This window comes from Aethalodelphis obliquidens, unplaced genomic scaffold, assembly GCF_003676395.1.
Source record: "Aethalodelphis obliquidens isolate GAN/ISIS:26980383/991018 unplaced genomic scaffold, ASM367639v1 scaffold79, whole genome shotgun sequence".
Classification (NCBI taxonomy): domain Eukaryota; kingdom Metazoa; phylum Chordata; class Mammalia; order Artiodactyla; family Delphinidae; genus Aethalodelphis; species Aethalodelphis obliquidens.
Genome location: NW_020838023.1, coordinates 2,739,149 through 2,881,379, shown reverse-complemented (window position 1 = coordinate 2,881,379; position 142,231 = coordinate 2,739,149). Strand labels below are relative to the sequence as shown.

Sequence of the window (142,231 nt, the reverse complement as noted above, 5' to 3'; positions counted from 1 at the left end):
TTTTTTTTTTTTTTGCGGTACGCGGGCCTCATTGTTGTGGCCTCTCCCATTGCGGAGCACAGGCTCCGGACGCACAGGCTCAGCGGCCATGGCTCACGGGCCCAGCCGCTCTGCGGCATGTGGGATCTTCCCAGACCAGGGCACGAACCCGCATCCCCTGCATCGGCAGGCGGACTCTCAACCACTGCGCCACCAGGGAAGCCCTCAGTCATTTTATATTCATGTCTTTGTTACATTGGTTCACATTCTTCTTGTTTGCACATATGCCTTACCTTTTAGTGTGTGAGTGCCTCCATTGATTACTTCATACTGTGACTTCATTGTCTAAGCATTTCCTTAAATAAAGCCAGGACTTTATTACATGGGTTGATATACTTTTATTTTGGATGTGGTGTCTTATACAATAGACATCCATATTTCATTAAACATAGAAAGATTAATATTGAAACCAGTATTATCCTTTGGCAAAATTAAATCTTCAAATTCTAGAAATACCTATGTCTCCTTAACAGGTTACCATTAAAACTCTCTGTTTATAGGAGAATCAAAGCATTTGAACTCTATGGGATGAAGTAGCCAACACACACTAGAGAGGTGAAGATATAATAGGATAAAAGACCAAGTTTAGCCTATTTATACCTTTAGCTCAGAAACTTGAATCCTATCCAAATTTTTCAAATATATGGTTAGTTGAGGTGGTTATTTTAAAAGGATATTAACAGTAGTACACTGTTTGTATTATAGCCCTCAGAGTTGACAGGGATGAAGGGGAGTGATATTCACATGTTAGAGATTCGAGAAACTAATAACTTAGTTGTGGAAAGACTATAAAATGTCTTCAGGTATTTTATAAAATGCATTGTGTTTGTGGAATAGTATACAAATCCCTTGGTTTCTCTGTTATCTGGTGTAGTGTTAGAGATAGTTTTTGTTGAATTTAGGAGGTGGTAGTACAAAGGGAGCCAAAAAACATTTACATCCAAAGTGGAAACTAGTTGCATAATAAATATGAAATGGAGAGGCAAGACGGTGATGGAGTGAGTAATCAGGAGTAAAGGAGTAACAAGCAAATGCAAATTATGATTCTGCAACCTAAAGGGAACAAACGACCTAGATAAAAACACATACCAGATTAAATGCAATTCCTATCAAACTACCACTGGCATTTTTCACAGAACTAGAACAAAAAGTTTCACAATTTGTATAGAAACACAAAAGACCCCGAATAGTCAAAGCAATCTTGAGAATGAAAAACAGAGCTGGAGGAATCAGGCTCCCTGACTTCAGACTATACTACAAAGCTACAGTAATCAAGACAGTATGGTACTGGCACAAAAACAGAAATACAGATCAATGGAATAGGATAGAAAGCCCAGAGATAAACCCTCACACATATGGTCACCTTATCTTTGATAAAGGAGGCAGGAATGTACAGTGGAGAAAGGACAGCCTCTTCAATGAGTGGTGCTGGGAAAACTGGACAGGTACATGTAAAAGTATGAGATTAGAACACTCCCTAACACTATACACAAAAATAAGCTCAAAATGGATTAAAGACCTAAATGTAAGGCCAGAAACTATCAAACTCTTAGAGGAAAACATAGAACACTCTATGACATAAATCACAGCAAGATCCTTTTTGACCCACCTCCTAGAGAAATGGAAATAAAAACAAAAGTAAACAAATGGGACCTAATGAAACTTAAAAGCTTTTGCGCAGCAAAGGAAACCATAAAGAAGACCAAAAGACAACCCTCAAAATGGGAGAAAATATTTGCAAATGAAGCAACTGACAAAGGATTAATCTCCAAAATTTATAAGCAGCTCATGCAGCTCATTAACAAAAACACAAACAACCCAATCCAAAAATGGGCAGAAGCCCTAAACAGACATTTCTCCAAAGAAGATGTACATTTTGCCAACAAACACATGAAAGAATGCTCAACATCATAAATCATTAGAGAAATGCAAATCAAAACTACAATGAGATATCATCCCACACTGGTCAGAATGGCCATCATCAAAAAAATCTAGAAACAATAAATGCTGGAGAGGGTGTGGACAAAAGGGAACACTCTTGCGCTGCTGGTGGGAATGTGAATTGGTACAGCCACTATGGAGAACAGTATGGAGGTTCCTTAAAAAACTACAAATAGAACTACCATATGACCCAGCAATCCCATTACTGGGCATCCACCCTGAGAAAACCATAATTCAAAAAGAGTCATGTACCAAAATGTTCACTGCAGCTCTATTTACAATAGCCAGGAGATGGAAGCAACCTAAGTGTCTGTCATCGGACGAATGGATAAAGAAGATATGGGGGCTTCCCTGGTGGCACAGTGGTTGAGAGTCGATGCAGGGGACATGGGTTCGTGGTCCAGTCCAGGAAGATCCTACATGCTGCAGAGCAGGTGGGCCCATGAGCCATGGCCGCTGAGCCTACGCATCCGGAGCCTGTGCTCCGCAACCAGAGAGGCCAGAGCAGTGAGAGGCCCGCATACCACACACACAAAAAAAAGAAGATGTGGCACATATATACAATGGAATATTACTCAGCCATAAAAAGAAACAAAATTGAGTTATTTGTAGTGAGGTGGATAGACCTAGAGTCTGTCATACAGAGTGAAGTAAGTCAGAAAGAGAAAGACAAATACCGTATGCTAACACATATATATGGACTCTAAGAAAAAAAAACTGTCATGAAGAACCCAGGGGTAAGACGGGAATAAAGACACAGACCTACTAGAGAAGGGACTTGAGGATATGGGGAGGGGGAAGGGTAAGCCATGACAAAGTGAGAGAGTGGCATGGACATATATACACTACCAAACGTATAATAGCTAGCTAGTGGGAAGCAGCCGCATAGCACAGGGAGATCAGCTGGGTGCTTTGTGACCACCTAGAGGGGTGGGATAGGGAGGGTGGGAGGGAGGGAGATGCAAGAAGGAAGAGATATGGGAACATATGTATATGTATAACTGATTCACTTTGTTATAAAGCAGAAACTAACACACCATTGTAAAGCAATTACACTCCAATAAAGATTAAAAAAAAGAAAAGAAAAACTGTAAATTTAGGGAAATTGTTATCAGAACCCTCCATCTTGGCGCTATTATTTTACCCTTTGCCATAACCCTGTAGTTCTCTAGCTTCTGAAAAATTGTCTCTGGTGTCTCACTAACCACAAGAGTTATGTGCTCCTCTTGTCTGTGTCCCATTCATATAAGAATTTACTTACTTTTAGGTAACAGTGGAGGAGAGTAAGTCAAGTTATGGCTGTGATCCATTACCAATACTTGAAAAACATCCTCACTTTGCTTGGCATCAGAAACCTGTTGTGGAACTTTGCCACCACTCTACATGGATGTCCTACTCAGCCTACATGTGATCAGTATTTGCCACTGCTGTACAGTGGAAAACATTACCCTGCAGAATTTTGACATTCCATACTGCATTACTGGCCTCTCCTACTCCCTATCTTCAACATAGACACATAACTTCATACCATACATAAACCTAATAACTTTACTCTGAATTATTCAAGAAAGAAGAAAAATGGCAAGAAGGATGGAGATTAGAAAGGGAGAAAAGCAAGAAGTAAATCAAGAGGGAACATACAAATGAAAGAATAAAACTGCTCCAGTATTCTTATGCTTACTGCTTTCATGGTGTATGAATTTCCTTCTTTCTTAAGGCTGAATAATATCCCTCTATACGTATATACCATAATTTTTTATCCACCCATCTATCGATGAACATTTGGATTGATTCCACTTACATTCATCCTGTGTGCTATTTTGTCCTCTATATATTAATTAAATTCATAATAAACTGCATGCTATAATGTTACAAGTTTTGCTTTAGAGAAAATTCTGAAAATTAAGAAAATAATATATATGATATTTACATTTATTCACATATTTTTCATTTTTGATGTTTTTCCCTTTTCTGTAGATCTGTGTTTCCTCCTGATGTCAATTTCCTTTACCCAGAATGACTTTAATGTTTTTTGAAGTTCAAGTTTGCTGATAACAGATTCTTTCATTTTTATTGATCTTAAAATTTTTGCTTTCATTTTTAAGGTACATTTTCAGTTATTTAGAATTTGGGATTGAAAGGGTTTTTTGGTTGTTGTTTGCTTTTTAATTTCAGAGCTTTAATGATGTTATTCCATTGTATTTGGCCTCAATTGTTTTTAATGAGAAGTTAGTTACATGTGTATTATTGTTGCTATATATATATATATATATATATATATATAATATACAATTTTCTCTGGCAGCGTTCTAGATTTTCTATTTATCTTTGGTTATCAGCAGTATAACTGTCCCTATTTGTTTTCTTTCTATTCTTGGATCTGAAATTTTATAATTTTTATTAAATACAGGAAATTTTTGTTATTACTAAAACATTGTGCCCCATTCTAGCTCTTCTCTCCTTCTGGGACTGTTAGACTGCTTTGTATTGTCTCACAAATCACTAGTGTTTAATATTATTATTTTTTCTCTGTTCTTCAGGTTGGGAAATCTGGTTGGTTAGTAGTAGTTGAATCTCTTTTAAGTACGTTCAGCTTTCTGGCTGTTGCTTATCAATGGATTACTTGAAATTTCAGTGGGTTTCATGAAATATCCCTTACAAAGGCAAAGTTAGGAGACAAACAAGGATTTGGATGAAGTTTACATGCAGATTTCAGAGTTTGTGGTTCTTTTTTTTCTGGGTTACCCCTTCCTATTCTCACTCTTCAATCTAAACAGACTGAAATTTCTGTTTAAATTCTTTCCTTGAATGGACTCGAGACTGCCCTCATTGAAAGGACATATAAACTTATATCTCTCTTATTATTTTCTTCTTTCAAGGGTCAAATACTGCTTAGTTTCAGTTCTCTTTTGTTTACTCTTCAATGACAGTTGTATTGGTATATTTGATCCAGGGTTCGTAATTTTTATCTTCAAGAGGGTTTGTTGAATAGAAGTTACTTTGCCATTATTGGAGCAAGACTTTGTTTTATTATTTTTAAACTTTAAATACATAGTATATATATTCATTTGTATGTATATTTCCCAATAACATTAAAAATTCTAGCAATGTAATTCATCATACTAACTCACCAAACAGGAAATATGATTATATCTCAAAAGAAGAAGAAAAATAATCTGAAAATGTTATCTATTTGTGATAAGAAAAGGAGACTTAGGAATAGCAAGGAAGCTCCTCAACGTGATAAACTAGCTATGAAAAATTTACATTAAATATCATACTTAAAAAAGAAAGTTTAGCTATATTCTCTTTAATTTTGGGGGAAAAGCAATAAAAGATGGCATTTTCACTGCTACTATACAACATGATTGTGGGTGTTATGGTCAAAATACAACAAAAAAGAGGCCAAAGATTGGAAGGGAAGTAATAAAACTCTCTTTAATTAGAGACGATGTAATTAATAATATATAATACCAAACAAAATCAATGTATAATTCATTTAAGTTAGTTAAAATAATAGTGGATTTAGGCAATTTTTCTGAAAATATGAACTTATAAAACATAATGAATTTTTTTGTACCATCAATGTACATCTAGAAATAAAATATAAAATAAAGTAAGTACTATTTATCCAGGTGGCAAAATATCAACTTTTCCCATGGAAATAATTTAAAAGAAGACATGACAAAACAGGTAATGAAGAACTGTTATAGATGGGGCAACAGAATTTTAATGTAATTTCAGTGCAATCTAATCCAAATTCATCCAAGATATTTTGTGAAATTAAATAAACACGTTCTAAGCTTTTTGTGGAAATGGATGTCTGCTAATAACTAAGTTTACTTCTAAGAAACAGACGTAAAGGAGAAGAATTACCCCATCAGAAACTAATATATAACAGTTTTTTTAAAAAGCACTAAAATAGATTTGCAGGAAATGAAAAGCAGAATGTAGAGGTTAGCAACATTTTATTATAAATAATAAATGTGGCACAATAATTCAATGAGAAAATTGTTCAATACATGCTGCAGTTAATATTGGCTTACTCCCTATATTCCTGTGTAAACATTAACAAATATAAGTTATATTTTTGAAACAGGAAAGAAGGGGGCAGGGCACAATGTTTAAAAGAATGACATAGCCCAAGGATGCGACATAAACTGATCAGATCCAAATAGGTCCAAGACGGTGAACAAGTTGACTTCCACTAGACCTTAAGCCTATGCTCATTGTAACACATCAGCAAGCTAAATGACACACCCATAGGCCACGTGACGATTCCAAGGCCAACCATAAAGGTCAAAAACTAGGCGGTGGCCTAATTTCTGGAAATCTCCACCCCTCTCCCAAAATTGCTGGAATATTCTGCCCACTCATTAGCCTATGAAATTACCCAACCCTATAAAAACTGACAACCCCATACCCTGGGGCCACTCTCACCTTCTGAGATGACCCACACTCTGTCTGTGGAGTGTGTTTCTCTCTAAATAAATCCACTTCTTACCTATCACTTTGTCTCTCACTGAATTCATGAGACATCAAGAACCTGAGCTTCATTAAGTCCTGAGACCAGGTGTGTGATCTCAGTTAAAAGACTGTGGGTTCATGTCCCAGTCTGGGTTTTGGCTCGCTTCAAGTCCCAATCTGAGTTACTCAGTTTCACTTCTACTTTGCATTGATGGGGTTCAGGACACATCATACCAAAATATGGCATCTTGGAATATTAAATACTATAAGCTGAAAGAGGTTGAGAAAACAGTAGATGTGGGAAGGTCACTCTGACCTTCCCCCAACCCTTCTCCCCTGAAACAGATCATAAGACACTCATGTGAGAGGTGCCTCCCTATTCTTGGAGGAAAGGAGTGTTCTTATCTCTAAAGACAAAGGAACACCTAGAAGAATCTACACAAATAGGCCTTGCTAACTTCCCCCCCAGTTTACTACACTTAGCTTATACTCTTAAGCCTATTATATTCCTCCATGACTGTTCACTCTATCAAAGCAAGCATAAAGGTACTAGGTCTACTTGTTTCTTTAGGTCTTTGCTTCCTTATGACATCTCCTGTGTCGTGTAAAACATATATTAAATAAAATTTGTCTGCTTTCCACCTATTAATCTGTCTTTGTCTGTTTAGTTTTCAGACCCAGTGAGGGACGTGAAGAGGGTTGATGAAATCTTTTCCTCCCTTATAGCATCATATAATATAATTGAATAAATTATATTAAGTGTCAAAATTAAGTAGGTAAAATTACCAGACTAATAGAAGAATGTGCAGGAGGAGAAATATCTGCTATCTAGAATTTGCAAAAGGAAACCTAATGAAGACTTCAAAAGCATGTAATAGTGAAATATGAATTTGATTATCTCAAAATTAAGAACTTCTATTGAATAATGACACAAAATATCAGTTAAGTGACAACTGATAAACTTTGGGAAAAACAACTTGCTGTAACTAAAACCATTAAGTAATACTGTGTTTTATCAACTTTAAGATGCCTTTGATTCTTGGAAATATTATTAGTTTATGTTTATGTTGCTAAGAAAGAAAAAAATGCTACTAAATAAATTATGGTACAACAGTTTACTGAGAATTCTAAATTTACAAATATTGAAATCACTCATTTAAATGTCTTTGGATATAAAAGTTATGTCTATGTGAACAATGGCCAACTTCATACATGTTAGATGTGTCTTGATTTCAGAAACGTTTTAATGTGTGAATATGGTGCATCTTATTTTTGACATATGATAATATCTAGAATAAATAAGAATGCCTGTAAATCAACAAGAAATACATTGATATCTAATTGGAGAATAGGAAAAGGATTTGGATAAGCAGTTCACAGAAAGGAAAGCCTAATTGGCTATTTTAATACAAAGAGCTATATCAACGTTAGTACCAGATAATTGCAAATTTAAAACCTAGACACTTTTTAAAGCCATCAGATAGGCAACAATTAGAAAGTCATATAATACAATAACATGCTAGTATACATTTAACCTAAATATTCATATATACTGTAATCTATATTCTAGTCCTTGGTATATATATGAATTCACATAAGCCCTGACGTTTGAGTGACAACATTCTTTACAATACATACTAACAAAGAACTGAAAGCAACCCGTGTGTACATCATTAGAGGAATGGGCAAATAAAATGTGGTAGTGACACACTGTGGAATATTCTTCAGATAACAGAAAGAAAGAACTAGTTGGTGTACAGCAACATAGATAGAATTTAATAAAACGTGTGTAAAATGAGAGTGAATCAGTTTATAGCAAGTATATTTATCTAAATCAAAAGTATGTACATATTAAAGAAAATACATATTTTGCAAAGATACAGGCATATGCAAGACCATATTTCAAAGGTATTAGTGGGGTACAGATGAAATGACAAATAAAAACAAAAGTAAATAAATAAAAGCCAAAAAATCCTCCAGCTCTATGGACAGAGGATGGAAGTATCCCATAAAATCAGAGGCACGATTAGCTCGGTTTGTACCTTAACCATTCATAACTTCACAGCCATATTCCTCCTCACGATTCTCAAGTCTCCTATTACCTCTGCAACTACTTTTTTTTCTTGAAGAAAACTGTGCAGACACAGGTGGGATAAGATTCACTGATTTGGACACATTAATATTTGTTATATGTGCATCTTGACTAACCAAAATTTTCTAACTGCTTAAATTTTCACTTTGCTTCATTCTGTATAAGTATTACCATTAGAAGAATATACATATATGTGATCTGCTCTCTCACAGTCAATTAAACAATTAAAGCCTGCTTGTCATTATCAGTATTCTCAGGTTTTACACTCTTTTATAGGAAATGGTATGGTTCATTCCCTAAATGGGCAAGCAAGAAATATGGGATTATAGGCATGAAATTTCTTTGCGCTTTTAGGATGTAAAGTGTTTCACTAAACTAAGATATTATATTTAGTTTTAGATAGTTCAATCAATATAATTAAAGTGTCAAGAGGATTAACAAATAAAAGTTGAACAAATAATTCTGATGAAATTTAATTAGGAAAACTTGCTTCAAATTCTTTTATTTTTTTCAAGAAGAAAGTGTCTACCAGGTCCGACAAGGGGAAAAGAGTAGACTGAATTTATAGTAATATTATATCTGTTTGTTTGATAAATGCACAGCGTACAGAATTTGCAAGTTAGATGAGTATAGACAGTAAAATTTTAAATCTTCCTAAACATTTGTCCACGTTCCCAAGTTTTCTTTCTCTGAGGGAATTACTACTACTAGAGTTTTATTTTCTTTTTAAAGATGTTTGATGAATATACCCACATGTTTGTGTACATATGTATTTGAGTATAGATAGGTATAACTTTTAAAACATATGACGGATTACTTGACATTTTACTCATCAAAAATAAGTCTCTGTTAAATGAAAAGTTTTAAGTGACTGTAGAAACACTTTTCCAACTATAGGAAACAGATAGTATGAGACCACTAGGTGTTAGTTACCTGGTTTAGTATCTTGCATCAGTCAGTCATTACATACTGATTATCCCAAACCACTTCTTGTTTTCAGGTCATCCAAATGGAAGTTTATTAACAGACCTGTTAAACTTTCACACTAAGGGTATAAACCCTACTATTACTTGAAAAGTTTATACCCTGATTGCAACAAAAACCCCTGAAACTTTAACTAGCAATGTATTTAGGGACCAAGTTCCTTTTAAGCCTTAAGAAGCACAGATCTAACCCTCATGGATTGCAAGGAGGTTTCATGAAAAGTCTCTTGTTGTTGAGACTTAATAGAAAGCTTAAATTAAATATTTCTAACCTATGACTAGAAATTTCTTTCCAAATTAATGTATATATTCTTTTTACATTGCAAAAGGATAAAGAGTAGAAATTTATTCCTTGTAATAATATTTGACTATAAAATTGATATCTGAAACTAATAATATGTTGTCTCTCTTTAAATATATGTATATATATATGGTTGTTGCATATATGATGAAAATAGACTTTTAGTGTGACGACATTATCAGAGTTTACAGAAGACAAAATGCATCAAAGCAATAATAATCATTCTGAAGTTATAACAACTTTTTACTGAATGCACAAGGTATTTCTAAAAGATTTTAAATAACTATCTCATTTGACATTAGTAATATACCACTTCTGTACCAAGATGGGCATTCTTTTTTAGTTGTTTACAGTGATATCAAAAATATTTAATTATCTCCTGTGCTCTTAGGACATTTAAATTGAAAAAAAAACGAAATCTGGGAAACTGACCATAAACTTACATTCCAAGAGAATAAGATCCCTAAAAAGACATAAGCTGTGAAGCTTCTAGTAGCTAAAACAATAACATGTACGTTTTCCAATTAGTTTTAATAGGAAAGAATCTGTCTTTCCCTAGAAAAATTAAATATAATCATTATCAAAAATGTGTTTCACCTAGATGTCATTTGATTATATTGTGGAGAACATTTCTTTTGACATTTAAGCTTCTGGTGAAATAAAAACTGTGGAGCAGTAGGTAATTCCCACCCAGTGCTTGCTAGCTTACTGTGTCGTCTGCTAAATGTGTGCAACCAGAGAAGAGACACAAGTGTGGAGCAGCTCATGAATTCTCAATCATATGCAAGCTTCCACAGAAGTCCCTGAAGCAGTCATATAGAATCTGTCATATGCTGATAACTGCATTCAGAAAACTCACTCATCATAAGAAAGGATGATGAATAGTTACGCTGAGTCAGTGGTTACAAGTTGGCAGTAAACGTGAAGAAAATTGAGGTCATTTGTTAGACTGTATAGCGCCAAGCTCTGCCTTGAGACTCAAAAAAATTTCATTGATAAAGTAGAATTGAATTGAAAAAAGCAGTTATAGAATACTGTCCCTGGGGCTGCATTCTGCCAAATGGTATACAGGAAGCAAGAGATGAAAAAGGGCAAACCCAACACTTTATTGCTAAGAGATAGGTATTGTGTCAACAATAGGATCTCAAATTTCAGAATGAACCAAATAGCCACAATAACACAAATTTTACCTTCTTTTCTGGAGTTTAGACAGAAACAAAAAACGTGATTTTTGAATCTCAAAATTGTTTTATTGATAATTTGATGTTTTAAATAACATTATTCTGATTAAATTCAACAGCTGTGTATTGTATTGAACAACCACTAGAGATTATGAAGTAAATGATATGATTTTTGCTTTCAAGAAAGGAATATGCTTACTAACTCCCATTGCTTTCTCTTGGGACATGATCCAACATACTGTTGATATTTAAATCCATATTCCTCATTCTCATTTGAGTATAAAATATTCTAGTTCAGGAATCCATTGGTATTCATCCTTATTACATTCTAAGTTCCTAAGAGAGTACCTTATAAAATAGGCACACTGTGGAGGTGTTATGGTTCCGCATAATACAAATTCGTCACTTCACTGTGCTCCAACCAACCATAGACTTCTGTTTCTTATAAAAGGAATATTGCCCACACGTGGCTCCTCTTCCTCTGATCTTTTTTACTATTTTCTTTCTTCCTTCCCAGGCCCCTTTCCCTACCTTATACTTTCTTCTTCTTCTTTTTTTTTTTCACAGTGGAGTAACTTCCTCTGATAATTAGATGGCTTCAAATATTCCATAGCTACTTCTATGTAAGTGATTTATAACACAAATTTTTAACTCTTAGTGTGTTTCTTTAATTTTGAAAGTTTTTGATTACTGATGAACATCTTTGCTTGGATATCAAAATTATATGAATTACTCAATATATTATTAACTGAATTTGTAATTTTCTTCTCTTGCTTGTATCCACACAAAGAAGCTTTTACCACCTATGTGTTTATTTTTGTTATTGGCATCATTATTCAGCAAGTTTGAAATATAACAAGTTCATGAACTATAAAGTTTACTGAAGACATAATGTTATCCAATACTATATTTCGCTGTATTTCACAAATTCTTAATCTTTTCACCGTACCATGTAGTGGTTTTATTTAAAGGTACAGGCTTTGCGGTTAGACAGACATGGATTCCCATCCAAGTACCTCCTTGTACTAGTTATGTGACCAGATTTAAGTCTCAGTTTTCTCATCTATAATATAGATATTAAAATAACTGCTTTACCTTGTTATAATGATTAAGTGAGATAATAGAGAGAGAAAGAGAATTGTTAACAATTGGTAAGTAGTAAACATCAATAAATTATGGTTAATATTATTCATTAGCATTGTTACCCATGTTTACCAACTCATCAATTATTTATTCTGAATATTTTAATTAGAAAAACTTTTAAAATACAGCAACCCACACGCCTGATACCTAATTTCTGCATTAACATTTTACTACAGTTGCTTATGGCATATTTATCTATCCATCCTTCAATCCATTCATCATTTGTTTTAAGGTAAATTGCAAATGTAAGTACATTATCTGTTTTTTTTATATTCCAGCATACGTACCTAGAGTTTATGTTTCTTTTTTTCTTTTTTTTTTTGGTGTTTTATATATATACACACACACACACACCCGATACAGAAGTCTTAAGAATAAAAACAAAAACTGTGTAATCCAAACTTCTATCAAGATACTGAACATTAGCATCACCACAGAAAGGGCCCTCATGCTTCTTCCCAGTCAATCCCCATTCTCATCGTTCAGAGATAACCATTGTTCTCATTTTTTTCCCACTATAATAGTTTTGCCTTTAGGATTATTAACTATGTACTCTGTGTAAGACACCTTTCACTCAGCAAAATATTGTTGAGATTTATCCATGTTCTTGTTTGTATCTGTGATTCACTCTATGAACAATGACATTTTGTTTATCCATTTGTATCTGTGATTCACTCTATGAACAATGGCATTTTGTTTATCCATTCTCTTACTGATGGACACTGAGGATGTTTACAGTTTCGGACTATCATAAATGAGGCTCTATGAAAATTATTATAAAATCTTGGGGACATGTTTTCATTTTTCCTGCTTATATACTTAGTAATGGAACTGCTAGATTATAGGGTAGATAAATGTTTAAGAATATAAAAAACTACTAGATTTTTTCCCAAAGTGTTTGTACAATTAACATTCCTATAAACTACATATGAGATTTCAGTTGCCCTGTAAGTTGTTCACATTTGGTTTTATCTGTTGTTCAGTTAGTTTCCAGTGGCTGAGGTTGCTCTGAAGTCTCTCTTCTGGTTTTGCAGTTCACAAAAATCTTCAGTTTTATTTTAGTTTCCCCAACTAAAACTGACTTGGCTTGCCCTCAGACTAACAGTCATAAAAATGGTTACTCACGCAGTGTCATTCCCTTTTTCCAATTTTAGACTCCCCTTTAGAATCTGTCTGCTTTTGATCTGTCTGCTTTAAGCTTCATTTGTTTCCATAGAATGTATAATTATCTGTGAGAGGTTTGTGCCCCTTAGGAACTAACTCAGCCATATGGGGAACTGTATGTATCGATTCTTAAAAGCCTATTTTGATACTATCCTAGTTGCTCTCCTGTATTTTATTTTTCAAAAATTTCCCACCCATCATTAACATCAACCCCAGATGAAACATACTAATGCACAAAACCATTCCTCTATTAAAAAATGTCTTTAATGGCCCCTCTGCTCCTGGAAAAAGAGTCCCAAATCCTACAGTCTTAGCTTGGTGTTCAGGGTTTTCCATTATCTGAATACACGTCTGTTTTCAATTTAGTTTCTCACAATATAAATAGCACATGACAGAAAAGTTCTACAGAAAAGTTATTTTTTCAAAATGTGCAACACTTTTATCATTGAGATGTTACATAAAATTTTGACCCTTAAATTTAATCTCCCAGATTGTTTGGGCTTGAACTCCAGCGTTATCATTTACAAGCACACCTTGTTTTATTGAGCTTTGCTTTGTTGTACCTCACAGATATTGCTTTTTTACAAATTGAAAGTTTGTGGCAACTTTGCATGGAGGAAGCCTATCAGCACCATTTTTTCAACAGCATTTAGTCACTTTGTGTCTTTTTGTCACATTTTGGGAATTCTCATAATATTTCAAACTCTTTCATTATTATTATATTTGTTATGATGATCTGTGATCAGTGAGCTTTGATGTTACTATTGGGATTGTTTAGGGGCTCCCTGAACCATGCCAATATAAGACGGTGAACTTAATTGATAAAGTTGTTCGTGTTCTTACCGCTCCACCATTTACCATCTCCCTCTCCTTGGGCCTCTCTATTTCCTGAGACACTGTATGCCCTTTCACAATATTAAAATTAGGAAAATTAATAATCCTACAATGGTCTCTAAAAGTGAAAGGAAGAGTCCCATGTCTCTCACTTTCACTCAAAAGCTGCAGATGATCAAGCTTAGTGAGGAAGGCATGCAAAGGATGAGATAGGCCAAAAGCTGGGTCTTTTGTGCCAGTTAACCAAGTTGTAAATGCAAAGGAAAAGTTCCTGAAGAAAATTAAATGCGCTACACAGTGAACACACAATTAATAAGAATATAAAACAGATTTGTGGCTGTTATGGAGGAAGTTTTAGTCATCTGGATAAAAGATCAAGCCAGCCACAACATTCCCTTAAACCAAAGTCTGCTTCAGAGCAAGACCCTAATTCTCTTCAATTCTTGAAGGCTGAGAGAGTTGAGGAAGCTGCAAAGAAAGGTTTGAATGTAGCAAATGTTGGTTCATGAAGTCTAAGGAAAGAAGACATCCTTATAACGTAGAAGTGAAAGGTGAAGCAGCAAGTGCTGATGTAGAAGCTGCAGCAGGTTTTCCATCTGTTGTTTATCTTCTACTGAAGATAATTAATGAAGGTGACTACACTAAACAGCAGATTTTCTGTGTAAATTAAACAGCCTTATATTGGAAAAGATGACTTTTATAGCTAGAGAGGACAAGTCAGTGTCTGACTTCAAAAGTTCAAAGGACAGGGGCTTGTTAGGGGCTAACACTGCTGGTGACTTTAAGCTGAAGTCAATGCTCATTTACCATTCTGAAAAATTGAGGGCCTTTAAGAACTGTGCTAAATCTACTCTGCCTGTACTCTAAAAATGGAACAACAAAGCCTGGATGACAGCACATCTGTTTACAACATAGTTTACTGAATATTTTAAGTCCACTGTTGAGAACTACTACTGAGAAAAAAAAAAGATTTCTTTCAAAATATTGACTGCTCATTGACAATACACCTGGTCACCCAAGACCTCTGATGGAGATGTACAACGAGATGAATGTTGTTTACATGCCCACAAACACAACATCCATTCTTCAGCCCATGGATCGAGGAGTCATTTTGATTTTCAAGTCTTAGTTTTTTAGGAAATACATTTTGTAAGGTTATAGCTGCTATAGACACTGATTCCTTTGGTGAATTTGGGCAAAATAAATGGAAAACCTTTTGGAAAGAATTCACCATTCTAAATGCCATTAAGAAACTTTGTAATTCATGGGAAGATGCCAAAATAACAAAATTCACAGGAATTTGGAAGAAGTTGATTCCAACACTCATGGATGACTTTGAGGGGTTCAAAACTTGAGTGAAGGGAGTACCTGAAGATGTGGTGGAAATAGCAAGAGAACTAGAATTAGAAGTGGAGCATAAAGATGGGACTGAATTGCTATAATCTAATGATAAAACTTGAATGGATCAGGAGTTGTTTCTTATGGATGAGCAAAGAAAGTGATGAAATCTTTCTTGAGATGAAATCTACTTCTGGCGAAGATGCTATGAATATTGTTGAAATGACAACAGACGATTTAGAATATGACATAAACTTAGTTGATAAAGCAGTGGCAAGTTTTGGGAAGATTGACGCCAATTTTGAGAGTTGTACTGTGGGCAAAATGCTATCAAAAAGCATTTCATGCTACAGAGAAATCGTTTGTGAAAGAGTCAACCAATGTAGCAAACTTCATTGTTTTCATACTTTAAGAAATTTCCACAGCCACCTCAACTGTCAGCAGCCACTACCCTAATCAGTCAGCAGCCATCAATATCGAGGCAAGACCCTTCGCCAGCAAAAAGATTACAGCTTGCTGAAGGTTCAGATGATGGTTAGCATTTTTTAGCAATAAAATATTTTCAACTAAAGCATGTACTTTTTTTTGAGACATAATGCTGTTGTACACTTAATAGATTATAGTATAGTATAACATAATTTTATGTGCACTGGGAAACCAAAAAAATTGTGACTTGCTTTATTGTAACATTGACATTATTGTGGTGGTCTGGAATCAGATCCACGATATCTCCAAGGTAAGCCTGTATTAGCTATGTACTCTTTGGCAGAAAGAAAATACCTACATCAAAATGAGTAGGAAAGACTTAGACACACTCTTGCCAAAAAACCTCACCCTTGGCACAGGGCCATATAATCCAGAGGGAACTCCCCAATCCCAGTTTTTCCCTAGGGAATCCATAAGCACTTATACAATGCTGTATGTCAATTATATCTCACTAAAACTGGAAAAAAAAAATAAATATGAGTTTCCAGAATATGCTCCTGAAGAAGTTATCTATGAATCTCAGAAATTTATGTGATTAATAATCTCTTTGAAAATAAGTGGGAAGTTGAATTTGTACATAAAAATTCACTTAGTAAATAAATTCCTTAAATTTTAGAATATAACTAAACCAGAACAATATAACTAAAGCATTATTTCAGCAAAGGGAGGCTAGAGGTATCAGTAACTTCTCTGTGTGTCCATACTATCGAAATCTGTGATAAAGATAGTTTGTACAAATATAAAGGAGATATTGCCTAATATATCCAGTGTATAGATCCACATCACTCTACAGAGACACTTGAAAGGATCCTCTCTTAAGAAATTTCTCTGAATTAAGAAAAACTTAAGTTACAAGGGAGGATGGCTTTTCTTATGTTAACTATTTTCTGGCTGCCCATTATGGAGCTCAGTTGGAGACATTCATGAATTCATTACCATGCTATTCTTCAAGACAAGATACTATACATAAAATTCCCTATAATTGAGAAAGAATAACTGATCTAACTTCCTTTTATTTATCACAATTTCCAAAAGGTCATGGTACTGGTAAAGGGGCTTTGGCATTGGTAAAAACAATGTAGTACATTTACATTTTATGCATAAAGAAGGCTTTTTCACATAAATTTTTAGCTACATTTTATTAATGCATTCTATCAAAGAAATAGTTAAAAACAAATGATATCCATTGCTTTTCTGTTTGAACTGTCAACGAGGAAGAAATTTTCTTCTACCCTTTTTGGTCCTTCTGGCTGATCTAAGAATTAATTTGACATGAGACAGATCAGCAGGAGAAAATCAAACAAAAGTTTCATAATATGTATATATGGAAGAGACCTAGGAAAACTGAATAACTCACCAAAATGGCCTAAGCCCTCACCTTAAATACCATCTTCAGCTAAAGATGAGAGGATATTGGGGGTAGTGGTTTGGGACTTCAAAGGGGATGCAAACAATTGACATGGAGATGGAAAAGCAAATGTTTGGTAAACAAATGTTTGCTGAGACACACAGAGACATGAGGGACACCAAGTGGACTCTGGTCTCTAGGTCTCATCACACCTAGCCCATACTTTTAAATATATCTCTTTAATATAGCTCTGTTCCAGGAAGAGGTCCTTTATCTAAATTCTTCAGGCAGCTAAGACAGAGGTAAAAAGAAAGACTTCTGAGTCTTCTGTTTCTTAAAAATAATCAGCCTACATGAATCCTTATGCCAAAGAGACACATTTTAGAATGGCAAATTTTGTCTCCCTACATATACAAATAATGTATAAAGTACTTAAAAGCATGTAGCCAATGTGCTAAGAAAAAAGACCTAAATAATAAAAGTAATTACTATGAAGCCTTAAAATATACTCTGTACCCCTAATAATAATAATATTTTTAAAGTCTTTAACCTTTTTAAAGGAATTAAAATAAAAGTTGTTATTTAAAAAAAGATATGATTTTCTACAGGCAAGATAGGAATATTCAGTAACTTTGGCTCTGCATTAATTGAACACTTTCTGTTTGGTTTAACGTTTCATAATAGAAAGTGATTAATTCTTGATGCATTCATGTAAATTTATGTTTTTCATCCACTGGTTATTACTGGGCATTAATATAGTGACATTTTCTATGGGCTTAAAAACAGAACTGAGAAAAATGCATTAAAAAATTTGGTCTTTCTATATGGTGCGTAGTGCCAGTGACTTACTGAATTACTGCCACTCATTTATTCCCATTTATTGATCATCTGTGCTTATCAGACTATAATTAGAAATATGTAAAAATGCAATTAAAAAAAAAAAAAGACATGGGGCTTCCCTGGTGGCGCAGTGGTTGAGAGTCCACCTGCCGATGCAGGGGACCCGGGTTCGTGCCCCGGTCCTGGAGGATCCCACGTGCCGCAGAGCAGCTGGGCCCATGAGCCATGGCCGCTGAGCCTGCGCGTCCGGAGCCTGTGCTCCGCGGTGGGAGAGGCCACAACAGTGAGAGGCCCGCGTATCGCAAAAAAAAAAAAAAAAAGACATGGCCAACTGTTTTTTAGACTCACATCCAAGAAGTTTTCTCATGGTCCAACATGTTATTAAACAAACTGTTGATAGTTTGAAGGAAAATCTTTGTTTCTCAATACCTCAGCCTTATTTATTTTGAGCTTAAAGTTTTAAAAACTCTATTATCTAGTATTACCAAGTTTTTTTGGTCTATGCATTTATTAATTTACTCAAATAACAATGTATTGTGCATCATCAACCATGCATTAAGAATAATTATGTACAGAAATATTTTTTTAGTTTGAAGGAATTAAAAAAGCACAACAAAGATTCTTCCATTATAGGAGTATATAGTCTAGTGAAAAATACCATCATTTTATAGATTCTGTTTCATTGTTGGGCACACATAAAGATAGGTAAAACTGTCTTTTCACAAGCAATATCAAATCAACAGAAAAATCATAATATGTGTTGGGTTGTGGACTAAGTGCTATGAATACAAAAATAGTAACAATGACATCAGTAGAAACACTGATGACAATAAAAAATTGCTGGTAAATATTAAATGCTGATACTCTGCTAGATGATAAGTTAATCATTTAATACACATTTATTTTAAATCTTTGTCTTTTAATTTGCTGTTGGATTCAGCTTGTTATTATATTGTTGAGAAGTTCTACATCTATATTCATAAGAATTATGATCTGTTGCTTTTGTGTGTATGTTATCCTTGTCTGGCTTTGGTACAGTATCAGAGTAACAGTGACCTCAGAGAATGAGTTAAGATGTGTTCCCTCCTCTCCTACTTTTATTGGAAGAGTTTGAGAAGGATTGCTGCTAAAATTCTTTAAATGTTTGGTATAAGTCACCAATGAGCCTACTGGTCTTGGACTTTTGTCAGGAGAGTTTTGGTGACTGATTCAATGTTTTTACTTGTTGTAAGTCTGTTCAGATTTCCTATTTCTTCCTGAGTTTTGGTAATTACTGTGTTCTTAAGGAATTTGTCATCCCATCTAGCTTCCCTAGTTTGTTGGTGTATAATGTTTTATAGAATTCTCTTATATTACTTTTTACCTCTCTAGGTCAGTATTGAGCTAGGAAAAGTATGTTTGAAAAGAAGAATCGAGTCATCTAAGACAGATCGTTCATCAGTCTTGATATAGATGAATGAATCAGATCTTACATGGAAATCTGGAAGCAATGCACAAGCAGGTGCTGAAGTAAGACAGAGATACAGGGATAGGTGCAAAGTCCACGGAAAGTTGTTGGCTTTTCTGGATTTACCTCTGTAAATTTGCAGTGAAACAGTTGATGGTGGGCTTCAGTTTGCTGTTGGTTGGCCTGGCTGGCAGTTAGGAAGGAGATATAAGCACCAAACTTAGGAAGAGTAAGACTAAAGTGACACCACTTTGTCTGTCTCTCACCACTTTTAACCAATGGCAACCTTCAAAATTTAATTGATCTTATTTCACTTTCACCTTGCAAATATTGTGCAACTTTACCTTTGGGCAATTCTAACTTGGAATCATACAAGGAAGGAAATTCTGGAAACCAGGTTGATAATACTGTTACCAACCCAATATGTTAGTTCCAAACTAAAGTTTTAACAGGAGAAAATACTGTTGCACCAATTTTTCTTATAAGTTTTAGCTGTCACACCAAAATGAAAAGCCTTTCAGTGATGATCTGGACAAAAAGCAGATATTAATGAAAGTAGAATTGAAAGACAGATTCCTTAATCATACTCTCTAGTAGCTGTGCCCTCCTGGACATTGATTATATAAGAAAAATAAAGCCATATATGGTTACGGTGGTGTAATTTGGTTGTCCAACATATGCAGCAAAAGATAATGCTAATGGATAGACAATTTGGCACTGGAAATGAAATACAAAAAAGGGTGGCAACTTCACCAGAGATTTAGGCCCTAACTTCAAGATCATGGTGCCTGAAAAAAAGAATATGAGAGGTTATTGCTTTCTGAAAGTCAGTCTGAGTATCAGAGTGACAGCTCTTGGAAGAAGATCTAGATAGAACAAGGTATCATTAGAAAAATAGAAATAAAAATCAGAAATATAAATCAGGGTAGAAGAGATGCACTTTTATCATAAGCAATATTAAGACTCATAAACCCAATGGTTGACCCCATCTTTCAAGGTCTTTGATGGTGACTAATACTGAAGATTTTGTTAGTATTAGAATAAGTGATGTAAGACATTGGCAATTGCCTGCAGAGATATAATATCAAAAGAAGAATAGGAATATGAAATGTACATATCTAATTAATGAAGGAGCTTGTATACTTCATCAGTCTCAAAGATGCAAACTGAAGTGTTGATTTAAGAAAGTGTGAGGTGGATGGACCTAGAGACTGTCATACAGACTGAAGTAAGTCAGAAAGAGAAAAACAAATACCATTTGCTAACACATATATATGGAATCTAAAAAAAAAATGGTTCTGAAGAACCTAGGGGCAGGACAGGAATAAAGACGCAAACGTAGAGAATGGACTTGAGGACATGGGGAGGGGGAAGGGTAAGCTGGGACGAAGTGACAGCGTGGCATGGACATATATACACTACCAAATGTAAAATAGATAGCTAGTGGGAAGCAGCCGCATAGCACAGGGAGATCAGCTCGGTGCTTTGTGACCACCTAGAGGGGTGGGATAGGGAGGGTGGGAGGGAGACGCAGAGGGAGAAGATACAGGGATGTATGTATATGTATAGCAGATTCACTTTGTTATACAAAAGAAACTAACACACCATTGTAAAGCAATTATACTCCAATAAAGATAAAAAAAAAAAAAAAGAAAGTGTGAATGTCAAAGTTTACTGATGGATTGGAATCTGCAGTCCTAAACATGTCTCCAGAGGTAGTGGTCCTAAATTGAGGATTAGAGATCAGAATAATCAGGCTAGCTCTGTTGTTTCAATGTAAAATAATTGTCTTTGAATTAAAGAATTTCTACCAACTGAAGAAGTCATGTTTCTCTCTACGAATCAGAGGGAGGGTTGATGAACAGAAACAAGATGAAAGGTAATGCTAATATACAGGAATGATATTTAACTCAATTCTTAAGTGATAAAAAGAACTATATTTTAATGAATGGAATGGAAATGTATATATTAAGCTTTCTGTACCTATTCAAATAATTATCAAGTGATCTATTATTTTAATTTTTATGATATCTTCCAGTCCTTAACTATTTATTACTCTAGTAGCACCTTCTCACAACTCAAATATAACTGATAATAGTAGGAAGGCAGGATGATATGGCAGTATATGCCTAGATATGGATTTGATCCTTACCTCTACCATACATTGGTTATATGATCTTGGGGGAATTTATTAACCTTTTTGAGTCTCAGTTTCCTATACTATAAAATTAAACAGTAACATATAGGCAAGTTTTCATGTGGATTTCATGAACAAATGTATGTAACACAATAGGCTATTTAAAAAAAATATTAGTTATAGAAAGCTTAATTCTACACTTTTTTGTTTATTTTGGAAATGTCCATTTTTTATAAAACTTCCTGGTGAAGGAATCTGGGGACTGGAGGGATGCCAAGCAGGAATATATCTCTGCTATAACTAGTTTTACTTTGATCTGTTTTTAATCTTGAGATTTCATGTAAGATTTTGCGTAAAATAGGGATTAGTGATAGAAGTGTAATATACATTTGGATTTGATCTTTCCAGTTAACAGTATTCAGTCCCTTGTTTCCTTTTTAGTTCCTATAACTGTTTGAAGAGATGTTTTTAATCTCTGTATTATAGAAAAATAAAATGAAGCTTTGAGTTTCCAGAGTTATAACTAACACCTGGATCTTCCAACCCTAAGACTGGGCTTTTGATCCTTTAAATATCACAATAGCTTTATAAGATAGAAAAGGCAGCACCGGAATCTAACGGGAAACCTCAGACCGGAGGATGTGGTGCAAATTAATAGGGTTCACCATTTGAACACAGAACTTTCACTACTGGACCAATACTCTCTCCTTTTCAGCATTCTGGGAGCCAAAGTACTTAATATCATACTATGTTATAATGTATATGGTAAGTTTATTAAATGATTTCCTACCCTAGACACTTTGCTTTTAATATTATGATCTGAGCATCAACATTTTAGATGATAGAGGGATTTAATTTATCATGCTTTGACTTGAAAATAAATACATGTCCCCTTAAGTACTATTGAATTTCATTTTACCCGGCTTTTAAAATTTGAGAAGTAATTTATAAAATATTTTCAAATTTGTTTTTCTATTTGCTAAACTTTGAGTGCTGGTCTTTTAATCAGTTATATTTTTGATAGAAAAAAATGCCTCAAACATAGTCAAAGCCCTCTAATAATTTCATATTATTGAGAGTCTTTAAATAGTTGACTTATGTACATATTAAAGAAAACAATTTTATAGTTAGAAAATAAAATCGTTCTGTATATATCAAGTCCATGTATTTATATTTGTACGTGTGGCTGTTTCTGCGTGTGCACATAGAATAAGATTATTCTTTGTGTTGTTATTCAAGATTAGATTACTATTTTTATACTATTTTCAGACTCAACACCAGTTTATTTTTCCCACAGTCAAACACAAACTGAAGAATAAGTTTATCTAAAACCTCCCACACCAACTAGGGTATACATGAAATTAATTACCTTGAAAGAATGTGCATTTTCACACTTCTCTGCACAGATTATAAACATTTGTATTTTTTTCTGCATATAACTTTGTTATACATCTAACTTTACCCTCTTAGTTTTTCCATCCTTGAGTTGCTGTGCCTTGTTTTCTAAATTCTCGTGGTATTTGAAGCTTTGCCCCTTAACATGCCTAGAATAACTCTCACACCTATAAGAAATTTTCATTAGTTTTGAATGTGTGTTCTAAAGCAACACAAATTCTTAGACTCTAATGTATAAAATATTAACTAAGTATTTTGTAAGAAAATGTGTTTGATGAATAATGGGAATAATAACATTAAACTTGTTTATTTAAGTATTTAAGTTTATTTAAGTTTATTTAAGTCTTACTATTTTTCATGGGGCATCTCAACCTAATAATGTTTCATGGACCGAGTTTGAGAAATTCTGATATACTCTATGAAATGTTTTTCTGTTATATGTACTTGGGAAGGATGTGCTCAATTAAAAGGGAAAGTGGAATGAACAATGTAAGTTTTGAAATTGTATTTATAGTCCTCCATCATACTGTGAGAAAAATAGCTTTTCTTCACTAGAAATAGTTACTTGGCCAGGATCCTTGTAAAGGATGATCCAGAGAAGTAGGACACTATCTTTCCCTTGTTCATGCATACTAATCCAAAGCAATAATAATGCATCTCAGTTCTTAGATAAAGATTTAACTGAGAGCAAGAAAACAAAGGGATATTTAAATAGTATCTGTTATAGATCTCTGGGCAGATCCTTCTCCCCTCCAGTTGCCTTCATTTCCCTGGTATTCTTTCACTTTACACGTCTGACTTCTCATAATGATTTTCACGTCAGCTAGAACACAAAACTATATTCTTCTTGAAAAGACACTATACCTGTCACTCAAACCACAGCAGAATTCCTTCCAGGACTTTGTACTTTTATAACTGCTTTCATCCATGGATCTCATAAAACCTGGCAAACATGATCTCATTAATTCTTTAGACTATTCCTGCGAAGTTGGTGGGTGGCCAGTATTATTATCCCAGTGTTATAAGGCATTGTATCCAGTTTACATAAAGCATTACTCTCTGTGTTATGCAGCTTTTATAAGTAGGCAATGTGACCAATGACATAGGAAATAAATGCAGACCTAAGAAAAGAACCTGTGCTAACAAGAAAGGCCCAGCACATCATCTCTTTAGATGTTGCTTCTCTTCTGTGTTGTAACAGACTCTATTGCTCAGTTCTCACACATCATCTTTACCATTATTTTTTTTAATTGCTACAGTCCTTATGAGGATTATGTTATTCTTCAGTTATTTTTTCTCTATGTCCTAGAGATGAATAATCTGCATAAAATAAAGTGTAGCTTACAAGGTGTATCTTAAACCCTATTATAAACCTACTAAATAACAGTTTCATTTATATAAAGTATACATCAGGAATCACTGAGTTTATTAACCCTATTAATTTGGCACACTTTGTCATTAAGAAAGAATAATCTTTAATTTCAGGATAATGGTTACTTACTTCTAGGTTTAGGAAGGGTAATACAATACAGGAGGGGGAATACAGATGGCGTTAGTAATTTTATAATATTTATTCCTTAAATTAGGTGTGAGTATAAGATATGTTTTATATTATTATTTGTTTTTAAAAAATGTATCTAATATTACATAATAAGTAGAAAGGAAGGAAAAATGTGTTCATGATGTTACCAAGCAATGAGATAGACCTTGTAAAAAAAGAATTTGGTGATGGGGTGCTTGAATAGTTGAATAATTTTTAGATGTATTATGTTGAATCATCTGTTACATAGAGGAGGTATTGAATAGCATGTGGAGATCTGAAGCCCAGAGACACAACTGAAATGGAGTTCTTGATTTGGAAGTCATTCACATATCAATTTTCATTGAGGCTAAAGGAGTAGATAAGATCTCCTTGAGAGTTCAGCTTGTAGATGAGGGAGAAGAAGATAATCCCTAAGATTTTATGGTGAGATAAAGCAACTTCAATGAGAGAAGGCAAAGGAAGGGGAGTGAAGTAAAGAAAATTATATAAAGGGCTTTCAGCTCAGAGTGCAACCATGTGCCCCAGGTTTTGTCCCTGTCCCTCTTCTAGGGGTATAATCATTCTCTTGTGGCTTTGAAGTATCCTAGAATATTGCTGATAGACATTCTTCAGCCATTTTTAAATTGGTTTGGTTGTGAAGGACAGAGAGACTAGAGATAGGGTGATAGCTGGAGGGGATATGGATGTGTTTTCTTTCTTTTTATTTTTGAAACAGATCGGAGAAACGCGAACATGTGCAAATGGCCAATCAAGAAAAATAGGTAAGAAGAAATTGATGACATAAGACTGCAGTAGCTAGTCTGCTACGGAGCAACAGATAGCAGAACCAAATAGAAATCTGTTAGAAATAAAAAGAGCAAAATCATGTAGAAGAGGTTGATTTCCATAATTAATAATACAGTAATAATTATTGTTCATAATTTTATACTTAACATATGCCAGGCACTATTCTAACCGCATTAAATATGTTGTCGTTTTCATCTCATAATTCTACGAGATAGTACCATTATTATCCTCCCAATTAACATATAAGAAATTGAGACACAAAAAGGATGAAGAACTTAGATGAGATCTCAACTTAGGACATCTGCTTTCACATTCTGGACTCAATTACTATGCCATGCTGTCATTCTAGGGCCAGGTCATTGAGACAGAATAAAGAGATCAAGAAGATTAAGATATGTCCATCAACTGATGAATGGATAAAGAATATGTGGTATGAATATGCAAGGTAATACTATTCAGCCATAAAAAAAACAGAGGTTTGCCATGTTCAGCAACATAGATGGACCTGGAGGACATTATGCTAAGTGAAATAAGTCAGAAAAGGACAAATACAGTATGATACACTTACATGTGGAATCTAAAAAATACAACAAACTAATGAACATGACAAAAAAGAAGCAGACTTACAGATATAGAGAAGAAACTAGTGGTTACTAGTGGTGGGGGGAGAGGGGCAATATAAGGGTGGGAAAGTGGGAGGTACAAAGTATTGTGTGTAAGATAGGCTCAAGGATGTATTGTACAACATGGGGAATATAGTCAATATTTCATAATAACCATAAATGGAAAGTAACCTTTAAAAATTATATAACAATTTTTTTTAAATAGGGAAACTATACAAAGTAAATTATTTCTAACTTGTTTTTAAAAAAAAAAAGAGAGAGAAGAAGAAGATAGGTAAGGAATCATAGGTTCATTGAGAGTTGAAACTTGGAGCCCAAAGTAACAATGAGATCAGGCTCATCATGAAATGGTGAGGATGATGAGTGGCAAAAGTATGTTGATTAATCTAGTAAAGCCACACATGATATTCTGGGTTACTCCTTTTGGAAATATTTTCTAAAAATGCTAACATACAGGGCAAGATGTTCTTCCAATGATATTATAGGAAAATTGGTTCACTGAGGTAAACAGCCACCTACACACATTAATTCTAATAACCTCACAAGTAATCCAATGAAGCAATCACCTAGATTTTTCTCTTATAGCTCTTTCTAGTATACTTCTGAAATGCACCATGTTTAAACAATTTTCATAAAAGATGTCCTAAAGTTAGGTAGCATTTATAAAGAGTTGAGATGTCTTTTCACTTGTTTATAACATTCACTATTAAGTTTTAACAGACAGAGGACATTTTCAAATTAGAATAAAAGATGAAAAATAGGTGTTTTTGCCAATTATGACACTAAATGCCTTTTCTGACCTGAATATAGAGAACAAATGAGAACTGTAGGTACAGACTGAGGGCGATAAATGACCCAGCAGATGCACTGCAGCAATAAACATATGTGTCTCTGACAGAAATTTTCAGTTCAAACTGAAGTGATAAAACCAAACTGATCTTTGATTTCAAGAACCAAAAATCATCCTCCTTCCTGTGTCTTTATGAAGATAAAAGCATATAACACCTCATTGAAAAGGAAACTTATAATCTGTGTCATTCCATGCACATTATCTGCATATGGAAGCAATGTTGAGATTAAGGTAGTTTTCTGTTCTTTTATTTTCTAAATAGAAATTTTTTAAAAGACAAATCAATTTGTAACAACAGTGAAGCATAAATTATTTCTAAAAGTTACCAAAAGATGATGCTTTAAAAATGTTTAAAAAGCATACTTACAGTAGAGCTCTCTTTTCTTTTTAAATAAATTTTCTTTACAAGTTCTTCATCTTAGTTGAAATCTCATACTGTACTTTCTACTCAGGTATTATACATCTATGTCCTTTTCTAGATTTTCTTTCTAGATTTGTGTTCCCTTATTAACTAATATAGACTATAAATTAGTTTAAAAATATATTTTAAATGAAATTTCAATATAATTAATTTATACATAATTCACATACAAAATTTTGAAAGCATATAAAAAATAAATTGATTTCTCATAATCACTGTGTTCAGAGATAAGCATTGTTAATACTTTTGTATATAGCTTTTAAATATTTTTCTATAAAAATGTGTTGTTTTAAAGGAGTAATTATACTGTATGTACTTTAAAAACACTTTATTTGAAATCATTTCAAGCGCCCACAAAAGTGCTAAGAATAAAAACGTTACAGAGAATATTTGGATGCCCTTTACCCAAATTTAACTACTGTTAACACTTTGTGTCATTTACTTTATGTACATATTATTTTAACTCTACCTTTTGTCATTCAATCTGTTCTGAATACTTTAAATATCAGTAAGTAGTCTTCTATAGCTTAAGGGATGAAATATTTAATTGCATTTTTATAATATGGCAAAACGCTGATGTAAATGCTTTCCATGTATCATCTTATAAAATCTAAAAATAATTCCATTTACGTCTATCTATGCATATTTTATGCTTGATTTTCTTTCATGTGTGTTTTACAGATGAAGAAACTGAGGGTGAAAGAACAGCTAAGTAACATGTCTAAGAACATCCAGCTTGTTCCCCTGTGGATCCCCAGATCTTTTCACAATGCCTGATTTTTTGTAAGCACTCAGTACACCTTCTATATCAGAATGCTCATAAAATGTATGTAAGATATTGAATGAGAAATCATTTGGCAAATTATAAGAGGCTATGAAAATTTAAAGTCTTAGAAAAAAATTAAGAACCAGTTTTGGTTAATTGCCAGAAGAATTCTTACTGTCATTATTTCAGCATTTAAAAAAATTTTTAAATCCTACTTTGACTTGTTTTAGGTTCTGATATCAGACAGCTTCATTATTTACTTCTTTATTTGTTTATGTGTTTATTTTGTTAATTTATTTTATTTTTTGATAATGCCATCCAATTCTCATACTCAATTCTGCATTAGGTACAACCACTGCAATTTGTTTTAGATTTTATGTATTTTCATCATTTGATCACATCATAATCAGATCACCTCTATTTCTCCTATCCAATACTCTATGGTGTTTTGATTGGTATTTCAACAGTCAAAAGTGCCTTTCTACCTGCAAGTTTACCTCTTTAAACATTTTTCTGAAATCATCACGTCCTTAAAATATTGTCTTTTCTAACTGAATTACAGGCTCAAAAAACTACCCCTTTCAGGCTCCAGTTGTCAATCTGTACAAAGGTATTTGCATTAATTTAATTCAACATGTTAGTTTTTCTAAAATCTATTCATTGTAATTGCCATTTGTCAAGTTTATGTCCAAATATATCCTTTTTGAAAGTTGCCTGTGTTTGTAAAAGCCTTTTTTTATACAAGTTAGCATTCCAGATGAATGAATGAAATGTTCATGATATACTCATTTACTATAATTTAAATCAATTATTTAAATTATTTAAATCTAATATTTTACTGGTAAAAAAGGTATTCTTTCCAATAGAAGAAATATTTGTTGAGTTCTCATGATGTGCTAGGCACTGTCTTTGGTTTTAGGACTGTAATATTAACCACATAAAGGTCATGTTTTCATGAAGCAACATCCTAACTTCTGGAGCTGGATGATAAACAAACCTGTAATATTTATTTTGGTAATAAGTACTACCAATAAAAGTTAAGGTACATTTCCATTAGCTATGTTAAGAACTGGATATGTAGAAATAAAATAAATGAGTTTTCCATCCAAAATTTTTCAACTTTGCAAGTTATTAGATTTGTAATGTATACGGCTCACTTTATAACTGATCCATCTCTAAAAACATGGATTCTTAGACATTATATTTATATTACATTGATAAATAACAAGGAGACAAAACAATAAACATGGATTTTTCATGTGACCTCGGAAACCATAGGGGCTTCTGTCCACCAATTCAAATAGCTAATCTTGCTGCATTTAGTTACTTAATTGTGTGAAATAATATTCTACTTATATATTCAATTTACCAGTGGTGTAAATACTTGTTCAGATTCAAATAATGGTTGAACCATGTTTTCTGACATTCACCCAGTGCCCTAGAAATGACAGAAGGGTAACTTTCCCTTTCTTTTCCATCAGGGTTGTGCCTAACTATAGATGTAAGGATCTCATATCTAACTGAAGAGAACTTCAGTAATATAGATATATCAAATGAGTAGTTTTGTTTGTTTTTATCACATGCAATGCAGATAAAACATTGAGCACTAGCTATAGAACCCCCTTGGACAACTGCTGATGAAAACTGTTTTGACAAGAAACTTTTCCTCTATATTACTGAAAGCTTCACTTTTGAAATGTACAATGTTTCCTACATGGGTTTGCTGCTTGTCAAAATATTTGTTTTCAATTATGCAGACACAAATGATGTGTTCTCTGATTTGATAAAAACTAATGATCTTATCATAAAAGGTAAGCATTTTGACATTTTAGTTTTTGTGTTTTTATTAAACTTTTTATTAAAGGCATGTTGCTACTTATAAACTGTACACTTGGCAAACAGGACATCTAGCATCTTGTTCAGCAGTAAAAGCAAATCATTATTTTATTTCAATTGATATTGCAGCTATAAAAGGAAAAAAAAAGTCACAAGTCGATAATAAATTAAACATAAAAGCAGAGACCCAAAGTCTAGTAATGACAAGAGATGGTACTTTTCAGTGTTATATTTGGAATGAATAAATAAAAATTACAGTCAGCCAGGCATGTTAGTTTGAACTTGAGACAAATTAAATGTTTTGTTTTTTTCCCAAGTAAACAAATCATTATAACCCTTGGTTTGCAAAATTATGGTAGGTATTTTATGTTTTACAATATCGTAGTTACTGACTAAAATCCAATAAAATTTTATTTGTAAAGGACCTTGAGGCTGCTTGCATTTTTTCAATAAACCTTAATAAAAAGAAATTTCTGTTATTTATGTTTATACACATAAAGATTTTAAGAGTGAAGTAAAAAATAGTCTCATAACCAAGGTGAACTAGGGTGAATGCCTCCATGAATGAGGTTCGAATTTGCCATCTTAAAGGTTATTATTCACTCAAAAGAGTCATTTGCTCAATTAGATGTCTCCACCCAAAGATCCACAGTGTGCTGGAAAGAGAAAGACTTATGTTCAAATGGCTCAGTTTAACTCTGTCTCTGCCATTGTTGTGTCTCAGCCAAGTCACTGAATAGAGTTTTCTTATTAATAAAACATAATTTTGTGAAAATTTAATAAATTGTGAGAAGACATTCTGAAAAACGTAAGTCTATATATAATCGTAAATGTTGTTTAAAGTATGTACTGATGATTTAGCTATTTTAAGTTATTAATAACTATATGTTAGAAATAAAATCATAGGCTTTATACTGACTTGGATTTTCTGAAGAATACATTTTTAATTTCTGAGTCTGGAAGATGATGACAGTAACCAGAATCTCTACCCTTACATCTTCAGAGAGAAAGAGAGATAAGAGAGACACAGAGAGAGAGAGACATAGAGACAGAGAGATCAGCCCAGGAAAAAAATACACATGATCGGGCTTCCCTGGTGGCGCAGTGGTTGAGAGTCCGCCTGCCGATGCAGGGGACACAGGTTCGTGCCCCGGTCCGGGAGGATCCCACGTGCCGTGGAGCGGCAGGGCGCGTGCGCCATGGCCGCTGAGCCTGCGCGTCCGGAGCCTGTGCTCCGCAACGGGAGAGGCCACAACAGTGAGAGGCCTGCGTACCGAAAAAATTAAAAAAAAAAAAAAAAAATATATATATATATATATATATACACACACATACATACACACACATACATGACCTACTTTTTAAAAGAAGCCAGAGGCAGAGTTTACTACAAACACTAAACTCCACCAGAGCTCCTACCCAGATCCCAGTATGTCAGGGGAGAGGGGGGCTTAAGAGAATATGAGAAAAGAGGAGAGGAAGGAGGAGGACATAAATGAAACAGGAAGATCACTACTAGGAAGACAAAGCTCAACATTTACTATTTTAAAGACCATAGGTCTAGGAATTTTTACTTCACAACTCACTACAAGGTAGGGGCTTGAAGGTGTGGTGGATAAAGGTGAGAGCCTCAGAGAAGCATTGCCACTGGAGAAATCAGACACATAGCAAAGTGGTAGTACCCCATGTTTAAGTGGCAGTGAGAGAGAAGAAGAAAGTAAGGGAGAAAATTGTTAAATTCTTACAGGAATGAAAGAAACAAGATACCCTTCACCACGCACCAATCAATAAAATTATTATACTTCATTATACTGACAGAAGATGGTATACTTGAACTAAAACCAGTGTAAAGAACCTTCTAGAAACAGAAAAAACATCAATTCAAATCATACAAATATACTGTAAAAAAATTCAAATCAAAACATTTCAGCTGATGAAATCTTCCCACCAGTAAAACAACAACAACAAAAAATCAACCAAGTGTTAAAAGAAAACTGAGTGTCACACAACACTCAAACCTGAATTTAAAATCCTCAAATGAGTGTTTGGAGGTATTATGAAAAGAGGATCAGGAATTCAAAATCTTAATGGAAAGGGACCAAAAATAACAGGAAGAATTGCAATTAGATTCAATCAAACAGAGGAAAATAATAACTGGAGGAGACTAATAACTGACAGTTCCCCTAATTTTCATCCTCTTTTCCAACTTAGGACCAACTAGAGAAAGCCAAATACATATTGCTAACCAAGCACATAGGATGCCTTGCTTCCAGTTAATCCTCTACGGCTTCCCTATGCCAACGGCCTTCCATCAGAGCACACCTGAAGCCTTCTCTTTTTTCCACCATAAGTTTTCCCACTCCTCTGCCTAATTTTGAGTCTCTGACAAAATGTGACAATGGCTGATCCCTCTATAGCAAGGTCTGAATAAATGGCCCTTGCCCGTTCAGAAACAAACAAATAAATAAACAAATAAAAATGGAGAAAAGAAGACAGTAATCAAGGGACTTCCCTTGGGCTGCAGTGGTTAAGACTCCGCACTCCCAATGCAGGGGGCCCGGGTTCAATCCCTGATCCGGGAACTAGATCCCACATGCATGCCGCAACTAAGAGTTCACATGCCACAACTAAGAAGCCTACTGGCTGCAACTAAGGAGCCCACATGCTGCAACTAAGACTCGACGCAACCAAATAAAAAAAAGAAAAAAGAAGAAGACAGTAATCAAGACAGTGTGATATTGGTGAAAGAATAGAAAAATAGGTTAATGGAACACAATAGCAAGCCCATAAATAGACCGACACAAATATAGTAAATTGAACTTTCACAAAGAAGCAGAAGCAATAAAATGGAGTAAAGACTGTCTTTGCAACAAATGGTGCTGAAATAACTGGACAGTCACATGCAAAAATATGAATCTTGATACAGACCTCCTCACACCATTCACAAAAATTAACACAAAATGAATAACAGATCTAAATGTAAAACACAAAACCATAAAATTCCTAGAAAACGTTGGAGAAAATCTAGAGGACCTTGGGTATGGTGATGACTTTTTAGATACAACACCAAAGGCATGACACATGAAGTAAAGAATTGACAAGATAGAATTCATTAAAATTAAAAATTTTGCTATGTGAAAGACAATGTCAAGAGAATGAGAAGACAAGCCACTGACTGGGAGATAATATTTGCAAAAGACACCTCTGATAAAAGACTGTTATCCAAAATATACAAAAAACTCTTAAAATTCAACAATAACAAAACAAGCCAATTTAAAAATGGGCCAAAGACTTTAACAGAAACCTCACCAAAGAAACACAAATGGCAAATAAGCATATGAAGAGATACTTCACATTATATGTCATCAGAGAAATGCAAATTAAGACAATGAGATACCCCTACACACCTATTAGAATGGCCCCTACACGCCTATTAGAATAGCCAAAATCAGGAACCCTGACAACATCAAATGCTGGCAAGGATGTGCAGCAGGAGGAACTCTCGTTCATTGCTGATGGGAGTGCAAAATGGTACAGCCACTTGGAAAGACAGTTTGGTGGTTTCTTACAAAATGCAACGTACTCTTACCATATGACTCAACAATCAAGCTTCTTGGTATTTACCCAAAGGAGTTGAAAACATGACCACACAGAAACCTGCACATGGGTGTTTTAGCAGCTTTATTTGTAATTTCCAAAACTTAGAAGCAACCAAGATTTCCTTCAGTAGGTGAATGAATAAATATACTCTGGGGTACACCTAGACACCAGAATGCTATTCTACACTTTAACCATTCATCTGTCAATGAACATTTAGGTTGTTTCTGTATCTTGGCCATTGTGAATAATGCTGACATAAACACAGTACTGCAGATATCACTTCAAGATCCCAGTTTTATTTTCTTTGAATACATGCCCATAAGTGGGAGTCCTGGATTATAACCTACTCCTACCAACGTACTCATTGACCTTTTATCCTACAATGATTAAACTCCTATAATCCCATCCAGTTATTACTTTTAGATATTGTATTCTTTTTATTTTCTAGAAATTCTTGTAGGTCCCATTTTGTATTTCCATTTCTTTGTGTATTATGTTCATGTTTTTATTTAAATAGAGGCATATTATTATAAGAGCTTTTTTAATATCTCTAGCTGTTATTCTATTATTTCTGGGTTTCTTTCTATTGACTGATTTTTCTCCCAGGTATTCATTACGTTCGCTTGCTTCTTCAAGTTGGATATTTTGAATTTCATGTTTTTGTGTGTCTGGATTTTGTTATCTTCCTTGAAAGTGAATGACAGTTAGTTCTGGCAGGCAGTTAAGTGACTTTGGTTCAGCTTTATCCTTTGGAGGCTGGTTTTTAAGCCATGTGATGATATGTGCAGAGAGAGTAGCCTTTACTATAAGGGTAGTTTAGCCAAAACACTAGGGTCTTGTCTTTCTGGGATCTCTATTAAATGTCCCGAGTGATCACTGAGGACTATCCACTCTGATTAATTGATATTCAAACAGTTCTCAGCCCTATAGTTAGTTGCTCTGGGAATCATTTAGCTCCCAATACTCTGATCACTCCTGATCAGACTTCTGGAGTTTCACCCCATGCATATTCTTCTTTGTATTCAGCAAAGATTTAAGGGGACTCCCTAGAGTTGTTTTATTGCATACTCTCTCCTCACTAATATCCCACCACACAATTTCCATCTGCTTCAGCCTACTTGATTCACTAAAACTACTATGCCCTGTTTGGTTTTCCCCTCCCTGCTTACACATCACAGAAATTGAATCCAGAGAGAAAGCTAGAGAAATTGCATGACTAATCTTATTTGTTTCCCTTTACTTAGGGATCACAATCCTGTGATGTCTCTTGTTCAATGTTTGAAAACTGTAGTTTCATATGTCTGCCTTGTTTCTAGTTTTCTATGAGTAGAGGGAAATTACTCCCTGATACCTCGCCATGTCCAGAAGCAAAATTCTATCATCTATCTATCTATCTGATATTTATTAATTTTAAACACAACTATTTCACTTACATGCTCATCAGTGTTCATTAAACCTTCTTTTCCCACTTCTGTTATGTAAATTGAACAAATATAGATTTTTATGTAATCCTGGGACTTTTATCTTATCTGAGCTTATTTTCTTTATTTGCTACTTAATTTAAAATGTTTGCTTTCAAAAACTTTTTCACCTCTGTTTTTGTGATTTTTTAAAAACAGTTTCTGTTATGGTTTCCCTCTCATTTCCAGATTTAGCAATCTACATGAAGACTTTTCGTTAATAAGTTATTCATGGTATAATTTGTTTGTAAGACTTCTAATAATAAAACTTTTTGTAAGAGAGAATTGAAGATATAATTGAGTCTGTGGTTCACATTAACAATCACCATGTTAGTGTGGTCAAGCTTGAAAGACTTTGACATTTAACATTATTTTGATAAGAAAGTCATTTTTCTGGCATGATGCAGATTAAATAAAAATTACTATCTACCTATAATTTGCCTACCAATGCATGATAGTTAAATTATATTAAGAAAAGATAAAAATAAATTAAGAAGGATTTTCTTTCCCTTCAATAAAACATTTGATTACTTGGTTTGATTGATAAAGTGAGAATAAATTGCTTTCTCTTGTACTCTTCAGAAATTGGTAATCATTGGATGATTAGCTGATAACTTTACATTTGGAATGTGCTGATTAGCTTGTTTTACCTTAATAACCCTATGATAGTGACCACCTTATCTTGCCCTTTAATTTTAAAATTAATGAGGTAATCATTTATTGTAGTCTTTTCCGCTGCTCTGCCCAGTTACTTTAGTGCTGAATGGTACTTTGCATTTTTGCTGGTTCATTAGTCCCATATCATGCTCTTCCTCAACTTCCATATTCAACTACAAGATAATTAAATGCTGTCTTTTAGCATCTTATAACCTGGACACATAAATTCTCTTTTCTCAGTGGTTCAAATTAATGGATAAATGACAACCTACTGGAAATTGTAATGAGACATTACTATTTATACAATGTTAATGCACATTAAATCCTAATAATCAATAATATATAGCCATTACTCCATATAACTGAATGATATGGGGTATTAAGTGAACATTAAACTTTTAAATTATCATTCATGTCATTATATATATATATATATAGAGAGAGAGATGGCATATATATGTATAAGATATACATATATATTACATTTAAGATAAATGCTTTAGAAACTAAAACTTTGTTAATTTTCTGTTCTTTTCAAAACCCTGTGGTTACACACACACACACATAGTGTGTGAGTATATATATGTGTACACACACACAAACGCACGTATATATCTCACGTACTATGTAGGACACGTGGCAAGAGGAAACTTACTTATTGATGTTGGAAGAATGGGTCAGTATAAGTGTTGCTGAAGAAATGAAATATGAATTATGATTTGAATTATGAATAGATGTTAACCAAGGAGAAAATATTTAAGCAAGCAAAGTAAAAAAAGAAGGGTATTTGTGGAGATCTGGAGTAGCGATTATACAATATGATGTTGAAGACGTAGGCTAGGGGTATTTTATAAATATAGAACAACAAAAATAAAGGGAATGTAAAATTTTCATGTATTTATTTAATCATTCATTTAACATCTGAAGGGTGCTTATTATGCTCTGTATTTTGAAGTTAAAAAATAAATAAGGCATGACCCATTATTTCAAAGAAATCATGAGCCTAATGGAAGAAAAGACACAAATACTATAATGCAATGAGTTAATAATGCAGTGAGGTGTCACATGATACATGGCATTATTCTCCAAACTATCTATTTGTACCCCTAGGGATACACAAAGATTCTTCAGATATGTTATTTCTGTATTTACTCTTTCTTACTAATATTAAACCATACAAAATTGCAAATATTTAAGCACCTTCAATCTAAAAAAATGGCAGTTATTTATGGTTCCGTCCGATACAACTGATTACCTATTATACCTATGGTTGGTATATCATGCAATTCTGCTTTCCAATTTATTTTATTAAATCACTTCTTTCCCCCTTTTCAAAGAAAGGTATATCTCTGACTCATCTAGAATCCTATCATGGCACTTGCCCCAGGTGGGGAAAAAAAAAATGAGATAATCAAAAGTTTAATTAGAAGTCATTTTACACCAAAATTCATGATAAGGCTTACATTTTTTTTTAATATGGGCAAATAATAGTGTTAGAAACAAGATAGTTTAGCCCAAGATAAGATATTCTGCATCCATATATGCCTGTTACTGGTTTGTTGAAACTTTCATCATTACATATCCTTCACCTCTAGTAAAAATGTTTGTCAGTGTATTCTGCCTGAAATTAACATCACCATTCCAGGTCTCTTTTGGGTGTACCTTTTTCTAACCTTTCACTTTAAATCTATTTATGTAGAGTTTCCTTTTTTTTTTTCCCCCATTCTGCCTATCTCTGTCTTTCGATTAGTCTGTTTAGTGCATTTATTTTAATGTATTTACTGCTAAAGAAGGATGTATACTTTCTGTTTTTCTGTGTGTCCTGACTTTTTCATCCTCTAATCCTCCCTTACTGACTTTGTGTTAAGTAAATATTTACTTGTACAACACTTTAATTATATTATTATTTAGTTTACTATATTCTTTGAAATGGAGACAACCCCTGGAAATGGAACTTCTCTAAGGAATTTTCAAACAAGTCAGACAGTGACAGTTCTCTGGGGATGGTGCTTTTGGACAACTCCAAATCCACCTGTCCCACCCTCCCAAGGGCTACTAGGTTCCTGATTTTCTTAACTTCCGTAGCTGTGAGACTGTTGGCTGTCAAGGCTACTATGGACCTGGGGTGGGGGAGGATATGATCAGGACAAGGTAAAATAACACAAGATTAGCTGTTCTTACAGAGATTCTGCTGTTTCCTTGAATTGGATTCCTTGGATTCTGTCATGCTTTTTGTTAATTTTCAGATTACAGAAAAAGTTGAATTTGACAGTATGTACAAGTGTTCTCATTGTTTTTATGGAGGGGCAGATTTTCAGAAATGCTTACTCCATAACCTCAGAAGTTGCTTCTCTGAATACTTTATAATTCAATTTAATTTGTGCTTACATTGAAAATGGTAAACATCTCTACCAATGTAGCTGATTGTACATTAGACTGACTTTCTTGCTCACATCCATGCTATAAACCATCCTGCAAGAGAAAATTCTGCTTTATTCATAAACAAGCTAAGGTTGCTAATAAGCTGCGTTGATTTGCACAGACCATTGAAATTTGCCATAAAATGATATATATCTTTATATCTAGGGAACTAAAGTTGCATCTCTTCAACATGTTATATGAAGAAATGGAATTATCTAAGTCTCACATTGTGTTCAGTAATGCTGTGATTGTTATAGGAATGCACGCTAATCAGTACTTTGTATATAAAAGTTTTACATTTTTTATCCTGACAAAAAATATGTCTAATTTAGCCTGTAGGTTTTTCAACAAAAAATGGGCTTTTTAAATTATTTATATAGTCAGTATTTATAATTGATGATCATTAATTCAAAGTATTGATATTGAATTTTGGTATCCTTTGAAGAAACTGAGCACATGAATGATTAATAACTGGGCAAAAAATTCTGCAAAATCAGGTAAGTTCCAATTCTTTTCTTTAATAATTGATTGAAGGAAGATCTAATCAACCTAATTATTTTTCCCTGTCACAATCTTTCAGAGTTCAAAGAATTAAATGACAATGCCACATCACAGCCCTTTATATTCTCTGTTATTTTTGCAAATAAGTTTCCTTAGCCCTTCCAGCTATAAAATGAAAAACAGTAATACAGTTGGTGAGCTTATCTCCTAGAAACAATAAATAATCATGAGTACATAAATTAATTGGAGAAAAAACTCATTGCTTTATGTTTAATAAATATTTATCAAGTTGTAATAATACTAATATTATTTTGATCATTTTAATTAATAGCCATCATAATTCAATATATAATAACATTTTGACACTCAAATCTTTGTTGTAATAAAAATTTTGAAACCAATTAAAAATTAATTTAAAATTAAAAAAATTAAAAATATTTATTTTCATTGCAAAGGAGTATGATAGGGAACCAATAAAGAACATTAATTATGACATTTATTCTGCATGGAATTATAAATAAAAGCTCAAATATTAAAGCAATGTATAAACAAAGGTAACCTTATTTAGATTTCACAGGGAAAAAGGTAAATGCAATATTATTGTGAGATTTAGATTTCATTGAATATATTTATATATTTTATTGAATATATTGAAAATTAATTTTTAAACATTAATTTCTCAGATATGCTGGAAAATAGATTCTTTGAATGTATTTCAATTTTATTTTCAATTTTCAATAAGAATTTTTAGATGTTCATCGAAATATATGTCAAGTGGTATAAAGTTTATTGAAATACTTGAAATTCTTAGGGTACTGAACATAAAGGATTTGAAGACCAATAATTTAGGATACAAGCAAGTCATAACTAATTTTGCTTAAAAATTAATTTTTAAGAGTGAGCCAAAAAACCCATGTGAAGGATATTTTATAAACCATTAGCAGTTGAAAATCTATAAATATAGTAAAATATTCAAGTAAAAAAGTATATGAGGGCTTCCCTGGTGGCACAGTGGTTAAGAATCTGCCTGCCAATGCAGGGGACACGGGTTCAAGCCCTGGTCTGGGAGGATCCCACATGCCACGGAGCAACTAGGCCCATGTGCCGCAACTGCTGAGCCTGTGCTCTAGAGCCCGTGAGCCACGGCTGCTGGGCCTGTGGGCCACAACTACTGAAGCCTGCACACTTAGAGCACATGCTCCGCAGCAGGAGAGGTCACTGTAATGAGAGGCCTACGCACCACAACTCAGAGTAGCCCCCACTCGCTGCAACTAGAGAAAGCCCTTGCGTAGCAACGAAGACCCAACGCAGCCAAAAATTAATTAAATTTAAAAAAAAAGTATATGAAAAGAAATATCTCCATCCTACCTAAGATCCTAGTACTGTTAGTGCTTTCTTCAGCATTCTAATAAAAATGTGTGTGTGTGTGTGTGTGTGTGTGTGTGTGTGTGTGTGAGTATTCCTGCCTCTAATTCTTTAGTTCCATAATATTTTATTGTAATATTCCAAACTATTTAGATTTTTCTCAGTATTTGACTAAGAAAACTGAATTTATAGTTAACCTTCAAGGATGAAGAGTAGTTTTTCAGGGCTTGGTGGTAAAAGGCACTGAAGATAGAACCATGATGGGCACAACACTTTGTTCCTTGTACCTCCCATGGGACCACAGCACCATGGAAATTTAAAACTCCTGCGAATCTGAAATCTAAAACCCTCATTTTATGAAGAATTGATTCTCAGGAAGATTAAGCTACCCACCTCAGGTCATACAACAAGTGGACATCAAAATTGAGATTACAATCCAAGATTCTTGTCTAAAGTTGAGAGCTTTGAGAAGCTGTAGCAAAATTCCATTCCATTTTGTTTTATTATTTTTTTTTTTTTTGTGGTACGCGGGCCTCTCACTGCTGTGGCCTCTCCCGTTGTGGAGCACAGGCTCTGGACGCACAGGCTCAGTGGTCATGGCTCACGGGCCCAGCCGCTCCGCAGCATGTGGGATCTTCCCGGACCGGGGCACGAACCCATGTCCCCTGCATCGGCAGGCGGACTCCCAACCACTGCACCACCAGGGAAGCCCCCCATTCCTTTTGTTAAATGTTACATAAACCAACATGGAATTACCAATAAATCTAAAATGTGGATAAATAATATACTTTCACATTTTAACAAAATACTAACAGTTATTCATTGTTTTGCCTCATTAATCTCTTTGTGGCCTTTCAGTTACTCATTTAGTCAGGACTGCTCCAAGACTGAGTCAGTCCTGAAGAGTAAAGTATAACACCAGTATTTAATCCCAGACCCTCTATACTTTGAACTGCATAGATAGTATCTCCTTCAGGAAAAATGAAGCCTACAAGAACTCTTCCACCTGCTTTTCAGAAGATGCGCATTTATACATTGAAAAGGGAGGTTGAGGTTAAATCAATTGTATGTTATTGTGATTGTTTAAGTAACAAAAAATTGGTATGTGAGTCACAGTATTCACCTGTGGCTAGTCTGCCTCCGGAGTGCCTGGGGGACAGCTAGAAATGCCACAAAACAAACAGTTCCTCTAGATAAACAAGTTCAAGGGAAATAAGTGCAAACAGAGGACTGACTCTAACACAACAGAGGATGAGGACTTCTGCATGCGTGGGTGGAGGAAAGTAGGTAAAGGTCATAGTCATAGGCAATAGGCAATGGACAGTAAGTTATTTAAGATTCCTAATTACAGGGCTGCTTCAGACACAACAGATACATCTAATGAGCATGGGGCAGGACTGATCAAGGATGGAGAAAACCTGCTGTCTACCTGTAACTCTAGTGAATCTTTACTCATACAAGTAAGAACATCATGGGAGGACACGGTATGTGTCTGAGAAAGAGGAAGCCAGAGGAGAGTCAGAGGGATTTAGTAGGTTGTCCTCATTATCATTGTGTCACTCTGGAAAATATATCTTTGAAAAAGTCAACTGACTTTGTACAAGTCTCAGCACCAAAATTTGTAATCTTTCTTATTTTAAAATATCCTAGCATGATAATTACATTTTATAATGAAAAGAAAATTGTGTACAAGATTTAAGAAAATTTGACTTGAAGTAATATCATTTCTCCACACATAAGACAGATCTCCTTTTCCTATTGGTATAGAAAATTGTCATTGTATCTAAATCAGATGAGAGAATATTTATTCCTAGGTGACATACGTTTTATAAAGCATTTATATGTTATTTATTGGTAACTTTCATAGAAAGAGGTAATAAACTGCTTTATAACTGTTATGGGTGTTAGCTACATATTTGATTAATATTTTTTGTCTTCCATTTTATAAAATGCAATAGACTCCACCTGTGACCAGGACTAATAGACAAGATTAATTTTATGCTTATAAGAAGAATTTTATGCCTATGAAACCCAAGATCCCCTGATACCTTGAAAAAAAAATGTATATAAACATATAAGATCTGATGAAAGAAAAATGAGTAATAAGGGTAGAAGTTTCTATAAATTCAGATACGCATTTGAATATAGTATCATGAGGGAAATGAATGGTAGGTCAAATGATTTTCATTAAAGTGACACATCTATGACCAAGGGGGTAATAATGGGGGGGGGTAAATTACAAATTCTTGTACCACTCTCTTTTGACTACAACATCCTCCTCTTTATCAACCATCATCACCATTACTACCACACCCTTTCTCTAGGGGAAGGAAACTTCCCAGGATATATTAGAAAACCACATTACACAATGTGATATTTAGGTCTCTCTCCTCTGCATCATCTATCTTGTCTTCTGTATAAATTCTAGGTCAAGACAGAATTGCTAAAGGCGTTTTTTAACCTTGAATCAAAGGAATCAAAGATGAAGTTGCTGCACATTTTGAGGACAATTTGCGCCTAAAGTATGCATTTCTTTTAGGCTTTTCTAAAAGGAAGAAATTATAGTAAAATTGAAAATTGCAATTTTCCAGCTAAGCTGAATTTCAAATCCATCATTTTTTCAAAAACAATTACATTCTTAAGTTTTAAAAGCAAACATTTTGCAACTCTAATTCTGAGTGGGCAAAATATGCAACAAAAGTTACTTATGAACACTGTCATAAAATTACTTTTTCAAAAGCAATACAGCAAAGACAACTTTTATAAATATTTAACCTTGGCCGTGTAAAAAAATTAATAGAGAAACCTCAATTAGAGGTGGGGGACCAGATGGGGGAGCTCTTACTCCCTGTAATGACAGCAGAGTCCAACAGGAAAAAGAAAGACTCCTTTCCTGGCAAGGACTCAGTCAATAAAAAGCCACGGACTCTTTGTTTACTACTGCCCTCCCAACTTCCTTTTTCTCTCTCTATAAAATAGTACTCTCCTTTCTTTGTGTGGGGACTTGCACAAGGCTTACCATGTTTGAAGACCCTGGACTGCAATTTCCTGCTGATCCTGAATAAACGCATTTTTTGCTGGAGAAATATCTGGCAGCCTATGTGTTTTAGGTCAACATTTTGGTAACCCAGACAGGGGTCAGAGAAGACGCCCAATGGCTTTGGGACCGGTGAGTAAACAGGTGTGGTACTCACACCCGAGCCCACTGTCACTCACTGCTTTTCTTGCCAACCCTGGAGTTTGAAAGGATATATTTCTCCTGGATCTGAGCTCATACCCTCTTTGCATTTTAAGCTTTCCAGGCTTTATTCAGAATCTATTTTAAGATTTTTATCTTTTTGGCATGTAAGAACTCTTATGGCACTTTGGTCTGATTTTGAGATCAGACAGTTTCAACCAAAGCTGGCTGAGAAGCCATTCACTCATTTCTTCAATGGAAGGAAACTATTTTTTGGAAACTAGCTGGAAAAGCCTTTGGCCTGGTTCCTCTAGGACCAAGCTGTTTTCTTAGAAGTGGCTGGTATTAGCTAGCAATCAGTTTGAACTGAGCTGTTTAAGCTGTAAGCTGTTTGAAAAATATTCTTTTACTATAGAGAAAAATCTGAGAGTGGGATTTCAGTTACCTATTTTGAGGGCATTTTCCTCCCATCCCCTGACACACACATACAGGGATTCTGGCCGATTTTAAGTTTAAAAACTGAGGTTCTTCCTCATGTGCCTTTCTAACTAAATGGACTGATGGGACCAAAGGCAATTTAGAATATCAATGGCCATTATGGGAAACCTGAAATCTCAAACAATTTTCTTAAAATCAAATTGGACTGTAATAGCTCAAAAATTTCCAGAACTGAGTGGAATGTTTATTTCGATTGGTATTTTGAGGCTTCCCAATGTTATCAGGAGTCTAAAATTGCCTCTCTGCCAAATGGGATTTTAAGATTAATTAAGGCAGACAAACAATTAAAGAAAGAGACAAAATGGCTCCTGAAGCCGCAGGCTCTTCCTTGGTTTCTTTGTTTCAAGCTCCATCTCCAGTGCCATTTTGTCTCTCCCCCTCAGCTCTTCATGGCCAGACTGCCTCTGGCACCATTTCCCTCTTTTCCTTTTACACTGCCTATGCCTCCTTTATGACCTCAATTCCCTCAATTCTTTCACCAAACTTCCCCTATTTTCTGAAACTCTCCCTTTCCCCTTTTCCTCTGAACTTATCAAAACCTGTCCCTTTAAAATTAAGCCTTCTGAGGATCTGGAAACCCTTAATTTCCTATATTCCTTGGACTAAAGCTGAACTGTGAGCCATGTGCAAAGATGTTCCCTAAGTAATCGAAGATCCTCACAGACTTGCTGAGGAATTTAATATAGTCATTCAACTGTATCAACCCAGTTTCTCTGACTTTATCAGCTAGTTCTTATACTTGTTGGTGAAGGCCAGGCCCAGTATTGAATGAAAACGGCTGACTGGGAAAATCCTGCAATGTCTCTAGAACCAACCAGGAGATCAACCTGATGATTTATTATTATATGATCAGGCTTGAGCAATTGTTGGGCGACTTCATCAAGCAATTCTTTGGGCTTTTCCAAAGGCTGTTAACTGGAACAAAATTCAGTCTTGCACATCAAAATCTGATGAATCTGTTCATGACTATTATAATTGACTTCAAATTATTTCTAAAGAAAATACAGATCTTCCTTCAGATGTTGATTCGACCGGGGTAGCTTTTAACTCTGTTTATTAATGGGCTGAACTGAGACTTTTCCTGTCTAGTAAAAAGAAGCAGGATGGAATGGGAAGCTATGTCCACTCCAGTTTTAGTTAATCTGGCAAATCACGTCTCCCACTCTAGTTAAACCAGCTAAAGGGAAGATCACCAAAGTTCTTAATCTTCAACTCTAGCAAATGAAGGCTCCTAAATGAAAGCAAAACCCTCCTAGTTTTTGCTATTATTGCAAAAAAGAGACAGGACATTGGAAGAGACTGTGACACATTTAAGTGCTTCAGGCACCTAACCAGGTGTGAAACAGAATTCATATTTTATGGCAAGACAAGAAAAATTTAAACATAAAAATTCTTCTCTGCTCTTTGGCCTCCTCTCTTCCCCCACGGCATTGTGTGTCTGCATTATGCATATACCGAACCTCTCCCATCAGCAGGAATACCTGCTTAACCATAAAGGGCAACATTCTCCCAGCAACAAGAAGACAACTTCTTAACAGATAACATTCCTTCTTGATCTTGTAAAGGGTCCCATGACCCACCACAATAGCCCTTGGATCTGGATTATGTAAACTGTCATTTGATGTATAGCCCTGTCTCAAAAAACTTATATAAACTGTGTCTTGACTTCTGACAGGCAGAACAGTTTTCAGAGCTGTCTGAGATGCTCTTCCTGGGTTATAATCCTCAAATTTGGCTCAAACAAAATGTTCTAACTCTTTCTTAGATTGACTGATTAATTTTCATCAACACATGTTTTCCAACATCCTCCCAATTCTCAGTGACAGGGTTCTGAGGAGCTACAGGGCCTCTTCCCAATTCTCCCTCTAAGTCGGCTTGGAGAAACATTTCTCCAGATTGGGGATGAATCTCTCCCAGTACTAACTGACACTAACATGACACTCTTGGTACTCAATCCCTCTACTATAAAACAGCTCCCCAGCTCAAAGTAATCCAGCAGTTCAAATAGTGGGGCTCTCTAACGAGCCTTAAAGAGGTTCCTGTCTTTGAATCTATTCCCTTTTATTTAGGCCCTTTGAGAAATGCACACCCTTTTCTCCATAGTTCCTCCACCCCATCCATTTACTAGGCCAAGACTTCTTAGAGAAGTATCATGCTGGCATTGTTTTTTTCCGAAAATAAGGAAATATTTATAGAATTTGACAGTAGTCATCAAAGTAACCAACTAGGTAAATTCAATGACCCTTTAACATCTTTGTCATCTCTGATGGTAATACAGCTGACTCTGGAAACGCTGATCCTTTGTCCCTATTGAATCAGCTACTATCCTCCTTAGGGGTGAAATCTACAACTGATATTGGCAAAATTCACAGTGAACCTTCCATTACCAGTCAAATAAATCTCTCAAAGCCTCTCCTTAGAGTTAATCAATACACTATAAGTAACAAAGTCCTTCAAGGCAATAGAGCCCATAGATTACAAGTCTCAAGGCCTTATTATCTCTTGTATTAGCCCTTGTAACACTCTCATTTACCAATGAGACAACATAAGGGCCAAGAGGGGAGGTTTGACCCTGGCCTCTGAGCAATAAGCAACATTGCTATTCCTCACACCCTACATTCCTAGCCCTCTTACGTTACAAACATCCATTCCCACTGGAAGTAAATTCTTTACTGTAATTGATGTATGCATTGCATTCTTTAGTATTCCAATTGATGAAGCTAGCCAATACCCTTTGGTCTTCATTTGGGAAGAAATAATTCACCTGGACAGTAATGCCTCAGAGTTTTACTGAGAGTCCTTGTTATTTCTCACAAATCCTGGAGGCTGATCTGGGTGATATAAATTTCACCCAGGGATATATCCACACTCCTGCTTTTATGGTAATATGTGGATAATTTGCTTCTTTGCTCTCCTTCTCAAGCCTCTTCACAGGACGTCAGCATCCATTTGCTGAAGCTTCTAGCCTTAAAGGGGCATAAACTGGCCAAAGAAAAATTGTAGCTTGCCCAAACCCAGGTTTGATATTTAGGGCATCTGATATCAGAACAAGGTCTACACCCAGATCCAGGTAGGCTTCATGGTGTCCTAAGTTTCCCCAAACCCCAAACTAAGTACCGACCTTGAGGTTTTCTTGGGCTATTTGCCAAAACTGGATTCCAAATTTCTTTCTTTCAGCCAAATCTCTTTATTTTTTGCTAAACAGTAACAACCAAACCCAATTTTATCAGAAAAATCAGACAACATAGCTTTTAAAGTCTTAGAGTTTGATGAGTTCACCTGCTTTTGGGTATCCCAAATATCAGATTACCTTTTTCCATTTTGTACCAGCATCCCTTGGAGAAATAGCAGCCTGGGTACCAGGCCACTGCAATAAAGTGAATACCACAATAAAGTAAGTCACACAAATTTGTTGGTTTCCCAGTACTACAGAAATTATGTTTACACTATACTGTAGTCTATTAAGTGTGCGATAGCATTATCTCTAAAAAAACAATGTACATACCTTAATTTAAAAATACTTTATTGCTAAAAAGTGCCCAAACAATTACAATAGTAACATCAAAGATCACTGATTATAGATCACCATAACCAATGTCATAATAATAAAAATTTTAAATATTGAGAGAATTACCAAAATGTTACCCAGAGACAAATAGTGAGCAAATGCTATTGGAAAAATGCCACCAATAGACTTGCTTGACACAGGGTTGCCACAAACCTTCAATTTGAAAAAAAAAACATAGTATCTGTGAAGTGTAATAGAGCAAAGTGGAATAAAATGAGGTATGCTTTTATATGAAAAGGAAGGGAATGCCCTTGGAATACTCACCCTAAAACATGAGGACCACCATTGACCCATAAGGTAATTACAGCTGGCAGCTGGACTCTGTGATGTGTGTATAACCCCTTTGCCTTAGACCCATTACAGTCACTGCCATTTTGGTTAAGACCACCGAAAAAATCATTGTGGGATCACCTTTAACCATTGCTGTACATCATGCAGTAGAAGCTCTCCCAAATTCTCATCACACTCAATGCTTCTCAGTCAGCCACCTCACCTCCTATAAATTCCTTTTAACTACTTCTCACGTAACTGTTTTATTTTGTAATAACCTTAACCTTGCTGCTTTTTCCCCTCCATCACCGATGAATTTCCTCATGACTGCTTAACACAGATGGACCACCTCCTGACTCCTCGTGATGATCTTCAGGAGATTATTTGGGTAATGCTGACTTCTCATGGTTCACTGATGGTTTCTTATTTAAAAGTTGATATTATAAATATTGTGCTGAGCATTCCATTGCAACTCCTTTGGAGGCTGTTTAGGTAGCATCTTTACCTGTGGATACTTCATCTCAATAGGCTGAATTTTACACTCTTGCACAAGCTTGTACTTTATCCAAAGACCAAACTGCCAATATTTATAGTGATAATATATGTGCTTTTGGAGTAGCTCATGATTTTGGAATATCAGGGACACAAATGGCTTCCTTGCTTCCAGTGGAATTAAAATTTAAAATGGTCCCTGTGATCGGAAATTATTAGATACAGTACTTTTACCTGACACTTGAGCTGTTCTTAAAATTCTGGGGCGCTCTAAACTTGTCTCTGGAAGCTAAGGGAAACTACCTTGCTCGTATTTCCATGAGGAATGCTGTCACTAAAGAGACCAACAGAGGCCAAACCTCTGTCATTGTCTAAAGGGATGTTTCCTAAAATGATCATTTAAAAAAAACTGACTAGAGAAATCCAACAGTTGACCTCAGAAGAGGAAAAACATGATTGGAAATTCAGCAATTGTTGGTTTGATAAAAAGAGAAAGGTCTGGATTGGACCAAGTAACAACCCAGTTCTACGAGAGACTCTAAAATTTCCTCTCCTCACTACTGTACATGTATTAAACTATTGGTCAACTGACCAAATGATAGCCTTCATGAATCAGTATTGGTGGGGGAACATTAATAAGGTCACAGAAATTGCCTACCTACTCATCCCACTTGCTTGAAATACAACCCAGAAAAGCCTGTTTGAACTGTTCTCAGACATTTTAAACTGCCTAATGGACAATTCAAGGTCTGTCAAATGGATTTTGTACAACTTCCTATGTGTCGTGGATATCAATATATTTTAGTGATCGTCTGTATGTTTTCATACTGGTCTGAAACCTTCCCTTTCAAACAGGTTACTGCTTCTTCTGTGGCTAAAGTCTTTTTTTTTTTTTTTTTGGAAAAGATTATTTCTACATGGGGAACTCCTCTCAAACTTCATAGTGATTGAGGACCCATTTTACTGGACAGGTACTTAGACAAGTCTGTGTCATTTGGCCGGTTTTACAACACTTTCACTGCACTAACCACCCTCAACCCTCTGGTTTAGTTGAACACACTAATGGCATTAAGATGCAAATGGAAAAATTTGTAGAGGCCCTCCAAATACCTTGTCCAAAAGCATTGCCATTGTTCCTTCTAAATCTCAGATCCACCCTTTCTGGAACTCATAAAATCTCACCCTTTGAGGTAGTCACAGGATACCCAATGCACTTGACTCCTACTTTTTTTAACCCACGACTGACAGATATTTCAATCTCAATACTGCAAAGGCCTAATTTCTTCTATGAAAAATACTCATGTTTTGGTAGAGCAATCTTCTCACAGTGTACTCTTGGAAGACAAATACCTCATGTATCACACCTTGCTGGAGATTTTGTTTATTGGAAAAGACACTTCCAGAAGAACTCTCTTCAACCTCACTGGAGAAGCCCCTGTCAGATACCGCTAACAAACCCTAGTGCTGCCAATCTCCAAGAAACAGACTCTTGGATTAATGTGACACATCTAAAGAAAGTGCCAGACCCTGACTGAACATGAATATCATCAGGTACCTAAAAGTAAAAAAAACTTCCCAGAATTGAAGCAGATGACATCTGATGAGACAGCTTTCCCAAGGTATCCAACAGGTCTATTGGAAGTTTGTCATCAAAATTTTGATGATGACATGACCTTTCAAATGATCTCCAATGTCTATGATCTTGATAACATAAGAACTTTAGCTCCTGAGAGTTCTGCCTCCTATCCTTCCATGTTACTTGAATGTGACCTCAATAGGCTTCCAGTCTGGGCACTTTCTCTTTAACATGAGACACTACACCTAGGAAATGTCCTTACTGGCTTTGAGGGACAAAGAACCACTAACACTAGAAAACCTGACTCTTGATCAGTGATGCTTTCAGAGAAAGTTCTTAATCAAAAGGGGGAAATATAAAATAAAAATAAAGAGAAATTTCAATTAAATAGAGTTAGGAGACCAGAAGGGGGGCTCTCACACCCTGTGATGATAGCAGAGCCCAACAGGAAAAAGAAAGATTCCTTTCCTCCAAGGACTCAGCCAATGAAAAGCCATGGACTCTTGGTTTACTATAGCCCTCCCAATTTCCTTTTCCTTTCTATTAAAGCATCCTCTGGGCTTCCCTGGTGGCACAGTGGTTAAGAATCCACCTGCCAGTGCAGGGGACACAGGTTCGAGCCCTGGCCCAGGAAGATCCCACATGCAACAGAGTAAATAAGCCCGTTTGCCACAACTACTGAGCCTGTGCCCTAGAGCCCGTGAGCCACAACTACTGAAGCCCACGCACCTAGAGTCCGTGCTCCTCAACAATGAGAAGCCACCGCAATGAGAAGCCTGGCACTGCAATGAAGAGTAGCCCTTGCTCGCCGCGACTAGAGAAAGCCCGCACACAGCAATGAAGACCCAATGCAGCCAAAAATAAATAATAAAATAAAATAAATAAATTTATTTTTTTAAAAAAAAGCATCCTCCTTCCCTTGTCATGTAGGGACTTGCACGTGGCTCACCATGGTTGCAAACCTCGAATTGCAATTCTCTGCTGATCCCAAATAACCCATTATTTATTTATCCCAAATAAACCCATTTTCACTGGAGAAGTATCAGGCAGTCTATTTGTTTTAGGTCAAGAGCCACATAATAGGAAAATGTTTTATAGTAAAGTAGTTTATCCATACCAATTTTCTGATGATTAATCAGATGCACTTGATTGAAAATTTTTTCTTACATTTTCTTTAAATTTTTGTCAAAGTTGGACAATAGATTTAGTAGCAAATGACCTAAATAATGACAGGAAAGATTGCTTCAAAGGTAAAACCAGCCCCTGGAGGAAAAATGCTTTTCAGACAGCATAAAGATTCTTTCTCCAACCTGTGGCTCTGGCTTTTGCTTCAAAATGCCATGACATTGTCCCTTATGTGTTATGTATTCACTACCATGTGTGTGTCCTGCAAAGACGAGAGACTCCCTTATGGTGTGTTAATTCCTCCAGCCATCTGCTTTTTCAGTATTGATTCTGATGTGTCTCCATATCAGAAACAAATGCACTGGTTAAAAATCTTCCCTCCAATGAACCAAATTAGAAATGAACATTTTGAGGAACTGTTCCACAGAGGATATGTTTTTGCATGAAGAAAATGCCATCCAGAGTTGAATGTCAGGGATGGTGTGGCAATGAGAGAAAGTGCCAAACTCATTTTCCAAGGTAACTATTCTTCAAAAGAAGGCTAAAGGAAATGACACCTTTAGCCTATAAAATGTAAGGCTAAACAAAATTATGTTTTCTCTTGTAACAGGCTACTATTAAATGGCTTAATTAAAGAAACATGTATGAAGATGCTTTTTAAGCAGACTTCCTATTTGGTTATAAAAAATTGATTATATGATGAGCTTTGAAATCTGACTGATTGAAATTTGTGTCCTGACCCAGCCACCTACTAGCTTTATGGCTTGATCAATGAATAACTTTTTACTGAAGTTACTTTTGAAACTTTTCATATAAAAAATTGGGGGTGGGGTGTGTACTAACATAGAAGTTTTGTTAAAAAAAAATCTCTGCATCTTAGCTCTCTGTCTTGCCTTATTTTTAGATGTTCTTGCAAGAACATGATGTAAGAGGTGAGGGAACCATAAAGAGGAATTGTTCTTCCTGAAATGGGATGTAAGAAATTAATAGCAGGTGCCCTGGCATATGAACAAACAACCCCTGGAGGCCCAGTATGAAACAGCTTTTTTACAAAAAGACTAACTTGCCTGTTACTGAATTCCTCCAAGGGAGTTAACACATTTTCACTCCACAGGTATTCTCTTGTTCATGTTGCTGTTATTTTCTTATCTATTTTTAATTTATTTTTCTATGATAAAGTTTAGAGGATTGAGCATCCCTTTGCTCAGCAGTAGCTCCTGTAGTGAAGTGAAAAGCTTTCTGCAGCCCTCAATATCACATGCTCTCTTACCAGGACGTTATTACCAGACGAAAGTTTGTAGGTTATCTTCCTAGCACAACCCAGAGGACCACTACTTATCCTTATCCCATCCCATTCTTATTCTGTGATCACACAAAGTGCATCCTTTTACACAGAAATCTTGAAGGGTATATTAACATCTGCCAGGCTTTTCGCTAGTAGTCAGCTTCATAACTCTATTTGTATTTTAAAAGCATATTTACCAGATGTTATTTATAAACACAGCCATCGTTAAACTTCATGAGAAATGATTACATGGGATAAATAACATGTTGAAATACATTATTACCATTCCTGTGGAAGGCTTGGGATCCATTTGAGATTTCTCAGTGGAGAAATTTAATTATATTTCCTCCAGTGCTTTTTTAAAAAATTTATTTATTTTTGGCTGTGTTGGGTCTTCATGCGGCCTGTGGGCTTTCTCTAGTTGCGGCGAGCGGAGGCTACTCTTCGTTGTGGCACGTGGGCTTCTCACTGCGGTGGCTTCTCTTGTTGCGGAGCACGGGCTCTAGGCGCGTGGGCTTTGGTAGTTGTGGCATGCGGGCTTCAGTAGTTGTGGCTTGCAGGCTCTAGAGCACAGGCTCAGTAGTTGTGGCACACAGGTTTAGTTGCTCTGCAGCCTGTGGGATCTTCGGGGACCAGAGCTCGAAACTGTGTCCCCTGCATTGGCAGGCGGATTCTTAGCCACTGCGCCACCAGGGAAGTCCCTCCTCCAGTGCTTTAACTGCTGCTGCTAGTAGTGTTGCCAGCATTCCGGAGGAAAAATAGACATAATGCTGCAAATATTATCATTAATGTTTTAATATCGGTAAAGGTTACGATGTATCTTTACATGCTATTAATTGAAATGCTGCTAATATCTTGGCTTAGGGAGTCTCTCTAGAGATAAATAAGAGCAAAATGTGATACAACAGTTTTCATAATTTAAGGTTTTACTGCAAGTACAACAGCCAATCCCAAGAGATGCAATATTAGAATTCTGACAAGAGCTCAAATCTTATTACTCTTATTTGTCTAATCAAGCCCAATTAGTTATTCAACTCTTTGCTTTTAGGAACTCAGGTGCTTTCATAAAAATATTAAGAAGAGAGTTTGGTTTACTTATCCTATTTCGTAGACTGGAATTCTTTTATTTTAGACACCAGTTTTTCTTCATTTTCAATATTTTCTCAGTATGAACAAATTATATAAGAATGAGTATAAAATTTTCAGGAATTAAAGAGAATTAAATTGAGGTACTGTTTTTAACATATTATTTTGATAAAACATGACCAGTGACTCATTCTAAATTAAATGTCCACAAGGCAGTAGGGACTTCAGAATGGAGAGTTTAATAAGAGAGAATTAATAATGTTGTCACTGTCTTTAGATGGCTGGTTTTACAATTTACCTCCATGTTTGACATTTTTACCTGTACTACAAAATATGTTAAATACGATTCTGTTATTCTTTTATTATTCTATGGAAAATGTGGTTCTAAAGCAATTCTTGCCTGTGAGCTTTTTTCCAGTCTATAACAATATTAATACAAAAATTGTAATTAAATATTTGTACATTATTATAGAAATTTCAGAGTGTAATTTTGTGTCTGTTGAATCTAAAAGATCTGGACTTGTATTTGCTGTTTTTTTGGTTATTATTTCTCTAATAATTAATTTTGTTGTGTTTTACAAAGGTATTGCTCCATGATAGATTACTGATGGTGGAAATAAACTTGGTCTTTTACCACAAACAGTTTAAGAAACACTGTTCTAGAAGATCCTTGAAATTTGAGCCAACATAGACTCAATTTCAATTTCCTTCTCTCTGCTTGCTCTTATAAGAAAATGTCTTAATATCCAGGTTCCTCAGAAGGGTAACAGAGTCACATGTTCTCTGCTTTCAAGTAGATTACAACCAAAAGGAGATCAAGAAGATTAGGGACTCCAGGAGGACAGAAGAGCAGTTTCCAGATTCCAAGTCCCTGGATCACCCTCAGGCAACAACACGAAGTGAATTTCCTTAATGGTGACACTTGCCTTTAGAGATCCCTGCCCAGACTGCAGAGTTTATGTTTAAAGTGAAATGAAAAAATGACGTATGGAGGATGACACCAAGGCAGCTGCAGAAGCAAAGACAGACCTCTCAAAGTTCAGGCTTTCTTGTTTTTTTGTTTCCTTATGTGTTGATGCTAATACAATATTCCTTGTATTTCTCTGGACTTTCTTTATTACATAGACATTCCTTTAGTCAACTGACCTGGCAAAACCAAAGGAAAGTATTCTATAAGTTGGCTTTGGTGGAGCAGAGTCGTTCCACCATTTACTGAGAAAAACTTTAAGGAGTCAGATAGAACTCAGAATTCATGGTTTGGGACTGAGTTACTCTAGCCGTCTTAAGAAACTGCAAAATATTATTGGTCAGCAGATAAACAAAGAAATGACAAGAGTAAGGTGGCAGGTATGTGCAAGGAGTGGCGATCAGAGAGACTATATCTGGAAAACCCTTACAGAATAAAATTATTAAATAGCTTCTTATTTAGTTTCTCAGCTTCCAGTCTCTTTTCCCCTTCAATCTATTTACCAGAACAGTGCTGCTAGAGTTTCACTTTTAAGAACTTAATCTGATTACAAGATTCTTTCTCTTAAGATTATAGCTTTCAGAATTAAAGCTTAAGTCTTTGACATGAGATAGAAGTCCCTTAACTGGGTTCCTGCCAATCTCCCCCACCATCTCCTTTACCCCCTCCACACACCCTTCATCATCTCTCCTTCCCCTTCTCACTATATACACATCTTTGCTTTGAACTTTATTAAACTACTTTCAGCTCCAAAATAATCCATGCCTTCTTAAGGACTGGGTCTTAGTAGCTCACCAATGCTTATTTTTTTTGCTCAAGTGCATGTCCACTGTGGGTAGGCTGTGGTCCTGCGTCACATCCTCTGTATTCTGGGATCTAGGATTAAGAAACGACTTTTTTCTAGCATATTTTGGGTCCCACAACAGGCAAAAAAAAAAAAAATGTAGAATTACACTGTGTCTTATAAAACTTCGCCTGTCACTTTTTTCCATATTTTATTGCAAAAATAAGTCACATAGCCGAGGTTATTAGGATAAGAAGGGGTATCAAGAAAGGGCCAGTATCGGGCTTCCCTGGTGGCGCAGTGGTTGAGAGTCTGCCTGCCGATGCAGGGGACAAGGGTTCGTGTCCCGGTCCGAGAAGATCCCACATGCCACGGAGCGGCTGCGCCCGTGAGCCATGGCCGCTGAGCGTGCGCGTCCAGAGCCCGTGCTCTGCAACGGGAGAGGCCACAACAGTGAGAGGCCTGCGTACCGCAAAAAAGAAAAAAAAAAAGAAAGGGCCAGTATCATTTACAAACAGCTATTTGTAAACAATATTGCAATCTGTCATATCATCCTTCAAGATTTAATGTTCTGCCATAACACCGTATGCTTGCCTCTGTCATACCCTCTGACTCTGTAATGGAAACATGTGTCTGTTTCTTTCCTACTAGCTTGGAGATGATTACAAATCTGACCGTGTATTTTGATAATTGACATATAATTGGCACTCAAAATATCTGTGAATGAAAAGAGAGAAGGGAAGTAAGGGATGAGGGAAGATAGGTTAAGAGTAGAAATAGCTGTAATATACTTGTAGCTTTTAATCCATTTAAGGGAAAAGTCAAGTTTGTACAATAGCTTATTTATTGATTATTGGGGGGATCAGAACACATAAATATCTGAAAATACATATTTGATTTAAACAGTAGATTTATGATGTTTTTATCATGTAGTTTATAAAAGGCTCAACTACCTTTTGGGACCAATGGAGTCTTTCTCTTCTTTCTCTCTCAATCTCTCCCTCTCTCCCTCTCTCCTGCTCTCTCTCCATGGGTAGTATAATATATTTAAAAGTATTGCCTTTGGAGTCAAATGGCCCTGACTTGACTTGACTTTACTCTCTCCCCTTCCCCCTCCCCCTCTCCCTCCCCCTTTCTCCATCTCTCCCCCTCTCCCTCTCCCCCTCTCCCTCTCCCTCTCTCCCTCTCTCTCTCCCCCTCTCCCTCTCCCTCTCTCTCTCTCTCTCTCTCCCCCTCCCTCCCTCTCCGTATATATAGATATACCTGAGAATGCCTCCATTGGCTATTTAAATCTTTCCAACTCTCACACTTTATCAGCAATCTCCTGCCTCTCCATTTAACTTAGAGGTGGTTATTGGTTTTATCATTAAATTGATCACTTACAGTACTCAAAACAGCCTTTCCAATACTTCTCCACTATATGTAACTGTTACCCTCTTTAAGGCAATTAGCAAATAATTCTGCATCCACTTACTGAAATTCTGTGGCTATTTGACTAAATTTCCTCTTTTTTTTCCTTTTTTCTCTCCTCTGCAGCAGAAATTGCTTATTATGACCAAGTTTCCTCTTTCATACCCTCTATTTCAAAAATACATCTCTGCTTTGGAAAGCTTACACCTCCATCAGGTCAACTGAAGAAAAAATCTCTTCCTCTACAACTTCCCATCACCAATTATTGTCGCTGTTTTCTGTCTTTAATTTTATGCTTTCTACTCTGATCTACAAATACACACACACACACTTCACATAAGTAACAAACAAATAGACAAAGCTCTCTCAAACTTTGCATCCAACAAAACTAAACTTCTATCTCACGTATTATGAAAGCAAAATGTATGCGACTCTCCTCCATGTTCAAAATATCCACTTAGATTTGTGCTTATCTCACTAACTAGTTAATTTTTTTTCTGCTTCTCTAAGATACCAACCAAATTAACAAGCTTAGTAATAATTAAATGGTTTTTATTTCACTTTTTAACTTCCTTAAATTCCAAAGTATGAGGCTGATTTCTTCTTATCCTTCACATGTAAAACTTCATACAATGGAAGTAATTAACAGATTTTTTTTTTTTAATTTTGGAGAATCTTTAAAAAAGTGTAAGAACTGGAAAACTGACTTGGTGTCTCATTTTTGTTTCAGTACTGAACTTATGTTGACAGCTTTTATTCTTCAATAAGAATATCTAATAGTAATACTCTTACCTCAATATTTGCCCAAACTGCATTCCTGTACTTCTGTGCTACTTCATGCAATAATAAAATTTGATAATAATTAAATAAACATAAGCATGCTGCATATGTAGAAAGGTGGAGGAAGAGATAAATTGATTGATAGAGATTATTGATAGATGGATACAATTGGAAGGATAAATGAATGAATAAATGGATAGATTTACAATAAATGGTGGGCATTTGTTAATGCATTCCTGTATCCCCTTTCTTCTTTTTACAAAAGTACTTAGATTTTCCTTTGGAGAAACAAGTCACACGCTCTGTTTCAGACAGCTATTGAGTTTTGATTCTATTCCAAGCTCCAAGGGAAGGCCCTGACCGGCTTAAGCCAATCATAGTAATCCTATTGTTGCTGTTGTTCTTGACGTTTGTCACTGTGATTAGTCCAGGGTTGGCAATGATTTAAAACTAAGACAAGCTAACAGATGGTGTTCCTTTAGTCCCAGTGATTGGTTCAAGGGATATAAGTTAGTCAACTGGAAGGAAGCCAAAACTTTTCTTAAATAATTGCAAACTTGATACAATGCCCTTCTCTTAGATAAAAAAATAAATGCATGTAGTCCAAATGGAGAGCCATCTGGCCAACGTGAGGAAAAACAGGCTAAGGATGAAACCAACATAGTGAGGAAGACAGAGCTGAAAGAATCACAAACAAATGGATATGCAGCCTTAAAGATACCATTGACCTGTGGATCAGACAAACTATTTATTCTCTAGCTCTAGACTTTTCAGCTAGTGAGCCAATAAATTCCCTTTATTACTTAAATGAGTTAGTTGAATTCTATGTTATTTTTTCTGATGGATAGCCTAAATATTGTAAGTAATATGGATAGATGATAGATAAATAAAGAAGTAAATAGATATATACATAGATGATAGATAGATAACTAGATAGAGCATGAATATCATGACACAGGATAAAGAAATAGATGTATTTGCCCTTAGAATAAACTGGGATAGCTCACTGGAATGAATATTTATCTGTGTGATCTATAAAAAATCTATCTGATTTACTGGTTGCCAGAATACTTCAGTTTTCTAAATGCTCAAAGCAATCAAACTTTTATATATGACCATCTCGATTATCAAAACAGTTCATGTAGGTGACAGTTGGTGATCAACCTTTCAATGCAATATTCAAAAGAACACAATATCATATGTTAGCTGATCCAGTTGAGTTGCATATAAATTGTTACATTTATTCTGAAATTTTAGTTTTTATACACCAAAATTTTTTTTTTGTTTTTGATTTTATAACCTCTAAAGGACAGCAAAAGGAAATGTTTAGTTTTTAGAGGATAAACTAACAATAGTCTCAGTACAGTGTGAAGCTAGCAAACTATCACTTGAATTAGAGCATTTAATGCCTAAAGAAAAAAATTAAATACCTAAAATTTACCAACCAAAATTTAAGTAAGATTTTTTGTTCTTTTTTTCTCCCAATGTAATAATGGCATTGTTTATGGTATAGCAAAATAATTTATATGGATTCAGAAGAATAGGGTTGAAGTCTTTTTTTTTTTTTTTGCTTTACGCGGGCCTCTCACCGCTGTGGCCTCTCCCGCTGCGGAGCACAGGCTCCGGACGCGCAGGCTCAGCGGCCATGGCTCACGGGCCCAGCCGCTCCGCGGCACGTGGGATCATCCCGGACCGGGGCACGAACCTGCGTCCCCTGCATCGGCAGGCGGACTCTCAACCACTGCGCCACGAGGGAAGCCCAGGGTTGAATTCTTGCTTTGCCATTTCTTGCTCTGCCATCTAACCATTGGTAATCTTAAGCAAGCTATTAAACCTCTGTAAATTCCATAGATATTATTGTTAACTAGTATTGAACAGTGATTGTATATACACCTGTGGGTATGTGTGAATATGTATTACGCATATTAACTAATGTTAACCAACACTGAGTCCTGATATAAAGATATATATGTGTGCAGACATATTTATTAAATAAGCATTATATATTATGTAAAATAAGTTAATAAACCTTTCATTGTTTAGATAAATTTGATTTGATATAATAACTATCTTGCCAAAGTTTTGAGTTCTGTACATCTGGAGACCTGTGGCTTTATTCCTGGAAGTGATATTCCTAAAGTGAGCCAGCCACCTTGTAAATAAGTTCACTGATGAAAAGTAAAACTTTATGATAGTGAAAAAAAAAAAAAAATCAAGGGACTTTGAGTGAAATATTTAGTTTAGCCCCTGCTCAATTCACAAATGATTTGTGTTGTGCCAGTCAAACTGTGTAACCTTATGGACCTTCATTTATCTTACCTATAAAATAGGGATAATAAACCTAACTCAGAATAAATTATATTACATATGTTTTAGAAGTACACTGAATTTCAAATACAGCACGTAAAAGATTACTACCAGGAACTAAGTACATCTGTGATGGAAGAGCATCCTAATTAGTGGAAAAGTAATTGGGGAATTCTATCTAGTAGTGGTACATATTAGTTTAAATTTAGATAGTCTATTTTTTTGTAAATGTTCGTACTATGTTTCTGTTGCATCTACTATTTTCTCATAGTAAGAGGATATACTCTAATCCAAATAGAACTTTTGAGAACCTCCAAAATAAGGGAAAATAAAGCTTTTAGTGCCTAAGAATAAATCTTTAAGAAACCACGTGCAAGTAAACTTTTTCATCTAAAAAAATAAACAGTATTATGTAACTTCATTTGAGAAGCTACAATGTATGTTTTTTAAAGAACCTCCAGTAATCTGCTGCAATGTCAGTGTACCCCAACATCAATATTTTCTCTAAGTATATGACTGAGGAACTTTTTTCTAGAATTAAGTAAGCGATACAAGGTAAAAGATGGGAAATATGTGTGTCACACTGAATCAAGAATACAGGAACCTATAACAATAATATTCCCTCCCCCAATAAGATTCATTAAAAAAAAAAAAGATGGGGTAGGTAGGATGAAAATCAATGTTATCGACTCTATAATTCTAAGTTTTTTCTTAACTCCCAAATTCAGACCTATTTAACCCAGTTCTCAAATAGACATCTTCATGATATTTCAAAGTTACTGAAAATGAAACTTCAGTAACTAAATTCACCATGATCCTCCCCAGAACTGCCATTCCCTTGATCGCTGGCTCAGTAAATGCGTCAATTACACAGGAAGACTGAACATTAGCTTCTTTTTCCCCCTATTACTTCAACCTAATCAAACACCAAATGGTATTAATTCTGCCACCTAAATATTTCCCAGATCTGCTGTTCACTACTCTTACTGCCACTGCCACATCCCTAAATCAGGTCTCCTTTATTCGTTACCTATTTTCCTTCAATAGTCTTCATCTCTCTGGCCCTATTCACATTAAAATGGTCTTCCTAAAATGTAAATCTTATCCCATCATTCACTCGCCCATCATTAGCTCCTATTGTTTTCAAGAAAAGTGCAAACTCTTTCTTCACATGTTTTATACGGAGCTTCATGATCATGTCCAGCTTATCTCTCCAGTCTTTCTCTGCTAACTCTCTCCAACCATAGGTGGACTAAATTACTTCAGTGTACTTCCTCTCTTGCAATACTGCCATGCTGCTCTTTGTATCACTCACCTGACCATCCTTCAGCCATGCATCATTAAGGTCACCCAGCCTGTTCAAATCATACATGCTGCTCCCTGGTAGCTCAAAATTTAGCTCAAGAATTTTTCCTGCATAAACAACCTACCCTGTTGGGTTGCCACTTGATAGCCTACAATCCCAAACAGCCCATGAGCTTCCTGAACGTAAGAAACATGCTGACCTGTTCACATTACATTCTCATCACCTAGAGCAGGGCCTAGAGCATTCACAGCAGATTTTCAAAAGACATTTGGTGAAATGATGAAAATTTATAGTTTTAATAAATTTAATTTGATTATCTAAACCTTCCAGGAGGAAGTGCTGTATGTTAGCTGGATACCATCACATATTTTTCTCTTCACTTGAGTTGAATTGAAACACACATGGAATGAAATCCTTATAGTTCAGAGGAAAGGTTGTGATTGAGTCTTGGCAAGGCTGATTCCTGGATATAACCTGGCTTTTAACACCTACATTTTTGGTTCCCAAAACAGAGTTGTATCTTGCAGCAGAACTTAAAGAGAGGCAGGAACTGAGTTGAGCATAGTCCCTGAATTCTACACCACAGCAGAAGCAGAAATTCTGTTTGAGAAGCGTATGTGAAAGAAATATTGCCTGAGAATTCCTCTGAGCTTCCAATACTGAACCATAGTGCTATTTTATTTAATATTTCTGACTAAGCAGACTACTTATTTATGAAGAAATGTTAGAAAAAGTCATTAAATCTTTGTTTGCAGCCCACCTATATGGGATAATCCAAGAGCACTAACTGTTCAGAAAAAAATAGTGGGAAAAGAATTGAAGTTACTAATTAGCATAAATTATTAAACTACTGTCATCTAAAGCAGCATTTATTACCAAAATTTTTTATTTATTATTTTTTAAAAGTTGAATAAATATATTCCCATGAAAGATGCATAAGCTCATATTTATAAAAATCAAGTTTTTTCTGCTTTCCCTAAAATTGAAAGCATATTAATTATTTCTTTCACTTTATTTTTAATATCTTTAGTAAAGATTAGTTGAAGAATAAGAGATACTGTAAGAAAAGCTTTTAGGAAGTAAGGTATACAAGAAAAGATTGGTAACTAGCATGGATATACTCTCTGTTAAAGGTAAAATTTGCACTCAAAAATTTTTTAAAAATCTTCAGAATTGGTAATGCACACCAAAGAAATTATGAAGTCTAAAGAAAGTAAAACTCGGAAATATTAATTAGAGCTAATTTAAGTCTATGAGAGAAAATTAGTTTGGCCTGGATAACTGAGAAGAAAAATGGCTCAAGCTGATTTTTTATTTTAGTGATTCAGTTCTCTAAACTTTGAAACTCAATTCTGAAAAGGTGGCCTGGCAATTGTTCTGTGTACCAGATACAATACTACTGAGGGACTATCTTCTTCCTTCATGCCCCTCAATAAATTAGATAGATGGCTACAACATACACAAGAAAAAATCATTTACCCTCTTTTTCCATTTCTTCTTCTTTTTTCCAGGTGGTATAGTCCATATAGTAACACATGTCACAAAAAAAAATAAGGCTAGTATTTTAGTCTTTTTTTTTTATTCTTTTGTTACAGGCTATGGAAGACTAACTCTGCTAAAAATAATATCTATTCAATGACAGGATCATTACACACTGGCAACAGAAAGTAACTCTGTGGCCAGCCTGTGCAAAGAAAGTCTTAAAATACATACATCCTCCAAATGGTGCGTATTTTGAGTAACTGCAATTTATTGCTTCAGGCAAAGTACTTAAAGACTTAAAACCAGACTAACTGGCAAAATGTGGTGAACAATTAAATTTGTATTAAGTTAAATCTACTTTCTTTTAATTTCAGTTGATCGTAAGGCATACAACATGAAGAAGTTAAAAAACAGCTGAAGGGTTTATGACAGAAAAAAAAGAAAAACAATTTCTTCACTGTTTCAAATTTACTAGTAGTTAAGACAGCTGTATGAATAATGAAACATGCACAAGTCAGTTTTCCCTACCACCACAGACTGAGGGAATTTTTGACCTGAGTTTATTAAAAAAAATCATAAATTCACACATAAAAAGTTGGATTTTTTTAATTTAAGGAAAATGTCATTGTAAGTTCCTGTTTATAACTCTATTTGTTAATTACAGAGAAGTTAAATAATATGATATTTTTAAAGAAGAAAATTAAAGTTGCCCAGGATCTAACAAACCCAGCAATTACTATCTTTAAAGTTTGGATTTTGTTCTATTCTATACAAATTTACTGAAAATTGCATTCCAATTTGATTCTATATGAATGGATTCAAATTAAAAGTGGGATAATGATATATGTACTATTTTGTTAACTCTTTAAACTGCAAACACAAATTTAGCATTGTATGTTAAGAACAATTAAGTCTCAAATTATGAATTTAAGATTTGTATAATATTCCATATTATGATTACTTACTATTGAAATGTTTGTTTTTAACATTTTACTATTCTAAACAATACTGTAGTTTGAACATGCTTATTCATAAATCTATGATTATTGCTTTTGAATGTATTCCTAAAATACATGAAACTGAAACTGTACATATATATCTAAAGCTATATAGATACTTAAAACTACATATATACCCAAAACTCAATTATCTAAAACTACATATATATACAATGTTATATATGCATAACATTATATATGTAACAAGATATAACATATTATATACAGTTATCCCTCAATAAGGTGGCAGATTTGCTCCAGGTGTCCTTGCATATATTAAAATCTGTGGATGCCCAATTCTCTTCTATAAACTGGCATACATGGCATGTCCAATGAATACAGTCTGCCCTCTATATATGCAGGTTTTGCACCCAAGGAGTCAATCAACTGTGCATGGAAATTTCCATCCGCAGTTAGATAAACTTCTGAATGTGAAATTCAAGAATTAGGAGGGCCAACTGTATATTTACTGAAAAACAACAGTGTATACATGGACTCATACAGTTCAATCCTGTGTTGTTCAAGAGCCAACTGTATAAATATATACACACATATCTATAAATTATAAGGCACAACTCATTTTCCTGAGCTTCACTTTATTGTGCTTCACAGATATTGCATTTTTTACAGATTGAAAGTCTGTGGCAACTTGCTTCCAGCAAGTCTATCAGCACCATTTTTCCAACAGCATTTGCTCACTTCATGTCTCTGTGGCACATTTCGGTAATCCTTGTAATACATCAAACTTTTTCATTATTATTATATTTCTTACAGTGATCTGTGATCAGTGATCTTTAATGTTATTACAGTAATCGCTTTGGGCCACTACAGAATGTGCCCATATAAGGCAGTGAACGTAATTGATGATAAACGTTGTGTGTGTTCTGACAGCTCTACTGACCTGCTATTCTCTCTCCCTCTCCTCAGGCCTCCCTATTCCCTGAGACACAAAAATATAGAAATTAGTTCAATTATAACCCTGAAATGATCCCTAAGTGTTCAAATGAAGAGTCACACATGTCTCTCACTTTAAATCAAAATCTATAAATAATAAAGCTTAGTGAAGAATGAGTATCAAAAGGCAAGAAAGACTGAAAGTTGGGCCTTTTTCACCAGTTAGCCAAGTTGTGAATGAAAAGGAAAACTTCTTGAAGAAAATTAGAAGCGCTACTCCAGGGAACACATGAATGATAAGAAAGTAAAATAGCTTTATTACTAATATGGGGTAGGTGTTATTGGTGTGGATAGATCATACCAGCCACAACATTCCTTTAGTAGCTACAGCTGCCATAGATAGTGAATCCTCTGATGAATCAGAGCAAAACAAATGAAAACCTTCTGGAAATAAGTCACCATTCTAGATGCTATTAAGAACTTCTGCAATTCATGGGAAGAGGTCAAAACATCAATGTTAACGGGAGTTTGGAAGAAGTTGGTCTGAACCCTCACGGATGACTTTGAAAGGTTCAAAACTTCAGTGGAGGAAGTAACTGCAGATGTGGTGGAAACAGCAAGAGAACTAGAATTAGAAGTGGAGCCCGAAGATGGAACTAAATTGCTGTAATCTCATAATAAAATTTTAACAGAAGAGGAATTGCTTCTTATGGATGAGCTAAGAAAGTGGTTTTTTAAGAAGGAATCTATACCTCATAACAATGCTGTGAAGATTGTTGAAATTACAACAAAAGATTTGGAACATGACATCAACTTAGTTGATAAAGCACAGGTTTGAGAGGATTGACTCCAGTTTTGAAAGAAGTTCTACTGTGGGTAAATTGCTATCAAACAGCATTGTGTGCTACAGAGAAATAGATCATGAAAGGAAGAGTGAATCATTGCAGCAAACTTCATTGTTATCTTATTTTAAGAAATTGCTACAGCCACCCCAACCTTCAGCACTACCACCCTAATCAGTCAGCAGCCATCAACATCAAGGCAAGACACTACACTAGATCCCACGTGCCACGGAGCAACTAAGTCCGTGCACCACAACTACTGAGCCTGCGCTCTAGAGCCCGGGAGCCATAACTACTGAGCCCGCGAGCCACAACTACTGAGCCTGCGCTCTAGAGCCCATGCTCTGCAACAAGAGAAGCCACTGCAACGAGAAGCCCGGGCACCACAACGAAGAGTAGCCCCCGCTTGCCACAACTAGAGAAAGCCCGTGTGCAGCAATGAAGACCCAACACAGCCAAAGATAAATAAAATAAAAAATAAATTTTTAAAGAATGCTGTGAATTTGGAACACAATGATAAAAAATATATATATATATAAAAAAAGGACTATTCAATAGTATTGTGAAAGGGGTCAAGACTAATTGCAGTAAGTGACAGAGATTGAACTCAACTCTGTTGAAACAAAAGGTGGGAGGTTTTTTAAGGACTCGGTGAGCTGGTAGAAAAATCCTGTAGGACAGTAAAGGGAAAGTTGGTCAGTGTGATTAGGCCATCTGTTTGCTAGTTGGCACTTATCAAAGATAGGCTCTTAACCTCTCCATGGAGACTGGGAGGTAAGGATATCTTTCTCGAAGATTACATTTCAAAGGGATGGTTTCCAGGTCCTTAAGAAAGACATTCTTAGATTGCAACACTGGCAAGAGGCTGTGAGAAGATGTCTAAAATGTATTCAAGCTGAGAACATAAAGGCCATGTTGGAATATAAACAAACAAACAAGTAAACAAACATCAAGATTGCATTGATACAATTTATATTTTCATATATTATGCCACCATCATCCCTAGCCTACATACTTTCTTCTATCCCTAACCGTTCTAACTTTGTGGATTTTGGTATAATTTATAATTTGGGAACTAATGTTTATATGATACATCTTCTCATGCAATACTTATTTTAATACATTGCTTGGTCTGTCATCACATTTACATTATAAAACTGCAGTCTTTCTAGCTTCAGATACACAATTTAAAATTTAAAGATTTCTGTGTAACTGGAACTAATGGGTAGATTTGTATAAACTCTTCAATATAACTTTTAATAAAAATACAGACAAATATTTCCATGTAAAGCAGAAATGTAAAGCCCTCTTGTGGAACTAAGTAACAAACACATGTTTTTATTAGATTGTGAGACAAATAACAGCCCTTAGATTTCATCCCTGTAGTGCAATACAAATATACAAATCAGTTTTCATGGGAGAAAGACTGACAACAGAGACAAAATTAATAGAAAAGCATTTACATAATAGTAGTATGACCAAACAGTAGATATTCATTTAAAGGGGTGGCATCCAGAAATTACAGTTCTTTACACTATAATTATAGTTCTCATCAAGGAAAATGAAATTGCCAAATACTTTGTGTAAATTCTTACAAATTCATGCTTCTGGGTTTATATCTCTGCCACTGGGGTGTTAGTGACCCTACACAAGCTAATTAATCTTTCCTCTTTGCCTTGGCCTTTTCATCCGTTACATGTGCCTGTAGGGAGATGTGTCAGACTAGCACATAAAATAGTTCCATCTAAGCATCAAATTTCAAGCCAGAGGAAGAATACAAAATAACAATTATGCCCAACAGCTCTGCTTTCAGGAACACTTTTATTTCTAACACCTGCACTTCACATCAAATTGCAACATTCAGTTGCCTCTGGGACTATCTGGGGAATGAAAGTGTTAATGCCAACTCTCCAGCATTTTGGGATCACAGTGTGGACAAAATTGTAATTATTGTTGCAATGCCACTTGAAATAGGCAACCTCCAACAAACTGTCATTAATTGGGGGTGGGCGGTAGTGTCATGGGATAATATGAGGAATATCACACAGAGAGGGGGAAACCCATAAATAAGGAAGAGCAATTCCCAAAATGGATGGGTATTATTGTCTGTTTAAAAAAGAAAGGGAACAACACATGGTAATGTGTAGGAAAAATAAATACTGGCATGCATAGAAATGAATTATTATTTTTTCTCAATACTCTCATTTTAGTCTATGTGATGTGACTGCCAGATGTCCAATTATCTTATTGAGACAACCACATAGACAAGGACATGTTGCAGATCCGTGATGATCAGTAGCATATCCACTAACCTTATATGTCCACTTTTCACTTACAATGTGGTTAATCTGAATTGAGAAGTGGTGTAGATATGAAATACACACCAAATTTGAAGGCTTTAAAAGATCTGTCTTTGTCTCTTAGGCTGTTATAACAGAATACCACAGACTGGGTTGCTTATAAACAAGCTAAATTTGTTTTTCACAATTCTGGAGGCAGGATTAGGCATGGATAGATTCAGTGTCTGATGAGAGCCTACTTCCTGGTTCACAGACAAGTTGTCTTCTTGCTGTGTGCCCACATAAGAGGAGGGGTGGGGGATCTCTTTGGGGTCTCTTTTATAAAGGCACTAATCCCATTCACAAGGGCTCCACCCTCATGACCTAATCATTTCCCAAAGATCCCACCTTCAAATACCATCATATAGGTCTCAACATATGAATTTTGAGGGGACACAAGCATTCAATCTGTAGGAAGATCTCACTCATAATTTTTTTATATTGACTACATATTGAAATGCTGTTTTAGACATGGGTTAAAATATTATTAAAATTAAATGTCTCATTTTACTTTTTAATGTGGTTATTACAAAATTTAAAATATGTTGCCCTCATTGTATTTCTGCTGTATAGTGGTATTATAGAGAGTAGAGGTGCCTGTGGGTACTGCCTAAATGCTGAAAATAAGAAGCTATGAAAGTGAAAACTTTGCCAACCCCTCAGCACCATCAACAGCAGGCAAAAAGTGGAGGCAAGACTGTCCTTTCTTCCCCTCAGCTATCATTGATGAAAATTGTCCATAGATTGAAATATCATGACCAGGAAAAGATCAGCTCTAATATTCCTCCTACTAGCTTAAATTTCTTTTTTTAAAAAAATTGAGATTATAATTGACATATAACATTGTGCAAGTTTAAGGTGTACACCATGTTGATTTGATACATTTATGTATTGCAATTGCAATATGATTGCCACCTAGCATTAGCTAACACCTGTATCACATCACATAGTTGTCATTTTTTGTGTGTGATGAGAACATTTTTAAAAAAATATTTATTTATTTATTAGGCTTTGCCAGGTCTTAGTTGCAGCATGCCGGATCTTTGTTGCCACATGCAGGATCTTTTACTTGTGACATATGGGCTCTTAGTTGCAGCATGCGGGATCTAGTTCCCTGACCAGCAATCGAACCCAGGCCCCCTGCATTGGGAGCGAGGAGTCTTAACCACTGGACCACCAGGGAAGTCCCCAGTCTTGTAGCAACTTTGGAATATATAATACAGTGTGGTTGACTATAACCACTATGTTGTGCATTAGATGTCTAGAACTTATTCATCTTCTAACTGCAAGTTTGAAGCCTTTGACCAACATCTTTCAATTCTCCCACCCCTCAGCCCCGGTATCCACCATTCTATCCTGTTTCCATGAGTTAGGCTTTTTTAGATTCCACATATAGGTAACATAATACAGTATTTACCTTTCTCTGCCTGACATATCTCACTTAGCATAACGCCCTCAAGGTCCACCTATGTAGTCACAAATGACAGGATTTCCTTCTTTCTCATGGCTGAATTATATATATATATATATATATATGTATATACATATATATATATATACACTTTTCATAAAACTTGGCTAGAAAATTCAGTCTTCATCTTTTCCTCTCATTCACCTTTTCTCTAATATTTTTCTTTTGAAACTGCTAAATGTTTCTCAATACTTTTCCACTGCCAACCAGATAACTTCCAACATTGTTGATCTTTTTTAACCTGGTCCCAGCTGACTTTCCAAATATTCATATATTATTTTTCTACAGTTTTCAGCTATTCACTTTAATGCATGCTATTTTGTATTTTTCTATAAATCAGTTCACATCGCATTTTTCCCCCTAGGAATCTCTCATACTGCTCTCTGACTAGTCAGTTGAATGGTGGAAAAAAAAATGTTCATATTCCAACCCATACAACCTGTAAATGTAATTTTATTTGGAAAGAAAGGGTCTTTGCAGATGTAATTAATTTAAGAATCTTGAGATGAGATCATCCTGGGTGGACCCTATGGCCAATGACAATGACCTTATAAGAGACAGAAGAGGAGAAGCTAGAGATTAGGGGAGAAGGCCATGTGAAGACAGGCAGAGATTGGATTTATGCAGCCACAAGCCAAAGAAGATCTGGAAAGACCAGAAGTTGGAAGCAAAAAAGTATTCTTCCCTAGAGCCTTCAGAAGAAGTGTGGTCCAGCCAATACCTTGACATTGGACTTCTGTCCTCCAGAACCATAAAAGAAAAAAATTTCTGGTTTTTTAAACAACAATTGTTGTGGGAGTTTGTTATAGCAGCCATAGAAAACTAACACACTGACCAAATTACCAGATTCTATTCATATTGCCAATAAAGTATTCTCATCCTCAGAAAGTAATCCTATACCCTTCCATAGTACTTTTTACATATTTCTTGTCATATCTATTATTTTCTACTATATATAGTACATAGTCACTAATCTTCCATATTTTACTTCCTAGAATGTTTGTGCATTGAGGAAAGTGATACTTTATACATATCTTTGTTCCCATAGTACCTACCACAGCGCCTCATATATGATGTAAAAATGCTAAAAAATATTTTGCAAATAAATATTTTGTAGACAAAATTTTAAAATCTGTTTTGAAAAATTATCTGATTCTTCTAAGTCCTTAGTGTTTCAACAGGAAGTGCAGTGTTTTTTATTTCAATATAAAGAACACCTCTGCAACGCAGCATTGAAATATATATTATATATATTTCACCTCCCTCTCTCTCTCTCTCTCTATATATATATATATATATATCTCCTCATGATACAGTGCATGGAAAAATTTATTTGTTCTTTTTTAATGGAATACTTCAGTGGGAATTTTTTTTTCTTAATCTTGGTTCTGTATAACAATGATCTCAAAGCTAGCAAGGGCTTGGAATTAAAACATACCTTGAAATATAATAATTTTTAAGCACATTCTATCTGAAATACGAGCTGTTGAAACAACCTTTGTGTTAAGAAAGTAAATTGTGTAATTTAGGTGAGGTAACTTTTTGTAAGCCTATTTAAAGGAAAGGTGTAGGTTGTATTTTCTTTTAATAATATTATATACTGCTATCCTTTTGCAAAGCTGCATAAGTAGAACTTCTCTTATGAAATATGTTTTTGGAGAGAATAATTGCTAAGAGAAGACTGGTGACAACATAATTATATAATGTATCAGAAAACGTCTTAGAAAATGTTTATATAATAGCTGACTGCTGCAATAAGAATACACAAAATGAAACTAGAACTCTCACCTCACTTTAAAAAATAAATGTCAACGTATTTGAATGGAAGTTCAGTAATTTCAGGTTATATAACTTAACATAGTATCTGTACAAAGTGGAAGCTACCATTTTCATTAATATAGATCTTCCCCCCCAAAAAAAGTGTGTCTTGATCTTATCCTCATAGTAAATATATTATCTCACTGAAGTTCCTACACAATCTCTCCACCTCAGGGAATTAAATGTTATTCAAGAAATACTGGTACTAGAGCTAAAAAATAAATAAATAAAAGAAGGAAATTAAATTGTCAAACATTTACCTTTATTCAATTAACATACCGTATTGAGTATCTGGTGGCATACAGTAGGGTCCTTCATAAACGCTTATCAAATAAATCAATCTTGCATGTGATAGTTTCTTTTTTTACAATTAATTTTAATTCTAGAAGACAAAGCTCAATCTTTTTCTTTTTTTTTGAAACAACTGTAAGACGTTTTTATAAAATAAATTTGCCAGCACATTACTCTTGTAATAATTACCTAGTATTTGAGTAACTACATGTTTTTTGGTATACTTCAACAGCACAAATATATTATTGTTAATTATCTGCATTAATGGTCCACCTTCTTTCCTTCTGTCACAAAGGAAGGTTTGCTTTTATGTTTTCTGGTTTTCTCTCCTTCCACTTGAAGAGGATTATCACCCCGTTATTGAGTCCCAACTCACCTGTATACATAGTTGTTCCCTACTTATAACGCAATTTCTATGTCTTTACATAGGTTGAAGTCTATTCTATATTCTTAAACCTCCCTTAACTTAACATCCTATTCTGGGTATTCCCTGGTGGTGCAGTGGTTGAGAATCTGCCTGCCAATGCAGGGGACACGGGTTCGAGCCTCGTCCAGGAAGATCCCACATGCCGCGGAGCAACGAAGCCCGTGAGCCACAACTACTGAGCCTGCGCTCTACAGCCTGTGAACTACAACTACTGAGCCTGCATGCCACAACTACTGGAGCCCGCGCGCCTAGAGCCTGTGCTCTGCAACAAGAGAAGCCACTGCAATGAGACGCCCGCACACCACGACGAAGAATAACCCCGTCACCACAACTAGAGAAAGCCCGCACGCAGCAACGAAGACCCAACACAGCCAAAAATAAATAAATTTATTAACAAAAACAAAAAAACATTTTATTCTGGTTACCACTCTTTGTTACAGTCTATTCCATTTTAACTCATTTCTATTTTTCCCATGGTCTTTACAGATAAGAGCCTCAAGGGTATGGAACAGTTTGATAGTAATTCCTCTTCTTGAAGATTCACATGCAATGTCAGTTGTGTAAATTAGCACCCCACTGCTACATGTGTCTGAGGCCTGTGATTTCAGTTTCTCACTGGTGAATTATTTATTTTCAAGTCATTGTCTTGAAATGTTTTCAAGCTCCCTCTCTCTCACTAGGGTTTGTGGATAGAATTTTACTTGCTCTCTTTTAATGAAGGCACAACCTCTCAAGACTCTTTGTTTTCTTCAGGGAGATTAGCTCCAGCTCCTTATACTACATAGCCTACTGCCTCAAATCTCCTGGAATGACTCAAAACCTCAAAGCTCCATGCTCCAACCTGGGCTGGTTGTTCTGCATTCTGTTTCAAATTTGCTATTTTTGGATTTTTATTCTTATCCCCTTGAGACACCTATTCACTTATCTCTTGTGGATCCTCTATTGCCTGGCTCTTGTTTTTTTGGGGGGGGGTTACTCTTATTTTAGTGCTGCACATTCTTCACTAACTCCCTTAGAAAGGAATAAAAGGTGAATAAAAAGTGAATTTTTGAGACCTTGGATACCTAGCAATATCCTTATACAATATGAATATTTTATGGAATAGTTGTCTTGGGATAAAATGTTGGATTGGATAGTTCCCTATAAATGTTTAAGGCTTTTCTCAATTTCTACTTTAGATGTGGTTATAGAAGATTCTTATATCATTCTTATTTGTGAACTTTTATTATTGTCTCCCTTCCCTTCCCTTCTTGTAAGCTTTAAGATCCTTTATTCATAATATTTGGAACACTTTGTGTCTTGGTATGAAGGGTTTTTAAGTGTTGGGCTGGTTAATGGTGAGCTGATCCTTTCAGTTTAGAAAATGATGATTTTTGGTTATGGTAACTTTTTTGTATTATTTATTTCATTAAATATTTTAAGGAACTACTTTCTTGCAGAGTGTTTTGGATAGTTTGAACTACATGAGAGAATAAAACAGGGGAAATCAGTTCCTTCATGTAGCTTATATTCTTACGAAGGTAGACAGATTTTTTTTTTTAAGTACATTTCAAAGAATGGTAGAAGGTGATCAATGGCAAAGGAAAAAAATAGAACAGGGTAAAGGAGATTGGGAGATCTTGGGTAGCAGAAGCAGATTGCAATTTTCAATAGGGTAGTTAAGATGGGTTGTCCTGGGAAAGAGAAATTTGACTAAAAGATATGAAAGAGGTGAGTGAGAAAGTTATTTGATTATCTGGGTGAAAAGATTTCCAGGAAGAGGAAACAGTCACCATAAGACCCCATGTGGGACCATGTTACATTGTTCAATGGGATAACTGTGATATGAGCAATACTCAAGAGGGAAATTTTTAAAAAAGAGGAAAATGAAAGGGAAGTGATCAAGTGGGCAGATAGTATGCACACTAATAATAACTGTGCAAGGAAAATAGGCATAATCTGAAATGTTCCAGGGGAAATCAGGAACTATGTTCACTTTAATTGTATGTAATTTTAATAAATTTCATGTTACTTTCAATGAACTGGGGTCACAGTCTTTCTTTAAGAAGATGAGTGACAGGATCTGATTTAATTTTGAAAGGGATGATCACTGTTGCTGTGTTGAGCCCAGATGGAAGAATATTAAAGGTGACAACAAGGAGACAAGTTAGCGATCCACTGCAGTACTTTAGGTGAGAAAAGACTGTGGCTCTTACCAGGGTGATGGCATTGGAGGTGCCGAAAAGTAATTGACTTCTAAATATATTTTAAAGCTGTAAGTGCAGGTTATCCTGCTAGATAGGTGAAGGCAATGAGTAGGCAGTTAACTGGGATTCTGGTTTTTCCATGTGAGTATGAGGAAACACAGAAGGAGCAAGAGAGCTAAGGATGCATTCAAGGAAATTATCATAGTTAACTACTGAACTGGCTAAAGAGGGAAGACACACACTAAGGGGGCATGCAACATTGAAAGGTGAAAGTATAATGGGGTAAGATCCTGAAGGATTTTATAGATTATCAGAGTTGGACTGACAACTAGAGGAAGTAAGCCAGATGATAAACAAACAAGCAAACATATGAAAATTGGATTAAAAAAATTGCTGAGTTGCCATTATTGGTAATGACAAGGTTTAGGACAGTGTGACACTGGCGGTGAATGGGTGAGATTGAATCACAAGAAAGAAGTTAAGGAACTGAGAGGCTAGGATTTTAGCAGAATCATCTCGCCTGTACTGAAATAACTAATAATTAAGACAAAAGTAGGGTTGGAGAAAATTACAAAAAGGCAGGTGCTAACCTAGTTTGGAAGTAAGAGGAAATGGCTTGAAAGTCACTGAATGAGTTGTTTTTTGTTGTTGTTGCTGTTTTTAGTGACATAATTTGATCACATGAGATTCAATGCTGGGGACTTTTCTGGAGAAGGAAATACAAATGACTAGAATCAACAATGAGCCCAGTTGCCTTGAGGGCATTTATCAAACTTGGTGAATTTAAGTATCACTTTTCATGGCCTTGTGGAGCTTGGGGAACCAAAGGTAAAGGAAGAACCAATTCATGGAAGGAAGGCTAAAGGGTAAACTTGTATAAGGGTAGACTCAATAATATTGCTCTGAAAAATAAAATGAGCTAGTAATATACTCATACATCTATCACCATCCCCATACATTTCCCCTTCACTGTCACTCAGCACAAGGGCAAAGTAAATTCCCCCCTGTGAATTTGTAAAGTTATCAAGAAGATTTGAAGACAAAACTCATAATTCTTGTATAGCTTAACTATTTTTTATTTTGTTTTGTTTAAGGTGGCGGCCCCTTTTTTATGTTGTTTTTTCAACACATGTTATAGGTTCTGCCATCAAATGTGAATGGTGACCTGCATACAATCATGGTACATCAGAGTTTTTAGAGTCATTAGAAGTTAGAAATTATCTATTATTCTACTGATAAGAAGATCAAGGTGTAGAAATGGAAAATAGTTATGGAATTTTGAACTGCTGGTAACCGTACTGTGAATATTATTTGTTTAAGCTACATATTCTTACTTCCTATAGAAAGCAGAATTTTTTTTTTGTTTGGTCATGCTGTATGGCTTGTGGGATCTTAGTTCCCCGACCAGGGCCTGAACCCATGCCTCAGCAGTGAAAGCACAGAATCCTAACCACTGGACCGCCATGGAATTCCCAAAAGCAGAATTTCGAATTCAAAGTTTATCAATTCAATTTCTAACACAATTATTTACTAGCTTTGTGACCTTATATAAGTTAATTAACATCTCTGAGCACTGGTTTCTTCCTGTGAATACTACTAGCTAGTATGCAATTCTGTATTAGGAGAAAATATATAATATATGTGAAAGCTTTATTAGAAGCTAATAAATATTTTTAGCATTATATTATTACCAGCAACCAAAATTAAAGCAAAGTATTTCAATTTATAAACATTCATAAGGCGAGTTTCCTTAAAACACTGAATCACTATGCGAGTTGGGAAATGAATTTCAGCATTTTAATTTCATTCAGAGAAGGCTATCTTTGAAACATATAGCTATGAACTCCAGAAAGTACTTTTCCAAAGTCAGTATAGACACAAATTAGAGCACATGATATAATTAAAAAGAAAAGCACAATGCTGTTACATCAGAAGCAGAATATGAACAAAAAAAGAAGTATGGATATCATTTCCTAATGGGAAGCAGGAGGAAACAACTTTAGAAAAATTAAGAAAAAAATGAAGACATTGAAATAGCACTCAGCTTGCAACATCATCAGAGCAGTTTAAAAAATTTTTATGATACTATTATGAACCAGCAGAGGAGTCACCAAGAAGTGCCTGCAGGATTTAATGACAATATTTTCCACAGTGCACATTTGAAAAACATACATTTCCCAATTTCTAGAATTTAAACTTATCTGTGCAACAATTAATAGGAAGAGAACTAACCAGAGTACCTTTCATGATACTTAGATTTTTTACCACTACCTTTGTAAGTGGGAAGATTGGTAGTAAGTACTCCAGTAAACAGTATTTATATAATTTTACGTGCAGTTGTGGATAAATATGTAAATGTACTAGTTAGCTTTTGCTGGATAATAAAGTATTTCAAAATGGAGTGGCTTTAAACAACTATCTGTTATATCACAAGTTTCTGTTGCTCAGGAAGTCAGCCACATCTTGGCTGGGTTCTCTGGTTCAGGGTCCCTTAAAAGACTGCAATCAAGGTAATGGCCAGAGCTGTGATCTCAATTCAAGGCTCAACAGAGTTGGAAGACTTGGAAGCAGGGAAGGATCAGCTTTCCAGCTCAGTCATTGTCATTGGCAGGATGCGTTTCCTCAGGGGTAGTTGAATCGAGGGACTCAGTTTCTCATTGACTGTTTGCTAGAGGCCACCCTCAGTTCCTTGACACATGGCCTCTCTACAGGGCAGTTCACAATAAGGAAGCTGGCTTCAGTCAAGGAAGCGAGAGAGCAGAGAAGATGCGCAAGGAAGAAGCCAGTCTTTTCATTGCCTAATCTGCGAGATTTTCACCATAGTCTACTCATTAGAAGTAAGTTCCTAGGTTCAGCCCACACTCAGGAGCATGGATTATGTATAACCCTAGAATACTAGAAGGTGAGGGTCACGGAGAGTTTTCCTAGAAGCTGACTGCCACAACAGACCATACATAGATACATACATATACCTAAATACACATACACAAGAATATACAAATAGAAATATATGTTCATGTTAAATACTTAGTAACCTATACGTTTTATTTATTTATTTATTTATGGCTGTGTTGGGCCTTCATTGCTTCGTGTGGGCTTTCTCTAGTTGCTGCGAGCAAGGGCTACTCTGGTTTTTTTTTGCGGTACGCGGGCCTCTCACTGCTGTGGCCTCTCCAGCTGCGGAGCACAGGCTCCGGACGCGCAGGCTCAGCGGCCATGGCTCACGGGCCCAGCCGCTCTGCAGCATGTGGGATCTTCCCGGACCGGGGCACGAACCCGTGTCCCCTGCATCGGCAGGCGGACTCTCAACCACTGCGCCACCAGGAAAGCCCGGGGGCTACTCTTCATTGTGGTGCACAGGCTTCTCATTGCAGTAACTTCTCTTGTTGCTGAACATGGGCTCTAGGAGCGCAGGCTTCAGTAGTTGTGGCTCACAGGCTCTAGAGTACAGCCTCCGTAGCTGTGGCGCACGCGTTTAGTGGCTCCACGGTACATTTTAAAATTTAGGTTTATTTCTTCTAAATTAATCTGTTTGGTTGCATTTAAAATATTCAGATTTAGATATTGTCAAATACTGCTAGAGTGTTCTTGAAAATTTATATTTCCTACTTTCACTTTTAATCAGGGATATAATGCCTAAAATTTGTAGAGAAAATGAAGAGTAATGCTTATTTCCAGAATAGTGGCTAGACAAAGTGTAACCTAATTTTGCTTGGCTAGAGATTGTATCTTTGATACATTTATTTCAACTATTTATGTTTTTCTGAAAAGATTATTCCATTTTTTCAAATATTTTAACAAAGCATTTTTAAAACATTAATTTCTTTACATATTCTCCAAGCATTATTTCCAAGTTATGCGGCTCTAGTAATGTGCTTAGTGACAACTAATTAATTTCTAAACAAGTATGTGTAGAACTCCTTTTTTCATATGAATATGAAAATAAGGAAAAAGAGTAATAAGTTAAGGTTAAATTATTATCAAAGGGAATAGAGGAAAAAATTAACAAACTGAGTATATTGGCTATCTTACAACAAAAAGAAGTCTAAGATAAACATTACTATGATTAATATATTTCAAAGAAATCATATAGTTATATTTTAGCATTAAAAATAGCTTACTGCCATTGAATGTTGAATAATCATCTCATATTCCTCTGAGGGAATTCTAATAGCAAAGGTATCTTATATTTCTTCTACTAAGGGAATTCACGTTTTCTGGCTCATGGCTAATGCTATCCATAATAAGAGCAAGTTTCAAATGAATGTCAAGTTTGCTACATTTACAGAGGCACTTTGGATGACCAAGCTAGAGAGGCTAATATCAGTTCATTTTGAGCAATTCTCTTTTGGGCTCTGATAAGTCAACTATTAAATAAAGTAATTATTCAAAAGCTGAGGTGAAATTCAAAATGCCACATTTAATGAGCAGTATTGCACTGTCAGTCATCAATGAGAATAAAGTTAACTCCATATAGCCAAGAGATACTGTTTCAATGACAGCCTAGGATAACAGAGCAGTCTACAGCAGTTATAGGTGCTCTACAAATTACTTTCAATCAATGACTGCATGAACATGTTACTTTTCACAGTGTTATTCTATGGAATTGTATTGTGGTAGAGAAAAACGTTTGAAAAAATAAAATTTAACTTAGAGATAAAAGTTGATAAACATGATAAATATACATAGCCATATTTTTATAATAGATACAGCACCTACTAAAAGTAATTTAAAAATATCACTTAGGATATGGAACTTGAGAAACACAATATACAGTTTAGTCTGTATTGTGACTAAACAATGATAGTTTAGTCACTCTCCTTGTTTCAAGGAGAGTGCTTTTTTATTTACTGTTACTTATTTACTAAAATTTTAAGAGATGTAAGTCATCATCACAACTAAATCTAGAGACTTAACAGCACAATCATTTTAGCCCCTGATTTACCGTTTTCAATCAGATTGCCACACGTGGCAAAGCCATGGGGGAAAAAGTATTTTATACAAAAGTGTACAGAATATAATAATACAAAAAATATAATAATTCTGAAAGGCACATCATGAAATTTCTGGGAAAAAACACTCTCCAGGCAAAAGGAAAGTTGAGAGCAAAGCCTTTGAGTATGGAGTGCGTTTGGTAGACTCAAAGATCAGCAAGGAGCTTAGCATGACTGAACTGGGAGAGAAGACGAGATAGAACAAGAAGGAGGAGAAGTAAAGAGGCTCAGACCAAGCACGGTCTTAGAAGCCATTGGAAGATATGGGCTTATATCATATTTGCTCAACCTTACTTATATCAGCGAAATTAAAGTTAAAACCAAAACAAATATTATTTCATGCCACTAGAGTAGAAAAAATGGTTCACAATTATAAACGTTGGTGAGGAGGTGAACAAAGACCAATTGCTGCTGGTAAAATTCTAAATTCTAGAGCAATCTTGGAAAGAAATTCATTTACCCGTGACCCAGTAATTGCATTTCTAAATTTATAGAGAAACACTTTTATATGTGCTCCAGGAGAAATACACAGGAGGATGTTCATGATGGTGTTATTTACTGTATCAAAAATTGGAAACAACCCAAAGGACTTGCAAGTCACACAATAAAATGCTGTACAGCAGAGAAAATAAATGAACTAAAGCTGTGGGAAAGACAAATTTTGAATCTATAATATTAAATAATAATAACATTGCAGGAGACTATATTCAGAATAATATCGTTTAAAAATGTTTACAACGGGATGAACACTTATCTTGTTTATGGAAATATAAATATGGAATAAAGGATAAGAAATGACAATCACAAATCTCTTGATAATAATAACCTATTGGGAGATGTCAGGGGGATGAAATGGGGGAGGAGCAAATAAAAATATGTAGTTATCATTACTGTTCTAGTTCCAAAAATGAGTATTTAGTTCATCAGTATTGCAAGTTTGTTATATATATCAAATATTGTTAAGTAGATACCTTAAATATCAGTAATAACACAAGCATAATAAAATTTACGTAATGTCAAATGGTTCAATTATATCATATTACTGTAGATTCAGATTTAACATTTTACTAAAGCATGCTATTAGTTTCCTGTGGCTTTTGTAACACATTACTACAACCTCAATGGCTTAAAACAACAGAAATTTATTCTCACAGTTGTGCAAGCTGGAAATCCTAAATCTGGCAGGGCCTCACTCTCACTGGAGGTCTAGGGGAGAATCTATTCTTGGCTCCTTCCGGTTTCTGGTGGCTGCAGAAGCTGGGCTTTCCTTGGCATGTGGCTGCATCATTCCAATCTCTGCCTTTGTCTGCATATTGCTTTCTCCTCTATGTGTTTTCTCCTCTTCTTTCTATCTCCAGTCCCCTGTCTTTTTATTATAAGGACATTTGTGATTGGATTTAAAGCTCACCTTAATAATCCAGGATTATGTCCTCATTTCAAAATCCTTAATTTAATCACATCTGCAAAGACCCTTTTTCCAAATAAGAGTAACAATCACAAGCTCCAGGGATTTGATTTGCATGTCTTTTGCGGGGACATTTTTCATCTTACCACACATAATTATGATATTCAGTGATTATTACCCACTATTAAATCAATTTAACAAATTGAGACTAAGGCTTTTATAGTTCATTAAAAATACATTCCTTAAATGTACTGTATAGGTTAGGCAAATTTTATAAATTTTATAACTGTGTAAAGATCCACTAGATGGTATATCTACCTACTACTCTGAAATCCTGCACATCCGTTTCATAAATCATAGAGCTTAAAAGTATCTCAGTTACTGGAGGTCAGTTACTGTCTTTCCTTGCCTTTGGGCACAGCCACATTAAACGAGCAGGGAAGAGGTATCTATTCTGTTCTTAAACGTCTCTAGCAAAAGGGATTATATAACCTCTCCCAGCAACACATTTTGACATTTCAAGCATTGAATATTTAAAATCTAACTCTTACGTTCCAGAGACATGGGAAATAGTAAAACCTTTACAACTTGCACATTTACTGAAACGTTCTAGCAGTTGATGCAGTGGACAGCAAATATGAGGCAAGTAAGAAAAACTAGAACGATGAACAGATTTCATTTCTATATTATCACTGATACTATGAAACTCAGATACAGTTTGGCACAGGGATAAATTATGATCTTGATTTTTTTAGTCTTTTGAGAAAAAATGAGTTTTCCTTTTAAAAAAAACAACTTTGGCCTGAGGTGACTGAAAAATATATGAAGAAAATCTTTCAGGTTCATCTTACTCCTGCAAATTTTTCTCTCTAATGCACAGTAGAGGGAATGATGCTGGGGTAAAGCAAGGACCAAAAGCAAATACGGAAATGAAAATTAAGCACAAAACAATCTGGTTGTTCTAACTCTTAAACTACACAGAAAGTTGGATAATTTCACTGGATAAGATATAAATTGAGGATAGATATCTTATGTTAAAAACCTCTGATATTTTATGGAAGGGAAGAGATTTAATCCAGATGGAATTAGCAAAGCAACCTTGCTCACAAAGTATTTTATCTCCTTTACGTTCTCAGGTACATTTTTACTGACATCATGTCCAAGGATACATGGTTTAAACAACATTCCACATTTTACCAAGGCAAGGATAGCATGTGATTCATTGTCTTTGGAAATCAGTGATTTTGTAAGTAACTGCTTTGCTATGTTATTTCAGAGATTGTGCAGGGTGTGGTATGGCTATTCCACCCTCAGAATAAAAAGCAGAAAAGGAATATTCTAAGTGGATCTGAGCCACCACCTAAGTGTGGTAAAAGTGGAAAAACAGCTTTTCTACATTTCTGTACCCTTGAGATTCCAACACTTAATATAAATATGGTAATACAATCTACTTATCTGTAAAGCCAGGACATAAAACTCTCTTAAAAGTTTTCTGGGAACTTTCTTTTGAGTAAGAATTGAGTTGAATCCCAAATGGTTCTTGATTATTAGGGTAAATTATCTAGCATTTCTTGTATATTTCCTGCTTACAATCACTGTATTTAATGCAACATAATTCAACTCTCTTGACTCTTTAAAAATGATCATGGTTTGGCAATGTGCCTAATCTTTGGTGAAACTGCTTAATCACCGTACTTTAAAGAATGGTGTATAGGTAGCATGCATAATTATCCCTCAGGAATCATTAGCATATGATAAATTTAAGATTTAGTCAAATGTAAGTACTGTATAGAGTCTGAGATAAGACACTACTGCTTGGAAAAATGATGTCAAACCAAGGAATTGCAGCAATCTAGAAGCTGCTAGAAAAAACTGACCTGCAGAAAATGAATCAGGAATGGAGGGAGCATCTTAAAATGTGGGCATTCTGGTAAAGGTCACACTGCATTTTGATCTCCCTGAATCTATTTCAAGATGCAGAATAATATCTCAAGAGGGTTGAATAGTATGTGATTTTTACTAAACAGTTTCTTTCCTAATACAGAATTGTTAGGTGAGTATAACTGTTTCATTCTTCAACCTTGAATTTATAAGAACTGACAATTTGTGCTTTGCAAGAAGTTTTGTCTTTTCTACTTGTCTCTTTGAGGGTTTCACAAGCTGAAGTATGCCAGAGAAGGGAAATTTTCTTCAGTCAGGTAATGGTGAATAATGTCTTATAGATTAGTCTGGATGTGGAGGGATAGGAAAGGAGAGGAGGGTAACAAACTGTGAACAATGGAATAGCTTTTTTCATGATCATGATCTTAGGAAAAATGTACATTTCTACCTTAATGTTAGGTACAGATGAAAATGTTTTGAATTGCAAAAATAAAAGACATGCAGTCAATTCTTCAGTTGCAAAGTTTTTGCTTTAAAAGTTATTCTGTAAATTGTTAGTTTAGCATAACAGAGTATTTTAAATCATGGCAAATTTCCCAACAAAATAGGAAAACTTATTTTAAGTGGGGAAAAAAATGTTATTACTTATGAAGTCTCTGAATACAGAAAACAATCCAGGACAAATCTCTATCCATTGTTCACTTTTTAATACCTTTTTAAATCCTTTACCTTGAGAACCCAAAGGATTGGCCAGCCTGTTTCCCTTTTACTTTCCTTATTATGTTTGACCAGGGATGTTTTCTGATGTAGGGTGAGTAGATAGAACTGGAATAGTAAACACAGGCAATGCGACTTAGACATTTACATGGAGGGAGCAGCATTTGGGGAAATGACAACAAGCGAAAATGAGGGTTTTCTAGTCCATCATCCCTTTCCTTCAAGCACCACCACTCTGCACTCGACATTACAATTTTGGGTCATTTTTTAATGTTGTTTTGCAAGCAGTGGTATCTTAGCAGAAAAAAGGGGAAAATAAAAGAAAACCCTAAATGGTGTTTATGGGGAATAAGCAAAATGTGTGTAGATCCTTGATTAACTGCTCACTCTGCTTGGGAAGTCATTTCTCAGAGCCACTGATGTGCAAGGACTATTTGGTTGGAGCCAAACTACACAAATACACTGTAAGCAGTTCATGGTCTTGAATGCCAAGTCATTGGTCCCAAATAAATTGCTTTGTACACAAAATGTTAGTGGAAAGAATGATGATAAACCATGTAAACGTGATTTTTCAAATTTTAATATAGATTGTGACTTCTTTTCAAAATGAATGGAAACTTTGTTTTGAGTCATTTTGATAGACTATCAGAGAAAATTATACTATAATGACATTTAAATGCAGGTAATATTGAATAAAATATTTGTTACCACTAGGAGAATAGATGTTGTTCACATGTCAGGATCATGTAATGAGGATCCAGGAATGATTTATACGAAGAATGAGCTACTTAACAAATTGAGGGAAAACTGATACTATAGGAAGAACGTTTATCACCTAGGGCAGCCTCACAAAATGATGAAAGTGACTTCACAAATGGTAAAAGTATAAGAAGGAAATATTTAAGGGGTCAAACTAATTCTTTTATATGCAGTCTTGGTTCCATGACTCAAATATATAAATTACTGAACATACACTGATGTCATCTGAGTAATGCAAATGTCTCAGTACAGGTTCTAGAATTGTTATGTTTTGCAATCATGGCAATTCACATGTTGAAATTATTTTCACTTCAGTGTGTTATTTTATTAAGGGTTGTCTTAAGAAATAAAATTCATCAAAGAAGGGAGGTGAAATGACAGATATGTCAGTCAGCTTGATCCCTTAATTCCTAAGTTAGAGGTTAGGATTTGGCTAATTGCCTTTTCCTACAACCTATGAAATAGAGAGTATAAATATAGAACTTTTATAAAGTTCACTCATTGAACATTTAAGATTTCATTTTAGTGCTCCTTCTACTCGGTCATTTTCTGGAGAACTGGGGTTCTAAGGATAAATCAAGGACTGCAGCGTTGTGTTAGTAGGTTCTAACTAACCTGGGGGGGGGGCAATGGAATTAGATTTATTCAGATAGAAAATATTTTAAATACGCATGCAATGCTTATAAAAAATATATGAAATGAAACATTAGGCTAACCACCTAGACTTCAGGAAGAAACTGCTTCTGCAATGGATCTTTGCTTACCTCTTTTGATCACCAAAAATAAGGTATGGTCAAGAAAATCCAGGGGAAAGAGAGACTACTTTTAATTTAAGCTTTAAGCCAGAAGAATGAAAGGATCTTATGTCGCTGGTATGTGGAGTAAATTAGCTCAGTAGGTCTAGGGGTTTCTGCAGTGGAGATGGGGCTGAAGACCTACAAATATATGAAGTGATTTTTTTTTTTTTTTCCCAGCATCACCTCTTCGCATTTTTCTTCTTAAGGAACAGGGGCAGTAGATGCCTGAACAAGGTCTTTTAATATTCTCAAAACTAAAGGATACACAGAAAAAGAAAGGACTTTTTTTACATGACATATTATGGGAATATCTCCAATAATAAGGTTGAAATAATGCTAAGCCATGAACTTCTTGACAGTTATTCTACTTAGGTACTGCATTGTTCTAAATGCTAAGGCAAAGTTTACCTAACAGAGGAAAAGAATAACCAGTTCAAAATTTAAAAGTGAATAGCAAGCAAAAATAGCAAAAAATAGTCATCTTCTTCAGGGAAAAGTCAATTTGAAGGTAAGCAGACAGTATCATTGAGGTGAGAAGGTTGCAAATTCTTTTGAAAATATCTAAGAATACTTTCTGTTCACATTTCTCAAAATGATATTTAAAGTTTTGTTTTCTAGATTTAAAATTTAATGGCTTACCCTGAAGAAAATGTCTTGACACTTCTGGAGATCTGAGAGACAGATATGATCAATGAGAAAAATTTGATGATTTTACCAGAGACACTTTGGAATCTTCTATTCATGTCTAAAAACATTTTGCCAAAGTTTTTCCTTTAAAAAGTAAGCAAACTAGGCAAACAGAACAGTAATTCAGTGAATTCTAAGTCAGCTATAAAATTATATAGAATGGAATGCTAAAACAAGACCATTCAAATGAAAAAAAAAATCACACAGAACTTTCTTAGCAAGAGCCAGATTGGCCATGGAAGTTGGAATAGAGAAATGATAGCTCCTTGGACCAAACTATTGTCATGCAGATGAAATATGCAAACAACAGAAGAGAAAATTAATGGATAAAACTGGAGAAAATATTTAACATTATTACTACAAAGCCTAATAAAAACTTCCATGATTGAAGTAATAACCATTCATTCTGTAGTGGCATGTTGCAGGTGATACTTTATTGTATGAAAATTGATAAAATTTTAGCAATGCAAATATTTATATATAAAATAAACTTAAACATTTATTTTTTAAGTAAAAAATGTCTTTAGAAAGTAATATTCCCTAAACTCACTTGTACTTCAGATCTATCATTTTTTAAAAAGTAACTATTCTGAGGTTCCACTACAGGTCTGATGACTCAAAATTTCCTTGGGTGAAAATCTGATTTTAAGTCTGTGATTTAAAACCAAACAACCAGCAAACAAATAATAACAAAAACTCTGCAGGGACCAATGTTCTCAAGCTCATTTCTTCTGTAGTTCTTTATTTCTCCATGTCTTCTAGGTTTTATATCTGTATATAGTTAGATTGCCATAGTTTCTTGAAATATCTTGCTGTGCCTCTGATAAATTTGCTTTCACAATGCTAGAAACTTAATAGTATATCCTCTCAGACACTGTACCTACTGCTATCCAAGTGAAAATAAAACAAGAAAACAAAAACCCAAAACTAACTGCAGATAATTTGTTGTTACAGACACTTTTTCAAGGTATCTTTCTTTTGTGAAAAATAAAGGGTCAAGAGTGAAGTTGCCATAGAATATGCTTTAGAAATATTTCAAGTCCTTCAGGAAGGTACTGTTTAATTAATTATTTTTTTTTATTCTACAAGATCTACGGAACTCCTGAACTATGGCAGGTGCCAGGGTATGCGTTGGGTATAAGCCACATAATACTCCCTTCTCCCATGGAGTTTTCATTGCAGCTCAGTGGGTGGGTGGGTGTATTTTTGTACGGAGATGAGTTCAGGCTTCTTTACAAATCTTAAGAATGCCACTGGTGGTGTTTTTTTGGTTTTTATTTTCCTAAACCTGAGGCTGACTGAAGAAGCAGTATGTAGCCAGCAATATCTGTAACATAAATTAGTCATAAGGTCTGTGATTTGACCGATAGCAAAAGCAGATCACATCAGTGTTTGCTAGTTTGTGTCACAGTTGGCAGTATTCTGACTCCAGAGCAAGCAAATACTCTCACAACTTCAGACCAGTGTTCCCAATCTAGCAGATGTTTTCTGGCAGTTATAATGTGATGTAACTTCCAGTGTATACACATATGCACTTGAATATATATATACTATAGTGTGTGTGTGTGTGTGTGTGTGTGTGTGTGTGTAAAAATCTCTTCTGTCTGATTTGCTGCTTCTTTTCCATACTTAAGTGGGCTTTTTGTTTTGTTTTCTTTTTCACTTTCCTTATGATCATTTCAGTGGACAAAAATGCTGCTGCATCGGATTGACATGTCTGTCTATAGGGGTGATGCTAGGCCACTGGAGAAATATAATTAAGGAGGCAACATGATCGGGTTTGCGTTTTGGGAATCACTTTGGCAGCAATATGAAGGATGGAGTAGAGGGGTATGGGATAAAAGTCAGGGAAACATTTAGTCTCTATTTGATTGCCCAAGTGAGAAATAACACAAATCTGTGGAGCTGGAGAGAATGTTTCTCAAGATATTTTTATGAGACAGACCTAACAGTTGTTAGGGAATAAAATTATGGAGTGGGTGGAGTTATGCAGGGAGGACTTTTACTATAAAGGAGGGTTTTAACAGCTTTCCTCTTGAGTAAACAGGCATATGAAGAAGTCACTCACTCGAGAAGAGTACGGGTGGAAGAAGGGAGAGTTGGTCTTGAGGAGAGAGTGGCAAAGATGATTTCGAGCTTGTGAAATTTGTGATTTTTATATGGCAGTAATTGATTAAATGAATGAATGTTCAGCAAGCACTTGATTAAAGGAGTCTCAGTCTCAAAAAGGGAAGTCCATCAGAAATATAGATTTGGGGGTTACCAGAGTACAAACAGAAATTAAAATCACAGGTGCGGTTGAAGTCAACAAGGAAAAATATAGTATATGCTAAAAATAACCCAAGGACAGGAACCTGGAGAACAAGAATATGAATAAAGAGGAACTTTTGTGTTGGTTGAAGTTTATGAAAAAATGTGTTGTTGAAAAAGGTTTGAATTGCTGAAAAAAAGTTGAGACAGTACTTGAAAGTAGTTGAAAAAGTAAGAGATATTTTAATAGCCTTTTCAGAAAACTGTGAATATTTCTTACTTCATATCATACCAACTGTTATAGTAGAACCTTAAGTCATATCAAGAAAATGTTATATTAAAATGCATTGGTCTTTCTTTCACTGTCATTGTATTATTTACATGATTACATGTAAATTGATTACTCAATTACATGATTTTTTATATGAAATGATCATCACTGATCATTTGGAAGACAATGGTTCACAGTCATGCATATCTTCCAATGTAGTCACATTTTAATACAGACTGTGGAAAATTACTTTTTTGATATCACTACCAATTTGATCGGAAAATTCTTTAAGTGTTGGCAAGCTGTCAGAGTGGCAGATACAAGTTTTTCAAAACTCCTTCATTTAAAATATCACATTTTACAATTAGCAATAATTCTGTTTAAGTCAGTTGCTTTCCTTGAAGTGACAGGCTTACTTTGTTCTTTTGTGAGAAAATATCTGCCAGATACCCAAATCTGAATAACCATTGTTTGCCAGCCATTCTTTTAAGTAAGAATGCTTCCCATTGCAAAAGAAGCAGCTGGTTCTGCTGGCAACTCAACGGCACATGTGCTTTTCCTCCAGACAACTCTCATATATATATATATATTTTTTTTTTTTTTGCGGTACGCGGGCCTCTCACTGCTGTGGCCTCTCCCGTTGCGGAGCACAGGCTCCGGACATGCAGGCTCAGCGGCCATGGCTCACGGGCCCAACCACTCCGCGGCATGTGGGATCTTCCCGGACCGGGGCATGAACCCGTGTCCCCTGCATCGGCAGGCGGACTCTCAACCACTGCGCCACCAAGGAAGCCCAACTCTCATATTTTTGTACCTGAAGACAACGCTCATATTTCCACACCTGGCAGAAGCACTTTATATGTACTTTCCATTTCATTATAAAGAATTTTAAAAAGACATATATGTAGGAATTCAGATTTAGTATACTGTATAAGTTTTACTGCTTCATCAGGACATTCCTAAGTAAGATTTATTGTTGTTTTCAAGTGAATATGGTAAAGTGAAAAATAAAATGTCTCCTAGTATGATTTGGTAACACAGTCACAATTCATGCCCTTTTCCTTCACCAATTCCTTTTCCAACATCACTACATCCAGTACAAAAAAGCAATGACATCCTAGTATTGTGATAAAAATAGTTTTGACTTTATGGAACCCTGAGAACATCTCAGAGACATGCAGGAATCCACTGACCACACTATGGAAACCACTGAAAAATAATCTAGACAAGATGAGAATATTAAACACAGACAGAAGGAACCAAAGAAACATGTGAACATCTTTTGCTCTTTATATACAGAATAAAGTAAAGAGATTATATCTAGGTGAAAACTTATCTTAAGGCGGAGTAATAGAAAACATGACTTTACTAGGTGCCTTTCTGGACTAAGACTGTTATGTAAATGCAAAGATAAAAGCTAATAGCTTTTTAAAAATGAAAGTAAAACAGGCAGTGATGATATATTCTGTGTGTTCTTTATTCTATCATCTTGATTTTATGACATGTAGTAATGCTAAATGTTTCCAGGCTTCTCTGACTTTTCTATTCTTTTGAATGTGCTGAGCATTCCTTCATCTAGAGCTGGTATTATATACGATTCATTACTGTCAACGTTACATGGAAAAGCTATTTGGACATCTTAGGCAGCTGCCTCATCGTCTCTCATATATTATCGTCTCCTGAGTTCTTTAAAAAAAAATGTCAATTGTTGATCCATTCTCAACCCAATTCCTTATATTGGGCTGATTACTCAGCTCCATTAAAATGTGTTCAGAGAGCTCACAATGGCCAATAACATTAAGCAAATGCTAGATAGAAAAAGACCCTTGTGTGTGTGTAGGTGCTTATCCTGCATATAAACACACGTGCTTGTGTACTGAGACCAGTACAAAAGGATTTCTGCCACATTATTTGTGTTTTGAGGTCAAGTATATCTATAGTGTTCAGGTTACTTGCAGAGGTAAAAAAAGAGAATGTTTCGGGCTTCCCTGGTGGCACACCGGTCGAGAGTCCGTCTGCCGATGCAGGGGACACGGGTTTGTGCCCCGGTCCGGGAGGATCCCATATGCCGCGGAGCGGCTGGGCCCGTGAGCCATGGCCACTGAGCCTGCGCGTCCGGAGCCTGTGCTCCGCAACAGGAGAGGCCACAACAGAGAGAGGCCCACGTATCACTAAAAAAAAAAAACCAGAATGTTTCATGATTTTTTTTTACAATCTCTTTTACAGTTAACACATATAGTTATTGGACACTTTGAGCAGCTATCTGTATTAGCCATGGCTTTCCAGAAAAACATAACCAATGGTAGATATATAAATACACACACACACACACACACACACACACACACACAAAGAGGGAGAGAGAGATTTTAAAGAGTTGGCTTGCACAGTTGTGGAAGTTAGCAAGTCCAAAATTTGTAGGACAGGCCAGCAGACTGGAAACTCAGTCAGCCTTTGACGCTGCAGTACTGAAACAAAATTTCTTCTCTGGGAAAAGTGTTTTGCTCTTAAGGTCTTCAACTGATTGGATGAGGCCCACCTTCACAATCAAGGGTAATCTCCTTTACTTAAAGTCGACTGATTGTGCAATAGAAGTTAACCACATCTGCAAAACACTTTCACAGCAATACCTACATTAGTGGAGATTTTTTTGTAATTTATTTTAACTTGCTGCTTTTTTTAAATTTTTTTGGCTGCATCGGGTCTTAGTTGTGAAACATGGGGTCTTCATTGAGGTGAGCGGGCCTCTCCCTAGTGGTGGTGCATGGGCTTCTCTCTAGTTGTGGTGTGTGAGTTTTCTCTCTCTAGTTGTGGCGCGTGGGCTCCAGGGCTCGTGGGCTCTGTAGTTTGCGGCACACAGGCTCTCTTGTTGAGGCGTGCGAGCTCAGTAGTTGTGGCGCACAGGTTTAGTTGCCCTGCGGCATGTGGGATCCTAGTTCCCCGACTAGGAATCGAACCGGCATCCCCTGCATTGGAAGGCATATTCTTTACCACTGGACCACCGGGGAAGTCCCTACATTAGAGTTTAATTAAACAACTGGGTACTATTTTGTAGTCAAGTTGCTACATGAGACTAATGATCACACCATCAATGGGATCTGTGCTGGACAGGAGAATCTCCAGCAATATTTCTTGGTTGTTATATATACATTCCAATTTCACTTTTTAATCTAGGACAAGGGCTAAAACTAGACTTTGAAATAACTGCACCCCAAGGGGAATGCAGTAGGGCACACTTTGGGTCATGTATTGTTTGGCTTTATTTTGAGAAAGAGGATTTGAGCTTGCAAAACCCTCTCTCACATGAGGCTATGGAGACTATTCTGAAGATTAAATCCTAAATTTCTGTCCTCACAGTACCTTGTCCTGGTCAGATACAGTTATAATAAATCCCTCAGGGTATCGGAATAATTTTGTCAAACGAATGTTTTATTTTAATAAATAGAGCTAGGGCAGCCCAGTGAGAGAGATTCCTTGATGGAGAGAGTGAGAAGCCAAGAAAAATAGAACAGCAAGGAACTTTATGTTGTCTGCTAATAATGATCCATTTATCCTTCTTCTCCCTTGCAGGAGTTCTCTGCTTAGTTTCCTTTTATTCTTAATCCCAGAAAGTGTCCCATTTCCGGCTGACATACTTTTCTTCCTCTGGGAAACAAAGTACCTCTTAAAGAATCTGCCTGGAAATCTCATGCTTGTTTTCCTTGCTAGCCTTGGCTTTGAACTGTGTTCTTGGCCTTTTCCACTGACACTCAAACCTCAGGAAGATTACAACTGCTCAATTTGGAGCCACAAAGCATTTACGGTTTTGTTTTTATTATTAGAAAGTGAGAGATTTATGATTTGCAATATTAAAACATTATTTTTTTGGTTACCAAGTAACAGAAAAAAACATTAATGACCTAAAACAAATTTCATGTTAAGTTGGACAAACCACTCAGAAGTCACGAATCAGCACTTTGAATACAATATATTATAGGGAAGAGTGTCTAGATAAAGCAATGTAAATGGTATTATTTATTCTCATTGTATAAATTATTAACTCATGTATACTAAATTACATTTTAAAGATATTGAATTTTAATATAATAATTGCTAATTTATGTTCTAAAAATAGCAATTGTGGCTCAAGACTTTAAGGTACCATAATTGAAATCAGTAGCAGTCCAGCCAGACAGTTTATGCGAACTAAAAAGTGAGAGCATTGTAGTCACTCAAAATTTGCAAGAACTTGGGGTTCTGAAGTTTTAGGTTGACAACAGTGTCATGATTTCATCCTTTCAAAATGACCAAGAAACAAGGTTTTCTCAACTCATACAGATAACTGTAAGTGTTCTCTTACTTGGTATGACAACAGTCTTAACTGAAGAATTAAATTGGCATCACAGATGTATTTAGAGTCTCATTGGTAAAATGCACAAGAATCAGCGGTGGCACGTGATATGAATGCAGACAACACACCTCCACACAAGACCTGCTGAATTAGATTTTTGGTTCAAACACTGTTATTCTTACCCATCATGACATGTTGAGAAACAATGGGCCTAAATTTTATACCAATAATTATCTCAAGTTCATAAATATAATTTAATCTATGCCATCAAATTATGGTTTATTGCTTGTTTTGCTGTAAACTAAATGTTATAGTTTTTGTCACATTACCTAAAATATTTTATTACGTTATACTCCATATTAAAACAGCCTAAATACTATTCAAATCAATTTATATATAAAAATTATTTTATAATTTAAATAAGCATTAATATTATTATTAAAAATAAATTAATATAAATTATAGATGATTATTTAAAGCAATATTAAGGAAAATAAAACTAAAGTGGCAGCTTGTGACAACTCTTTTTCACTAATTCTTGATTAAATTTCACATCTTTCACTATTATTCATAACCTTATTATATTGCACACAAGTTAGGATATCTACTGCTTTAGAATTTACTAATTTATATTGAAGTATTGCAAAAACTTCTTTATAATTTTTTCACACTTACAAGTTTTGAAGGTCATTAGTTGTATACTCGGTGTTATTAAATTCAGGAACAGAGTTAGCTGTTTTAAAATTTAAAAATTACTTTTTGTCTATATTTGCTAACAGATTTAAAACAACTAAGTTTTTGGGGGTTTCCCTGGTGGCGCAGTGGTTGAGAGTCTGCCTGCCAATGCAGGGGACACGGGTTCGTGCCCCGGTCCGGGAAGATCCCACATGCCGCGGAGCGGCTGGGCCGTGAGCCCTGGCCGCTGAGCCTGCGCGTCCGGAGCCTGTGCTCCGCAACGGGAGAGGCCACAACAGTGAGAGGCTCGCGTACCACAAAAACAAACAAACAAACAAACAAAAAAAACTATGAGCTTTTACCTTATAGGGATTTTTTTCCCAAGGAATATATTAAGTATATTATATAAAGCATCTACTTGTTATATTACAGTTATAAGATCAAAGCAGCAATGCTCTAGAAACTTAAAGAAATTCCATTAAGTAAACCAGTAAGGTGCTTTTTGAGAGAGCTTCTAAATTCAGTTCATTTTTCTCTTAGTCTGGGTTCCTCAGAAGCAGGACTGGGACAAGGATTTATGCACACGTGATTTACTAAAGTACTCTCGGGGCAAATCCATGTGTGACCAGAGAAGGCAGGAGAAGGAAGGGGGGAAATCCCAGCAAGGACAAGATGTCAGGTGAAGTTGTAGCCTCTGACTAATCTCACAGGCAGCTCTGGAGTTCATGGCATGGGAGCCTGGTTTTTTTTTTTTTTTTTTTTTTTCTTCTCCTGTAACCAGTAAGTCATTAGCTGAGCACCTGGCATCTTTCTTTTAGCAAAATACATTAAAAATTCATTCATGTTGTTGTATGAATAAATAGTTATTCCTTTTATTCCCGACTACTATTCCATTCTATGGATGTACTACAGTCTGTTTATTCATTCTCCTGTTTAAGAATACCTTGGTTGTTTCCAGTTTTTGACAATTATGAATAAAGCAGCTATGACAGTATGCATACAGGCTTTTATGTGAACATAAAATTTAAATTCATTTGCTTAAACACAAGGAATAAGATGACTAGGTAATATAATAACTGTATGTTTAATTTTATAATAAATTTCCTTTCCATTTCAAAAACAGCTTTACCATTTTTGCATTTCCATTGGTGAATAAGAATTTCATCCGCACCCTCATCAGTATGACATTTTGTCATTTTAAAATTTTTTTAATGATTTTAACGGGTGTATAATGTTATGTCTTTGCGGTCTTAATTAGGATTTACTTAATGACATTTACCTAATTTTGGACATCTTTTCATACGCTTACTTACCATATTTACCATTTCTCTATATTTTTTCATAAAGGGTCTTTAGGATTTTGGCATTTTGTTTTTAAAATGCATTGCTTTTAAATGCACTGCATTGCTTTTATGCTTTTGAGTTTTAGGTGTTATTTTTATATTCTGGATAAAATTCTTTTATACAATAAATGAGTTGCACATATTTTCTCTCAGTCTATGTACTGTCTTTTCATTTTCTTAACAGTATCCTTTGAAGAACAAATGTTTTAGTTCAATAGGATTTAACAAGCCTTACCCGGATTGTGTTTCCAAGCTTGGCTTTGTGTCTTCTGTTTGCACGGCTCCCAGGAGTGAATCTGTACTCCAATATTATTTTTACTCAACACTTGTTAGATTGGTAGTGGGTTAGGAGGGTTCACCTGATATCCTGATTAAACTTCAATCTGAGGTAGGCATTGTGAACCTGTATTGAGAGTATGGTCTTCACAGGTGTTCTTGTCCATCCTTCCATAATTATGCCGGGCCTTACTCTGGTGTTGAGCTTTTTTTTCTCTTGTTCTCCTCACCAAGCTGTTTCCATCAATGCTCTCGGTCTCTGTACAGTTTTATCACCTTTCTTCCTAGAGACTAAGAACTTCCTTCCAGGACATGGTCTTGGGGGACTTCTGCAGTAGCTTAAGTTTCCTTTTCCCCCGGTACAAACTTTCTCAAAATTCACCTCAATTTTCTCTGTGAGTACTTGATTGGGTTCTCTGAGAAAAGGGCGGTAAAAAAGTATGTATCCCAGTCCCCCATGTGTGTCCCCAGGGTTTTCACACTCTCATGCTAGCCCCCACCCAGGCTTTAGCAATTTGATAAATATTACTAGTTGAATATTATGGTAACTGAGCAGGACCCTATGGGGCCTACCCTGAGCTGACTCCCTGCCCATCCACATCCTCTACCTGCCTTTGGTCTGTGGAAACCCTGTAGCCTCCTAGGCCTTCCCTGAGTTCCAAAGAGTAAATTTAATCAGAGAGGCGGGACAATGCAGAAGGAAAGGAAAACAGTCAAGCAAGACAAAATAATAATAGTTTAGCCATTAAACAAAGTCAAGGACCTTTAGTTCCTCCTCCAGGGCTATAGATACTATTCTGAGCCGTGTACTTTGAGCTGTCTTGTGGATACTGAAACCCCACCAGGTGGGAGAAGTTAACTATGCCACCTACAAGCATGTAGACCCCAGACCGGTTGGAACCAGAAGGTTGATGATGTTGACTCCCAATTACCTCACCACCAACCCATCAGAAGAATGTCCACGAGCCGATCTCACACACCCCACAACTACCCTCCCTCACCCTGTCTTTAAAAACCCTTCCCTGCAAGCCTTTGGGGAGTTGGGATCTTTTACACACCAGCTGTCTGGGACTCCTTGCTTGGCGCCCTGCAATAAACGCTGCCCTTTCCTTCACCACAAACCCTGCAAGTAGATTGGCTGTACTGCGCGCAGGCAAACAGACCCAAGTTTGGTTCGGTAATGTTATTACTGACTTACAGAGCACTGGTCTCAAGTCTGACCCAAGTTAGCAAATGCTGCAATCCTAGCTCTGCAATTTCTTCTAGTCACCTCTCTCTATCAAGATTTTGGATGAGTGCTTTGCCCTATCACTGTAGTTCTCAGGTGGTTTTAAGAAAAATGATTAATTTGAAGTTTTTCCAGCTATTTTCCCCCAACTTTAGTGGTAGTAATGCTGTTTTCAGCTATCTATATCTCCAATAGTAAATAAAATATTGCTATATTGGTTATAAAATTCCAATTATAATTATTATTGCTATTGCAGTAAATTCACAGATTTGGAGAAAATATTATTCTAAAATTATGTAATTTTTTTTACAATATATTTTATCTTTTGAATTAGAGTTCAATTGGAGAATAGAACCAGTAGGACAGATATGTATTAAAATACTATTGCAAGGAATTAACTTCTATGAAAATGGGGACTGGCAAGGCAAGTCTAAAATCCAACGGATAGGTCATCAGGAATGGGAGGTTAAGACTCTTAGGCATGAGGTGAAACTTCTATCGCCAAGCAGAGTTTCTTCTTCATCAAGAAAGACTCAATATAAAATTAAGGACTTTAAAGTGATTAAATTAGGCTCATCTATTTGTCTAGATAATCTCCCTTACTTAAAGTCAAATGATTCTGAACTTTAATCACATCTACAAAATACCTTCACAGCAACACCTGAAGTAGTGTTTCAAGAGCTGGAAACCATAGCCTAGCTAAGTCGGCCATCACCTCATTTTTTATTTTCATTTTTCTTTATACTGTACATTAAGTTAATGGAAATTTCTTTATATTTGATTGATATATATTCTATTGCATTTGTTACCAAATAATAAATATTTAATTTTCAGATTAGTCTTTACATTTTTTGTCTGACTACTGTATGTATAAACAGGAAATTTATTTTTCTAATTATTTTGTAAATGTTTTGTGAGATGTTATGCTTTTTCACTTTTTAAGCAGTGACCCTTATATCCCACACGTGCTTTCAAATGAGCTTTAAAATTACAGAACTGAATAAAGTTTATCCAAAGATCTCTGTTCATAACTTGCTTATTTTATTTCATTATTGTCAATTAATGATCTAATTCTTAACTTAGCCAGACTGCACAGCTCTTAAAGTGACAAATGTTTTGTTTCTTTTTTCCCTTTAGACAATTTAGAAGTTTATTAATATTTTAGACAGATTTTCAATCATATGGGAGAGTTAGAATCAGCACATATATCAGTCCCAAGATAATTTCGTTTACTCTGGCAATTCAGAGACTACTCAATCAACACAGCAGGCACAAAATTTATACATATTCCATCAGGACAAGGTAAGTACCATTATGTTTTTATCTGAAAGCTATGGCATATGGTTGTAGTTTCGAGAAAATGGCTATTGTAATAAATAATTCATAATAGTGAATTTGTTATGTTTAGTTCAACAAAAGTAGAGTGGTATAAAAGTGTGACACAAAGTTTATGAAATGTTCCATTTTAATACTTATTACAGTATAAATTTTACTTTTTATTTTCTGTAAACATTAATGACAGCTGGGTAATTAGAACGGGTACTTATTTCAGAGTGTAAGCTGAACAAAATTGCAAAGAACATGAATTTTAACTCAGAATCTCACTATTTATTTTCTATTATTCTCTCCTTCACTTTATCCCATAATTGTATACCAGGTTCTCAATGGATGCATGCTAATCTCAGTTCTTGTACTTCTTATCCTCTTCCCTTCTTGATCACATTCCTTAAGCTCTTTCTACCACTCAAAATTAGCCTTTGTCAATTCCCTTATGGCCTCGATGTGTGTTAGGCAAGTTAGTCTGATAAGTTAATTTGTAGTAAGGTGTCAGTTGCTCATATGATTTCTGCTGAACTTATGAGTCTTCAAAGGGACAATTAATATGCATTCTTGGTAATTGTTCTTCCCTTGAGAAAGTCCTCTCACTCTGCAGAAAGAATCTGCTTTTTTAGTCTTCTCATTTTTTAAATTTAACTGCTATATATGATTGAATTTGTTTATTAGTGTAACATTATCAACCTAGGTGATACTCCTTAAGAGGCTGGATAGTAAATGATAAATCAAATAATTTAAGTTTAATATCATATCAATGACAACTTTGGAAAAGTGTGAAAACACAATATATATTTATAAGTAAAATTATTTTGTTGCTCTGATAATGTAGATAATGACAAAGCTTGATAGAACCACTGAATATATGTATTATTTTTAGTTTTCATCAAATATACATGGAGGATTATTTCTCCTAATGAACGTTAATAAAGGCGTTGAGCGAGGCATGAGGGAGCCAGTACTAAGAAGGATAAACTTATAGCCGTTCTTGCTTATATATACCTAAATGTATAAAAGAGAGATTCATCACTTATATCTCCCCTAAGCATACTTCCTAGATGCATAATTAATGAATACCTGAATAATACTTTGTGATTTTAATTGCATTTCAAGTGCTTGTTATTTTACAGACTGGTGATTGTATGTTTTTCAATTTTCAAGTTTTTTGGATTAATATGTACAAAATTGGAATGGTGTGGCTTATAAAATTTAGTTATTTTTTGCTGAAATTGTTATAGTTCAACAACTGTATATTTTAATTCTTAGACAAATTCCAAAGGAATTTAACATAACACAGAGTATTAAAATTGTTTATAATTGTGAATAAATACAAAATCTAGTATCTCCACCTTTTTTTTTCTCTCCTTACTAATCCTCACCAAATCCATGTGGTTCATTAAAGACATTGGTTTTGCTCCTTTAAGTAACTGAGTTCTGTGTGACACAATGTCTAAGAATGATTACTAAGTGCTACACACACACACACACACACACACACACACACAAATTCCATGGTCAAGTAAGATCATAAAATATGTTACACAGGCAGAAATGCTCTTTTTATTTTTTTGAATTTTATTTATTTTTATACAGCAGGTTCTTATTAGTTAATATTTTATACATATTAGTGTATATATGTCAATCCCAATCTCCCAATTCATACCACCACCACCACCCCACCGCCACTTTCCCCCCTTGGTGTCCATACGTTTGTTCTCCACATCTGTGTCTCTAGTTCTGCCCTGCAAACCGGTTCATCTGTACCGTTTTTCTAGGTTCCAATAAATGTGTTAATATACGATATTTGTTTTTCTCTTTCTGACTTACTTCACTCTGTATGACAGTCTCTAGGTCCATCCACATCTCTGTAAATGGCACAATTTAATTCCTTTTTATGGCTGAGTAATATTCCATTGTATATATGTACCACATCTTCTTTATCCATTCCTCTGTTGATGGACATTTAGGTTGCTTCCATGTCCTGGCTATTTTAGATAGTGCTGCAATGCACATTGGGGTGCATGTATCTTTTTGAATTATGGTTTTCTCCAGGTATTGTTTTGCACTTTAATATAGACATTTAATATTCCCTAATTTTGTTCACTATGGAAGTATGTCATTGTAAACATTTTTTTGCATATGACTATAGTCGTTTTTTCACTTACTTTTTCCAGTAGACAGATTTATATTTCTTCTCAGAATAGTGTTTTAATTAAATCTGGGTTTCAAGTTACAACTAATTGGAATGAATTTCTAAATTGTATTGGTTGCCAACACCAGAGTTTCTGTTCCTATTCCTTTTTTTTCCATTAAACACTCATTAAAATATAATCATCTTTCCTGGCATAAAATGAAAAAAAAAAGATTGATTTTATCTGTGCATTACTGTATATTCTCTGGCTCCTATAAAGTCTTGTATTATAGTCACATGTCATGTATTACTTAGGGGCAATACTATACTGAACGTGAGCCTAGCCTTCCAAAATAATAACAATGTCTAGATACCTACATTTCTTCTACATTCTCAATAGGTATTGAGAAAATATTCAGCTGTGATAGTCAACAGATTTGAGACATAAGACTCATTCTTTAGAAAGTGAATATGTATAGATAACAGTGATTTTTCTCCTCGAAGCTGACAAATGTGATACAATATTCCCTAGTTTACTTCTCATAGATCTATCAGCCATTCTTTCAACTGCTTCTCTTAAGCAATTATTTGAATGAAACAGACTCTTATGAACAACTATATAGTCAGGAGAAAGACTTTAATCAACTCTGTCCACATGTTAATATTTTATTCACCAAGATTTCTTTTTAAAAATGCACAACTGTAGTTTTCAGTTTACGCATTTCTCTGATCTTAACAATTGGAGTTACTGACTTTTCAAAGGCTACTTTTAGAGAGAAGGACATTATGGGCTTTTAGGAAGTAATGATATTTTTAAAAATTTACTCTGCCAGGTTTTTTAACTAGACTACTCTTCTGTTCTGAGATCTAATACTTTCCATCTACACTAGTTCTACTAACTAGGCATCTCTCTTGTTCCCTGTCTAATATCCACACCCATGTAGGTATAAGCCCTGTCTTCTAGGTAACAATTCTCCCTCATTTGGAACTAAAATGAAACCTCTTATCTGTTTTCAGGGCTGTGGGTCTTTTACTTGAGGACTGAATCACCTACCGTTAGTACTTAATTATTCCCCTACATTTCCCATGTTACCTGCTCTTGTGGTGATGTTTCATGTTGGGCAGCAGATAGCAGGGTGATATATCATGATGGTTAAAAGCTTTTAGTCTGGAACAGGACTCAGTGAGTTTAAATACAGACTCTATAGACTAAACATTGGATAATTTGAGGAGTTACTCTTTTTTTAATCTTAGTTTCCTTAACTGTACACCAGCATCTTTACAGTGGTAATCAAAATAGTATCTGCCCAATGGAATTATGAAGATTATTATTTTTCAGCACAGACGAAGTGCTTTGGATGGCAACTAGCACATAGTTAATCAATATTAATAATAATAACAATTCTTTCAAATAGACTCCAAGATGCTGCCTATATAGGTAGAGAATCCCTAGTCACTCATTATTTTATTCCATTGAAATGCAATTTTGTCAACCTTGTTGTCCTCACAGCACTTAAAGCTCTGGTTGTTCCATCAAAGTTGGCATGCTCTAAGATTTTCCTTAAATTTCAAACTGCATTTATTGTTTCATGGATAGAACATTTGTGACAATTTTAAAAGTACATGTTCTACTTGTGTGTGTGTGTGTGTATATGTTTCTATGGAGAAGATCCATAGTTTTGATTAGAGTTTCATGAATCAAAAACTTTTGGGACCATTGATCTGGAGACACGGTGAATGCACTAAATAGGTTTCATTCCTGACTCCTGCCCACCTCACATTCCTGAGTCAGTTGCATCTCGTTTATTTTACCTGCAGCCGCAACCATGTCTGTACTGAGATATGTTAGCACGTGCATACATATTAATGAAAATCAAATATATTATCAGAAAATGTGAAATGATATTTATATCAACAAAAATTTCAGAACAAAAATTCAATAATCAATTACATGCCTGTCATAGCATATTCAATAATGTTATACTCTTCCACATGGCTCTCTTCTTTTTTGATGTTATCAAGAACAAGCAGAAGAACTGATTTTATTACATGCACCTGATTAAGTATATCACCATAGTAGCTGAGAATAAGCTTATGTTTTCACCTATTTTGTGTTGGTTGACTATAACTATACATTTTGTTTTTGATGAAATATGATTTACTTTATATCCCTTAATTAAAAAATTAAAAAATTATATTCCTGAAATGAAAGAAAAGCATACTAAGTAGAGGAAATTTCTATGGATGAGTAAGTATTTTCTCATGGTAGAAATCTTTCCAGAGATGATTCTATTTAGGTGAATTTGCTAAATGGAAATGGTAACTAATGTTACCCACATGTTTGAAAAGAGTACTTCTTCCAACATATACATGAACACTAAGTGCAGAATATAATCTTGCTGCATAGGTCCTTCTGAGATCTTCAAACTATGAAATGGTCCCAAATAAATTTGTCATAAAATATGACAATAGTTAGGGAAATTTAAATATATTGTCATTTTTTAAGGAAATAAGACTAAGTTAAATATAAGTGATATAGAGGCATTACTCCATACAGAAGAGAGTGTAGGAGCAGATGACCACAGTGAGCCAGGTTTACATGAAACCTCTAGGGCCCATCATTCCTGCTTCCCTTGCTTTACACGTAACAAACCTTGAACCTGAACCTTGCCTAATATTAGGCAAGGTTCAGATAAAACCCATTTCTGATCAGAAGTCAGTTGACTTAAGAAGCTAAGCAGAAACTTGTTGCGCTGTTAGGTAGATAAACCTGACATAGTCACAAAGCATTAATTATTGTAGTGGATCAATGATGCTGAGCTAGGTGGGTTTCACTCAGATTTGTTTCTTTGCCCAGTATCCCGTGAACTCATATCTTAATCTTAAGAGAATGATGAGAAAAGGAGAGAAGGAATATAAAATTTTTACCTGGAGTTAAAATAGTGGTTTCATTGACTGTAGTTATTAGAGAACAAGATACACTGCCTTAGAACCACCCTGAAAGAGCATCTGAAGAACAATGGGGAGAGTAGTTGTGCACTTTGCCTCAGAACACCCTATCATAAGGGCTTCTCAAGATCATAGTAGGCTTAGCAGTGGCTCCTGCCAGGAGATGGTTATACCTGCTAGAAAGCAAGGATAACTGGATAAGGATTGTTCCTAGTAGAAAATCAGGAGAGGTGACAGCTGAAGTCAGAAGACAGAGGCAGTTTACAGAAATATGGTAATAGTGACCTCAAAACTGTATTTCTCAGTGTGTGATGAGAGCGTATATATGACAGAGCAATAAGGGACCCAGAAGTGGGAAAAAACCAAACTAATATAATCAGAAGTTTTTATAAAGTCATGTGAGAATTCCTTAGAAGAGTCTTCAAAATGAGAACTTTCCAGAGGATTGGGGTCCAGCAAGAGCAACACAGAGATAAAATCCAAAGAGATATGAGTTGTATACATATGCTATAACAGAGCTTCAGACATTGCTAGGAAAAATACCATATTGCTTGAAAGAAAGATAGAAACACAGCTCAGATCTCTTGAGTCTTACAAAAGGGCCCTTTACAATGGTTACATATGTTTGAGACAATCTCCTGAGTTCTAGAAATGATGTTAAAATTCGTAGGAAAGCTACTTTGTCAGGTTGCCCATCAGTTTGTTAAAAAGGTTTGATTTCTAAAGTGTATTTAATAGAAGTCAACAGTGGCATACTACAATTACAATAGGGAGCCTGGGGATTTCCCTGGCAGTCCAGTGGTTAGGACTCTGCGCTCTCACTGCCAAGGGCCTAGGATCGATCCCTGTTTGGGGAACTAAAAAAAATCTCACACGGTGCTTGGCCAGTAAATAAATAAATAAATAAATAAATAAGGAAGACTGGCACCTTCCTGCTCAAGCCCTATCTTAATTTGTAAAAGTGAAAAAGAAAGAAAATACAAATATTCAAAGTCAAAGCTAAGGATATTATTTATATCGTGATGCTGGGTTCTGTTAAGGAACAACCTGGCAGGGTAGAGAGTTGGTTGAGAGTTAGTTTTGAGTCATGTAAGAGAATTTAAAGATTTTTGTATCCAACTGCCAAAGTCCTGGGATTTCTTTAAGAAGAAGCTTACGTTTTGAAGTCAGTCCTTTGGACTCCTTTTAAATCAATTTTTTAAAAGCAGACGGACTTCAAACTTGAGAGGCCAAATAAAAGCTGGAGGGGAGTCAAGGGGGAAAGGATGCCAGAGATGTAGCCTTACAGTTTATGCAAAAGGAATCATTGCAATTCACACATGTACTATCTCAGGTGATCAGAAAGGTCTAACCTAGGAGCTCTAATGTAGTTTTTGGACTTACGTAACGTGCATATATATTTCTTGAATGTTTAGAATGGGAAATCTGTGGCAATAATGGATTTGAAGTTTTTGATCTTGGCTATATTGATACTTGCCATAGTCAAGTATTAATAAGTCACTAATAGTGGAGAGTATGTTAAACATTTCAGTGTGTATCCAAAGGCTGATTCTGACTTACCTTCATACCAACTAACATGCAGAGTCATTCGTTAGGTTTTGTCTAGTTTGATTGCTCAGTAGGATAACTGAACACTTTTAAAACTAGCTAAGAAGCCACTCTGCAACACAATGAAATGAGAATATAAAGGATTAATTTAGTCAACCATTTATGCAACAAAATATGAATAACATACTCTCATCTGTCAACCGTTAGTTGTTAATAGGGACAATTTATTGTTTTAACTCTTAAGCTTTCTGTCCCATTCTGAATGCCCTTTGCCTCTTGTTATTCTGATGTGAAGTTTTCATTTTATTTTTGATAAATCAAAATATATGTTTTATACCTTGCTCCCTTGAGGAGAAATTATGACAACTCGAGTTTAATCCTATAAAATGATTCTCAAACTGGGTATATTCACAAGGTTTCATTAGACTTTCTGTCTAACTCTATTTTCAAGTTCCTGTCACTGAAATTCTCTGAGATTTCATTGCTTTGTTATTTCATGCCCAGTGTGGTGGGTTAGTCTCTCATTGTGGGAAAGTGGTAACAAGAAGATGGTAACAACTTGCAAGTTGCTTGATGTTTATCTTCCAATAAATAACTACTAATAATACTATTGACTGAAACTTACTTCTCAGAATTCATCTATTTCTTCAACACCAGTTTGTCTCTGCATACTTACTTCCTATATCGATTATTAGGGTAACACTTCTTCCAACTTCCCACTTTAAAATCCTTGTCATATCCTTTGCCTTAACCTCTACCTCCAAGAAATCACAATACCTCATCAATCTCACCTTCAGAGTGCTATTTAATTCCCTTTCCTCTCTCCATCCTTTTATTTTTTTAATTTCAGTATTTCATCATTTCAAACTTGGCTATTTCAGTGAAAAGAAAAATTTATTAACTATTATCCAAGAGTCTAGACTTTCTGCTCTCCTGGCCATTAATTACATTGTTAACATACGACCTTACTAAAATTTAGATCTGATCATGCTATCTCCCATCCAAACCCCACTCTACCCCATCTACCCGCCCCCCCCTACACAAAACAACCCCCCAAACAGGAAGGCTATTGTATTGCCTGTGAGACAAATCCAAGTTTCTTGAAAAGGCATTTAAAGATCTCAATAGATTCTGATTATCTTTTCCATCCTGAACCTCACACTTAACTAATACAGTTAAACTTCACTTGATTTATGACCCTTCCCTGAACACACTATGCCATTTTGTGTGTGTGTGTGTGTGTGTGTGTGTGTGTGTGTGTGTGTGTGAAATATGTCTTAATATCCATGAACTGATTTTAGAAACAAGAGAAGAAAAATGTCTTCGGTTAGAACAAAGAGTCTTCATGTGATACACTTCTGAAGTGGATTGCACAAAGGGTGTGATTTTTATGAATAAAAACAACAACATAAGAACAGGAGTTTGATATATAAACCATGATGTATTTTAAAACAGAATAAATATGAAGTACACAAGGACATTTCATGAGAAGATAGTGAAATCTCTTCCTAATTGCAGTAAGTTGCAACTATCTACAAATTAAATTTTAGTTCCACTTAAAAAGACTGAATATTTTGCAATCAAAGCTATTCCTTGGATTTCAATAAACATTCTGGTTGTCCTTGGCGTCTTTTACTTTGTGAATGAAGAACTTTGTTCTCGCTGGTCTGGGAATAGTTTTGACGGGTGATGTTTTCTTTTGGCTGGGAAACAGATTAAGGGCCTCTCTTCCTGGCAGATCCTTCTTTCTATTGGATGTAACTATTGAACTTACTTAAAAGAATACTTCTATTTATTCTGTCTGTTTAAGTTCATCTTGTAGATGTCCATAAATTCGAAAATTAAAAGAAATTTAAAAATGGAGTTTTTAAATGTGCACCTGCAAGTGAGTTATCTTAAATATACCCGAGAGAACAAGAACAAAAAATAATAATGATATTTTAACAGTGAGACCACACACAGGAGTAATTTATAACTATAAAAGCTCTATTTTATCAAAGAAATATGTATGTAAATTTATTTTTAGTCATCAGCTTTCCTGGGCTTTCACTATGAAATGCTTTCATGCTCAAGAAACAAACTCATGTGGGTTACCATAACTGTTTGCTGATTTTCCTTGAGTGCAAGGAATATCTTTCAACTAGAGCTGTTTGAAATAATTATGAGAAAAAGTGAAGCATAGTTTTTCTAACTGTAAAGTGTTTTACATTTGTCTGTTGAGAAGATCAGTTCTTCTGCTCCTGGAAAATAAGTTTTTAAACGCTATAAACTCTTTTATTGTAGTGGGTATTTCCTGTTGTCCTGCTGGCACCCTCTACTTTGGAGATTGTCGTACTTTGTAATGCTGACAAGCTGCAAAAGTTTGCCAAAGAAAAGTGCAGCAGACCAAAATGGAACATCTTTGCACAAGGATTTTCTGGGATTTTCTTAGACTCTAACTGAAGAGACAGGTAACCTCATGTGTAATATATGAAAAGTAAAATGCAACCCTCCTCTACAAAACTTTGAAAACAGGATGATAAAATCTTTTAAAACATAATTCAAGTGCTATAGGGAAGGTTTGGAAGCTGCCTTTTCTGGCTTTATTTCCCATCTGGGTATTGGTTTGGAGGCATCAATGTTTATTTTGTCTCTGCACCAAAAATGATTTAACAAATATGCATACAATCAATCATTACTAATTGGAAACAAATTCAAAAGCACAATTTCAGTGTGTTCATTCCATTTTCCACAGGAATGATAACAATAGTATCAAAAGAAAGTTTTGAGTCTTTGACTTCAGTGGGAAAGTACAGGAAAAAACTTTGTTCCTTTTTTTCCTCTACAAATGACATAATGAAAAATTATTGGTAAGACAGTAGTTTCTTCTGGTCTTTAAAAGAACACAATTCATGGACAGACTTTCAGTCTGAGAGATAAGGCTTTTATATTTTTATTTATGTGACAAAAATTTGTGTTTATTCTTAAAATTTCCTTTCCTTTATTTCTCTCCATTATAAGATCTCTAACCAAGTGACTTGATATTCTTGCTCAGAAGTCTTTTTTTGATATTGTTTCCTAGTAAAAAAGGATATTTATTAAGGTTGACAAAAAAATTAATCAATAGTCAACCTAAGAAAGAAATGGAAAGTTTTATTCGAGCCAACCTGAGGATTATAACCCAGGAGATTGTCTTTCAGATATCTCTGGAGACTGTTCCAAAGAGGTAAGAAGGCCAGTATATATATGATTTTGGCGAAGGGGTACATGCAATCAAGCACACATCTTGGAAGAAAGTTACTGCTATTCATGAGGAACAGATATCTAAGTTAACGGTTTTAGTGCTTTTCTAAGTATGGGGAGATGCACGAAACTGCATATGAAAATTCATAAAATTTTCTCCTGAAAACATCTAACTATCTGAGGGCCAGTTCTGCCAGTTTTGCAAAAGCACAAAATGCCTTATCCTGATATTTTCCCCGAATTTCAAATTTCTTTCAGTGTATATTGTAGGTCAGTAATTGCAGTGGCTAATGACTTGATTCTTGTAGAACTGGATGGTGGGCAATATTCCTTATTTTACAATCCCCACACCCCTCTTTTGGTCTTAATTTCAACCAAGGTTTGGGGGGCACTTCATGACTAGTTTGTCTCATGCTGCTAGGAATTCTCATCCCCATGTCAGGCGAAGATTTCATTGATAGGCCGCTCAGTGTGCTATTACTGGACTGGGCCCTGTTAACAATAGCCTCCAGACCGCCTGTCTTACTAGGCTGATATGGTCCAAGAAATGGTTCCCTCTTGTTGCTTCTTCCCTTATCTATAGTGACACTATTACAATCACTGATCTTATGGAACTATATACTTGGTCAATTGTTCCAAGTCGCCTAGTCATTTTTATTGGAGGCTCAATCACATGTTTGGTAACGCAAGAAACAATCTTGTAGAATAGGCAGAACACAAGTAATACAGCTGGTAACATTAATAAGGTCATAAGTAAGTAATGTTATATTCTAAGGGGTTACATGGCTGGTGCCAGAAGAAGAAAAATTGATCTTTATGACTGAGCAAGTATTTCTGCCATTGAGGAGGTCTGGCTAATGTATAATGCAGATGCACAATACACACTAGAGAGGTGGGAGGTGGCCCAAAGGAGCAGAGAAAAATTTTATGTTTAAATTTTTCTTGTCTTGCCTTAAAATATGATTTTTTCACCAATTATTAGGCATGTTTGATATTGTAATGCTTTGTATAACTTTAATAATCAAATGAAGTGTTCTTCCTTTACAATATTGGATTTATGCTAATGATTACTCACTTATCCTCAGAAGTTTTTCTTTCTTTTTTTGGTCGTTTATTATTCCCTCCCTTAAGTAGAGAAAAATTAGCAGAAAAATGTCACACTTTGGGGTGAAAAAAAAAGACTTCATCCCTATATGAAAGAAACCATGTCTTGCTTCCTGAATTTATGCATTTTGAATAGGAAACAGTTAGGGCAGGAACTCTGTCTTCTCTAATAGCTCGGATAAAGCCAAGTACCTGTCATCACTTCACAAATAAATAAATGACAATAATGGTAAAAAAATGAAATATTGAAACCAAACTTTTTTACTTATTCACTCTTCATTTACCTAATATGTGGTATAATTTTAGTTAGGCTATTTATGACTAAAACAGCAAAACCTTCATATGGGAGAAATTGCTTTTTTGTTTTGCTTGTCCATTGCCCCCATTTATCATGCCTTCAATCTAGTGCCAAAAGGGGCTTTCACAATTCTGGCTATAAATGGCTGACTGAGAATATCAAACCCTGCTCCACCCAATACATCACTAAAGAAGTACTACATTTTGCAGTATCTTATTACATTTTTAGTTTATGGGGAATTAAGGCAGTTATAAACATGAGTTGTAAATGTTGGCAAGCAAAGAGGAGAGTGAGTAAAGGCAAAGGAGAAGGAGGAATAAGGAGGTAGACATACTCCTATGTTCTGGCATAACTACAGTGTGCATGGGAAAGCTAGTAAGTTTTCTAGCTCAAGAAACTGATATTCCTTTAAGGGCATAAATTAATCACATTAACTATCTTTGTTGAGTATAGGGCCAAATTAATTAACTCCATCTTTTGCTGAGCACTTGCAGCTTCTGAATGAATTGCCTTTTAGTGCCTGTGTTTCATATGATGATTCAGGTTGATTTCTCCTCTTCAAAATTTTAGGGGAATTAATCACAGAGCTCCAATTCAATTGCAATCATAATAACCTTTGCTACTGAGAGTGCTGTCAATCTGATTGAGTTACACAGCCTGAGTTAAGGATCTGACCAGTTTGGTGTGAGGAAATTCTAAAACATGATCAGCTTATTTAATGACTTTAGGGAATACTGCATTTCTTGTACTACTCTGCACACAAATATCCACTCCATGACCAACCTCCAAACCAAGTTGGTTTTGAATACATCCACATAATTTTAATTCATAAGCTTAGTCTCTACAGTGACTTTTCTGTAATATATTTTTAAAAATTTCCCCCTGCCACCATCATTTTATCCCTTCTCAAAAAGGGAAAAGTAATTGTTATGTGCAGCTGCACTTTCTAATTAATACTGTTAATTAATACATTATACAGTATACATTAATACAGTATACATTAATACTGTTATTAATGTATTTTTCTAATGTGCAGAACTGGGGCCCCAGTGCCCATATTTGTGCTAAGTGACCCTGCCTCTCTTCAATATTTGCTTGACTTAAACGTGGTTACCTCTTTAAAAATTAGCATATTAGTCTCACAACTTTCAGGCATTATATATCAGAATGTCGGTCACTCTAATAGCAAAGGCAAGAGATTTAAAGTGTACAGACTGTCACATTTCCAGTCATGCAGAAGAAGTTGATCCGAGAATAATGAGGCAGAAAGACGAGATGAAACATGGAGAGCACAGAGTTTTAGAAGTTCCAGTTAGCCATGGCACCCAACCAGCGAAGCAGTTGCGTGAAATTCCCTAGTCCTACCAGTATATTTCCCTCATTCTTGAACTACTATTGTTTGCAATTCATCTTGACTAATGCAAGTTATCTGACTTTAGGTGATAAATGTGTATCTTCCAGTTACCTGGAAGATATACATTACGCTTTTTTTCTCAAAGTCTGTTCTTCTCTTATTCCTTCTTAAATAGAGTCCCCTTTCAAAAGAAGATCCTACCTTGCTAGAATTTAGGTACCTAGATATTTCATATTCCCTGTATGTGGAGAAGTATGCATAATCAATATTTTGCTTATGCACAATCAATGTTTCACCTCATGGCAATTCACCTTAGCTTCTGGTAGGAGAAATGCCTTATTACTTGAAAATGAGGCCTGCCAGCAAGCACTCTACTACTTCATAAATACCTCAAAGAGATTTCTTAATATCATAAATATAAAATAATGCAATAATATGTTTATACATAAAACACTGAGATATGTTTTTTAAGAAAAAGTAATAGATTCTTAGTCTGATACCCTGGCTTTGTATGCCAGCTCTGTACCCACCATGCTTATGCTTTGAGAAAGTCACTTAGTAACTCTGGTACTGAATAAATTCCACCTTTGTGTACATATGTTTACATATACATTATTTAAACATATACATATTCTATATGAGGAAGAATTTTATATATATGTGTGTGTGTGTGTGTGTGTGTGTGTGTGTGTGTGTATACATATATATAATTCCATTGGTAGCTTGGTAGCTTGTAAAAGAATTGTTTGTAAGGAGGGCACCACTTTTATTGAGGAGCTGTTATAATATTATTTCAGATTCAAGTACAAGTGTTTGAGAATGAGTCGTCTTGCCTGGAGGCCTCAGACAGGATGCTGTTCTGCTAGATATAAAGGAGAAAATAAATGCTTTGGTGCTGGAAATGAAGAAGAAGGGCACTGAGGAGGAAAAATTTTATGTATGATAACAACTGTGATAGCCAGGAATGAGAAAAATGTGAAGAAGTAAATTGTTGATAGGTAGTATTGGAGACAAAGGGTAAATTTAATAACCTGAGAAATACCACAGAATAATGAGTATGATTAGCTTTATCATGTACAAAAAGGATGAAACAGAAATGGCACCAAGTTATCTAGTCCCCAACTCTATCACTTCTGGCCTAGTCAGAGTTAAACAAAGTCCAAGTCAAGATGTTTTTTCTTTGTCATAAATGAGTTATAACTAGGTGTTGTTATTAATGGCTCAACTCTGCAGTTCTCAGAGCTATAGTCCTTGTGTTGTACAATATATATACATGGATATATTGTACAAGGATAATAATTTGTACCTCTTAATCCCCTACCTGTATATTGCCCCTCCTCCCTCCCCTCTCCCCACTGGTAACCACTAATTTGTTCTCTATATCTGTGACTCTGTTTCTTTTTTGTTATATTCACTAGTGTGTTGTATTTTTTAGATTCTACATATAAGTGATATCATACAGTATTTGTGTTTTTGTGATCTGTACTAATGAAAGAAATCGAAGATGACACAAACAGATGGAAAGATATATGATGTTCTTGGATTGGAAGACTTAATTTTCTGTTAAAATGACCATACTACCCAAGGAAATCTACAATCCCTATCAAAATGCCAAGTAGCATTTTTCACAGAACTAGAACAAATAATTTTAGAATGTGTATGGAAACAGAAAAGACAGGAAATAGCCAAAACAATCTTGAGAAAGAAGAAGAGAGCTGGAGGAATCATGCTCCCTGACTTCAGACTATATTACAAAGCTATAGTAATCAAAACAGTATGGTACTGGTACAAAAACAGACACATTGATCAATGGAACAGAATAGAGAGCTCAGAAATAAACCCACACACTTACGGTCAATTAATCTATGACAAAGGAGGCAAGAATATACAAAGGAGAAAAAACAGTCTACTCAATAAATGGTGCTGGGAAAAATGGACAGCTACATATAAAAAAAGTGAAATTAGAACATCCTCTAATACCATATACAAAAATAAACTCAAAATGGATTAAAGATCTAAATGTAAGACTGGAAACCATAAAACTCTTAGAGAAAAGCATAGGCAGAACACTCTTTTACATAAATCATAGCAATATTTTTAGAATCTGCCTCCTAAAGCAAAGGAAATAAAAGTAAAAACAAACAAATGGGACCCAGACCCAATTAAACTTAACAGCTTTTGCACAGCAAAGGAAACCTTCTACAAAACAAAAAAGACAACCTACAGAATGGGAGAAAATATCTGCAATATTTAAAAAACAGGTAGAAGAACTGAACATTTTTCCAAAGAGGACATGCAGATGTCCAACAGGCTCATGAAAAGGTGCTCAACATTGATAATCATCAGGGTAATGCAAACCAAAACCACAAAGAGATATCATTCAGAGATATCTTTTGATATCATCAAAGAGAACACAAATAACAAATGTTGGCAAGTTGTGGAGAAAAGGAAACCCTCATATATTGTTGGTGAGAATGTAAACTGGTGCAGCCACTGTGGAAAACAGTATGAAAGTTTCTCCAAAAACTAAAAATAAAACTACCATATGACCCAGCAATTCCACTCCTAGGTCTCATAATTTCTTTATGGGTAGACTCAGAGTCATAAGCTTGGGCCTCAAAATATCAATTGACATGATGTTTCACCAGAACTAGGGCCTTATTCTTCACTGGCTGACTCATCACCAGTAGATATACAACATCTATTAGCTCAACTCTTTTATCATTGTTGAGGAAGCATTTGGAAATTAAAAAAAAAAAAAACTAGGTCACATTTCAAATTTTAATATATTAATATTTCCTTTGATTTATTATGGGAGAATTATAAAAATTTGTTTCAAGAGAAGCATCAACCCTTTACCCATTTTACACCAACCCCATATTTTCAAACTCTCAGACCTATCAGAAGTGTTTCATGCATATGTGTTCCCTCAATTTAACTTTTTAGGGGGTAATTATATTCTGAACTATAGAAATCTTCCAGGTTTTGTTAGAGATAAAAATGTGCACAACCCCTCCTCAGTTGCTGATTGTACTGGTACTTCTTACATAAAGGTAATATAACAAAACTAGTTCATATCTGGATATGACACAGGTAAATCATGGTATTTTTTAATACTATAGGTTACAAAAATATCCAAATCGATGTTTAATTTCTACTTCATTGTCTATGCATTGTGGTTAAGGGTATGGGCCCTAGATCCAGTCTACCATGCCACAAAATCTGGATTTTGTCTTAGATACTTAAATTCTATGGGTCTTAGATTTCTCATCTGTAAAAATAAGATTAATAATAGTACCTATTACTGGAGGATTAATGAAGTTATACTCATAAAGCATTAGAACAGTGCCTGATATACAGTAACCACTCTATTAACATTGGCAATTATTTTTACCACTACTATGCCAAATATATTACTACAATCCTCCCTCAGTATCCTAGGGTGATTACTTCCACGACCTGCCACAAAATACCAAAGTTCACAGACTCAAGTCCCATAGTGGCCCTCTGTATCTGTGGGTTCTGCATCCCTGGATTCAACCAGTGGTGGTTGGCTGGATCTGCCCATGCAGAAGCCACAAATACAAAGGGTTGACTATATATCATTTTTTTTAAAAATCCACATATAAGTGGACTCACACAGTTCAAACCCATGTAGTTCAAGGTCAACTGTATTTAGATATGTATTATTTTACTGAAGGAAAAAGTAGTATCTTTGTATTATGTTTCTGAGTGTGTAGATAAAGCATATTTAGTGTAAACGAGACTCATTTTAATTATACTGACTTTGAATAGTACTGTAATTTTAAAAAAATTTATTTTAAAAATATTCAACCCATGGTTTTTAGAAAAGAACTCGAGTTCTGATGGGTAATGCAATTCAGCCATGAACTATCCCATAAGTCCAGTTATAGAAACTATGGCGATATTAAATAAAACAATGATGTTTAGCAGATAATGTAGATATCTATTATTCCATCATGGACAACTAGAAAATTTTGAAGTATAGTTAACTTGCGATGTTATATAACTGAATCACTTTGCTGTACATCAGAAACTAACATGACATTGTAAATATATGAAAAAGAATATATATATATTCTTTTTCATATTCTTTTCATTATAGGTTATTACAAGATACTGACTATAGTTCCCTGTGCTGTATAGTAGGACCTCATTATTTATCTATTTTATACAGTCTCCCAGTCATTCTCCCTCATATACCCAGTTGTCATCTCAAATCTTTTTTTCCAACTCAAACATTTTCTTTTCACCAAACTGACTCACAAAATTGAGTTCCGTGTCACTGTCCCCTATGCTCTTAGGATTTAAGGCACAGATCCACATTTGGTTCCTCCCTCACTGATAAAATCAACCATGACTCCTCTCATCGCTTTTCCATCTTTCCCTTCCTTTTTATTACAACACTATTCTTCCCTCAGACCAAGAGCTCATCACACCATAGATTTTAGTAACCCTTTTTGGATTCAGCCTCTCTCCTCCTGAGTGAAAAAACATAAACGGCTTACACATTAATCCTCCTACATGGTGTTCATTGTGTCTCACCACTAAGCAAACATTTGTAGCTGCTTCCTGCTGCCAAAAAATAATTTTTCAGTCTCCTTTCAAGGCCGTCAACGTCTGTCATGGACTTGCTTTGATTTCATTCTCTCACACATTCACTTAGTCATGTGCATATTCACTCATTTATTCATTTGTTTATTTACAAACTATATAGACCTTATCTCCTGTAACAAAAGGCCATTTGTACCAAGCTTCTATATTACCTAGACTGCATATCAACTATCTTGAAAGATCCCTTACATATCTGTTAGTCAGCTCAAGCTGCCATAACAAAATAGCACAGACTAGGTGGCTCAAACAACAGAAGCTTATTTTCTCACAGTTTTTGAGTCTGGAAGCCTAAAATGAAGGTACCAGAAGGACTGGTTCCTGATGAAGCCTCTCTTCCTGGCTTGCAGACAGACATCTTCACACTGGCCTTTCCTTTCAGAGAAAGTGAGAGAGCCCTAGTGTCTCTTCCCCTCTTCATAAGGATATCAGCTCTATCGGATTAGGGCCCAACCTTGTTCCTTCATTTAACCTAAATTATCTCCTATCTCCAACTACAGTCACATTGGAGGTTAGAATTTCAACATACAAATGTTCGGGAGGTGGGGAGCCACAATTCAGTCCATAGTAACTTCCTGTCTTTAATCATTTATGCCACGATTTATTTCCAGTTTGCTATACCTTCATTGTCCCTGTCTATCCAAATTCTTTGTATCCATTATGGAGTCGCTCTTTCTTTAAAGGAATCTTTTTCAGTTCAATTTCTTTACAGTGCATTGCCCTGCCTCTACATAGTTTGGGAATTTATAGTTTGTACCATATATTTGACACTATAAAATTCAGGTACATACAAAATGGAAAAGTCTCTTTCAGGCTATAACTATACATATTACAAGCATTATGTATATGTATATTTTTATTATGTACATATACATAATAAAAATATAGTATAACATAAGCATAGTAAAACTATTAAATATATTTTAATAAGAGTAGAATTTCAGTTTTGCATACAGAAATACCTTAGTATATTGACTATGTTGATTAATTTTTAAGCCTTGACTCAGAATTTTATGGAGTCATTTTAATATTGCACTCATTAATAGATGCAGAAATTTAATTATCCACAAAGATGAACACTATTAATTTTTGTTTTAAATGTAAAATCTATTTAAAAATGGAGTTTTGGAAAATTAGCAGGCATTATAAAAACCATTAACACACATGTTTAATAGAGTACACAAGCCAGTGTACTATGGTATAATTCTAAACATAGATAATTATTGCAACATATGAACAAGACGGACAGTTCTAAGATAAATATTGTTTAAAGTGTCTTTGGGACTTCCCTGGCGGTCCAGTGGTAAAGACTCCACGCTTGAACTGCAGGGGGCACAGGTTTGATCCCTTGTCAGGAACTAAGATCCCACATGCTGTGTGGCAGTGGCAATAAATAAATAAATAAAGAGTGTCTTTAACACCTGCATTTTCTTCTTATATCTTCCCACCTTATAGGATCTCCTACTACTATCCAGTACTCCTATTTCTCTTGTTAGGAGGGAAATCACTGAGCCAAATTTACTTTACACCGAAAGGTTAGTTACAATGTCTTCTTGTTCCCAGGACTATTTGTTTTCCAAAAAAAAGAAAAAGACTTTATGGGTGGTGCAATATTTTTCACAAAGGCTAAAATGCACTGGTAGCATTTTGGGTATTAGCCATGCATAAAGCGAGAAATATTTTGCAGTAGGACCCATCATCTTGTTTCTTCTTAAACTGTACTTCAGAAGCAACCACCCATTCTACCTTTTAAAAGATACTTAACAACAACAACAACAAAAATATGCAAGACATTTCTCCCCAAAAAATATGCTGGTTTTTCCTTCTCTGCTTTCTTTTTAATGTTCAAAAGTAATTTCTCATTGTTCTCTCCTGTTTTCATACATCTTGCAAGGGAGGTATTGACTCCCCTTCTTTTGGACTATCTTTTAAAAGACTATCTTTTAAAAGCTGTTTATATAGCAAACAGCTTAGGACAACAGAGATTGTTTCTTATCTGGCGCAAAGGCCAGGTGGGCTTACATCCTTAGAAGACACAGTCTTCCTCTAGTGCAAAATGGCACCATACTTCTGGCCATTAAAAAAACTTCAGATTCCCTGAGCTCAGATTTTCTTTCCTGTAATTTCAACCACTGCATGTTCATGGGTCATCGGGTCCTCCAGGAAATAGGGCTCAGGGAACCAGGACAAAAATGCTGATAATCTGGCTATTGCTCTTGCTGTGAGTAATAAACTATTCTTCTCTTACCCAGTCAGAATCTCATATATTCTATCAGAACATACTAAACTGTGACCTGCTAACTTGTTAGCTTGTAAGTAGGCAAAATCTCAGACTCTTCAAAAATTTTGACACATAAATCCTCCCATGTACTGATGAAGATTATGCTTTTCTCTTTCTCCCTAAAGACTCATTCTTTACATAATAAATAACCTCGATTTCAGGTTCCAAATGTGCTTACTCTTTGTATTACTCTGCTAGGGCTACCATAACAAAATATCACAAACCGGGTGGATTCAACAACGTAAATGTTTTCACAATTCCGGAGCCCGAGAGTCCAAGACCAAGGCTTTGGCAGGCATGGTTGCTCCTGAGGCTTCTCTCCTTGGCTTGCAGATGGCCACCTACTCGCTGTGTTCCCACATGGCCTTTTCTCTGTGCAAGTACATCCTTGGTGTCTCTCCCTTTTCTTATAAGGACACCAGTCATAATGGATTAGGGTCCACCTCTATGACCTTATTCAACCTTAATTACTCCTTTAAATGACTTAACTTCAAATGCAGTCATATTGGGGGTTAGGATTTTAACATGAATTTTTGGAGGACACAATTCAGTCCATAACACTGTTCCCATATGTTCTAACACAATTTGCCCTAAGTCTCTCATTTCTTGCAACTAGAGACACTAACTGCCTTTTTGTCCCATACTATAATATATTTTAACTGATAACTTGCCTGGGGAAGGTTTGTTTATAGTCCAGTATTACAAAAACAGTGTTTCCTACTTGGACAAATCTAGGGCAGACACGTTTAGAGCCATTATAAAAGATTTGGGTTTCTTAAGCTTTGGTCCCTCCCCTGTTATGTAACACACTTCAGTCACTGGTACCTTGTCCTTGTTACATCACCCTATGAGAATGGAGGTTCTGGAAACTAGCACAAGAAAATGCTAACAATTCGGGCACTATAATTGTTGTAGGTAGTAATTTGCCCTTTGTCTCAGACTCAGGAGTCTCAAAACCTGCCAGCATTCATGAAACTGTGGCAGGCTAACTTGTTAGCTTGTAATAGGGTAAAACCCTAGACTCTTCACAGTTTTTGACACCATCTTCTTTTCCTTTCACTTCTTAGAATATTTGATTTCCATTCCATGGGAGAGTGAGGAAAGAAAATTTCTTTCAATTTTCTGACAAATTCTTTACACTTCTACTTTAAATATAAAGCCTTCTAAGCAAAGATCTGTCTGGATTTCCCAGGCAGATTTAGGCATCCTTTAGTCTAAAAGATACTGACACTTTGTTAATCTCTTCACATAGATAACTCCTTTTTAGTCTTCAGATCTCAGTTCAAGAGCCACCTTCTCAAGAAGTACTCCCTAAACATAGCATTGGAATTTGGCATCCCTCATTACTTACCCATCCTCACATACAGTACCTTCAAACCATTCAGTACAATCAGTATTGAGCCAGTTTATTCATCTTTACTTGTTTATTATTTGTGTCTCCCACTAGATGCAGCCCAGAGATCTGATTAGTCTTATCCACAGTATCATCAACAGCAGTAATTCTCAACAGGATATGATTTTATCGCCCAGGAGACATGTGGCAATGTCTGGAGGCAATTTTGGTTATCAAAACTGGGAAGGGGGGCTTCCCTGGTGGCACAGTGGTTGAGAATCTGCCTGCTAATGCAGGGGACACGGGTTCGAGCCCTGGTCTGGGAGGATCCCACATGCCGCGGAGCAACTGGGCCCGTGAGCCACAACTGCTGAGCCTGTGCGTCTGGAGCCTGTGCTCCGCAACAAGAGGCTGCGATGGTGAGAGGCCTGCGTACCGCGATGAAGAGTGGCCCCCGCTTGCCACAACGAGAGAAAGCCCTCGCACAGAAACAAAGACCCAACACAGCAAAAATAAATAAATAAATTACTAAAACTCCTACCCCCAACATCTTCTTTAAAAAAAAACCAAAACAAACTGGGAAGGGCGTACTACTAGTACCTAGTTGACAGAGGCCAGGGATGCTACTTAAACACCCTAAAATGCACAAAACATGCCTCCCAAATAAATAACTACTCACTGTACAATGTCAGTAGTGTCAAGGTAAAGAATCCCCGATCTACTACAGCCAACAGAGTGTATGAAAATCAAAGCTGACTGAAGATATACTGATTAATTTGAAAGAATATCCTTGTTATACTACTGAGTAAATTATAATTTGATTTCATTATTCTGGCTTTCACTGTTAGCTGCTTGAGGAACAGCAATGTCCCCTAAACCTAAATACTCTTAAACTCAACACAGAATATGATATATTAAATTTTACTGAATAGAAGAAATCTAAAAATAATTTATTAGGAAGTAAAAAATGTACTAGAGTTATATTCCACACATTCTCAAAACTGTGTTGCTGCTGCATGAATCTCCAGACAAGATTGTTTCCCATATTTTGACTTGCAGCTTAAAAAAGCTACTCAGAATTACATAAAAAGTAGTAAGAAATTAATAAGAAAATTAAGATAAGAGACACAATTATATACTATTTAATATAACCTATAATTATTACTATAATATTTATGCAATATTTGTACATACAACTAACATAATGGTGACATATTTCAAACACTGGTTTTGAAATTACTCATATTAAAAATATAACAATATTAGTGCATTAGGTATCAATTTGAATCAGTGTTGGAATCATATACTATATGACCTGGAAACTTTGAAGTACGTCTCAGCAAGTCAAAGCTTTGAATAAATTTGTCTATCAGAAACCAAACATAGACATTATTTGCAGATCTGAGTCATACTATTTTTTTCGTCAGAGTTCATATAATTTTGCTTCACATAGTGAGAGTATCCAAAAAATAGGAAAGAAGAACAGAAAATATACTTACAGTATTAATTGCCAACATCTTTCAAATTTGATAGAAAGCATTAATGTATACATCCAAGAACACTAACAAACTCCAAGAAGGATAAACACAAAGATATCCTCATTTAGACATATTATAGTAAAACTATGAACATCAAAGGCAAACAGAAAATCTTGAATGACTACACTACTCTTCTCTTCCCTATTCCTAGTGATTGTGTGAAAAACTAAGCTCACGTTTACCATATTTGCCAAGTGTTCTTAGTGGAGAAAGCGGGTCATAGTGCTCTCATTGTATCTGAAGGTCCCTACCTTCACCCATTTTCTTGCCTGATATTTTCTTACATTTCTAACCATTAATAAATATATATTTTGAAAGACTATGTGTTTAATCAAGGAGTTTTAATTTTTTTGCCATTATTTTTCTCTCTGGAGATAACTGTTCACCTTTCTATTCTCTAGTGTTTTATAGGACTTTCTCTTTTCTCCATTTACAGATTTCCTTTCTAGACACATCCTTACCTCTCTTTTATCTGTGCTCCCACATAACACTTACAGTTCCACAGAGAGTTTCACTTTCCCTTTGTCCTCAGGAGCTATGTGGACTAAACCTGACTCTGGCTTACCTAGGCTTTGGAAACTTCCTTCTTATATAACATCTCTCAGGTAGTCTACATACAGTCTGCATAGGCAAAGGATATATTTCATAAATTTGTCAAATATAATTTTTCACTATAATAGACAAATCTGGAATATGGCTATATTTATTCTACCATTTTTTGATATTATTCATCAGTTTGAAAAACTTAGGTTTATATTTTCTCATGCATTTTACTGTTTCTTACACCCATATATATATGACACCTGCAGTACAGTTTCTAAACTCAATTAGAATATTCTTACTCAATATATTTAATTCCATATACTTCAGAAGAGACCTTTATAGTGGAGAGTGAAAAACATGTGTGTCTGGCACATATTCTTGCAACATATTTGATTCCTGTTCATACTGAGTAAATTATTTGACTAGAATTTAATCCTAAATATGTCTTGGGATTTTCATTAAAGGCAAATCAATAAAGGGAAAAGAAGGTATATGAGAAATAAGGTAAAACTCAAAGCTTGCTCTTTTCTGGAAATCTTGAAAGAATATTTTTATATAATATGGACTCAATATCTGCCTCTTTTCTTACAATGCAGTGTTCAACAAAGTCCATTGCATTATTAAGTGTCATTACAATAAATAATAAGAGTACTGTCTATCTTTTTCTAGTCAATGAATGCACCTTATATTGGGGGAATATTTTTCTACCTATTCTCTCAGTTACAGAATGATTTAATAAGTGTTAGCCAGCTTATCTTAAAATATTTTCTATTTCTCTATTGGTATGTGACACTTTTTTATGTGTGCCAATATTGAAATTTAAATAGAGATAAAAGCATTTTTTTTTCTCATCTGACAGGAGATGAAAACACATTTTTAAATGTTTTTATACCCTTAAAATATTATTTTTAGGGCTTCCCTGGTGGCACAGTGGTTGGGAGTCTGCCTGCCGATGCAAGGGACACGGGTTCGCGCCCCGGTCTAGGAAGATCCCACATGCCGCGGAGCAATCTACAGATTCAATGCAATCCCTATCAAATTAACAATGGCATTTTTCACAGAACTAGAACAAAAAAATCTTAAAATTTGTATGGAGACACAAAAGACGCTGAATAGCCAAAGCAGTCTTGAGGGAAAAAAACGGAGCTGGAGGAATCAGACTCCCTGACTTCAGACTATGCTACAAATCTACAGTAATCAAGAAAATATGGTACTGGAAGAAAAACAGAAACATAGATCAATGGAACAAGATAGAAAGCCCAGAGATAAACCCACGCACCTATGGTCAATTAATCTATGACAAAGGCGGCAAGGATATACAATGGAGAAAAGACAGTCTCTTCAATGAGTGGTGCTGGGAAAACTGGACAGCTACATGTAAAAGAATGAAATTAGAACACTCCCTAACACCATACACAAAAATAAACTCAAAATGGATTAGAGACCTAAATCTAAGACCGGACACTATAAAACTCTTAGAGGAAAACATAGGAAGAACACTCTGACATAAATCACAGCAAGATCTTTTTTGATCCACCTCCTAGAGTAATGGAAATAAAAAACAAAAATAAACAAATGGGACCTAATGAAAGTTCAAAGCTTTTGCACAGCAAAGGAAACCATAAACAACATGAAAAGACAACCCTCAGAATAGGAGAAAATATTTGCAAACGAATCAACGGACAAAGGATTAATCTCCAAAATATATAAACAGCTCATGCAGCTCAATATGAAGAAAACAAACAACCCAATCAGAAAATGGCAGAAAACCTAAATAGACATTTCTCCAAAGAAGACATACAGATGGCCAAGAAGCACATGAAAAGCTGCTCAACATCACTATTAGAGAAATGCAAACCAAAACTACAATGAGGGGCTTCCCTGGTGGCACAGTGGTTGAGAGTCCACCTGCCGATGCAGGGGACACGGGTTCATGCCCCAGTCTGGGAGGATCCCACAGGCCGCGGAGCGGCTGGGCCCGTGAGCCATGGCCACTGAGCCTGCGCATCCGGAGCCTGTGCTCCGCAACAGGAGAGGCCACAGCAGTGAGAGGCCCACGTACCACACACACACAAATAAACCTACAATGAGGTATCCCCTCACACCAGTTAGAATGGGCATCATCAGAAAATCTACAAACAACAAATGCTGGAGAGGGTGTGGAGAAAAGGGAACCCTCTTGCACTGTTGGTGGGAATGTAAATTGATACAGCCACTATGGGGAACAGTATGAACATTCCTTGAAAAACTAAAAATTGAATTACCATATGATCCAGCAATCCCACTACTGCGCATATACCCAGAGGAAACGATAATTCAAAAAGACACATGCACCCCAATGTTCACTGCAGCACTATTTACTGTAGCCAGGTCATGGAAGCAACCTAAATGCCCATCAACAGACAAATGGATAAAGAAGATGTGGTACATATATACAATGGAATATTACTCAGCCATAAAAAGGAACGATATTAGGTCATTTGTTGAGACATGGATGGATCTAGAGACTGTCATACAGAGTGAAGTAAGTCAGAAAGAGAAAAACAAATATCGTATATTAATGCATATATGTGGAACCTAGAAAAATGGTACACATGAACTGGTTTGCAGGGCAGAAGTTGAGACACAGATGTAGAGAACAAATGTATAGACACCAAGGGGGGAAAGTGGCAGGGGGGTGGAGATGGTGGTGTGCTGAACTGGGTGATTGGGACTGACACGTATACACTGATGTGTATAAAATGGAAAACTAATAAGAACCTGCTGTATAAAAAAATAAATAAAATTGAAAAAATTTTTAAAAAAAGAATAAAGCAGGGCAGTCCAAGGCATGGGGAGTGTGGGGGAAAGGTGATTGGAAAAAGGTGTGGTAACTGACATCCTGAGCAGGTGTAACTAGGTTACAGGCCTCTGCATGGACTGAGGGTAGAGGTTTTAGCCCTTTGATGTCAAAAGGTCACCAAGCAGACACTCTGGAATGCCCAGCTGAAGAGTGGGTGGTCCTATCTAGACTTACCCAGCTCAGCTCAAACTATATCAGCTGGAAAACAACTTGGGCAAACACCTTATTGTCTAGGCTAAGTGCAGCTTGGAGGTCAGGCAAATCTTAAAACACCTTGATTAGTGACGACAGGTGAAATGGATTTAACCCACGGTTTCAGTATCATCACTGTTAACAGAAACTTTACAAACATGCCCTTTAAAATTAAGAAGAATGTCTAGTATCCGTACTTTTATTCATCTTCGTACTAAAAATCCTAATCAGTGCCGGCAGAAAATGAAAAAAAGCCTAAGAACTACAAAGAAACGAGAATGTCATTATTCACAGATGATATTATTATAAGATCCCAGACTCTACAGACAAATTATTGGAAGTAATAAAAGTGTTTAGCAAGTTGCTGGAGAGAAGAAGACCCAGGTCCCTGCTTCCGGGTCCATCCTCACAACATACCTTACGGGGAAGTCCTCCTAACTGCTGACTCACCGTGAGCCCCCCGATCCAGCAGAGTTCTTCCACCGAGGTGGAGGCCAACGTCACCCCCCTGACCAACCTGCACCTCGGGCCTCGTCCACTTACCTCTCTCTGAGCTTCTACTTCGAAGGCGTGGGGCGTGGGCCGCTTCTTCCGGGAGTTGGCTGTGGAGAAGCGCAAGGGCGCCCAGCTTCTCTCCTGAAAATGCGGAAGCAGTGGGGCGGCCGCGCCCCGCTCCAGGACGGGCAGGAGCCGTCCCCGGAGGAGTGGGGCGCCAGCGTGGGCGCCACGGAGGCCGCCACGGCCCTGGAGAGGAGCCTGTACCGGACGCTCTTGGACCTGCAGGCCCCGGCTTCTGCGAGCGCAGGCGCCCAGCTCTGCGAGTTCCTGGAGAGCCTCTTCCGGCAGGAGGAGCTCATCAAGAAGCTCCTCAAGCAGATGGGCGTGCACCTGACAGACCTGCGCAGTCTGGCCGGGCCCCCAGGCCGAACTGGGCGAGTATCTCTTCGAAAGGCTGTCCTGTCAGCGCGACTACGAGCCTCCAGAGCCCGGCGGCCTCTGGTCTGCCCGAGCCCCTTCCTCCAAACAGGAGGCAACTTTTTTTTTTTTTTTTTGCGGTATGCGGGCCTCTCACTGCTGTGGCCTCTCCCGTTGCGGAGCACAGGCTCTGGACGCGCAGGCTCAGCGGCCATGGCTCACGGGCGCAGCCGCTCCGCGGCATGTGGGATCTTCCCGGACCGGGGCACGAACCCGTGTCCCCTGCATCGGCAGGCGGACTCTCAACCACTGCACCACCAGGGAAGCCCAAGGAGGCAACTTTTGAACCACCCTGAAACCTTCACCCAAGCCGTGGCACCACATGGAAACACAAAAGGTTCTTTTTGCAGAGGAAAAATAAGCTAGGCTGTAAGAAGAAAACGTAAGTATCTGAATAGCATGAATAATTTGTAGTCTAATTCTCTAGATTGTCTAAAGAAATGGTTCCTAATTTACGTGTATCACCTGGGTACGCTGAGTACAGTGTATCTGATAAACGATGTTTTCTCTGGCAAGAAGAATAAACGCACCTATTCAGAAAATGTTGCGTAGAATTTTAAGGGTTTCAGGACTTCTCCGGAGTCATTCTGGGTACTGGATTCAACTCTGTTGTTCTAAAATGTATCTTTGGTTTTGTTGAGTAGAGCAAAGAGCTGAGTACCTTGACCATATCATATTGTGTTCCCCCCATCAACCCCCAAACTCATGATAAAATTGCTTTTCCTGATTTTCAAGTTGATGTGATGCCATCTGCCTGTATTGAAGAAAGAGCCCTGTGAAATTCATCTTTGTGTCTCCTATTAGGTTGCTACTGAGAACACTGATTATTAATTACATCATACACTGACCTCTTTATGAAGCCTCTCAAGAGAAATTTCTTTCTAGTCTTAATATTAGAAATAACAGTGCTTCGCTTGGGTAACTGGTTTGTTTTTGCTTTATGAACACTGTAAATGATGTAACTAAGTTTCCTTTTCTGACTGCCTGCTAAAAACTTAGAGCCAAATTTGTGGTCCACCCAGAGTAAACGACTAGGATTACATAAGCATTTTGCATACGCTTCATTCTTTGTTCTTCCATTACTAATTCCTTGGTGTATTTTATGGAGTCTTTTAAGCCACCTTAAACCCTTTCTGGAACAATGTTGTGTATAAACAGATAAATAAACTTTTAAAATGCGGATTTAAAAAGATAAATAAATAAAATGGCTAAATTATTTGTTTTTGGAAAACTAACACCCCCAGTGTGGGAAAATTAACTCATTGGACAAATATGTGACCTTTCTGACAATAGTCTATATGGTAAGAATATCTATAATGCCCTTAGTCAGGGACTCAGAGACTTTATCTCATTTTTTAAATGTAGGCAATATTTGTAAAATATTGGTAACCATTTGCATGAATTTGACATGGCCAGAGGCAGCTTTCTTGCTGTAAAAAGAAAAATGTAGTTTGTTTCAATAATTAAACATTCAAGTAAAGTGGACCAGCACTTCTACTTTCCTTCAAAAGCTTTTCCTTTGCGTTCCCAACTAAGCTAACTGTTTGGTGCAAGAGGCCCTGCTTTCAGCCTATTTCAGCTTCTTGGCATGCCTTCCTCACTAAGCTTAATTATTTATAGCTTTTGATTTAAAGTGAGAGACATGGCTCTTCCTTTCCCTTGCACACTTAGAGGCCATTGTAGGGTTATTAATTGGCCTAATTTTATTATTGTTGCATCTCAAGGAATAGGGAAGACCAAGGAGAGGGAGGGATATGGTTGGAAAGTCAGTAGAACAGTCAGAACACACACAACATCTCTCTAGTAAGTTCAGTCTTACAGGTGCAGTTTGTGGTGCCCCCCAAAAATTACAATAGTAACACTGAAGACCACTGATCACAAATCACCATAATAGACATAATAATAATAATGAAAAAGTTTAAAATATTGTGATAATTACCAAAACGTGACACAGAGACATAAAGTGAGCAAATGCTGTTGGAAAATGTCACTGATAGACTTGCTCGATGTAGGGTTGCCACAGTCCTTCAATTTGTAAAAAATTGCAATATCTGCAAAGTGCAGTAAGACAAAGCACAATAAAACGAGGTATGCCTGTACAGAATCATTCTATGTGAACGAAAAACGATCAGAGAAAGAAAATAATATGTTTTATATGGCATTAAAAATGTACTGGAAAAGCTTTTATTTAACAAACTATAACCTGATCTGATACAGGTATGTGAACCACCCTGTAGGAAAAGCAATTATTTGCACTAACATTTTAGTAGTACTACTTCACCTTCCCAGAAAACATTTTATACCTTGTCAAGAATGGATTCATTGTCCTTTTACCTCATTAAATAACATTTTTATTACAAATAAAATAAGAATAAGTAACATTTAGTGTGCATTCACTATAACTCATGGATTAAAGTGATTTACGAAAAATCACACATTTAATAATTGCAAAGCAATCCTCTGAGACAGGTACAAAGTTATTATGTCCATTTTACAAGTAAGGTAACTGAGTCACAGTGAGATTAAGCAATTTGCCGGTGATAGAGCTGAGATTCAAACCCAGGCAGTATGGCTCTAAACTATGCCATTAACCCAATGCTGCATGATTTTCCAAAATAACAATACCAACATCACCTTGCAGTGTTTAGAAATAAAAAACCCATCAAGAAGTGGACTTCTAAGTCAGAAAGAGAAAAACAAATATTGTATATTAACGCATACATGTGGAACCTAGAAAAATGGTACAGATGAACTGGTTTGCAGGGCAGAAATAGAGACACAGATGTAGAGAACAAACGTATAGACACCAAGGGGGGAAAGTGGCAGGAAGGTGGTGGTTGTGGGATGAATTGGGAGATTGGGATTGACATATATACACTAATATGTATAAAATAGATAACTAATAAGAACCTGCTGTATAAAAAAATAAATAAAATTCAAGAAAAGAAAAGAAAAGAAAAGAAATGGAATTCTACTCCAGAAGCCTAACTGAAGAAAAGTTAATGAGGATAGTTACAGAGGTATGGGTAGGGTTAAAGGAACCATAAAAGGGTTGTTGAGACAATTGGAAACTAACCAGAAGCAGGAAGCCAACACCACTACTGTGTGGAGTAGCAAAAATAGGGAACTGGGGTAAGGAAGCTGGAGTCAGAGTTGGCGCCTTTATCCTAGAGGGACTCAGCACCTTGCAATACTGTGGCAACAAGACAGGCAGGGAGTAGGGATAGAAATACACTGACCTCTCTCTTCTGCTCATCAGTCTCCTGCCAGTGCATCTCACCCTCTGAACACAACTGAAAACCAGAGGTAGAGTGGGCCTGGTTGACTTAGCCCACAGGTTCAGTCCATAACAAGGCTGAGAAGTGCAGAGAAAGGATCTGGAGGTGGAGCCATGGTGATGGCAAATGGAGAATCAGAAACTTGCATGATTTGCATTTCTCTAATAATTAGTGATGTTGAACATCTTTTTATGTGCCTCTTGGCCATCTGTGTGTCTTCTTTGGAGAAATGTCTATTTAGGTCTTCTGCCCACTTTTTGATTGGGTTGTTTATTTTGATGATTTTAAGCCACATGAGCTGTTTGTAAATTTTGGAGACTAATCCCTTGTCGGTCACAATCATTGGCAAATATTTTCTCCCATTCTGTGGGTTGTCTTTTCATTTTGTTTATGGTTTCCTTTGTTGTGCAAAAGCTTTTGAGTTTAATTAGGTCCCATTTGTTTATTTTTGTTTTTATTTCCATTACTCTGGGAGATGGATCAAAAAAAGATATTGCTGTGATTTATGTCAGAGTGTGTTCTGCCTATCTTTTCTTCTAAGACTTTTATAGTGTCTGGTCGCACATTTAGATCTTTAATCCATTTTGAGTTTATTTTTGTGTATGGTTTTAAAGAATGTTCTAATTTCATTTTTTTACATGTAGCTGTCCAGTTTTCCCAGCACCACTTATTGAAGAGACTGTCTTTTCTCCATTTTATAGTCTCACCTCCTTCATCATAGATTAATTGACCATAGGTGCATGGATTTATTTCTGCGCTCTCTATCCTGTTCCATTGATGTATATTTCTGTTTTTGTCCCAGTACCATACTGTTTTGATGACTGTAGCTTTGTGGTATGGTCTGAAGTCAGGGAGCCTGATTCCTCCCGTTCCATTTTTCTTTCTCAAGATTACTTTGGCTATTCAGGGTCTTTTGTGTTGCCATACAAACTACAATGAGATATCACCTTACACCAGTCAGAATGGCTATCATCAAAAAAATCCACAAACAGTAAATGCTGGAGAGGGTATGGAGAGAATGGAACCCTCCTACACTGTTGGTGGGAATGTAAATTGGTACAGCCACTATGGAAGACAATGTGAAGATTCCTTAAGAAACTAAAAATAGAGCTACCATATGATCCTGCAATCCGACTCCTGGGTATATACACAGAGATAAACATGGTCCGAAAGGATACTGCACCCCATTGTTCATTGCAGCACTGTTTACAATAGCCAAGACATGGAAGCAACCTAAATTTCCATTGACAGAATAATGGATAAAGAAGGTGTGGTACATATATACAATGGAATGTTACTCAGACATTAAAAGAATGAAATAATGCCACTTGCAGCAACATGGATGGACCTAGAGATTGTCATACTGAGTGAAGTAAGTCAGTCAGAGAAAGAGAAATATCATATTATATCTAATATATGCATATATTAGATGTGGGATCTAAAAAAATGATACAAGTGAACTTATTTACAAAACAAACAGATTCACAGACTTAGACAATGAACTTATGGTTATCGGGGGGAAGGGTTGTGGGGGAGGAATATTTAGGGAGTTTGGGATCGACATGTACACTCTGCTATATTTAAAATGGGTAACCAACAAGGACCTACTGCATAGCACAGGGAACTCTGCTCAACATTCTGTAACAGCCAAATTGGGAAAAGAATTTGAAAAAGTGTAGATACCTGTATGTGTATAACTGAATCACTTCGTTGTACAACTGAAACTAACACAACATTGTTCATCAACTATACTCCAATATAAAATAAAAAGTTAAAAAAACACACAAAATAAAATCAGTGTATGTTTGCTTCCAGTATTAATAGTGGAGCTCATAAATTAATCATTATCCACAACTATTTATTTATTAGATCTTATTATATTTTAGATGGTTTCGGTAGTTATTTTCTGATTTTTTCTTCTTTTCCTTTTTTTTTTGGCTGTGCCACGTGGCATGTGAGATCTTAGTTCCCGAACCAAGGATTGAACCCATGCCCCCTGCAGTGGAAGCACAGAGTCTTAACCAACTGGACAGCCAGGGAAGTCCCTGTAGTTCTTTTCTTATTCTGATTTCTCATAGTGGAACACTATCATAGTAATCATTGTAAAATTAATATATCTCTATTATCGTAAATGGCATGCAAGTCATGAAAAATTAAAACTAACTCATTAAAGTATGTATGTGAACATAAATAGTCGTAGTATCTTAAAAGTAATCAATCATAGAACAAAAATCTGAATATTATTTTTCAAGGATCAAAAACTGTGTTAATTCAGAAAGCATACGTTGTTGGTTACATTTAGTTTACCATTCATATTATCAAAAATTGATTTTAGCCTTAAAGTTTCTCTAATAAATTGCCTATTTATGTTAAAACCAAAATGAAAACCCCAAAACGCTTATATGTTTGAGTAATATGGCCACTAGATTTAACTGTGGCAAGAATATAATGTGTTGTTCTTTGGGTCATGCTGTGGAGATGAGGATATGTTTAATAGTCAGGAACCATAACAGCTTTTTGAACGCATCATAACTGAAAATGCCTGGAGTATACAATGCTTCTGAAGGAATGATCCACTAATCACTAATTTATTAATATCCAGGAAATGAGCTCTAGAAAATGAGATAGATCATTGCTATTTTTAAAATATTTTTAAAACACAGTAGGGTTTCCTAAGGACTTCATTTCAGCACTAAAAATGTTACCAGGAACTGCACATTGTGAAATATACAAAAATGGGGAAAAAAAGAATACAAAGTGTTTTTTCTTCTAATACTGATATGGTTTCTGTGAAACCATTAGACAAAACACGATGTATATATAGCAGGGAGAACAGCTAACATTTTGTTAATAATCACTGTAATATTATTTGATGTTTTGCCTATTTTTCCTAGATGTTTTGATAATTATATTATATGCATTACCTCAAGTATTCTCACAAAGACACTATGAATTACTACTATCATTATCCATAGTTTTCAGATAATGGAGACTGAAATTCAGAGCAGTTAATTGACTTACCCAAGATCTCACATGTCATAAAAATTATAGCAGAGAATAATATCAAATAGTATACTTATTCTAACATTTGCTTTTAGCATAGACTAGAATATAAACTCCCTAAAGGGCATGGATTTTAGTTTGTAGCTAGATCCCTAGTGTTTGGGACATAATAGATGTTGAAGTGTTAATTGAAGAAATGAATTTGAACCCAAGTCTGCCTAACTCTGGGTATCGCACTCTCATCATTCATAGTAGATTGCATAGTAATAAAAATGGATTTGAAAAGAGGTAGTTGAAATGTTTAACATATTATAAATGTTTGCTTTGACAACTAACAAATTATTTAGCTTTATAAACATTATATGAGAGAATAGCCTTGAGAAAAGATGATCTGGGCTAAGAACCAAGATGGCAGAGTAGAAGGACATGCTCTCACTCCTTCTGGTGAGAACACAACAATCACTAGCTGCTGGACAGTCATCGACACTGGAACTCGCCAAAAATGATACCCCACATCCAAAGACAAAGGAGAAGCCACAATGAAATGGTAGCAGGGGCACAATCACAGTAAAATCAAATCCTATAACTGCTGGGTGGGTGACTCACAGACTGGAGAACGCTTATACCAAAGAAGTCCACCCACTGGAGTGAAGGATCTGAGCCCTATGTCAGGCTTCCAAACCTGGGGATCTGGCAACGGGAGGAGGAATTCCTAGAAAATCAGACTTTGAAGGCTAGTGGGATTTGATTGCAGGACTTTGACAGGACTGGGGGAAACAGAAACTCCACTCTTGGAGGGCACACACAAAGTAGTGTGTGCATTGGGACTTAGGGGAAGGAGCAGTGACCCCAGGGGAGACTGAATGGGATCTACCTGCTAGTGTTACAGGATCTCCTACAGAGGCAGGGGTGGCTGTGGCTCACCTTGAGGACAAGGAAACTGGCAGCAGAGGTTTTGGGAAGAGCTCCTTGGTGTGAGCCCTCCCAGAGTCTGCCATTAGCCCCACCAAAGAGCCCAGGGAGGCTCCAGTGTTGGTTTGCCTTAGGCCAAACAACCAACAGGGAGGGAACCCAGCCCCACCCATCAGCAGTCAAGAGGAATAAAGATTTACTTAGCTCTGCCCACCAAAGCAACAGCCAGCTCTACCCACCAGCAGTCCCTCTCATCAGGAAACTTACACAAGCCTCTTAGATAGCGTCATCCACCAGAAGGCAGAAAGCAGAAGCAAGAAGAACTACAATCCTGCAGGCTGTGGAAAAAAAAACACATTCACAGAAAGATAGACAAAGTGAAATGGCAGAGGGCTATGTACCAGATGACGGAACAAGATAAAACCCCAGAAAAACAACTAACTGAAGTGGAGATAGGCAACCTTCCAGAAAAAGAATTCAGAATAATGATAGTGAAGATGATCCATGACCTTGGAAAAAGAATGGAGGCAAAGATTGAGAAGATGCAAGAAATTTTTAACAAAGGTCTCGAAGAACTAAAGAACAAATAAACAGAGATAAACAATACAATGACTGAAATGAAAACTACACTAGAAGGAATCAATAGCAGAATAACTGAGGCAGAAGAATGGATAAATGACCTGGAAGACAGAATGATGGAATTCACTGCTGAGGAACAGAATGAAGACAAAAGAATGAAAAGAAATGAAGACAGCCTAAGAGACCTCTGGGACAACATTAAACGCAACAACATTCGCATTATAGGGGTCCCAGAAGGAGAAGAGAGAGAAAGGACCCGAGAAAATATTTGAAGAGATTATACCCGAAAAATTCCCTAACATGGGAAAGGAAATAGGCACCCAAGTCCAGGAAACGCAGAGTCCCATACAGGATAAACCCAAAGAGAAACATGCCGAGACACATAGTAATCAAATTGGCAAAAATTAAAGACAAAAATTATTGAAAGTAGTAAACGAAAAAGGACAAATAACATATAAAGGAACTCCCATAAGGTTAACAGCTGATTTTGCAGCAGAAACTCTATAAGCCAGAAGGGAGTGGCATGATATACTTAAAGTGATGAAAGGGAAGAACCTACAAGCAAGATTACTCTACCTGTCAAGGATCTTATTCAGATTCGATGGAGAAATCAAAAGCTTTACAGAGAAGCAAAAGATAAGAGAATTCAGCACCAGCAAAGCAGCTCTACAACAAACACTAAAGGAACTTCCCTAAGTGGGAAACACAAGAGAAGAAAAGGACCTAAAAAAACAAACCCAAAGCAATTAAGAAAATGGTAATAGGAACATACATATCGATAATTACCTTAAACATGAATGGATTAAATCCTCCAAACAAAAGACACAGGCTTGATGAATGGATACAAAAACAAGACCCATATATATGCTGTCTACAAGAGACCCACTTCAGACCTAGGGACACAGACTGAAAGTGAGGGGATGGAAAAAGATATTCCATGCAAATGGAAATCAAAAGAAAGCTGGAGTAGCAATACTCATATCAGATCAAATACACCTTAAAATAAAGAATGTTACAAGAGAGAAGTAGGACGTTACATAATGATCAAGGGATCAACCAAAGAAGAAGATATAACAATTATAAATATATATGCACCCAACATAGGAGCACCTCATTACATAAGGCAACTGCTAACAGCTATAAAAGAGAAAATTGACAGTAACACAATAATAGTGGGGGACATTAACACCTCACTTACACCAATGGACTGATGATCCAAAATGAAAATAAATAAGGAAACAGAAGCTTTAAATGACACAATAGACCAGGTAGATTTAACTGATATTTATATGACATTCCATCAAAAAACAGCAGATTACACTTTCTTCTCAAGTGCACATGGAACATTCTTCAGAATAGATCACATCTTGGGTCACAAATCAAGCATCAGTAAATTTAAGAAAACTGAAATCATATCAAGCATCTTTTCTGACCCAATGCTGTGAGATTAGAAGTGAATTACAGGGAAAATAACGTAAAAAACACAAACACATGGAGGCTAAACAATACATTACTAAATAACCAAGAGATCACTGAATAAATCAAAGAGGAAGTCAAAAAATACCTAGAAAAAAATGACAATGTAAACACAACAATCCAGAACCTATGGGATGCAGCAAAAGCAGTTCTAAGAGGGAAGTTTAGAGCTATACAAGCCTACCTCAAGAAACAAGAAAAATCTCAAATAAACAATCTAACCTTACACCTAAAGGAACTAGAGAAAGAAGAACAAACAAAACCCAAAGTTAGCAGAAGGAAGGAAATCATAAAGACCAGAGCAGAAATAAATGAAATAGAAACAAAGAAAACAATAGTAAAGACCAATAAAACTAAAAGTTGGTTCTTTGAGAAGATAAGCAACATTGATAAACCATTAACCAGACTCATCAAGAAAAAGAGGGAGAGGACTCAAATCAATAAAATTAGAAATGAAAAACAAGTTACAAGAGAAACCACAGAAATACAAAGCATCCTAGGAGACTACTACACTTAACTCTATGCCAATAAGATGGACAACCTGCAAGAAATGGACAAATTCTTAGAAAGGTATAAGCTTCCAAGACTGAACCAGGAAGAAACAGAAAATATGAACAGACCAATCACAAGCACTGAAATTGAGACTGTGATTAAAAATCTTCCAACAAACAAAAGCCCAGGACGAGATGGCTTCACAGGCGATTTCTATCAAACATTTAGAGAAGAGCTAACACCTATCCTTCTCAAACTCTTCCAAAATATAGAAGAGGGAGGAACATTCCCAAACTCATTCTACGAGGCCACCATCACGCTGACACCAAAACCAGACAAAGATACTACAAAAAAAGACAATTACAGGCCAATTTAACTGATGAATATAGATGCAAAAATCCTCAACCAAATACTAGCAAACAGAATCCAACAGCACATTAAAAGTATCATACACCATGATCAAGTGGGATTTATTCCAGGGATGCAAGGATTCTTCAATATATGCAAATAAATCAATGTGATACACCATATTAACAAATTGAAGAAGAAAAACCATATGATCATCTCAATAGATGCAGAAAAAGCTTTTGACAAAATTCAACACTGATTTATGATAAAAACTCTCCAGAAAGTGGGCATAGAGGGAACCTACCTCAACATAATAAAGGCCATATATAAGAAACCCACTGCAAACATCATTCTCAATGGTGAAAAACTGAAAGCATTTCCTCTAAGATCAGGAACAAGACAAGGACGTCCATTCTCACCACTATTATTCAACATAGTTTTGGAAGTCCTGGCCACAGCAATCAGAGAAGAAAAATAAAAGGAATACAAATTGGAAAAGAAGCAGTAAAACTGTCACAGTTTGCACATGACATGATACTATACACAGAGAATCCTAAAGATACCACCAGAGAACTATTAGAGCTAAACAATGAATTTGGAAAAGTTGCAGGATACAAAATTAATGCACAGAAATCTCTTGCATTCCTATACACGAATGATGAAAAATCTGAAAAAGAAATTAAGGAAACACTCCCATTTACCACTGCAACATTAAGAATAAAATATCTAGGAATAAACTACCAAGGGAGACAAAAGACCTGTATGCAGAAAACTATAAGACACTGATGAAAGAAATTAAAGATGATACCAACAGATGGAGAGATATACCATGTTCTTGGATTAGAAGAATCAGTATTGTGAAAATGACTGTATTTCCCAAAGCAATCTACAGATTCAGTGCAATCCCTATCAAATTACCAATAGCATTTTTTACAGAGCTAGAACAAAAAATCTTAAAATTTTTATGGAGACACAGAAGACGCTGAATAGCCAAAGCAGTCTTGAGGGAATAAAATGGAGCTGGATGATTCAGACTGCCTGACTTCAGACTATACTACAAAGCTACAGTAATCAAGACAATATGGTACTGGCACAAAAACAGAAACATAGATCAATGGAACAAGATAGAAAGCCCAGAGATAAACCCACGTACCTATGGTCAACTAACCTATGACAAAGGAGGCAAGGATATACAGTGGAGAAAAGACAGTGTCTTCAATAAGTGGTGCTGGTAAAACTGGACAGCTACATGTAAAAGAATGAAATTAGAACACTCCCTAACACCATAAACACAAATAAACTCAAAATGGATTACAGACCTAAATGTAAGACTGGACATTATAAAACCCTTAGAGGAAAACATAGGAAGAACACTCTTTGACAAAAATCACAGCATGATCTTTTTTGATCCACCTCCTGGAGAAATGGAAATAAAATCAAAAATAAAAAAATGGGACCTAATGAAACTTCAAAGCTTTTGCACAGCAAAGGAAACCATAAACAAGACTAAAGACATGCTCAGAATGGGAGAAAATATTTACAAACGAATCAATGGACAAAGGATTAATCTCCAAAATATATAAACATCTCATGCAGCTCAATATTAAAAAAAACAACCCAATCCAAAACTGGGCAGAAGTCCTAAATAGACATTTCTCCAAGGAAGACATACAGATGGCCAAGAAGCGCACGAAAAGCTTCTCAACATCACTAATTAGTAAAGAAATGCAAGTCAAAACTACAATGAGGTATCACCTCACACCAGTTAGAATGGGCATCATCAGAACAAACAACAAATGCTGGAGAGGGTATGGAGAAAAGGGAACCCTCTTGCACTGTTGGTGGGAATGTAGATTGATACAGCCACTATGGAGAACAGTATGTAGGTTCCTTAAAAAACTAAAAATCGAATTACCATATGATCCAGCAATCCCACTACTGGGCGTATACCCAGAGAAAACCATAATTCAAAAAGACACATGCATCCCAATGTTCATTGCAGCAGTATTTACAATAGCCAGGTCATGAAAGCAACCTAAATGCCTATCGAAAGACAAATGATAAAGAAGATGTGGTACATATATACAATGGAATATTACTCAGCCATAAAAAGGAACAAAACTGGGTCATTTGTTGAGACGTGGATGGATCTAGAGACTGTCATACAGAGTGAAGTAAGTCAGAAAGAGAAAAACAAATATCGTATATTAATGCATATATGTGGAACCTAGAGAAATGGTACAGGTGAACCGGTTTGCAGAGCAGAAACAGAGACACAGATGTAGAGAACAAACGTATGGACACCAAGGGGAGAAATCGGTGGGTGGGGATGGTGGTGTGCTGAATTGGACGATTGGGATTGACATGTATACACTGATGTGTATAAAATTGATGACTAATAAGAACCTCTGTAAAAAAATAAAATAAAATAAAATTTTTAAAAACCCATTATATTACAGTATAGTTATCTGCAAATTACATTTATTAGAAAAATAGCAAAACATTTTCATATGCATAATATTTTATATATTCTATTTAAAATATTTTAAAAAGTCATGAATGTAATATTAATATCATGCATATTGGAGAAATAAACAAAAGAGAATCTTAGGAAAGTTTAGAAGGTAAAAGCAATGTAACATAAGATTGAAAGCAAAATAACATAAAAAACCAAACTTGGAATACATGAAATGATCTTCATTTCATACTGTTGGCACAATTTCTAATAGGACCCTATAGAGCAAAAGAAAGCAAATTCAGAATTCTAATTTTAATGTGATAACTCATATAACACATCTTTAGAATAATAAATTAAAAATTCTTAGTCTTTTTTCAACATTATTCAACACATTCTACTGAAATTTATCAAAGATTCAGTAAGCTGATAGTGTGATAAATCCTTACTAAAACAGACTATATTCTTTCACGCCAAACCCTCTTCAGAGGCTATTTTTTATTATATTATTTCTCTATATAATGCCCAAAAGATTGAAAGATAAAACTAGATAAAAGCAATTAACAGATCATGGGGACCATTGCTTTTAAACCACCTTGCTCTGTTGCTTATAGCAAATATTTCAGTCCTAACCATATGAAACAATGAATTCCTATAATATGAAAATTATTAATATGATATCAATCATATGAAAATGTTTCCTAGTTATTCTTTTAAGTATTTTGTTTGCTCTTATATAGCAATAACCTGGGAAAAGAAAACAACAAAAAAAAAAACCTTTCATTTTGTACTTGCAATTGTGCTTCTGATTGCTCTAATCTGCATTTTACTTTAACTTCTAGATGTACAAAGTGATTCACCATTTCTGGAATTCATTTTATTTAAAATGGAATTTTAACCCACATGAAACTTTTTTCTGTAACTTGAAAAATCTTCAAAAAATCTTTAAAAAATTAATGTTAGTCTTATCTTTAATATTGCATCTGATTAAAAACATTACTTTTGTAGAATGTTGATTTGGAAAAGTAAAGCCTGGTTAAGGGAAGATATACTGTTTATGAAAGAAATTGTTCACATAAGAAAAAGATTAAACCCTAACATGTAATGATGAATGATCAAAAGGAACCCTGAAATTTAATTCAATTTTAAGAAAAAAGAAAAAAAGCGTAAGAAGTATGAATTGATTTCCCTTAATCACTCTGATTAAGTATTTTGGGCCTTTAGCATAATCACCCTTAGAAAATCCCTGGAATATTTGAAGAGTTATATACATAGCAAAAATCTAAAAGGAAACACCAGAAAACCAAGGAAAGAAGAAAATCATTCAGTGACTAAATGAAAAAAAGTCATTAGTCTAATGCTGTGTTTCCAAGGACCCCAATGATTGCAGTCAATGAAGTTAAGTACAAAAGGTCTTTTTACCTCAGGTCATGCCGAGCAATTGTGTTCTTTACCCTGAGAGTAGCATTGAAACCCAGAGGGTGGAACTCCAAGTGACCTGTGGGATAGATTACCTCTGTCTCTAAAGGCTGAACTGGTTCTTGTTTATGTATATTTTATACAGTTTTTGTTTTTGAAATAGGTAAGAAGATGCCATAGAAGTAACAGAACTTTGTTTTGCTTTTTATTTGTAAATGAGATAAAAGCAGGTACTCCATAAGCAAATTAAGTGAATATCTACAGGCATTCTGGATGTCTGTAGGAGTGGGGGGCGGGAGGGGAGAGAGGAAAGCCACAATACCTGTGCTTAGGAGGCTATGGAAAGAAAGAAAAGTAAATTGAAAGTTTAGAATTCTTCTTGTGAATATGGTGATAAAGGATGCTTTGCAAGCACAAGGAGGTTTGCTGGATAATGTGACATGATGCATGAAATGGAAAAGGAGGAAGAGTAAGAGCCAAGAGACGAATAGAAGAGAGCAAGTTCTTGTCATAGGGGCAAAAGTGCTGAGATTTGTTGATTGCTCATTACTGTGAGAGTAAATTTTGTATAGTTGGGTTTTCTTTGTTTTTGTTTTTTGTTTTTTTGCCGTATGCAGGCCTCTCACTGCCGTGGCCTCTCCCGTTGTGGAGCACAGGCTCCGGACGCGCAGGCTCAGCGGCCATGGCTCACGGGCCCAGCCGCTCCGCGGCATGTGGGATCTTCCCGGACCGGGGCACGAACCCGTGTCCCCTGCATCGGCAGGCGGACTCTCAACCACTGCGCCACCAGGGAAGCCCCTGTATGTTTTATATATTTATAAAAGTTATATACATATTATAAGTATATAAGTTATAAAATATAGGATATATATGTAAAGTTATATATATTATGATACAACTATATTTTATAGAACAAATTATTAAATTCTGTATACATGTGTCCGAGTGTGCATGTGTGCTAAACTAGAAAGGAGTCAGAGAATGTTTTTGATGTTTTTATGGCATTCTAAGGATTTTTAACTGGAATGTTATGGAAGTTACCAAAGAGACTGGAAAAAAAAAAGTAATAATATGAGATGTATGTTTTAGAGAACCTTGTGGTAAATCTCTCAGAATTGATTTGAAAGGACCACAATATGGAATAAGGAGATAAGGAGAATTTTACTGTAATGCAGGTAAGAAGTGATGAAGGAGGAGAACTTCATTTGTTCAAAAAATAGAAATTGGAGTCAGACTTTTAAGATTCCAGGCCCTTTATATGCCAAACCTATGACCTTGGATAACTATGAAAACTTTCTAAACTTCAGTATAGATGTGATAGTAGCATAAATCTCAGAGAATATGCTTAATCTACTTTGAGCATACTAGTTATTATTTTAATAAGACAAAAATATAGCTTTATTGAATATATGTACAATAAACACATATTTTAAGTGTACATTTTTTTAGTTCAGGTTTGATATGTCTATACACCTGTGAAACCAACACTACAATCAACATGATGAACATACACGCCACCCCAAGAGTTTCTTCATGCTTCCATGTAATCCATATTATTTAAATCTCTTTAAAGTTCATCAACTGTTTAATTTTTAAAATTTTTATTTTGAAGTAATCATAAATTCTCACCAAGTTACAAAGATAGTAAAGATCCCCAGTACTCGTCACCCAGTTTCTCAGAATGGCTACATCTTATGTAATGGTAGCACAATATCAAAACCTAGAAAGTGATTTTGGTACAATGTGTGTGTATATGTCATTTTATCACATGTGTAAAATTATGCAGCCACAACCACAATCGAGATATAGGACTATTCTATCACCACAGAGATCTCTCTTGTGCTCTCCCTTTATCGTCACATCAATTTCTTGCCCTTCACCATGCCTCACTCTTGGCAATCACTAATCTGTTTTCATTCCTACAATTTTATCATTTCAAAAATACTATATAATTGAAATCATATAGTATATGATCTCGACACTGGCTTTTTTTTCTTACTAGCATATTTCTCTTGATATCCATCTAAGTTGCCACATGTATCGATAGTTCATTATGATACTGTTGAGTAGTATTCTATGGTATGGTTGCGCCACAATGCTACAAACAATTATATAGAGGGTTTATGTGGACAAAAGTTTTTATTTCTGTAGGAAAATACACAGGACTGCAATTGATGGGGCATAGGTTAAGTGTACACTGGTTTTGATTTTGTTTTCTTGTTTTTAGAGAAACTGGCAAACCTTTTTCCAGACCGGATGTATCGTTTTGCGTTCTTACCAGTAAATGTGTGTGAGTGATCCAGTTTCTTTGAATCCTCACCAGCATTTTCTATTGTCTTTTAAAAAAAATTTACCTGTTCTAAGGTGTGTATAGAAATATTTCATCATAGTTTTTATTTGAATTTTCTGATGGCTAGTGCTGTTGAACATCTTTTAATGTGTTTATTTTCCATCTGTATATTGTCTGGTATCTGTTCCATATATCTAGTCCATTTTCTAATTGGATTCTTTTTTTTTTAACTATTGAATTTTGCGAGTTCTTTAAGTATTATAAATAAAAGTCTTTTGTAAGATCTGTGGTTTAAAATATCCCTCTTACTCTTTAATTTGACTCTTCATCTTCTTAACAGGGAATTCTCAGGAGAAAAATATTTAATTTCAATGAGTTCAGTTTATCAATTTTTTTCTTCTGAGGATCATACTTGTGTGTCAGGTCTAAGAACTCTTCAACAAGCCTTAGATCCTATGTTTTGTATGTTGTTTTTTTTTTCCTAAAAGTTTGAGTTTTAATAATAGAGATTAATATAATAATAGAGATAAAAATCAGAAATCAAAGTAGAGAACAGAAAAATAATTTTAGAAATTACATGGATAAAAGCAGAATCTGGACACTTGAGAGGATCAATGAAACTGATAAACCTCTAACCAGAATGAATAAAAAAACAAACAAATTACCAATATCAGGAATGAGAAAGATGACCACAGATGTAGAAATTAGAAGATTAACAAGAGAGTCAACAACTTTATGTCCATTATTTTGAAAACGCAGATGAAATAGAAAATATTCTCTGACAATTTTCAAACTATCAGTGCTCACTGAAGGAAAAAAAATAACCTGAATAGCCCACTATCTACTAAAGAAACTTAATTTTTTGTTAAATACCTATTCACACAGAATACTCCAGGTTCAGATGTCTTCACTGGTGAGTTCTATGACACACTAAAGAAAGAGATAATACCAATTCTACACAAAACCCTCAGGAAAATTAAAGGAAAATTGAAGGTAAAGGAACACTTCCTAACTCATTTTATGAGACCAGCATTTCACTAATAAGAAAACCAGAAACCATAGACCCATATTCCTCATTAACAGAGATAAGTATTACTTAAGATTTTAGTGAATTATATCTGACAATATATAAAAAGAATAATACATCATGACCAACTTGATTTATCCCAGTTATATAAGAGTAACTTATAAATTACATTTAAACTCGATCAATATATTTCACTATATTTACAAACAAACAAACAAAACACCTGTGACCATCTCAAGGTATGCAGAAAAAACCTTTGACAAAATTCAACATCCATACATGATAAAAACTCTCAGTAAAACTAGAAATATATGGAAACTTCCTAAACCCGATAAAGCTGTTTATGATAAACCTAAACTAACATCATTCTTAATAGTAAAAGACTGAATAGTTTCCCCTCCATTTTAGAACAAGGCAAGGAAGATCCTCTCACAATATATTGTAAACATTGTATTGGAGCTGCTGACAGTGCTATAAGGTGAGATAAAGAATTTACAGGCAAACAGATTGAAAAGGAAGTAAAAACTCTATTTTTAGACATCATTGTCACCTATGTAGGAAGTCCTAAGAAAAAGTAAAAAGCTTCTATAACTGTAAAGTGAATTTAGCAAGGTCTCTGGATAAAACTTCACTATACAAAAATTAATTGTATATCTAAATATTAGGATCAAAAAATCACAAGTCACAATAAAATAATGTCAATGACAGTAACATCCAATGTGTTGTACTTAGAAATAAATCTGGCAGAAGATACTTGAGATCTCGACTCTGAAAACTATAACATTGATTAGAAAAATAAAGAAGACTTTTGAAAAATGGAAATATATATCTTGGTCATGGATCTTAATTCTCGATATTGTTAAGATGTCAATGGTTTTTAAGTTGTTCTATAAATTAAATTCAATTTCAATAAAAATCTCAGTAAGCTTTCCTTTGGGTAGAAATTAACAAGCTGTTCTAATATCTACATGAAAATTTGAAGGACCTAGAAAGCCAAATCAACCTAAAAAAAAAAGATATATTTAGAGGAAGCACAGTACTCATTCCAAGACCTGTTATAAAGATGCAGTAAGATAAAATTGGTAAGACATGAAGTAGCACCCTCTGTATGGAAACAGAAACTGGAAAAGAGAGAACAAAAATTGTTTAAGAAAATTATAATGATTCTCACTTAGCAGACTCATTGTATATCAGAGACAAAGGGGAAGAAAGTGTGTTAATAAGCCAGGGATTTGTGGCACAATTTACCAGAAGGAAGATTAAAGATAGACAGGAGGACTTCTATGTATCTTTCAGAAATATGTGGCATAAATCAAAGAGAAAAAAACAAAACAAAACAAAAAAACCCTGCCACATAAGAGAAGACAATTATTTTTCCAGTTAAAGAAAATAGGAAGTACAGATATAAGAGAAATGGTGATTTTGTTTTCTTTGAAGATAAATATATGTGGAACATCTAAGTGGAAAAGGTTACCATGTCATTTAATTCATGGTTTTGGCTGTTGAAGGAGAAAAGGTATTTTGTTTTGTTTTAAGTTTATTGACCTATCAGCATTTTAATGATAATTAAAAGTACAGAGTGTGGTTGTAATCATCCAAAAGAAGTGAAAAGGGTGAACTCTGTGGATAGAAAATTATCTTTCTTGTATTTAAGCAGACAATATTAGAAGCCTGCAAAGGAAACCTAGGCATTACCTGTGAATTAAGCATTGTCACTATA

The 142,231-nt window shown here is 35.5% G+C and overlaps 1 pseudogene; it reads left to right on the top strand.

The window, feature by feature from the left end:
* The first annotated feature begins 25,411 nt into the window (after positions 1 to 25,411).
* LOC113612592 (ferritin light chain pseudogene) lies at positions 25,412 to 124,011 on the top strand (annotated as a pseudogene).
* The last annotated feature ends 18,220 nt before the right edge of the window (positions 124,012 to 142,231 follow it).